Raw genomic sequence first — 143510 nt, 5'->3', positions numbered from 1 at the left:
TCCAGCCAGCTCTGTTACACTCAGAGCACATTGTCGTCGCTTTCACTCACCGGTAGCTGGAACGTGGTTTGCATTGAACAGCCACCATCTCCCTTTTGCCAAGGAGTTTCATGTGTTTGGAGACCAAACTGAGGCAGCAAAGTTTGCTCTCCAAACGCAGAATGTTGTTTGTGAACAGCACCTTCCCGGCGGCGGCAGCTGCTGCTGCTGTGAACACGTCCTCCTTGGTTGAGAAGGCCTCCAAAGGGGCAGATCTTATAACTATTAGTCACATTTCTAACACGCACACGTGTGCCAGGCACCACCTCTCTCATTCCCTTTATCGCCCGTAGCTTCTAAATTAGCCCAGAAGTATGCAGAGCACATAGCCAAAGACCAGCAACCTGATAGTAAAGTATTTATGAGAGCAAGTGAGGAGTGCCCTTGAAGTGAGCGTATTGGCAGCATGCAGAATACGCGGCCACATCTGAACTAACCTCAGCGGCATTATTGTATTTGTTCCCCTTTGGAGAAATGCACCCTGGTGCAGAGGGTCAGCTCTGTACCATTTAAGTCCAATTTATACCCCACTTGAAGGAAATAAATGGTGCATAGACGTTGTGCTGGCCATTCTGTACAGGGAATGTTTTCCACTCCTTGAAACCCATAGCCTTTTAGAGAGAGGATGTAATGTAAATTTAAAGGTGCATTTTTAAATGTCCTGATGGATGGTCAGTGAAGCAGCAAATCATATCTGCTGTAGCTTCCCTCCCCACACAAGCCACCCCCGGCTTGAGTATTAGAAGCAAATACAGTGAACAGGAAAAAAATGTAGGCAGGTTTATGCCGGCAAGGCAAAACTGATGGATTCACAATAGTTTGAAATTAAATAGTAATAGTAGAAATTAAAATGGGTTTTTAAAAAAGCAGCTTTGCTTCTGTTTCATCATGAAGAAAAAGCTGATGTCACCAGCTGAACTTCAAGGCTTACTAAAGAGAGGCCATCCTGGGCTTTGGGAATGGGACACGGGCATGTCACTTCCTGGTCATTATTGGTTACAATCGAGCCTTCGACCATTGCTCAAGGAAAGGCAGGTACAGTGCAGCTCAGAGTGGCCAGAGGTGTGCATCACCACGGCACTACTTGGCCCAGAGTTAGCAGGGGTAAGGACTGAATGGGCCATGGAACCTGAGCTCCCAAGACAACGTAGTCTTTGTTTTTCAGCATCAGGGTAGCTGCCCCTAGGAACCCTGTGCTGGAAATGACTGAGCCCTGTGCACACAAGGACCCTTGCCAGCCCTCGTGCAGCTGCACTGGCACTGAAAAATATGTTCTACATGTGCTTATGTAGGTGCAGGTCTCCCTGTGGGGTCAGCGTAGACCGTAGGGCTGCAAGAAGGGTCACCTATGCCTCAAACGCCTTCCCCACCCTGTCCTGTCCGTGAGCCCGAGCCCCGTCACCGTGCAATGCCCTGTATGAACATGGCCGCGAGGAACATTGCACCATTGCCTTTTGGGAGCTGATTGTGCTTTCTCAAACACACGTGGGCCTGAGACGACAGTCAGTTCACTCAGCCCCCGGAGCCACTGGGGGCTCCCAGACGTGATTTGGGAAGCTCAGTCGAAACCACAAAAGAGCAAGTTGGGAAAACAAGCGGCTGGGCAGTGCAAATGCGGTGGCCGGTGCGTGGGAATCTGCTGTGTATCTGAGAGGTTGCGGCTCAGTAGCAGCCACTGTGTTTCTTATGAGCTTTGAGGGCCTTGTGCTTTGGGGGCAATCAGCCCCCGGGTGAAGCCATTACAGGGACGGCAGTTGGATGAGGTGCAATGTTCAGGTGACGGGACAGGGGGGAGAAGGTGTTCTGGCCCCTAGCAGAGTGCTCCTGGAGTTTGGGGAAAGCTGGCTTGACTTGCTAGCTCTCCAGGGAGAAGGTATGGGACCGCCTGCGCTGTTCCAAAGGGACTGGCACTCCACGCCTCAGACCACTTCACCTCATCGACAAACCTCATTCCAGTGTCAAGCCTCATCCCAGTTATGTGCTAAATCTTGGATTAATGAAGCAGCAAAATGCCCCTAGCCCAAATGGGGACAGTGCTTGGCAAACGTGTGGAGATGTGTGTTAAGCAGAGAAGGTGAGAAGGCCTGTGTGGAGGTGAGATTGGGGGAGGTTTCAGGTGGTATTCCTGGTCGAAGGTCTCAGTGAGAGCTCCCCATGTACAAGTACCATCGGAGTTTGCACATCGCTAGTACAGGTGGAATAGTGTGTTGGTGATGTTCATATCTGCTGGGTGACCTGACCTAACCTAACTCACTCCCGGGAAAGATCATCTCCAGGACCCTGACTACAGCCTGCCTGGGTGAGCCCTGGCCACTGGCCACGCTCCCTGTGCCCTTGAAAGAAACCCTGGCTTGTTTCTCTCAAGGTGTTGATTGCTGAAGTCCTAAATTTAGGTGGCAGGCCCTTGAACCAAGCAGACCCCAACCTGTAAATAGCAAGTTAGGCATTTCTAAAAAACCAGCCACCCATTCTCTTGCGGTGCACTGGCAGGTGAGAGAAGGCCGCAGTTCCTGCAGCACGCTACCATCATGCTACCAAGACCTGAGTGAAGTCTCAGCTTTAACATAACCTCTTTTGAGATGTGCCTGGTGAGCTTGTGGGAAGCTGTACACCAGATCTCACTCCAGCTGCATTCCCTGGGGATGTAACGTGCCAGGGGATTTTTCCTGATTCATTGCTTAGAATAAGCCAAATTTAGATATGCCCTAAACAGAACAGAATAATAGAAATTAAAACCTAACATATTAGGGCAGGTGTCGGCAACCTTTCAGAAGTGGTGTGCCGAGTCTTCATTATTCACTCTAATTTAAGGTTTTGCGTGCCAGTAATACATTTTAATGTTTTTGGAAGGTCTCTTTCTATAAATCTATAATATATAACTAAACTATTGTTGTGTGTAAAGTAAATAAGGTTTTTAAAATGTTTAAGAAGCTACATTTAAAATTAAATTAAAAAGCAGAGCCCCCCGGACCGGTGGCCAGAATCTGGGCAGTGTGAGTACCACTGAAAATCAGCTCGCGTGCTGCCTTCGGCACACGTGCCATAGGTTGCCTACCCCTGTATTAGGGGATGTCATTCATCCCTCAGACAATGCACAGTTGTTCCTAAAGCTTAGCCCTAAATGCTTTAGCGCAGTCCAATTTCAAATGGTCCAAGTGATGTTATTTCACACTATAAACTTCCTGAGTTTGAGCTTACATTTCCCTCTAATCAATTCCATCCCAGTGCTCTTAGCTATAGCCCAATAGCCCATGTTAAAAAAAAAAAAATCCCTCTATCTTTTTGGAAGTTGCAAATGGACATGTATGATGCAGATATAACACTTTATCCTCTGTATCTGACAGACACAATTTGCTTATGGCATTTAGTTGCAAAAGACAGTGTTTGTGCTGTTTGTATAGCCCCAAAACATCACAAGAATTCCTGCTTTTGGGTGCCCGAGTTAAAGTGCATTAAATTTCTAGGTGCCTCGAGTCGGGGATTCAAAAACGGAAGCACCAAAATGACAGGCCACTTTGAAAATTCCAGCCATAATGAAGAAAGTGGGGTTTGTTGAAACCTGCTCTTCTTTAGTGGGTGATTCCTGCAACCCACCACTGTTACCGTGACATTATTTTGAATTCACAAGCACTGGAACTAATACACATGGCTTGATGTAAAACTTTGCACTGGCATTATTGCACGGCAGTTTAGCCACTGACACTTGCCTAATTTGCACGGCTGTAAAAAGCCATAGTTTTCTATGCACTAAGTGCAAACTCATGTTGCAGAATCAATGAGATACAGAACTGATCTTTCAGATTGACCTTTGGGGGAAATATTTGCAAGGGGATGACCCCCAGGATCACAGTAGATCAGAAGGCTGCATCCTGGAAGGAAGGACTTGCTCAGAAGATTCTAGACATACTGGCATCATCACGGCTATTCTAGCTGTCTAATCCCGTTAGCCGCCTAAAGTGCAGCTATTTTGACAGTTGCACAAATCTCTGCTTTAAGCTCATAAACCCTGAAATTAGATAACTCTATTTTTATTCAAAGGGGGAGCGGGTGGAAGGACACGATTGCCCTCTCCCAGTCATCCCAGACAAAATGAAATGCCCCTTTGCACAGAGTTGGAGGATGATAAAAATAATTGCTGGCTCATATTAAATTCAGGTCATTCAACAGAGAGGCTTCATCTAAAGCCTCTGAACTCTGCATCACAGGGGTTTCCTGTTATGACAGCAAAGAAGAAATGTTTCTCTTCATTTTCTAGGTTTCTCTATTGTCCTGCACCAGGTGTAACCTGTGAAGCAGGTCTAGTCCTGTGAATGAATAAGATATTAAGAGTTTGAAGCCAAAAAGGCTTGAATAAAGTCAAGACCCTGTTGTTGTCTGACTTAAATCACATTCACACCTGTGGCCCCTAGGAGCCCCAACCATAGCTCAGGACCCCACTGTGCTACTAGAAGCTGTAAAAACACAACAAAAATAAATTTCAACGAGACTATTTCTGAAGTAAGGTACAGGACTGGGCAGCGAGGTGAGTAAGGGGGTTGGAGTATGGGCCCAAAATTTTTCTTTCCACTGCCACAAGCCTTCTGCAGCAAAAGGATCCGGGTATGCTGTAAAACTATCAGTGTCCTTGATCTGGCATTATTCAGGGACATGGTTCAGCTGTTTTCTTCAGGCTAAATTGTGCCTTCACCTTTGCACACTCACCATCTAGTGAAGTGAAAGAGGCATTGACCCGTCTGTCATGTCTGGGAAACTGAAACCCTGAGAAATGCTTGATTGGCACATAAAACACGTTATTTCTCAAGTGCTATTTTATGTTGACTTCTATCCCAGTTTTTTCCCAGATGGAAAATGTACGTGCACCCTTGTGTTTAATTCAGAACATGAAGTTTTTACAGGCTCAGGGACATTCTCCCCATATAATGTGCCCTTTTTGACAACAGGTGTTGGTTACACAGATGAAAGGGTGAAGTTGGATGTTTTTATTCTTAAAATAAGACTAGCATCTAGAAACCATTCCGGATATTTCTAGCATGTTCCTTCCTGCTTTCCTATCTTTTTTGTTTCCACGATCTCCCGTTCTCTGTAGAAATTAGAAAAGGGATCTTTTTTCTCCTTGTGGCTAGACAGAGGCACATTGCTTGTGTGTTTTCCTGATGCTATATACAGCATGTACCTGGCAGGGAATTAGTGTGAGAAATGTTTACCCTGCCTCCTTGGGGGCACTGGAGATAGCATTGCAGCTTCTAACTTCTAGCAAGTAGAAACCAACATTGACGTGCCCCTCCCATACTTGGATGACCCATTGACTTCTGAATGGGTGAGTTTGCTAGCATGGTGTTACATGTAGCATACATGCACCAATCTTTTTTTTTAAAAGAACAGTGGAAACAGTTAACCTACTCGCTTGTTAATTAAAGCATGTGGTGCTAACATTCTGCTGCATTCAAGACCATGCAGGTGAGAAATTGCAGGAAAATTGTGTTCAAAGGACAGTCTGGTGAGAACAGTGTGTCCTAGTGGGTAGAGCACTGGACTGGGACTCAAAGACGTGAGTTCTATTCCCAGCTTTGCCACTGGCCTGGTCGGTGACCTTGGGCAAGTCATTTCACTGCTCTGTGTCAGTTATCCCCTCTGCAAAATGGGAATAATGGCACTGAAAAGTACTATGTAAGAAGTGGGTATTAATGTCCTTGAGAGCTTTGCCATTACCATTAATGGAGGCAGGATCAGGCTCTTTTCATTAGTCCTGCACCTTGTTAGAAATACGACAGAATAGGCCAGATATCCCTTTCTGCATTTACACCCATGTAACGGAGATCAACATCTGGCTACACTGCCCCTGCCTCCATCCTTAAAAAACCCCAAACCAACCAACCTCCCTGTATGATTATAAATACAGGGATGTGAGCAATATCTGGTTTGTATAAAAAAGTTAGGCTTTAGAAAACAAAAGGGGGAGAAAACAAACAAACCAACCAACCAACCAACCACACCAGGTCTCCCATTGTTGACTGTGTGTTTGTACTAATTGGAAGGTGACAGCATTCAGCAACTGTTTCACTGCCAAACTTAGGACGCTTCCCTAAGTGCCCTGATAAACACCCACCCTGCAGGAGGCATTAGGCTGTGAAGAATTGATTTCAATAACTTTAGCTGAATTAAGACTCCATCCCTCTTTGAAGACTGACAAAAGAAAGAGGCTTGGTAATGTATAAAATATTTATTTATAATGCAAAATATATTTGTGAAGTTTATTCATAATAAAAAAACATGTTGGTGCAAAATGCCGGACACCTTACACCTTTTTATACCAACAAAAGGGTACATATTCAACGGGTGGCGTTTTTGAACTGCTGCATGGCAGCAAATAATAGTCACTTCTCTAGAGTCCCTTACGTCTGCAGTCAGTGTCGATTCCCTTCTCCCTGGAGTCCGCACCTGGAGATCAAACAGGTCAGCAGTCTCTTGTGCACGCCTATCACTGACTGGGCAGTCTCTTAGGATGCACGCTGCCTGATCACCAAGTTCCTCTGCATTACATCCTGCTCTTTGCTCTTCTCCACGATCAAATCCCCCCGTTTCTGGGAGACAGTGTGCTCTTTGGTCAGGGGAGGTCTCTTCTTCTCCTCCTCCTCCTCCTCCTCTTGTAGCTGCTCTTCAGAGGTGAAAGGGCTGCAGACTGTCTCCACCAGGCTAATAACCACCCCGAAGAAAGCCAGCACGCTGCCCAGCATATAGATCTTGACCATCTTTCTGCTGGGCTTCTGGCTGAACATTTCTTTGGCAAAGGGAATCAGCTCCTGCATGGTCTCCATTTAGGGCCGCAGACCTGGAAGGTCACAAAACCTGGAGAGCAAGAGAGGAAAAAAGAGAGATACCCATCAGCTGCTATCTAGTGCAGCTTCCTTCTGCATTCAGCAGGGCTGCTTCCAAGAGAAAGCGGAGTCTGTCTAGAGTGCACAGGCACAGGGCACATGCAGGCACACTAATTAACACTGTCATGGCCCAGTGTCTGTTTCAGGAAAACGCAGACACTCAGCTAGGGCGGTGATGGGCAGTACGAAAACCTCACCGCCAAGCGATCCCTTCAGCCGTTCTCCAGCCACATGCACACGGGCCAGTCCCCCTTGCAAAGCGGAGTTTGAAGAACTCCCAGACATGGCTCAGTAGTAATAGGGGGTGGTGGTGGTGGTGGGGTAATAGGAGCTCATATTTAAAAAACAAAAACAAAAACCCAAATCTTGGGACTGTCCCTATCAAATCGGGACATCTGGTCACCCTAGGCTGAGTGATGCCTGCACTTTCACTCTATGCATCCGAAGAAGTGAGGTTTTTACCCACGAAAGCTTATGCCCAAATACATCTGTTAATCTTTAAGGTGCCACCAGGCTCCTTGTTGTTTTTGTAGCTACAGACTAACACGGCTACCCCCTGATATTGGTCACCCCAGTAACTGCCGGTGTTTGGGTCTGAAATTCCCCCAGGATAAGCCGGGGCTCCCTCGGCACGTGGTCCCCTTTCTCAGGGGGCCTGGGATTGCACCCCGCTCCCGCTGTACTTACCGCAGGGCGCGCTGTGCTCCGCGGGTTCGCAGCGAGGGATGTCGGCTCAGTTCTCCGCTGTCGCTTGGCCGATGCTTCCCCCAGCCACCCCGAGCCTTTTATCGCCCTGGTGGCTGGCGGCTCCTCCCCTCCCGAGGCCGGCTCCTCCTTGCTCAGGCAGGCTGGGGGCCAGCAGGGCTGTGCACGCCCCGAGAGCATGCAGCCAGCAGGGTTTCTATTGGGTGACCGCCCCCCTGAGGGTCGCTGCGGGGGCTGGGGTCGCCAGCTACAGAGCAGACACACCAGGGAGAGGGGAAGATCACGCCCGGATCACGCAGGCTTCACGCAGCCTAATCCATCTTCTGGGCACCAGAAGTGGGAGGGGGCTTCTGGGCAGGCTTGGAGCCTGGGAGTCACGTAGCAAACGTTTCTACCCTCTCCAGTTTCGGGCGGTCGGCAGGGGAGGGGTGGGCTGGTTGATGTGTTTGCTTTATGGCGGGCGAGGGTGCAGGGGTGGTCGTGCCTAGGGCTGGGGCAGCTGCAGACTCATAAACCCCCTTCAGGGGAAGGATGTGTGACATGCACAAGGTTTGGAATCTGCCCAGATCTTTCCTAAACTGCGGCAAAAAGCATTGTAATGTCCCTCCCTGCTCTTGGGGAAAGTGAGCAGCAGTGTGGCTTTAAGGGGGGAATATTGCCCTTGGAAGGTAATTTATCAAGACCTAGTGTTTCAGAAAAGTGTAATTTACAGCAGTGGTTCTCAAACTTTTGTACTGGTGACCCCTTTCACACAGCAAGCCTCTGAGGGTGACCCACCTTATAAATTAAAAACACTTTTTAATATATTTAACACCATTATACATGCTGGAGGCAAAGTGGGGTTTGGGGTGCAGGCTGACAGCTTCCAGCCCCCCATGTAAGAACCTCGGGACCCCCTGAGCGGTCCAAACCCAGTTTGAGAACCCCTGATGTATAGTATGTACATAGGAGCTTGGGGAATGCATTGATCGCTCTCTCTTTGGTACCTTATAGTTGAAATTGCACAGCCCAGGGATACAGCGAAAAATAGGCAGGAAAAGAGGCAGCAAAAACTAGCAGCCGAATACTGATCATGTTGAATGACCAAATGGATTGTCTCAGTTACAACATGGGCTAAATGCTGCATATAACAAATCTTCCGTCAACCTAGCTACCCCTTCTCAGAGTGGATTAACCACACAGAATCCCAATGGAAAAAACCCTTCTGTCCAAGTAGGAAGCATCTCCACTACAGCCGCTGTAGTCGGTGTAGTGTAGACATACCCTCCCCCTCTCTGCTGCATTCCACCCACCCCACTTGCTGAATGTGGTTTCTTGCCTTCAGTTCGCCTATCCTGAAACCAAAAGAAAGCCAGCTGCATGCAATCTTTTCTATTGAAACGAGTGTGAAAGTAAAGTACAGTATGTTATGTTCATGGGAAGCATGACACAGTCTGTAGCACTTTGACATTTCCTCTGCTGCCTGCTCCGTAAGTGCATTGCATCATCAGCGTAAAGCAGATTACATCACCCACTGGGCCCGTGAATGCTGAGCAATGGACAGAACAATTCCTTGTCGGAAAGAGCCTTATGCAGCTGGATGGACTGCTGGTCTGAATACCTGCTCAAGCCGAGAGCAGACGGCGGGAGCTATGCCTGCTGATCCCTCAGAGCTGCTTGGGAAATTTGGGCAGAATTCTCCTCTCAGATCCAGAGGGTAGTGTTGAATGTGGATACAGGTAGTCTGTTCTCGCTCCCCATGTGTGGATCTGCCAGGGAGAACAGCATATCAGAGTCAAGCTCGACTGTGTGGAGCTAAGAGGGAAATTTTGTCCGGTTGATTATAGTGGAAAGAGAAGTGAAGTTCCATTCAGAAAACAGTGTCATGTACAGCTGGGTCGAAGAGATTGTTCTAGCAGAGCCACTGGGTGGGGGCGTGGGTGTGGATCCCACTTTGTAAACTCTAACTCTGTGTGTGCCCAAACGCAATGGTACAGTACAGGGCCAGAGCCTGTTAAAGTTGTTCTGAACTACTCTGGTTGTACGAAGCAGCCAAAAAGGCAATGTTAGCCAGTTGGGGGGCTCCTCCTCCCCTCCTCAGACCTTCCGGTAGAGGGCTGGAGGGAGTATGGTCTTGGGGCTGCAGGCAGCCAGTGCAACTTGGAATAGCCGTGAGGATCCTTGGGACAACACAGTGGGACAAAGTGATTGGGGGGAAGAGCATAAAGGTGGCTTGTCCCCCTACCTACACCCCTGACCTGCATGAGGCACTAAATAGCCAGTCTCCAGGATCTGGGTCATGGTATAAATATACAGCGGTTAACATATGCAGATAAATACTTGTTACTGAAATCTGGGACTTTATTTCTGGCCCAGAGTTTCATTCAGTATGTGAGCGAGGGCTAGTCAGTGAGTCACTCACACGCTTTCCCCACACATCCTGCACGTAGCAGAAGCACTATAGTTTCTTCACCATTGTAACACTCTCCTCCCCCTTCCAAGGACTGCTGGTGCTGCTTGCTGGGAACAGGTTACGGTCAGTCAGGGAAAGGACCCTTGAAAGATTATGATATTGAAACTGCTCTGTTATTTTATGCACAGATTCCCCAAGTGCATTTGAAACTGAATTGCTGGATTTTTTGCAAAGGTTGCTTAAGAACCAGCTGGTTCTCTGTGGTTGCTCTTTTTACATTCTTTACCTTTTCCTCCAACTTGGCAACAAATTTTACAGCTGGTCACTATATTTAAGGCATTTTTTTCCTCCTTCAGTACATTGAAAAGTGAGCATTACAGAGAAAAATGCTGAGGAGACAGCAAATAGAGAAAGTTCAGGGGCATTGTAATTATTACCAGATTGTTTGTTAACTGCTGAACAGCCACTGTCTGACAGGACAGGACTGTACTGGCTCCTTAAGGAATAAAGTCTGATCTGAAAGGAGAGCTGGTCATAGCTTTTTGTCTCAGTTCCTTGAGGAAATGCCTGTGCCTTTTTGGGGTTGTACAGAGCCTAGCACATTGTAGGTGTAACAAGAAACTAATCAACTGTATTGGCAAGCCCAAGAGTTCAAAAACTATGGGCTGGTCTTCACTACCCGCCCGGATCGGCGGTAGAAAATCGATCTCTCGGGGATCGATTTATCGCGTCTCGTCGGGACGCGATAATCGATCCCCGAATCAACGCATGTACTCCACCAGCCCAGGTAGGTGTAAGCGCTGTCGACGGGGGAGCCGTGGCGGTCGATTTGCTGCCATCCTTACAGCGGGGTAAGTCGGATCAGATACGTCGAATTCAGCTACGCTATTTGCGTAGCTGAATTTGTGTATCTGAAATCGATCCCCGCCCCTGTAGTGTAGACGTAGCCTAAGAGTCAGGCTCCCTGAAACCATGAGATTTAAAAAAAAAAAATAATTCTCCCCCTTGCCTTCTGATTTTTGAGCATTTAGGGTTTGTTCTTCAGCTTTTCTCTGCAGCCGCTTTAGTTTTTAAAAAGAAAGCTGAGAATGAGATTTTCACATAAAGCTTCAGCCCCTGGAGTCACACAGTTAAGAAAAATAAATGAATATCATGAGATTCGTGATCAAATCCTGTGAGTTGGCAACAATCCCGCAGTGCATCACACCCAGAAATTGCATCTATTTAACAAAATAGTTTTTTACATCACATTAGTTAAGTCAATGCAACCTCACTGTGTGGATACGTTTAAATTGGATTAAGAGTGGCTACTGTTAATTATCTTCATGTTAAATTAAACTAATTTTAGCCACTCTTAATTTTATTTGAGTGTCCAACCAAAGGCATTTATACAGGCTTAACTGAGGCCTTCTCAGCACAGGAAAGTTGCACTAGTTCAACTTGAATCAGTTTGCAAAACCCTGTGCGGTTGCTCTTATTTTGGCTTAAGTGGGTTATTTTTCTTTAAATGAAACCTGTTACCAATCAGCTTAAACTGATGCAAACCTCTGTGTGGACACTCTTATTTCAGTTTAAGAGCAGCTTCTTTTGGTTTATCTTAACTGTATTTGGTTTAAATTCACACCTTAGGTTATGCCAGTGCCACTTTCCTGGATGGACAAGCCCTAAATCAGTCCAGGGCATCGCTACACTACAGCTGCTACAGTACTCTGGTAGCGTAGCTGTGCTGTCGTAATGCTGTAGTGTAGAGGCTTCCTACATCAATGTAAGTTTTTTTTTCCATAGCTGTAGTTCATGAGTTAATCCACCTCTCTGAGAGGCAGTAGCTAGGTCAATGGAAGAATTCTTACATCAACCTAGCCATGTCTACACCAAGGGTTAGGTCAACCTAGCTACAGTGCTCAAGACGCAACATTTTTCTCAGCCCTGAGCAATGTTTCTTAGGCCGATCTAATTTCTAAGGGTAGGTCTACACTTACCCGGTAGTTCGGCGGCAAGCAAATCGAACTTCTGGGTTCGACTTATCGCGTCTTGTCTGGACAAGATAAGTTGAACCCAGAAGTGCTCGCCGTCGACTGCGGTACTCCAGCTTGGCGAGAGGAGTACCGCGAAGTCGACAGGGGAGCCTGCCTGCCGCGTCTGGACCGAGGTAAGTTCGAACTAAGGTACTTCGAACTTCAGCTACGAAGTTGCATACCTTAGTTCGAATTGGGGGGTTAGTGTAGACCTGCCCTAAGTGTAGACCAGACCTTTAGAAACCAGTTAGTTAAATTGGTGCAGTTTTGGTGTGCAGACTGGGCTTGAGATGGAGTGTCATGCAGAGGGTTAATGTCTACGATTAATGTTAATACCTGAAGATTAAAGCTGCTGTGGGCGTGAAATTTAACAGGGTGTTAATTTGGTGGCAGGAAGAACATCAAAAGGAGTGAACAGCAAGGGGAATTGGGAAGATGATTATTATGGACATAAAGAACAAGGAGTACTTGTGGCACCTTAGAGACTCGCAAATTTATTTGAGCATAAGCTTTCGTGGGCTAGAAACCACTTCATCAGATGCCTAGAATGGAACATATAGTATCATATGCATCTGACGAAGTGGGCTGTTGCCCACAAAAGCTTATAAATTTGTTCGTCTCTTAAGGTGCCACAAGTACTCCTCGTTCTTTTTGCGGATACAGACTAACACGTCTGCTACTCTGAAACCTGTCATTATGGACATAGGCACAGTGTGAATTCTGAGCTCTGTAACATAGGAGGATGGACTGATCTCCTCTCTTCTGTAAAGATTTGGGAATTGCTGAGCAGCCAGTCTGAAGGGAAAGATTTGTCAAACCAAGTCTGTAGAACTCTGGATGAGAGAAAATAAGTATAATGGAAAAGGGGGGAAATCCTAGTGCTAAGAAACCAAGCTGCAAAACATAACAAGCAAAGAACAACACAGTTAACTCTCTTTACAGGGTGCATTATTACCCTGCTGCAAATGGAGTTAAATTAATAAATAGGAATCATGTGCTTTTTAATTAAATTTTTTTAGAGCTAGCAATATCTGGGGGCCAGACACACCGATATAACTGTTACAGAGAATATGGATAAATCCATTTTAACTAAAGCGCAAGATGCATAATTAGCTAAAGGGTTTTCAAGGAAAATAAGGCTGAGAGATAGCGATAGTTCCCTAGGAAAAAGAATCCATGTACATTGGCCCCGGGAAAACAATTAATCTGAAACTAAATAAATGCAACCTGGGCCAGACTGTCTAATCCTGTTAGCAACGGGCAAGGAATGTGGGGGGTTGGAAGTTAGCTAAAATGTTGAGGGTTTGTCTTAGTGGGATTGCACATAGCAAATGTGATGACAAGCAAGTGGTGTTTTTCCATTAGACATGATCAGGTCTAGAGCAGCGACAACAACAACAAAAAACTGGTGTGCTTAAGGCACAACAAAATCCAGCCTTGCGTCCCAGAGCTGCATAGACTCTACAGTGCCAGCAGGAAAAAACACGTCTTGGTCAGAAGAGTGAGTGAGCAGCTGCATCTCAAAGTTGTGTTGAATAAGAAGGGAAACATTTACAATTTCTGACTACCCACTCTTTTAAAAAATGTCACATCTTTATTGTCCCCAGGACAGGACAGTGCATAGTTCTATGCAAATAAGACTATGTTCTTATTTGGTCATGTGCACATCAACTTTGTGATTTGTGTACAGGATGGGAGTGCATAATAGCTAATCAGCTGACGGCATTAGTCATTTGCTATTAAGATTTCAGTTTTCATTTCAGTCAAATAAATATTGCAATTCTGAGGCTGTAGTAAGTGACAGGAAAGGATTGGTCACGTGCAGGTCTTGTAGATTAACGTAGTTTGAGAGCAGAGCCAAGGAAGCTGGAGCAAACCTCATCATTTCCTTTCCCTTTATCTAAGTTTTGATAAAGAACACAGGCACCAGAGCCTCAATATCTAGGCATTTGTGCATCTGTATACAGCACCCTCCATCGGAACATCTCAAAACCTTCCCAAACAGTGAGGAATGAAAGCTCCCCACCCCTGATTATCCCCATTTTACAAATGTGGAAACTGAGGCTCAGAGAGGTGAAGTGACTTACCCAATGGGGGGTAACAGAAGCAGAGAGGGGAAGTGACTTGACTAAAGCTACACACCAAGTAAGTGGCAGAGGTAGGAACAGAAGCTTCAGGGTATGGCTGCACTCTGAGAGAAGATCCAGGGCACAGCTGTGATTGGCCTGGGTCAGCTGACTTGGGCTTATGGGGTTCAAGGGCTGCTTGGCTATAAAATTGCAATGTAGATGTTCAGACTCACGGTTCTGAAACCTCCCGAGGGGGAGCATCTCAGAGCCTGGGCCTGAGCCTGAACAGGTACACACTGATATTGTAGAGCCCCCGCAACCCGAGCCCATGTCAGCTGCCCCCGGCTCAGATTCAGGGCTGCAGGATTTTTTGAATCACAGAGTCCCAGTCTAGTGCCCTACCCCATCTCTACCTCTACATCCTCCTTATGAGTGCTCGCTTCAACCCTTCAGACCTGTTTGGACCATCTAAGCGTGCAATTTGCTCTCTCCCTTCTCTTGCCAAAGTTGGACCTATCACCCTGTCACTCCGTCCCAGAGAGGAAAATGCCGGAGCCCTTATCGGCGACCTTTGCGATCAAAGACCCGTGTGGCGAGGAAAGTGTCCTTGTGTAATCTTTATTGCTGCAGTAAAGCCCACAGGTGCATTGTGTCGCTCATGCCTGCAGACACATCAGCAGGGATGGAGCATCAGAAACATAGGTCTGGCTGCTGATCTGTTGTTTCATTAATGACCCTGAGTCGTAAAGTTATATTGACCATCAAGGCTTGTGTTGAGCTCCTTGCGCTGATCTTTAGTGACCCTTTTATGTTTGTAAACATTCCACAGCTTGTAGTATAGCCCTAGTGATGTTGCTTTGGTATCATTAGTGGTCCAGCCGTCAGCACTGGTAAAGGGACATGAACAAGTACGTAGGATGTCATGTGCTTGTCTACGCCTGCAGTCACACCATATTGCATTGTGATCCTGTCAGGGCTCTCAGGCTAGCACTGTGTCAGGCCTTGGATGGGAAACTCTCAGGGTGCTGCAGGAAGTGAAGGTGTTGTCCCCTCTGTGCAGTAGCAGATGTTGGAGTGAACTGTCAGACGGCCACACCCTCAGTTTCTGCTCTGTTTAAGCACTGGCTTAATTAAAAGTGTGATGTTGCATCGATTTAGTTAAACAGGTGCAACTTTGCGCTGAAGGCTCTTACCTCCGTGAAAGCTAACCCAACACAAGCCAGGTTTAAACACATGGAAGCTTGTCCGCACACAAAGATGCATCTTTTAACTAAATCAGGGTCTCTCAAACTTTTGTACTGGTGACCCCTTTCACATAGCAAGCCACTGAGTGCGACCCCCCCCCCCTTATAATTAAAAAGATATTTAACACTATTATAAATGTTGGAGGCAAAGTGGGGTTTGGGATGGAGGCTGACAGCTCGCGACCCCACCATGTAATAACCTCACGACCCCCTCAGGGGTCCCGACTCCCAGTTTGAGAACCTCTGAACTAAATCGATACAGCCTCCCACCTTGAGTTAAACTGGTACAGCTTTATCAACGAGACCAGAAAGAGAGAAATCGGGTTGGCATGTGTGTATTGGAAATCCAGCCCTGCTTATTTAACAGTTGGAGGGAAATTCTCAACTACGATTCAGTGAAATGCTGTTTTTGCACAAGTATCTTGCATCTCATTTCCAAGAGAAGCCCAGCCCAGTCAGACATAGGGAAATGCCCACTTTCTGCCAGATAGCGAAATTTCCCCAAATATTGCACAGCACTATTTTCATCCTTGTCTTGCTAAAGCAGAAGGGCCTATTGCCACATCTCCCAGTTCCACATGTCCCATATACGGGCAAGGGTCAGCTGCATTTGGACTTTGTCTCTAATAAACACGTGTTCAGGTAGGTAAATGATTTGATGGCTCCCCGCTTGGAGTAGAAGTTACATAATAAAGGCAATAGTGTCTGGAAAATGTAGTTGCTGGGACTGGTAGGGAAGCCAGGTAGCAGGCTAAGGCACGTGGTCTGTGGTTCTGAGAGTGGTAATGGGTGCAAAAAGAATGAAGCAAATCACCTTTTGCATAGATGGGATCAGAAGCGTTGCACAGACAAGGCCCTGATTTCCAAAGCGGCTGCCTGAATTGCACGGGTAAAGCCCACATTTGTGTGTACAAATCAGCATTTAGAAGTGGAAAATGGGTAATTGTCAACCATACTGCTGTTCGCAATTGCAATTTCAGTTGGGCTCCTGGGCTGTTTGGCAGGCAGAACTTGTCTCTGGAGCCCCTCATTTGTTCTCTGTAACTCTCCCATGAAGTGCTGTGTTGGGCCAGCTGTTCCTTGTGGATGGGGAAAATCAGGATGTGGTTCTCACAGGATGTTCATTAATGCTACTCCTGAATTATTCAGTAGTGGAACTTCTGCCTCTTGCCTTCCTCAAAGACTGATCCTCAAACTGCAGTGGATCAAAAAATACCACTTTAGTTTTCTCAGAAAACTTAGGAAAAATCAACAAACAAACCGAAAACAAACAGAAATTCAGAGAAGCTTTAAAAGAATTACATATGTACAATAAAAAAACAGAAACAAGCAAAACTAAAAATGTTACGTTTTTGAGAAAACCTGAAAATGTTTATCAGCAATTTTAATTGACGAATCAATCAAGAAACTGATTTTGTCAAGAAATTGAAAAATTTCAAAGTGAAAATTATCTGTGAAAATTTTCATTTTGGTCAAACAGCCAATTTGTTGTCAAAGACAAAAATATTTCAACAGAAAAATTGCAACCAGCTCTACTCCACGCCCTCAGCCATCAAATCTGACTGGCGGTATATATGTTATGCTGTTACTGGACTGCGACGAAACATTTTGAACATAGATTATAAACTATTGACTATATACACCAGCTGTTTGGGAAAGAGGGAGAAAACTCACCTTTTTTCCTACAAAAAGTCTTTTCCCGTTTTTTGTTTTAAATTTGAAAAAATCCACCCAGCTTTATTATACACACTGCAAACTAACTTGAATTTTTATTGAAACTGACACATATTACAGACACATTTTAATTTGTTCCTTTAGCTACATGCTAGACAAAGTGTAGTGAATAGTATTTTGCTGACTGCCTAGTTAATTTAAAATTGTCTATTAAGGTTAGAGAAGGTATCAGGAAGCTTGAAAGGGTATGAAAATGGAAAATAAAATGGGTCCAAAAAGTTACCTAAACATTTGAGATTGCTTTTAGGGGAAGGTTTCGGTGTGGACTGGGCCAGAACTGGTTTAATCTGCGTCCCAAGTTGAGCTGGTTAAAAAGGATATTTCATGAAAAATTTAAAAAGAAATGGAAATGTTTCATTTTGTTTAATTCTTTTTAAAAAGTTGAAAAATGTTAGTTTTTTTGAAAATTGTAAAAAGTGGGTTTTTGACTTTAGATTTAACTAAATATTCTTTTGATTTTAGAACTTAAACTTCAATGGAAATTTTCCCAGTAGCTCTAGTCCCAAGCTTGTTGTTTTCTCTCTCGGGAGGTCTAGCTATTATAATTTACCTGCATTGCCAAATAGTCCATTCCCAGCCATTTGGGCAATTCAGTTGCATGGATCAGCTGACTAATATCTAGTAATCTGTTTTCCCATTGACCAGTTAGTCAAATGGTGGTTCCTTCTGAGCCATTGCTAATTGGGAGAGGTGGATCATTTTAGAGCTTGTCTGCCCAAAGCAATAAACAAACAGGCCTGAAATGCTTCCTGTTTGAGGCTAGTTATCAATATCTGACTCACACTGCAGTCAGATCCTAAGCAAAGGCATTGGCCTACATAACCAGGTGTGGCACAGCTCTCTGGAATGAACTCCTGGATAACGGAAAAGAGACTAAAATTAGAGCAGGTCAAACGTTTTCTGCCGAATCTTTTGTTTCAACGGAAAATCGAGGTTTTTTTTTACAACATGGATATTTTCACAGAAACCATCCATTTTTGTTGAGATTTATTGGGTTTTCATTAGAAAACCAGGATAATCTGGCACTGAAAACCCAAGAAATGCTAAAGAAAATTTGACAAAAAATGAAAATTTTGGTTTTCATCCAAATTTTTTGCAGGGGAAAAAAAGTTTCCTGACCAGCTCTATTTAAAATGAGAAGAAGAAACAGAGGGAAGTGGATTGGATGGGGAGGGAACATTTTTCATGTTAGCACCTCAGCTTTGATACCAGTATCTGAAACTGCCATGTCACAGCATCTCCCACCTCTGCTGCCATGGATTCTAACTTTGCCAATAAACGTCCAGCTCTAGATTTAATCACAGAATTTGGACTTGTGGCACCTACATTTGTTTCCTTTCACCTGGGCTGGGCAGGACGCAGTGATATCGTGTGGCCAGTACGCAATGTACTGCAGAGAGTGTTAATTGAAGAAGAGCGTTGTCTGTGTCTCTTAGAAGTGTGAGTGATCCTTCCACCCCTCGCTCCATCAGTTGTCTCTGTTGGGTGGTTAGTTCCTAGCCAACGGGCTGTGGAGCATTTATGTTCAAGCCACTTCGGCCCTTTCCACATTGCGGTTGAACCCAAACTAGCAGTGTCTTTATTGGTTGTTGCTAGGGTAGCATGGATGGAGTCTTTTAAAATCTATGTCCTATTGGCAGCAACGTGAACATGGATGTGCTGTCTGTACCCAGCTGCTGCTCAGTGGGCAGCCTCTCAAGATGGAGAACTCTTCCAGTTCCAAAGTGCTGCCTCTGAGGTGGAATATGGAAGCTGTCTGGCTTCTCGCAGCAGCACTACTCCACAGATTAGGGCAGGAAGTGGAGACTCTCCGATCCAAATGAAACTTCACTGGGAGTTTAGGGAGGCAAAATTGAAGTCCTAGGTCAGTCCAGATAGGACAACAAGCTTATGGGAAAAGTGCCATAAGATCGTTAGTGGCCATGAGTACTTAGTGCCTTCGTGTTGCACCCCACAGAGGGCACTGTCAGCAGCCTAGCACCACCCTGGGGCACTGGCTCTGTGCTGATTAAGAGGACAGAGCACTAGCTGTTGAATCACCAAAACCACTTCCTGACGCGACTCATTTTTTTTATTGCAGGTCAGTTATCTGGGGGTTGACTGGGCCCAACCCTCCTTAGCTTGCAGGAGCTGAAGGGACTGTGGGAATGCAGCTGTAGACAATTTAAAAAAAAAAAACATTTAAAACTTGTCCGGCGTTGTGTCCCTCCAATCCCCTCCTATGTCCATTGATGCTCCCTCTTTAATAAATAAATTAATTAAATTAAATAAAAATTGCACGACTGTGCTGCAATTCTATCTGTTTTAGGTACTTATATGCTCTCCCAGTCTTTAATATAGTTTATTCCCTGCTATATAATATTACAGTATTTGCAGTGTTGTGGGAGGAGGGTTGGCCCCTGGATATGAGAAAGACAAGGCAGGTGAGGTAGTATCTTTATATAGGACCAACTCTGTTGGTGAGAGAGCCAAGATTTCGAGCTACAATGCTTGTCTCTTTCACCAACAGTGGCTAGTCCAATAAAGGGTATTACCTCACCCACCTTATCTCACTAGTATTTAGCAGGCAGGCCTGTTATTCCCCTTTTACAGACGAGGGCACAGAGAGTAGGCGACTTCTTCCACATTGCACACGTCTGCGGTAGAGTAAGGAGTTGAACTGTGTTTTCCTGACTCCCAGGTTGGATCTCTCATCCCTGGACCAGCCTACACCAGAAGCCCTAGTTCTATTACAGTGGCTGTTGTTATTCTACCTTCCTGAAATCAGGCGATTCCTCACGTTTGCTCCTGCTTCAGCCAGTAGAGCCTGACTAACCAGGTGCTTGTTTACTTCCTGTCTGTGTTCTCCTGGGGAAGAAGGTGGAGAGTGAAATAAAACATTTTGGATAGACTTTGAGCTGCTTTGTGGGTCTGTCTATGTTTCTCTGCTCCACCCCGTCTGTGCCACAGAATTGCAACACTCTGCCTTTTATGGTAGGCTGGGATTTCGCATCCCCTTATCAGGCTGTGAATCACCACGGTATGTGGCATCTAATGCTCAGGATCCCCGGATGTAATGGGGAGAGCACGCAGGACACTTGGACCCTTTTCGAGCAGTGCTGTCCAAGCTGTCTAGTGGGCTGCCACCGAAGTGACCAATTTGGCTTTTGAAGGGGCCCTTAGAGGAAATCCCTAGGAAAATGAGTACAAGAGTTAGATTGCAAGCTCCTTGAGGCAGCGACTGTCTTTTTGTTCTGTGTTTGTACCGTGCTTAGCACAATGGGATTCGGGTGCTATGATAACAAAAATAATAATAACTTCTGTCGTGATTCACATGGGGTATTAAGGCCCGGATCCAGCTCCCACCAAAACAGATCAGAACAGGCCCTAAGTACTTCACATCAGTGGTGCTCAGACATATGTAGTTCCCTGGCGTCTCAAATGTTAATGAATTTATTTTCAGAACCTCTCTGTGATAGACTATTAGCTCCATTCCACAGATGGGAAACTGAGGCAAAAGAAGATTCAGTGACTTGCCCCAGGTCACGCGGGCAGTGTGTGGTAGACGTAGGAGTTGAATGCACCTCTCTCAAGTACAGTGCCTTGACCACAAGAGCACCCTTTGATATAAGGGCTAGGCATTCAGAATGGGGGGCATTGCATTTTGTCCCAGGCACAGGCAGCCGGATGGTCTCTTGCCTGCAGCAGGATTGGCTCTGTCATATGCAGTGGTTGTCCGGGGCAGCGACAGGTTTGGGGTGAGATTGGATCCAGACTTCCTCAAGGTTTGCAATGTTCAGCTCTAGGGTTTGGACCCATCTCTGATTTCTAAGCCTCTCTTTGGTCCCTTAGTCAGTGTTGGTCCTGAAGGATACGGTACAGCTTTTATTTAGATACCAATGCTCTGAAGTCCCATTTTAGCTTGGTTGTGGGGGCATTTACCACCAGGAGATACGGGGACCCAGTTGGTGCTTTGCGTTGTCAGGTCACTGTTATCATCTGGGGCCTGCTGAAAGGTGTTATATGAGTGCAAAGTGTTGTTATTACCATGGGTGGATTTGCTTGGGAGAGTTTGGATCTGGAGTTTGGGGTTTGGTCCCACAGCTAGGCTGCTCCACATGCCGTGTCCACAAAGCCACCAGTGTTCAGACGCTGAGTTTACATCTGTGAGGGGACGTTTAGTCGCTTGGTTTCGACATGCTGTGAGCTGCTGGCTGCGGGGTGATGCTTTGCTGGATTAAGATTCCAGAGTGAAAAATGTGGTATTACACCATTATTAATCGGCCTATGAACAGCCCATTCAATGCAGGCACGCCCAGGCTGCTGCCTGCCCACACAGCGTACTTGGCACTCCTAAATCTCTGAGCTAAGGTTTCAGATGTGGTAGCCTTAGGGGACAGATTATTTTTGAACCTTCATTGTTCTCTCTACATTAAGGGCCAGCTCCTCTGCCTGAGCAAATTGGCATATCTCCAGCGAAGCCAATGGAGCTATTCCAGCATACACCAGCTGAGGATCTAAGAGTCAAAATAATTTTTTTAACAGCCAGTGTTCTGGTGCAACAGCTTTAACAGCTGGAGACCAGATATTTATTGGGGTGGTTGTTTCAATGAGGTTAAGGGCCTCATCTGGGTGCCATCGATATTCACGGGGCTTGGATCTCACCCTAAAAGGAGGGAGTGAGAACAGAGAATTGCATGGCTTTGGGGGATTGGCAAACGAACACACAGCTTTCTGCCTCTCTGCATCTGCTCAAATGCAGCATGCAGAGGCAGTGCCTGAAAGCCACTACTACTCTCCAAGCAGCAGACTAACCTCTTGTGTGCAATGAGCTGGTGGGTCTCAGTCCAACTCCGAGTGACTTAGTATTCGCGTAACACTGGGCTGTTTTATCAGAGCAGCTCAGAACTAAACGAGGCCTTCAGTGCTATCGTGTAAATGAGATCAGAATTGGATCCAAAACGGAAGGATGTGGTTGAGGAACTAAACTGGGTTTTGGGAGCTCTGGGTTCTAATCCTGGCGCATTAGATGCTGCACTCCTTTGGAAATCTGGCCACTTATTTAGGTGGCTAAATGGGAACTGAGCTCCTTTGAAAACATTGCCCTTAATTTCTCTGTGCCTCAACTCCTCATCTGTAAAATGGGGCTGATAATGATGATGATCCCCAAACTCTTGTCAGGATATGAGCCCTTCAGGTAAACATCCGAGCAGCTCAGAATCAGTCTGGATTATAATGATCTACATGAACATTAGCTGTGAAACTGTCTCACTGTCCTCAGATGTTCCTAAAGCTGAAGTGTATATTCATAGATCTGAGTCCAATTGCTGGCTAATTGTAGGGTTTTTCACGTGCATTACAGTGCAGAAGGACCTTCTGTCTCAGGCTGTCTGGGGAATATGTAATGAGTTACACAGTAAATGGGTGTGTACGTCTGAAGAGTCCTGAATCACCTCCCTTTATCATTGCCGCACCCTCGCCACAGGAACTTCCTTCCTCAGGTGAGGCTGCATTTAAAAGCAGAGAGTGAAAGGAGACAGCCCATCAGGACTCAGGTGAGAATTCATATCAGCTGCTCAATAACGGGGGAAGAGGAAAGAAAAGTCTAGCCCCTGAGCCAGGTATGTACAGCACTGCCCAGGAGACAGGGACAAGCAGTGAGCCCTGCCAGTGCTGTGTGTTACACAGGGAAAATGGCAGCACAGGGAGGGATTTCTTGTCAAGATCAGAGGGCTGGCAGGCGTTTCCTGCATGCAGCGGGAACATTGATATGATTAAGTTACACAAATGGAAAGTGTTTGTATAGTGCATGTACTTTGCTGCATTTTTTCAACTTTGCAAAACTTGTAAAAGACTTTGAACCTGAGCTGGAATAAAGCCTGAAAAAGAAAGGATAAAGGGTGGGACTGCAAACATAACTACACTGTAGGCAGGTGAAGAAGTGGCCTGGCTGGATTATATTCGTTTGTTAAAATGTGTCTACTTGCTGGGTATTTGGGACCTGATTTTCAGAGGTGCTGTACACAAACAACTCTCATTATAGTCCATGAGACTGTGGGTTCTTGGCACCTCTGAAAAAGCAAGCTGTTAGGCATGAAAGCAGAATCCTAGCAGAGTAACTTGTTCTGTTTATACCTATTGGTCACTTTAGAGAATAAAATAAAGATGCAAAGATACAGCCAGTTACTTCATCAAAGAGCTTTTTATCATTCATGAGCAGGTATTTATACTAAAAGGTTAAAAACAAAAGTGGGGGCTTGTCCATTTGTTTTAAATGTTAAATATACACTCCGGACAATCCAAAGCGCTGATTCTCTTCTCTCACTTGCGCTTGTTGAAGTCAAGGAAGTTATCTGGTCGTAAAACGGGAAGGGAGGGTGATAAAAGGATGGTGATTTGTGCTTTCGCTTGTCGTTTTCTGAACCGTTTCATTCATGCTGCAAATTCTGTCTCAGGTGAGTCCTTGGAGGCATGGAATCTCCCCCCCGGCCCATGGTATGGACATGCTTCATTCTCCTGGGTAAGCTTTACCATCCTATCTGTGCCTCTAAAGGGGCCTTGAGGAGACCCCACTTAATATCTGCCCTTGTTTAGTAGTGGTTTGCTGTGCTTTACTGAAAGTGGCCAGGATATTTGGGTGGGAGATGAGCCACGTTGTCCTTAGCTCCTGTAAAAACTGTTGTTCAGTCCAGTTGGTTGTAAACGCTGCCTACATTTCCCGCAGAGCTAATTAGTACATAGGGTGATCCATAGGGGTCCTCTGTGAGAAATGATTGTAGTCTTTCGTGAGCAGCGAGAACAGCTAGAATCTGAGATTCACGAGATGCTTCTAGGTTATGAACTATGTATTTGCTATTATTACTTGCATTGCCTTAGCACCTAGGAGCTCTGGTCATGGCCCCAGAACCCCAGGGTGCAAGATGCTGTGCAAACACAGAACGAAAAGACGGTCCTGTCCCAAAGAGTTAGCGATAACAGGTGGATACAGCTCGAGCACAAGGAGACAACGAGACTCCATTGGTCAGTATGACAGGCAGTGGTCTCGGCACATCAGCCGCCTAACCGACATCACGTTTTTTGGAGACATCTTGGCAGAGGAGAGCTCTAAGGGGGGATTGTTACTAAGGCCCAATTATTTAAAACCCATTTTCCTTATGTGCAACTCAGGAAGAAAATGAGTTTGCTTTTCACCACTTGTGCTGAGTGTTTTCATCTTGCCTTTACACTCCGCTTGGGCTCATGTAGTTCACCCATTCATTCTTCTCCCTTACCTCAGAGGATGCCAATTAGCCAGGCCAGTTACTGTCACCAGCAATGGTGATTTTGTGGCGTAGCATAGAACATTATTAAAGGCTTGTTCTTGTGTTGTTTTAGCATTGCCACTGCTCCTGGATGCACAGGGCTCCTGTTCCCACGGTGCCTGCTACCCACCTGCGGGAGACCTGCTGATAGGACGAATCCATCACTTAAAAGCCTCGTCGACATGTGGCCTTGTGAAGCCCGAGACCTACTGCACATCATATGAGGAAGTACGTTCAACTCAGATATCTGTGCCTTCACAGACATCACCTAGGGAAGCTAATTATACTCCTGTTTTCCCCTCTCTGAGCGATGCTGCTTTTTGTCTGGCTTAGGTACTTACATGGTGCCTCAGCATCTCAGAATCTTTAACGTATTAATCCTCCCAGGCAGGGCAGTGCTAATATCCCTGTTTTACAGCTGGGGAGCTGAGGCACGGGGAGACTGTGAGTTGCCCAAAGTCACACAGGGAGTCTGGCAGAACTGAGAGTTGAGCACAGGTTTCCCAAGTCCAAGGCCACTGTTCTAATCCTGCCTCTAGGTGATTGTCATTGGAAAGTTCTGAGCAGTTGACAGGTGCCGGGAAAGAACAGGGTGAAGCACAGTGCAGCTGGCACCAAGAGGCATCCTGAACTAGACAGTATTTTATTTCAGGGCACATTAAAAATGGTAGAGAGAGGCCAGTTCCCCAACCATCTGGACAAACGCTGGGATAATAAACCCAGAATAACTCTTGCTGCTAACTCTAGCTGACAGCACAGGATGTGACATTTCCCCAGTACAAGTCAGAGCTGAGTCAGACCTTTCAACCATTTAAGTCTGGTCTACACACAGTCTCTGTACTGGTATAACCATTTCAGTTTGGAGTGCGATGTTTTTACTGATATGTTCTGTACACCCTCTAGGATGGATGCAGCTATCCCAGTGAAAGGATGTCTTATATGTGTATATCTTACTCCCCTTCCTGTATGGGAACTATACCAGGATAAGTACTTTTATGTGGGTATAACTGTGTCCAAAATAGGGGCGTTGTGCCGAGTTGGCTACGCAGTATATTTGCAGCGGTACAACTTGTGTATGTAGACAAGGCCCGGTACAGTGGGTTGGATTCATATAAGGTACATTTGAACTTCTGGATTTGTTAGAACCCAAAAGCTCAAAGTGAAATTCAAAGTAGAAATTGTCCTAAGAAGCAACATTTTCAGCTTGAAACTATGGAAAACTATTGAGTTTCCTTGGGGTTTCACATGGAACTGAATCAGCTCAGACTTACTCAAAGATTGTCAGCTCTCTATCCTAGGTCATCTCAAAGATATCTCCCTAGGCTCAGCTGAAACTCAACCATGATGGGCCAAAGAACTTCACTAACCTAGCCTAAGTTTGGTTTTTTTAACAATCTCCCAAACCAAGTGAGTTACTGGTTTCTTTGTGGGGTTAATTTCCTTAGCATGGCCATTTCCTAGATCCTTGTAGTGATTTCTAATCTCAATAACTGCCACCAATGGAAGCGCAGATAGGAGCGGGTTTAGTGGAAATTGGGGTCTGTGAAAGTAGGTGTGGCTCATAAAGGAGGGATGCTTGGGAGGTAATGATGGACCTTTATTGGCCAGTATTTTGCACAGTAATTTTACAGCTCCGCTGAGTCAGATTTATACTGAAAAATGACAGGAAATGCATGGGTGTTACTTGTTAGCAACCATGTTCGTGTGTGCAAAGATCTACACACTTCTGTAGCTGTTTGAAATTATCCAACTACTTGCCATAGTTTGGACATGATAGAACCTGGATCTGAACGCCTCTTGTCTATAATCTAGCCTAATCACAGACCTGAACATTTGTATCTGGTGCAGTATCAAAAACTTTAGACAGATCTTTTTGCTGGACTGATGGGTTTTTTGTGTGTGTCCCGATACCTTTACACCGAATTGCTTTGCTGTTGTGAATGAAGCAGACTTCTTTACTTAAAAAACCCGACTGTCTGTCACCTTGACTCTTGGACAATACAAATAGTGCATTTTTTTCTGGTTTTGTCCTAGACAGGGTTTATTTTTCCCAATTCCCATTAATACACAGTGGCTGCATTGTGCACCAGTCCGGGTTATTTACTATAAATGTCATGTTCTCAGCTGTGCCATTGCTGACTGCAGACTGGTTCCACAATGTTAGGGTGAAGCCCCATACAAGCCTCCTACCCCTGTGCTCTTCTCATGGCATTTGGGGGCTGAGAGGGAACAGGAAGTATCTAAAAACTTATGTGAGATCTGACAGACCTGGAAAGTCCAGAATGAGCATCTAAGCTATGGATGCTCATCTGACCAAACCCAACTTCTATTTGACAGATGCAGGTGGGTGTCTGAGGCTCATCCTAGGTGGAGGCTCTGAGGGCCAGATAGCTGGGCAGATAGTCCCAACATGAGGCACTTGTAAAAGGGACGTTTTATTTGGGGAGGAATGGGGCAGCAGTTAGCTGTGGGCATTTCTGCCTGGACTGTATCTCTGACAATGATGTTACTGTGGAAAAGACAGCATGGGCTCATGGTGCATCTCCTCGTGTAACTGAGGCCACTGAACTAAAGTAAGCAGGGATGGGTGAGGCCTTGGGGATTCAAGGTTTTGCAAAGATTGCAAATTTGATTGTCATGAGATTTAATCCCCTGGTTTTAATAAATGAGGGGGAAATGTTCAAAGGCACAAATGAGAGTTAGGTGCCCAACTCTCATTGGCTGTCAATGGCACCTAACTGCCTTTGTGCCTTTGAAACCTCCCCCTGAATAAATAGTGTGTTCTTTTATCTAAAGAAAAGCCTGTCCTTTCCTCTCGGGAATAAGGAACTTCCGAAAGCTAAGTTAATTGGTGATCTGCATATGGTAGATATAATGGGCTTAATTTTTCACTTAAACCAGCGTAACAACATTGACTCACCTAGGGACGTGGTACTTTTTTCATTGCCTGCAGTTTTTAAGCCTTTTTGAAAGATATGCTGTAGTTCAAACAGAAGTTATGGGCTTGATGCAGAGATTATTGGGTGAGATTCTTTTCAGACTAGATAATCCTGGTGGCCATCTATGAATCTATTATTTGAATCCCTATGTTCCCTCATCCCACCTGGTTTAAAAGAGAGCAGAATCAGGCCCGCTGTACAATAATAATAATCCGAACAATACAGTTCTCTGCTGTCTGTAACTGCAGCTCAAACTGAGTCAGCCCTAGGGCCCTATTCTGTGAAGCCCTGAGTGGCCTCAGCTCCTGTGGAAATATAGAGATGGCCAGGACGCACCCAGCCCCAGGCAGGATCAAGCCCTTGGTTTGGGATAACCGAGATGGAGGTACAGTTTAAAGGAGAGTCTATCTGTTTTGTGTCTGTGATTCTGTTTCCCTGGCATCTGCACATGCTTGATCCTCATAGACTCATAGACTCATAGACTTTAAGGTCAGAAGGGACCATTATGATCATCTGGTCTGACCCCCTGCATGCTGCAGGCCATAAAACCGTCCCTACCCCTTCCCTGGACTCTGCTGTTGAAGTCCCCAATCCTGTTTTAGGTGACTTCAATTGGCAGAAACCCTCCTGCTAGAGATCCCTGCCCCATGCTGCGGAGGAAGGCGAAAAACCTCCAGAGGCTCAGCCAATCTGCCCTGGAGGAAAATTCCTTCCCGACCCCAAATATGGCGATCAGTAAGACCCCGAGCATATAGGCAAGAGTCTCCAGCCTGACCCCTGTCAGCCATTATACAATTTACCTACCATTTCTTGGTTTTCCTTGACTACTATGTTTTACCATTAAACCATTCCCTCCATAAATTTATCTAACTTAATCTTAAAACCAGACAGGTCCGTCGCCCCCACCGTTTCCTTTCCCTTACTGAACGATAGGCTCATTGTCACCTAAAATACACTCCTGATCCTCTTTCCCAACTGCAGTGACCAATGAGTGTTAGGAATTATTCAGCTTTTGCTAGAAGGACCACTCCCCAGGCACTCCTCATTCCCTAATCTTTCCCCTCTTGAAATGCCTCTAGAGTCTAAGCATCCTGAGCTAAGATGAATCTATGCAGTGAATTCCCCCCTAGTACAAAAGCTTGTTTTATTTATTCCCATTTTATTCCCTTGCACGCTCTTTAGACAACTGTGTTACGTGACTTGTTCCGTGCCAAATATTGGCAGATTTAGAGTCCATTTTGCAACCCCAGCAGTGGTCATGTAATGAGGGGTTACTCTCATTCTGTCTCCCGTGTTGCTCCCTCCCCTTCGCTGGCCTTCTGGCCGGTGTGTACTGTCTGATTTTGGTGCCAGTGTGAATTGTCCCAAAGTGCGCTCTTTTGCAATCCCAGTTGGTCTCTTGATGCTGGCGTCATCCCAAGCCCCTGGTCCACGGTCTGTTTCCAGTGCTCTGAATGTGACTCCCTCTAACCTTTATACTTCGTACCCACTGGCTGCTAGTCAGGGCCTGAAACTCAGGCATAGAGCAAAGACCAGGAGGGATGATGCCATATATAGCAAAGCAGGGTGAGAGAGGAGGGAAATCTGACAAAACAAAGAGTTCGTTGGAAAAATACTTAGAATTTGGGAGAGTTTAGTCAGCAAAGGAAGTAAAAGCGAGAGAGAATGAATTAAAACAAATCATTGTTAAGGAAAGGTTGGTGCTGCTGAAAGGAGACCAGGGCGTGATGCAGTAGCCATTGGTGTCAGCGGGAAGAATCCTATTGACTTCCTTGGGATTTGGATTAGGCCCCTATATCGTTTATTTATTTAAATATCCAGCATAGTATTTCACGGGGAGAAAGGGTGTGTTCTTGACTCGTGTTAGCTAACATGTGGTAACTAACATGAGGTAAACTCCTGGTGAAGACAGCAGTTCGTATTTTAACTTGTGTCAGCAAATCGTGGTAAAGACTAAGGGAGAGCCGAGGGTTTGCCTTGAACTGCCAACGTGTCCAAACTACAAGTTGCCTTGTCTTCACTAGGAAAAAAGGTGTGTTCTTACCGTATGTCCGCTAAAACAAAGTAAAATCCTAGTGAAGATAAGAGGTCTCTCTCTAACACCCTCTCCCCCCTCCCAACCCCACTTAGATGCCTCCCCCCTCACCTGGGACACCACTTCTATGAGTGATGCAGGGAGGGCAATGTCCATGGTGCATTCATTCCTTGGCCTGCGTGCACCGAGCCAGTTCTGATTCAAACACCTGATGGAAATTGTGGCCCCATTGAAATCCATGGGAGTTTTGTCATCGATTTCAATAGGGCCCGGATTTCACCCCTATTGATAAGGGCTCTCATCCAGCCATGTGGCTAAACACATGAATAGTCCCATTGACCTCAACAGGCTTAAGAACATCCATACTGGGTCAGACCCAAGGTCCATCTAGCCCAGTATCCTGTCTGCCGACAGTGGCCAGTGCCAGGTGCCCCAGAGTGAATGAGCAGAACAGGGAATCATCAAGTGATCCATCCTCTGTCACCCATTTCCCAGCTTCTGGCAAACAGAGGCTAGGGACACCATCCCTGCCCATCCTGGCTAATAGTCATTGATGGACCTAGCCTCCTTCAACTTACCTAGTTCTTTTTTGAACCCTCTTATAGTCTTGGCCTTCACAGCATCCTCTGGCAAAGAGTTCCACAGATTGACTCTGTGTTGTCACGGGGTTCCCTGAGGGGCCTTTCCAGCCTTGGCAACTCACTACAATAAAGCCAGGTCTCCTTCCCACCACTGTATTTTATTGTATTCTTACTACAGGTGTGTGGGTGTTTGTGTGTGGGGGCTGCTGGGTTCTCTATGTATGTTTACAGTCCCTAGCCAGCTTCCCCACTTGCTTTTGGGAAAGGGAACGGAACTAGCAGCATCTAGCCTGGCTTCCTTCAGCCTTTGATCAGGCTCCTTTCTCTGCTCTCAGCACCTCCTTCCTGTTTGCTTATATAGTCCTGGGGATGCTTCCACGCAATTAGCCCCGAGTGGTATCTGCACTCAGCTAATTGGCCTTCTGCCGACTGCCTGTTGTTCAGTCAACGCCTGGTTCATGTAATTGGGGGGGATGGGGTGGATTTGAGTGACGGGGGCTCAGTTAGCCCCTGAGTCGGCACACCCCGTTACAAGGCTTTAGATCCTTTCCCAGAGTCACATATTCCTGTGAAGACTGGCTGAGCAAAAATGGCTTGCTTGGCTCAACAGCATGGGTTGATGATATATTTGCCCTATGTCTGATGTGTCTTCAGTTCTCTCCCTTTCTGGTCATAGAACCTACATACCGTATTAAGTTCAAAATCTCAATTCCCCTCTCCCGCCCTCCCGCCCCCCCAAAACCCCTTTATTTATATTTGTTATTTGTATCTGGTGGCAGCAAGAGGCCTCAGTCAAATCAGGGCCCCATAGTGAGAGACAGTCCTTGCCCCAAAGGGCTTGCTGTCTAAAAAACGGGATGGGCAAAGTGTCACATAAAGGAAGTAGCACCTGAGGCACAGAGAGATTGTGATGTGTCTCAGGTCTGTGGTCACACAGTGAGTCAATGGCAGAGGTAGACGTTGAACTCAGACCTTTCTGACGCCCTTTCTGAGTTATAACGCAAATAGCAGGTAGGTACCTAATTCCCAGTGAATTTTAATGGGAGTTAGGTGCCTAGCTAGTTTTTTGGTTTTGTCTTTGAAAATCTCCCCCTTAATCATGAGATCACCCGTTCTTGAGAGCCTGGGGCAGTGTTGTGGGCACCTTGCTGCTTCCTTTGATATGAAAGCAGAGGCAAAGATGGTGGGGCACTGAGCTAGCGGTGCTCCTCTTGGAATCTGGAACTTTCCTGCATGGCTACAGAGTATGTTAGGCATAAAAACATAGCCTGGGTTTAGAAATAGCTGTGAGTTTGCTGTTCACTCTGTGAGTTGGTTACTGAAGCACTCCAAGTTCCTTGCACATCATTGCAAAAATCTTTTGAAATGTACACAAAGTCTGATAGAAACAAATTGTGCTTCCACATCTATGAGGTGCTGTTCGGGGTCTCAGCTTTGCATGGTGAGGCAGTTAATCTGTGAGGATTACAGGTGACCCTGCCACCCTAACTTTCTCAAGAGGTTTATCGTATGAAAGACCTTGAATATTAAAACCTTGTTTGCATAAGGTCAAGGATAGTTCCTTCATTATCTTGCTGGGCAGTCAATGCATAACAGCCACGAAGAGTGAGAAGACATCTTTATCGTAGTGAGATACGGAGTGATAACAGGACTGTGTAACATGGGCACGGCAGGTGAGGAGGTGTGAAGTGATAGATACACCTAATCCCCAAAATGCAGGGCCAGGGGACTGTAATACAGGGGAGAATCCTTGAATGACAAATGAGAGCTATACATTGGCAATCTGGTGAGGTGCTGCTGCACCTCATCCATCAGTCTTTGGTTTACTCATAGAACCCATCATGTTAGTATCTAAGCCCTGAAACATTTTGGCTACTGCCAAATAGACAGAAGAATATCAGTAAAAGGGAATGTACCAATGATTCCCAAACTGGTCATCTTATTGTTGCCATCTGATGGCTGCTGAAGTATGCAGGCTATCTGAATCGAGTGTAGATCTCAGTACAATGTCTGTATCACAGAAACCCCAATTGGCCAAGGACTGAATGGAATGTAGAAAGTACACTCCTCTGTCTAACCCCACCAGTTCACTTCCCAGAGGCCACCAAACAGCCATCTGATGGTACGATAGTCCTTGGACAACTTAGAACCAGCAACCTCATGGGGAAAGACTCAGCATCCCTTTCCCAGTCCCATGAGTCACCAAGCTTCTTTTCATTTGTGACCCAAAGCAGAATTAAACTCAGCTTTTCTCTGGGGAAAGGCTAGTTCTAAGGCATTGCTTTGTAATGCCTTGGACATAGAAGGTGTCTATATCCATAACTGCATTCTTATTTTTGTCCTTCTGACGGTAGAAGCCTAGCATTGTGGGATTGGTTTGCCAGAAAACATTGATATGGGAATCGCAGTGGCTAACCTTTTCTTCTTCTTCTTCATATTGTCTTTGCTTCAGTCCTACAAAGGATACATCTCAACCTGTATGAGTCATACAATGGGAAAACCCATTCCTATTGGTTTTCCCTGTTTTCTGTTTATGCCAACTTTAGCTGAGCTGCAGAAACGCTAACCATTACATATGCTTCTAGACAGCACAGCACCCTGCTTGATGAACAAATTACAGCAGAGTACCATATATCAGCTTAACACCCTAACAACAGACTTTTTTGTGTGTGGATAAATAGCACCGTATGGTTCCTCCAGATTGTTGTACTCGCAGATTGTAAATCATGTCTTGCTGAGGGGACTGAACTGACTCTAAGCAAGCAAAACAGGCAGGGCTGGCACAACCCATTAGGCGACCTATCTGGTTGCCTAGGGCACTAACATTTGGGGGGCGGCGACCTCGGCGGCCGGATCTTCGGCCGCCCCGGTCGTCGGCGGTATTTCGGGGGGGGGACCTTCTGGCGCCTCTGTCGGGGGCGGCATTTCAGGAGTGGGACCTTCCGCCGCCTAGGGCGGCAAAAAAGCTGGTGGCACTCCTGAAAACAGGTGCCCACACGTTTGCTTTTCAGAAAGACTAATGAACTGAGTGTCGCCTAACTAGACCCAGGCACTTCTATGAGATAGCTATCTATGAGATACCTGTCCAGCAGGTGCCCCTGGCAGCTTGCAGGGTATTTTACCTTTGATTTCAGTCATGCAATGTCTACCCGCTGACCTCCAACAGAGAGCAGGAAAGGGGTCAGAAGTTCATTAGCAGGCCTTTGGCATTGTTTAGTCAAGGATTGTCAATAGTCGCCCCATGGCAGTGAGGCAGGAGAATCAGCGGCATTTACAGATTATGGTAGAAATGAAAATTTATTGCAGTAAGAGATGAGTAATGAGCACCTTACTAGGGGCCTTTTTGGAGAGGTAGCATGACCCTGTGGTTAGGGCACTAGCCTAGGACCTGAGTTCAGGTCCCTGCTCTACCACAGACTTCCTGTGAGACCTTGGGCACAACTCTTAGCCTCTCTGTGCCTTACTTCCCAGCCCGTGATGGGCCCATGTAAATGCCTAAGGTGGATAGACAGGGGCCTCTCCCTTCAATATCTGAAACTTATTGGAAAGTATGTGAGTGTTACACACCCAGATCATGGGGTGAATACATCCTGCCACTTTAGTGTTTTGCACATGCCTTTTCAATTATATCTAGCTACTCTTTATAATCAAAGATGTGAGCCTCTAATGTTTATCATCGTTAGTGTAACTGTAGGAGCTAATCTCATTCTGATGAATAGTTACCTGTTTATTGAAACTTTTGCCTTGTTAGCATCCAGTGGCAGAGTATTCCACAGGTTAACGTTTCATGAACAGATATCTCCTTCTGCCTGTTTTAAATGTGCTTCCCTTTTAAATGGAAATGATGCCCTTGGTTAGTTTTGATACCTGCTTGAAGGGAAACTTCATGTGTGTTCTTACTTGATTTTTGTTTATTTAATCCACTCCCCTTTCATCCTTGAAACCAATGGAAAGAATCATTCCTGGGGTAAAGTGTTATTCCCCAGGAAGAAGGATATCAGGTCTGGCCTGAGGTGGTTAGAAATGTATGCACCACATGTCTGTTCTTGCTGAGAACAGGCTTCATGCTGTCCCCAGATACCCTATGGGTGTTTGCCACTAGGCATGTTTCTTGATTAGAAATGGTTATGATAAACCTCCACTGTGGAGCTGTGTGTTTACTGTGAGAAAGCAGGAAGGAAGTCATGCTAAAATATATAGAGATGATTAAGCTCCCAGGAGGAATATATAACCCATATCCTGAAAAGATTGTGCTCTTGTCCTTGAGTGACATCTGGGTAAACTGCCAAACTCTCAATATGACAATGAATCAGACCCCAAATGAAATAGGCTCAGAGCAGCGTAACACTCTTGTCACAGCAGCGGGAGCCACGGTCTCATTGGAATATTTATTTGGGGAAAGACACAGTGTAGTACCTTTAGACAACACCGAGACAAGGGTGGGTCCACTGGGAACAAGCAAAGTCGATTCCTTGATTTAAGTGGTACCTTGTACCTTGTCCAGCAGTGGAATCAGCTTATTCACAAACTATGTGGAGCACAAGAAGCAATAGTGCAAGTTTCCTGCACTATTCCAGAAAGCGTGCCTCAGCTGTGAGGCTGATGGAGAAAGACTAGGAATCAGAGGGGAATTTAGTGTCTACGTCCCATTCAGTCCCTGGCCTCTGCTTTGATTGCCAGCAAAGAACAAGAGCTCTGTGTAAGCTCAAAAGCTTGTCTCTCTCACCAACAGAAGTTGGTCCCATAAAAGATAAATTACTGGTCCCACCTTGCCAACAAAGAATCAATCACAAGCCACCTAACAGACTTCACTCAGGTTACCAGACAACAATGATTTTTGGCCAGTACTAGCTTCAGAATACAAACTACTTAGCTCAACTCTGTAGTTCCGTATGCAATAACAAAACTGTTTTCTCTTGTTCAGGTTACTAGGGAAATTCCGTAAGTAGTGAGAGTGAATGTTGCTTGGTTTCGGGTGTCATTACAGACCCCAGAGTTTGTCAGGTTTGCTGGAAAGCTTGCCAAAACCTCAGCAAATGTAAGCCTAATTTGTAACAAGCCTGGGCAGAATTATGGCTTCAGATGGAATCATGGGGCAGGTTGGTGTTTTTGCAAGGGATTGACTAAAAGCGCAGCCTGGTATCCAATTGCCCCAAACTTTGGGGTTTGGATAAAACAGGTCCCAGATCTGATTCGCCCTGGATTTTGATGTCACTTTGCTTATTTACAGATAGGGCAAAGCTGAAACCCTTTATATATTCATAGAATAATAGAACATTAGGGTTGGAAGAGATCTCAGAAGGTCATCTAATCTAACCCCCTGCTCAAAGCAGGACCAACACCAACTATATCATCCCAGCCCGGACTTTGTCAAGCCGGGCCTTAAAAACCTCTAAGGATGGAGATTCCACCACCTCCCTAGGTAACCCATTCCAGTGCTTCACCACCATCCTAGTGAAATAGTGTTTCCTAATATCCAACCTAGACCTCCCCCACTGCAACTTGAGACCATTGCTCCTTGTTCTGTCATCTGTGTTCTCCATCCTCTTTGGAACCCCCCTTCAGGTAGTTGAAGGCTGCTATCAAATCCCCCCTCACTCTTCTCTTCTGCAGCCTAAGTAACTCCAGTTCCCTCAGCCTCTCCTCATAAGTCAGGTGCCCCAGTCCCCTAATCATTTTTGTTGTCCTCCGCTGTACTTTCAGCAATTTGTTGACATCCTTTCTGTAGTTGGGGGCCCAAAACTGGACACAATACTCCAGATGTGGCCTCACCAGTGCTGAATAGAGGGGAATAATCACTTCCCTTGATCTAATGGCAATGCTCCTACTAATGCAGCCCAATATGCCGTTAGCCATCTTGGCAACAAGGGCACACTGCTGACTCATATCCAGCTTCTCGTCCACTGTAATCCCCAGGTTCTTTTCTGCAGAACTGCTGCTTAGCCAGTTGGTCCACAGCCTGTAGCAGTGCATGGGATTCTTCCATCCTAAGTGCAAGGCTCTGCACTTGTCCTTGTTGAACTTCATCAGATTTCTTTTGGTCCAATCCTCCAATTTGTCTAGGTCACTCTGGACCCTATCCCTCCCCTCCAGCGTATCTACCTCTCCCCCCAGCTTAGTGTCATCTACAAACTTGCTGAGGTTGCAATACATCCCATCCTACAGATCGTTAATGAAGATGTTGAACAAAATCGGCCCCAGGACAGATCCGTGGGGTACTCCGCTTGATACTGGCTGCCAACTAGACATGGAGCCATTGATCACTACCTGTGGAGCCCAATGATCTAGCCAGCTTTCTATCCACCTTATCCATTCACCCAGTCCATACTTTTTTAACTTGCTGGCAAGAATACTGTGGGAGACCGTATCAAAAGCTTTACTAAAGTTAAGATATATCATGTCCACTGCTTTCCCCATATCCACTGAGCCAGTTATCTTGTCATAGAAGGCGATCAGGTTGGTCAGGCATTCCTCTTCCCCCATCCCTTTTCAGACTTTGGGGCTAGATAAAATCAAACTGGGATCTAAATCACCTGTGGTTTTGCCAAACCTGACCCTGTCCTCCTTGCCTTACCTCTGGTTCTGACTTGAAATGATGTGAAATGTAACGATTTGGGTTGCGTTTCACGTTCAGCTGCCTACTTGAATCCTGGGAGCTGGAACACGGACAGCATATCGGCCAATATTTCTTCAGTGCTTTTTGTTGAAAAGCTTAGGGCGTCTATGGTTTGATGGGGTGCTTTACGGGTGTAATGAGACTATCCAGCCTGGCCTAACTTATCCATATATTTGTTGTTAATGGGGAATTAAAATACATGGACATAATATATTACGTAACCCAGCTTTATTGGCATCCCTTGTCCTGACATGACTTATTCTGGTTACTGCTATTGTTCCTGAGAGGCCTATATGTTTAAAAAAAAAAAAAAAATCCCTGCAGTCTTTCAGCTTCTCCCCAGATAAAACTCAGACTAATAACTGTTCCCATAATAGACCTCATGAAAGGCCCCAAGAGGGGAAGCTGGATTTTGGCAGCCAAACTGACATTGATGCCTCTAGAAGCTGAGTCAAAAACGTGACCCTAAAGTCAAGAGGAATCATGGGTCTCCATACTATGGCCAGAGGGGGCTGGCAGGGAAGGAAGTTTTCCCTTTTTGCTGAGAGATCAGTAATTCTAGTTTAGATTGGTTTCTGCACCAGGAAGTTCTATTTTTAGGGGCTGTAAGCCAGTATTACATTGGCAGCTAGAGCTATTTAAAATATTTCTGGTCGGTCTGTCAGCTTAAAATTCTCTAAGTGGCCTGATAACCTCTCCCCACCCCTACCCCGCAGTGCGAGGATAAGCAGCAGCTGGTTTACAAGGTCACCGGAGAATGAGACCAAAGTGGAGGTGAGCGAGGATTGCAACAGCTTAGTTTTGCCTTTGTATGAAAGAGTTACTGCTTTGGACACTCTCACAAAGCACAAAAGCATGTAAATACTTACATTCACTTAGAACATGTGCAAACCAGCCACATACACACAATCTCTGATACCCCCACACAAACTCTATGTCCTCACTTGAGTGCATACAATCTATCTACAGGTATCTAATCTCCAATCTAATGTCAGGGGCAAATTTTCCCTCGGTCTCCTTTTGTGAGCATAACTTGTGCCTGAATCTGTATGCGCCCAATTCAGTTGTTGTCGTGAATCTGAGAACCTGGTTAGAGGTGCAACTTCTCATGTTCAAACCCTCAATTCGACTTGTGCCTGCATCCACAAGCCCGGTTATGTCCTAACACCGCTTTGTGCCTAAGGTCTCATCTGTGAAATATGATATTATTATTCGCCTACCTGAAATTGCTTTTTGGGGAGGTTAAATGAATTAATGTTTATAAAGGGGTTTGCATTTCTATAACACTCTTTAGCTCAGGATTGCAAGGGATTATTACTGTTATATAGTCTAGAACCTACTTGTTATATTATAGTAGCACATAGTGGTTGTAACTAAGATCGGGGCCCCCAATGTTAGAGACTGTACATGCACAAAGCAGAAGACAGTTTCTGTCACAAAGAGCTTGCAATCTGAGTAGACAGAACAGAAAGTTAGGAAGGTGAAGTGACTTGTCCAAGATCACACGGCAGAGCTTGGAACAGAATCTTTATCTCCTTCTTCCAGTCTAATTCCCTATCCACTAGACCACATAGCGTGGGAAATGCACCCTAAATGAATCTATATTGAAAGCCATGACAGTGCAGTGAAAGAGAAGTAGACAGAAAAAGGAGGATTTTTCTGGGTAAACCTCCTTTTAATCAACAGTTCTATTGTGATATCCAGTAATTCCCTCTGTCCTGGGGAACTTTGAGACACATAGTTTCTGCTTTCAGCCCAAGTCTCTATAATTCTCTTGTGCAATGCAAAAGTTACCCAATTTGTCCCGAACCAGTGAAATGTGGTTTCGCTTCCAAAGTTAATTTTAGCTTTCCAAAAAAATAGTTGTTTTTTTTAAAAATGCGAGTGAGATTTCAACATTCCAGGCTGCTGCTTCATGTAACGATTATTTCAGTCTCCAAGTGCGGACGTGTTCAGTCTGGCTGGGAGGCACGGGGCACTCAGCCAAAGTGGCTTGGCGTTGCTTTCGGCCAATGCCAGCCTCCGCTGGGATTGCAGCAGGCAGACCTTTCACACAGTAACAGAGTTATGTTGAGCAAAAACAGGTGGGATTTAAAGAGCTCCAGGTCACTGAAGCACCAAGGGAAGGGGGGGAGCCTTTGCCAGTAAATTGAAACAGAAGCTTTGCTTAGGAAACAGCTTCTCAGTGATTCCCGAGCTGAACTTCAATGGTTTCAGTCTGACCCAGACATTTTTACCATGGCTTTATGTGGAGCTGTGTTTTAAAAAACAATTAAAGCTTGATGGTCAAAACCTAGCATTGTGTTTTAGCTGCTAGAAGCTACTTGTGCCGAAGTCTGTGTGACACGGTCTTAACAAAGCTGAGTGCATAATTCCTAATGAATAATTTAGCTGATGAATTTACCCTTCCTTTCCCCTCGGACTCTCTGTGGTCGCATCAGAAATTTTCTCACATTGAGAACTTTTCTCATGTTGAATCTTGATTGGAAATTGTTCACTAATTTTTGCAGATAATCCCTGGTCTGTAGCTTCTTGGTGAGAAGTACATTATGAGTAATCAGAATCTGAAATCTGAATTCTTTTATTGGACACATGGTATTTCTCTGTTCCCTGACTGGGTGAGCGTAACCCTTACTACCAGGGAACTTTCATGATTATGCAGTTTAAGGTTGCTTTATTCTTATTAAACATGTTTATTAGGGTAGTGCCTGAGGACCAACCAAGACTGTCCTGTACAAAAACAGAATAGTACTGCTCCAAAGAGCATCTAATCCGCATAGACCAGACAGACCTGGGGTGGGGGAAGGGGTATAACACACAAGTATTGCAAACAATGTGATGGTGGCAAATGGCGTGTCCAGTTCCACAACCTCTTTTGGGGTGGGTTTAACTAGGAGGAGATGGTCTAACTGGAAAGAAAAGTGAAGGGAGAGGGGATGCCAGAGGGAAGGCGAGTAAAGAGCGCAGGGGGGAAGAGGGTCAAGTATGGAGAGAGCTAAGGGGAAAAGATTGTGAGGGAGATGGAGGGCGAGGGTTGGAGCAAACAGCCAATCGGTATCGGGCAGAGAGACTTCTCTGAAGGTCCTTGCTTTGGCTGCTTTTGCAGCTGCTCCGACTGGCTAGAATTTCTGGCTGGTTCCACTGTGCAGTTTTCCCCCCAAGGTGTGGGGTAGGAGGGCAACAGCTGGGTCCTCGTTTACCCAGAGCATGGGGCAGCTCTCTGGTACAAGGGGTGCTGAGGACAAGGATTTCTCTGGTTGAGCACCCTTTTACTCCCTCCTTCCAGGGAAGCAGTCCCACTTTCGCTGCTTCTGCAGCTGCTCTGAATACATGCACCATTCTGTGTTGTTTTACAATATTAGTTTAATATTGGCTGTTTCTACAAATATTCCTGCAAGTAACCTCCCTGTGCTAGGATATTTGCAGAAAGTGAACAGAAAGGATGCAAACACAGCTGAAGTGACTCCATTTAAAAATAAGAATGAATATTCACAGAACCACCGTTTGCAATATCCACGTAGCTTGCTTATCTTAGTGGAACCCAGATCTACCTGCAACTCACCTGGTTTTGGACTTTATTACAAATTAAAATCAAGCCACAGACTATATTCAGATCTGGTGTAAGCGGCTGCAGCTCTATTAATTTGGAGTTTCATTGTCTTCAGCAGAGTTGTGTCAGGCCTTAATCTGACCTCAGGTTTGTGAAACTTTCAAGCAAATCTGGGCCCAGTGTTGAATAAATCTAGGGCTGATTTATGGTTTTCCATTCAAAACCATGCTCGGCTTCATGTGTTTCCTGATAAACCCAGGCAACGAATGACAGATTTGGGTAAGGATTTTCCTTTGAGTTTTCGGCTTTGTTTATACCCCGAACTGAGGGATAAGTCACATCCCTCTATGGGATAGGGAGGAGAAGAAGGAAGGCCCAGTAGTTATGACACTAGCCTGGAACTTGCTCTTCCACAGACCCCATCGCTTAGTCTCTCTGGGCCTTGTTCCCCACCGGTAAAATGGAGATAATAGCATTGACCTACCACGTGAGGATCTATATGCAAAGATTCCAGGATTGTCAGTCGGTCTGTGTGTCACTCTGAAGCCTAGAATGTTTATTGAGTCAGTGTGAAGCAATGGACCTGCTACAAGCATGGCTGAGAGCTCTCTAATGGAAGTCTCAATTTGCCTGCTCCCTATCAGCTGTAATACCTGCCAGCCATCATCCCCTCCCCACCGCCAGGCCTTTCCATGATGCCCTCTCCACATCAGTCCTCGTACCTCTGTTAATCCAGGCATTTATACCATGCGTATTACCACAGTATCTGAGCCCCATTCTGTCAACCATGTTAACATCCATCTCAGCTGGGATATCCGCCTACAACTGAATTACCCCCTCTGTAAAGTATTTCCTCCTGTGCAAACCAATTTTCCCCATCAGCCCTGCTGCTGCTCTGTCAAACCTTGTTATCCTATTTCCTGACCCTATCACTCCCCTCCATCAAATTCTACTGCATGGATTTCCATAGACATGCAACCAAGCCTAAGTGTGCTTCACCCAAAAGGCTTTCCAAAAGTAACGGCGTTAGCTTTGCCCGATCGCTCTTTCCCTGCATATTTGTGGGCCCCCTTAAGTCCCTGTTTCTCCCCATCTCTAGAAACCAGCCTGTAATGGATCCCTTGTACATACCCCACATTGCCTGACTGCAGTGTCAGTTTGCTTCTTGAATTACACTCTCAAGGGATGAACTTTGGTCCGCTTGACTTTCCACCCAGTAACCTTTCACCCACTAAGCTGTTTGCACTCTGCTCCGCTGACAGGGAGAGGGAGCAGAGGAGGCTGGGCTAAGATGTAGCATTTTAGATAAAGGCCTTTCTGTTCACCCAAATAAACAGCCCCACTGGATTGTGTGGAAAAGGCTCACTGACACTGAGAACTTGTGTCTAGAGCTGGTAGAATTTCTTCAACAACAAGTTTTGTAGTCAAAAAATGGGGTTTTGTTGCAAACAAGTTTTTTGCACCAAAAAAAAAAAAGGTTTTGGCTAAAATATTTGGGATTTTGTCAACCCCCCAAAACTGGGGGGTTTCAGTTACCAAAAAATCCCCGCATTTTTTAGGGGGGGGAGAAATACATATTTTCCTGATCAGCTTGAGTGATATATATTCATCACCAACATCATGACACCATCTAAACACCCTCTGTACAGACACTCAGGCTAAGATTTGTGTTTGCATTTGCCACACACCAGAACCCAGAGGTGTTAAGTTGAGTCTTAAATGTACTGTCTCCTGGGTATAAAACGTCAAAATAAACACACTGCACCCCCCTTCCCCACATGCTTCAAATCTGTCAAAACAAATTCAAATCATGCCACTCACAAAGGGGCCCGGGGGTGCTGTGTAGACAACACGGCACCATGCAGAATAGGATTCTGGAGTTTGTATGAGCCAAGGCTCCAGAGAGGGTTGCCAGTTTTGGTTGGATGTATTCCTGGAGATTTCATCACATGACATAATCTTTAATTAAAGATTAATCTTTAATTCCTGGAGACTCCAGGACAATCCTGGAGGCTTGGCAACCCAGGCTCCAGAGCTTGCAGGACCAAACCAATCTGCTACATCTGCTCACCCGCCACGTGCTTCATTTCAGTGTTCCATTCGGCAACATCCCCCTCCACCACCCAGGCGGGTTGGTGGTTCATGTAACATGGGAAACAGAGAGCAGGAGTATGATTAGTTGCTTTAGAGTGACCAGATGTCCCGATTTTATAGGGACAGTCTTGATATTTGGGGCCTTGTCTTATATAGGCGCCTATTACATTTGCTCTGTGGTCACCCTGAGTTCCTTACTGAGAATTCTGCTTTACACACATCCCTCAGCCCATCCAGTGCAGCCGTCAGCTATGGGCAAGGCCCAAAGGCATCCATCACTGTGGAAGATAACAGACCAGCTTTGCAGTCTTTTCTCTGCACTGAAGAGCTCGTAGCTAAACAGGGACATACTGGGCTTCATTTCCTGGTGCGGTGCAGCTGCATTGCTTGTGTAGTTGGGCCCTAAATCCAGCTGCACTACTCCAGGGAAGATTGCCTCTGTCTAAGTGGTGATTCTCTGGTGAGACAGAGCTGCTGTAGGGATTCTTATGCTACTCTCCTGCCAGGCTGCAGGTGCGGCTGGAGGAAAGGAGTGGCTGGGACAGCCCAGTGCCATGCTGATGATTGGTGGCATTTTGTGTAAGTCAAAGTGGCCTTTAGGCTCAGTGCAGGGGGAACAGCCCCCAAGGTCAGGGGAAAGCCAGGTGACTTTTAACCATCAGCCTCTCCAGGTACAAATTCCATCAAAAAGCTGGCACGCCATGAGGCAGGCTTGACTAAGTATAACTTGGGCTACTTGGGTTCTAAACTCTTTGGGGTGGGGATTGTCGTGCGTGTGTCTGTCGGTTTGTGTGTGTGTCGGTATAGCCAGAACTATGGGGCCCCGGTCCCTGATTGGGGGTCTCCAGGCCCAACCACCATACAAATAAATAACTGGAAAAACTGAGTCCCTTCCTCCCTCCTGACCTCATGGGATTTACAGTCTCATTTCTGGGCTGAATTCTTGGACGCATCGCCAGAGCAAACCTCCGACACCTTTTGGAGATGGCTGACAACTGCCAGCCTTTACAGAAGCCATTGCATCAACATGCTGCCCAGCTGCTCCGAAATTCAGGCCCAAGATGGGCTCCCAACAACAACAAACACACCCCAAATTAGCAGCTGCTTTTGAAAACTTTGGCCCAAATCTCACAGGTTGTTTATTGAGTGTGCGGAAAGCTGTCATCTCGAGTGTGGCCATTTATCTGAATCTTATGCACCACTTTTCAATCTTGGGTGGTTTGTTTGAGTCTCAATGCAATAGTCTCATGGTGCAATGCTGGAAAACCCTGTTTTTCCCCTTAGTGGTTTGGTGGTGGCCAGCAATCTGAGCAAAGAGATGGTACTTATTCACTTATGTTCTCTTAGTCCCGATGTAATAGAACATATGGGTTTATCTCATGTCCTCCTGCCAGTGAGGTTATAGAAATAGCCCAGAGTGCGGCAAAATCTAGAGATTTTGCAACAGAATTTCGTTCCCACTTGCTACAGAGTCTGCAGGGCCTTGCCCATAGTCAGGATCTGATGTTTGCCTCCATTTTCCTTTCAGTGGAGGATGAAATGCTGCCGATGCGACTCCCGAGAGGCTCGTACTCACAACAGTCACCGGGTGGAGAACGTACTTTCCTCCAAAGGACACATGCGCTGGTGGCAGTCCCAGAATGGTAGGTACCGGATTCTCTTCCAAGCTGCTAGGATCCATCCCAGAAGCTGCAGCTGCCTTTCACAGACACCTTATGGGTGTGATCACTGATATCCTGGGGAGATATAGCTAGCATTGCTTGCTTTATAAATTACAGGCAGCTTATTAGCAGAATTACGAGTCTCCATTACTGATGCCTTAAAAGATTTCAGGGAAGAAACCCTGGCACATGGTCTGCTAGGACCATATCTATAGCTCTCTATACAACTGGTAGGAAAGTGGGGTTGGGAAACCCGCTTCAAGTCCCTACTCCCTGCATTGGGCTATTGTCTGTTCTGATGGGTCTCTGTGGCTCTCCACTCCTCTGAAATTCCACCCTGCACCTGAGAAATCTTCCCAACAAAATGTTAATCCAAACGGATACATTTTTACAAAAAGTTTGTGTTTTGACAAATTGGCATCTTCTGATTAAAAAAAAAAAATTTAATCAGAAAATCCCAGACCAGCTCTCATCACAACAGTGAAACTCCTCACACTCCCCTTTGGTATAAAGAATCCCACGGAAATCCAGGGATTGTTGTGGATTTACACCAGCTGAGGATCGGGCTCCATGAAGGGTCAGCTCTGGTTGTGGGTTTGGATCTGGACCTGAACATGCCCAAAGTGGTGGTTTGGCTCTGGGCTCCAGTAGGAACCCATCGCTGATACAAACAGAACAAGAGCCCTTTAGAAAGCACCCGCTTTTCACCAGAAGGATGCCAGTGGATTTCCGAGAGGCCCCAGTGGCTAATAATGATGGACATGACAGGGTGAGGGTTGTGGAGTCCGCAAACAGGGTTTTGGTTTGGGCAGGTTACAATGACCTGGCTCCGATGGGTGAAGGTTTTGTTTTTCTGAGGTCTGCAGCTCTGAAAACTGCCCTTTTGTGTCTCCTCAGACGTGAACCAAGTCTCCTTGCAGCTGGATCTCGACAAAAAGTTCCAGCTGAGCAGCATCATGCTGGACTTCAGGGTACGTGAGCAGCTTGTGCTTTAGTTAGTGGGTTATAAGCTGTGCTGGGAGAGGCCCATGGGCCCTTGCAAGCAGAGGAGAATGTAAACCCGCAGCCCCTTCCAGGCTCCAACTGAGACAAACAGGCAAACAAATGTCTCCTCCTGGGCACGAAGGCACCAATATATATTCTGCTCCTTCCAGAGCTTGGTTTATTATTGCTTTAAAAAGTGTGTTTGGAAACAGAGTGTGAAAACACACAGATGTGCACACATGCCCCCCCCCCTTTCCTTCCACTGTATTTGTAAGATTGGTTTCTTGATTCATCCAGAAATAATTGGCTGTTTTCTAGAGGTGACTCAGTGATTTGCAGCCTGGGCATCCCTGTTGGTCCCTGACCAGGTCAGCCAACCAGCCAGGAGGGAGGCCATGAGCACAGGGAGAGGGGTTGAGTTGGAGCAGGCTTCAGGGGAGGCTCTGGCTAGGGGCAGAGGATCGAGAGGGAGCTGGCCCACGTGGCGAAGGCTTTGTAGAAGGAAGTAGGGCTGAGAGGGGGTGAGTTCTGTTGTGGGGAGGGAAGGGGAGATGCATGGAGAATCGGGACGCCTCATGTGGGAGAGGGGACTGAGGAATTAAAAATGGGCTTCTTGCTCTGTGTGTGCTCAGCACTGCTGCGATCTCATCCCCACCCCCCCTTCCTCCAGGCACCTCTGCCTGTAGGGATGCTGATCGAGCGCTCCATCAACTTTGGCGAGACCTGGACCATCTATCAGTACCTGGCCTCTGACTGCGCCGCCGCGTTTCCACGGATCCCCCTAGGCTCCCCCCAGAGCTGGCAGGATGTGCGCTGTCAGGAACTGCGGACCCACCAGGGGCACCCTCTGCATGGGGGGAAGGTACGATGTCTGTGATACTCGTTGCCTTAGGTCCACATGGAGGGCCAGGTTAGCAACCTGACAGGACCCAGAAGGCCATAAAATAGAGCAGACTGCAGCCACGCTCATCCTGAATATGCAGGAGCTTTCCATGAAAACTCGTGCTCCCAGCATGTGATGCTCTGTCTTGGTCCAAGCAACAAGCCTTTGGGAGCACCGCTTACTGGGAAGTGTAGATTCTCTGGGCTGCACTTTCATATTCAACATAAGTACAGCATGGACTGATTATGGAAACCTCTGGTTGCTTATGGCCCATGGACTGGAGTTGGCCACCCTGCCATTTCATAGATTCACAGGTCAGAAAGGGCCAATATGATCAGCTCGTCAGAGCGCCAGAATAGCACCGGCCATGGGATTTCGCCCAGTAATTCCTGCAGTGGAGGGAGTTGTTCTTCCCCATTGGGTTAAGTGGAAAGCCGGGAGATCTGAAAAGGAGAGGAGAAGCTAGGAAGGGACACAATGCCCACTGCAGGCTGTTGAACGAAGTGCAGCTCTGTGATTAACGAACCAAAGAGCTCACCTCCTCTCTCTATATCTTCTTCAGATGTTAATAAAACATGGGAATGTTGTTGCCCTATTTACATGCTCTGGGGGTCTAGCCAAGTGGTTGTTCAACTTTCTTATTGTGCAGACACAGAGCAAACTCAGAGCTGTGTGACCATCTATTGTTCCAACACCTAGCTTCCCCATTTTTACCGTCTCAACTCCCCAGTAGCCCTCTCTCCTTCCCAGTAGCATTCTCTGCCCATAGTCTATAGTTTGACCCTGGCATCACCCAGAGGCAGCGAGAAGAGAACCTTCTGCTGATGTTCTGCAGGGTGGTGAGATTGGCTAGGGAGTGCCCTGCGGGAAGATTCATGCGCCCCAAGCATAAAGGCACCTACTGACTTGTGGGCAGCTGGGCATTTTGGTGGAATTGTTGTTGATTCCTCAGCGCTGTTAACCTGCCCTTCAGCATGGTATTCAGGAACTGCTACTCTTCAGAAGAGTATCAGAAGGGTAGCCGTGTTAGTCTGGATCTGTAAAAAGCGACAGAGAGTCCTGTGGCACCTTATCGACTAACAGACGTATTGTAGTGTCTGATGAAGTGAGTATTTACCCATGAAAGTTTATGCTCCAATACGTCTGTTAGTCTATAAGGTGCCACAGGACTCTGTCGCTTTCTCCAGAAGAGGGAGCTCCAGAGCAGGCATTTAATTGTTTAGATGGTTGGGAGGTGAAAAGAAAGACCCATATTTTTTTTCCCTGTAACTATCTTACATGTTGCTTCTGTGTTCTTCTCCTCAGGTCAAATTCAACCCCCTTGACCTGGCATCCGGCATCGCCGCATCTCGCAGCCAAAGCATCAGAAGTATGCACATTTCCTCATTTATACCTGGGGGAGGGGGGTTTCCCAGGGTTGCTTGCGCATCTTCCAGCTACAGATTTGCAAAGGAGAAGATTGTAGGCACTAAGCACCAGGTGGAGGAGGATGCTGGTCCCTGGAGATGAGTCAGCCTTTGTAAAGCTGTGCATGACGTGGCGCTGCGAGGAGCTTTGTTTCCGAAGCAGCTTTTAATGCTAGTAGTAGGTGCTATGCGGGCACCTCTATACAATGAATCTACAGAGCAGGGACAGCCCACACAGCAGCGATCTCACTTTCCCTCCCTCCCCCGCAATGTCCCACAGATATGCTGCAGACCGGCCATAGAGAGAGACGTACATCCCATGGGTAGGAGAATACTTCAGTCTTCTCTGCTCCTTGATCTCTGTCCTGATGGTGCCAACAAAGGGGCCCAGCTAATGCTAGTTGTGCCATGACTGGTTCTCTCTGCCTCATTCACTTCCCTGACGGCCTGTGACTTCATCGCTACTTCCTCCTCATTTGTCCTCTTCTCCCATACAGACCTGGGAGAGTTCACCAACCTGAGAGTTAACTTCACCCAGCTACCTCGCCTCCCGCAGCAGGGCTACCGCTCACCCAGCGCCTTCTATGCTGTGACCGAAATGCAAGTTCAGGGAAGCTGCTTCTGCCATGGACACGCAGACCGCTGTACTTCCTCCAGGGCCCCGCCCACAGACCCCAGTGCCATGATGCAGGTGAGAGCACAAGGGAAAACCAGGAGACAAGTGCTTTGCTGTGTCAGTTCTCAGTACCATCCCCGAGTTCTAGTTTTAACACCAGGCTCCTGCCCCAGTCCTGGCCTCCACTGGGACTAGGAACTGTCAGTGTTGCTTCAGCAGCACGATCAGCCCTTAGGAGGGAGGGAGCGCTGCACATTGCTTAACGCAGGCCCCATGCCAATTGAGGGACAGGGCTGATCCATGTTGCCTGAGCTAGGAGGATGCGGGGAATGATTCAGGATCCAAGGAAAACAGAGCTCTTTTGCTTGCTCCATGCAAAGCACACTGTGTGTAATGTTTTAATGCACAAAAAGGAAGGCGGAAATGTCTACGAAGTGGTGCTTGTTGATTGCATGGATTCTTACTCGGGGCAAATCTATGCTACAAAATTAAGTGGACCTAAGTTACGTTAGCTTACAGCCACCACAGTAATTAAACTGCTTTTGCATGTCCACACTACGCTCCTTGCATCGGCAATGCGTATCCTCACCAGGAGCGCTTGCACCGATTTACTGGCATTGTGGGATGGCTTCTGAAAGGCAAGTTGATGTAAACAATGCAGTATCTACACTGACACTGCATTGACCTAACTACGTCAACCTAAGTGCTCTGCCTCTCGCGGAGGTGGAGATAAGTCGAGGCAGTGGGCGAGTTACATCAGCGGGAGCAACATTTTAGTGTAGACACTTACAGAATGAGGTTGACGTAAGCTGCCTTACGTCGACCTACCTCTGTAATGTAGACCAGGGCTCAGGTTGCACATCACAGCGGTGAAGTGAGGGTGTAACTGCAACTTTTGCCACTGCAAGCCTTCACTTTCCCTGGCTCCAGGAGACCCAAAAGCTCCTAGCTGACTCTATTTCATACCTAAATGACATTCACCAATACAGGCTTCTGCCTGCTGGCGTATGTACTAGTCCCCTGCCATTAGATACCTTGCGTAGTTGCTGGGAATTCATGTTAACAGCATCAGGCCCTATCTACACGTATTTCCTAGAGGCAGCTTGTCCCTGTGCTGCTCTGGTCCTCACAGACTGACAGGAAAAAGAGGTGAGTCTAACTGGGGAATGAGCAGTGGGACCAGAAGGAGTAGCTACTGCTAGAGGTGTGTGTCACAGTGTGTGTGTGTGTGTGTCACTGTGTGTGTCACGGTGAGCTAACAGATTGGCAGCAAATAGGGTGTGAAATTTTGTCTCTGTTCCAGGTTCACGGACACTGTGTGTGTCAGCACAACACCGCCGGCCCACATTGCGATCGCTGTGCAGCTTTCTACAATGACCAGCCTTGGAGACCCGCAGAAGACCGCAACCCCAATGAATGCCGGAGTATGTCTGTCCACCGTCCAGCCATTCTTTTCCTCTCTTACACTCGCCAAACCCATCAGACCAGTTGAAATCTGTCTGATGTAACTCTGGGGCTGGGGCTGGGCAATGAATTGATTATATTTTATTATTTCCCATCACCATCTAAAAATGGGTGGCTCTCACCAGTAGACCTGACTCAGAGTGAATGGCTTTTTCTCCCCCGTGCTGTCTATGCTCAGCTTGGAAAAGCATGCCACGTTCTTGTGGGTAGAACTAACTTGGACACTGAGAATTTTCGGAATCTTCCTAAAAAGCGAATTGCATTGCAATAATTAGAGCCGGGCAAAACTCTGAATCCATTCATCTGAACAACTTGGGGGTTTAGAATAATAATAGACCTTGATCCAAACCATCCCAATATGGCTTTTGCAAAATCAGTCCCAGAAATATCTGCTCCTGTTATTTATTTTATATTGTGCTATATTAGGATTGCTGTGGTGCATAGAGGACCCAATCAGGGTCAGGGTCCTAACATGCTGGACAGCCCTCCCCTAGACTTAGTCCCTTCCCCCGAGGAGCTTAACCTCAGCAACAGCCTCCCTCAAAGACACAACCTGGCAGTGCCCACTTCCAAATGCTACGATATAGCTAAGAGCTATTGTGAATGTGATGCACGAGGATCGAGTGCCATCTAGTGCTGAGCTGGAAGAACTCCAGCCGCTGGTGGTTTCTGAATGATCAGCGTTTAAACGGGATGTTCTCGCTTTCTAGGGTGCAATTGCAATGGTCACTCGGAGACGTGCCATTTTGACCCAGCTGTGTACCAAGCCAGTGGTGGGGTGAGTGGAGGTGTGTGCGACGACTGTCAGCACAACACAGTGGGGAGGAACTGTGAACGCTGCAAGGCCTACTTTTTCCGCAACCATCGACAAGATGTCACCCATCCAGAAGCCTGTCTGCGTAAGTGGCATTCCCTGGGCGCTGGCCATCTCCTTGGGAGACCTGCCCCTTCCACTCCCAGCGACTTCTCTGTGGTATCCTTGTCGCTGTTGCTTATGTAAGGTGTGTGTTTTTCAGCTTGCGAGTGTGACCCGGACGGCACGGTGCCTGGGTCCAGCTGTGACCCTCTGAACGGACGCTGCGTTTGCAAGGAGAACGTGCAAGGGGACCGCTGCCATCTCTGCAAGCCCGGATTCACCCAGCTCACCAATGCCAACCCCCTGGGATGCCACAGTGAGTGAGCACAGAAACTACTGCCACTTTCTAGAAGATGCTTTAGTCAGACACATGTTACTGGGCTGAATATAGGGGCAACAGGGAATTCTCTGGCCTGGGTTATGAAGGAGGCCAGACTATGTGATCAAAGGGTCCTTTCTAGCCTTGAAACGAATGAAACTAGGAAAGCAGATGCACACATTGGCTTTAGGAGAAGGTGGGTTTTTAAGGTGGTGGGGGAACATACTTGTCTGGGTAAATTCAGAATCACTCTGAGCTTTCTGGCAGTGCTTGAACCTGGAGCGGAGGCCTCTTCATGGTGCGTCCCAGCTGCCTGGTTCCAGGGGCATAAGAGAAAGGTGGGTCCAACCCAGCCCTTTTATGTGGCTTCCCGGAGAGCTTTGAATGAGATCTGCTTCCAGGCCAGCCTCAGTGTGGGGCTTGCAGAACAAAACCCCGGCCAGTGAAGGTTTTCGAAACCCAGCCATGCAGTGGCTGTGTCCTGGTCTTGAGGAAGAGAACTTGTTTTCAGCTTGGCAACAAGCAGGGCCCTCTGGGACCTGATGAGAAAACCTGTTCTGCTGAGCATCGCCGGCTGGTGGTTCGGAGCGTGGGGGTGTCATGTACTCACACCCCTGGGTGCTCATTTGAACAGAGCCAGGACCTCCAGATCTACATTCGCCCAGGGCTAGTCATGTGCATCTCACACTGGATTCTGCAAATGCCTCAGAAGCTGCTAAAGACAGTGCAGTGCTGGGGTGAGGTGGCATCTGTGCTACAGCAGGTGGCAGTGTGGGCTCAGGTTCAGTCATTGGCATGGGGAACAAGATCAGCAAAAGGCTGGATGGAATTATCTCCATCATGCACTAGATAGGGCTCAGGAGGGGAGAACAGAGACCCCAGGGTCATAGAGACTTTGGAGTCATAACCTCAATGTCATAGTGCATTGTCTGACTTCACACTATTGTATTAAACCAGATAAGTAGCACTGATGTCACCAGACTCTGGCACAGGGGAGGTGGTATAGAAGCTGCCTCCTTTTGTCTCTGAATATTGGGGGAAAGGCCTGCAGAGACTTTGTCCCTGTGCTGCCATCCTGTGGACCCCTGAACTAACCCCCCTCTTGCACCCTTCCTGCATGTTCATTGCCCCTTTAAAGCAGACATCCCTTCAGGAATCTGCCCCCCACAAGCAGCCTGACTATCCCCCCGGCCTTGGAGTGGTCATCGCCCGGTTCTAATGACAGCACTGGCTGAACAAGTCTCCTTGCCTTTCAGAATGTGCCTGCAACATCCTGGGGACACGCCGGGACGCACCCTGCGACGACGAAACAGGAAGGTGCTTCTGTCTGCCCAACGTGGTGGGAGCCAATTGCGATCAGTGCTCTGCCAATCACTGGAAGATCGCCAGTGGCCAAGGCTGTCAGCCGTGCAACTGCGACCCTCGCAACGCCTTCAGCCCCCAGTGTAACCAGGTACAGACCCCAGATTTCAGCCTAGGGAGCTAACTTGGCAGCAATAGCGTGGGGATCCTGGGCGTGGACAGGCTTTGTGCTACTGGGTCATTGTATCGCATGTCACGCTGCCGGGGAGCACTTTGCGCTCCATCTGCCCCTTCGGTAACTGCTAAAGCCCTGTGTGACCATGGCTGTGTAACAGCACTATTAGCTTGGTGCCATGGGTGGGATGATGGGTCAGGATACTAGGTTAGCACTTGAAAAACCTGGGTTCAGTTCCCTGCTGTGCCACAGATATCCTGTGTCTCCTTGGGCAAGTCACTTAGTCTCTCTGTGCTGCGGTTCTCCATAAGGATTACAGCCCTCATCGAGGTGTTGTGAGGATGAATACATTAACAGTTGCGAGGCACTCCAATATTGCAGTAATGGGGACTATATAAATTCCACAGATAGACAAGTGGGGGGCAATAGTATTCATTAGAACTGGCTGAAATTTTATGAATTTCAAAATGTTGATGAACTTTCTATGGAAAAAAAAATTAGGAAAAAAATTCAGCACATTTTTTTGCAGTTTCCTCTCTTTCTGCACGGTTTTTCAGTCAGTTCTAAAAATAATCCTGTTAATGCTGCTGGCACTACTCTTGGCTTGAATGGATCTTTCTGAGAAGGGAACTGGGCTGGCTGGTTTATTCGAACAGCTGAGGATGTCACAAGCAGCAGCACAAGCCAGGGCCCCTGCTGTGTGCCGTGGTGACATGGTATTGTGCCACCGAGTGATCGCAGAGTTGAGACCGCTTATTAGATGGTCTCATCTTGCTGCTTTTCTATGGAACCTGCCTCTCCCCTTAAGGAAAGGGCTGCATCACATGTCCCTAAAGCACCCGGCAATTGTCTGTAGTCCATCATGCCCTTCATAGAGTGCAGCAAGACAAACCAGTAATTACAAAGACAAGGCTAAGCCATTTGAAAGGTCTGCTATTTAGCAAAGAAATCCTAATAGGAGCTCTTAAGATGTGTGAGAAGGAGAAGGGGGACTAATTATCCTAATTAATCCGTGAGAGGAGAACAAGGAAAATTCAGGTTATGTACTGGGAAAAATATGCCAATTCTAACAATTGGAGATGGGTCCTAAAATCGAACAACTGGGACCACGCTTTGTGAGGATTCAGGATTCGAACCCAGATCCAGTTTTTGTGGTTGATTCCTCTATCCTACATAAAATGAAAACCTGAGGTCTGAACATCTCGAACATGGGGCTGTTTGAAATCTGGAATCAAAATTATTTGTTTATTATTTGTGTTGTAGACATCCCTAGGGGCTAGCTCAGATTGGTGTCTCGATGCGCTAGGAGCTGTACAGACGTGTAATAAGACACAGTCCCTGCCTGGAAGAGCTTACAGTCAAAACAGAGGATACTGACAAAGGGAGGATTATTATCCCCATTTTACAGATGGGGAACTGAGGCACAGGGAGGCTAAGTGACTTGTGCAGGGGTCACAGCAAGTCTGTGGCAGAGCAGGGATTTGAGCCCAAATCTCGAGTCACAATCCAATCTCAGCCCCAGGTTGTATTTTTGCATTATAGCCGTCCCTGAGAATTGGGTGTCAGTTGATTCTTTCCCCCTGTAAAGGAAAGAGGGTCTTCCTCACCAAGACTGTATATTGGAGTTTTCCTTTGGGATGGCTCATTGCAGACTGAGCTTAGCACTTGTATGGGGCAGGATAAGGGGCAGCATAATGCTGCAAAATCATTGGCTTTTAAAGCAGAGCAGGCAGGTATTTTGCCCTTAATTATAGTCCCTTTGTTGGGAGAGTGGCCCATGCAATGAATTCAGTAACAGACATTGGCTGCAGAGGACTGCCAGCTGATACAAGCATTGGAAAGGGGCCTTGTTGAGCTGGGCATGCACAGTGGAGACTGAGGGGAATGAAATTCAGTGTTCCTGCATTCCCCTGGGCACTGCAGGGGTCTGAGGGTGATTCAGAGACTGAGTGGGCCCCTAGAATGGTTCAAGCTGCGGTCACCAGTCAGAGCAGTGTGGGGACAGGTGTCTAAGGACTCACATCTCTCTACTTAAAGCCAGCTGATGATCTCTCCCCAATCTCCACCCACCCCCCACATACTGTCAATGTGAGATATGGTAATATCCCTGCATTTGCATTGTCTACAGTCTGTAAGATCAGCATCTTCCGATGGCAGAAACATCAAATCCTGTGCTACATTCTTTGTTTCTCGCCCTTGGCCTAGTAAAGATTCTGAGCCAATGAGTCAGAGCAGAAGGGCTTGAATAATGGAGAGAGAGCTCTTTGGTCTCCATGGTGCAGGAGACGCGGAGGGGAGGAGAACTCTCATCACAGCTAGCATGGGACTCGGGCCAACGTTTTCAAACATCGGGGATGTGGGTTGTCAAAAGCGCTTGAGCCAACAGGGGCTGCAAGGATTCAGGCCTCTTAAGTTGTCTCTGAGCTGGGAGCGTGATTCCCAACCCCAGGAGACATCCTCCCACTAGCTTGATGAGACTTTCTCCCCCAGGAAGCGTGGGATTGCCATTGCCGGGGACTCTGTACACTGGTCCTGCTACAAAGGGGACATTGCTAAGGGGATGTGATTTGCTGGTTCAAGAACAAGCGAGGGAGGGCTTTCCCCCTGTCTCCCTACAGACATTCTTCAAAGCTGTTTCCTCACTGATGTGCCTCTCTTGGTGTAGTTCACAGGGCAGTGTCAGTGCCGGGAAGGCTTCGCGGGGCGTACCTGCTCTGCTGCCCACCTGCGGGTTTGTCCAGATGGGTCCTACGGTGACGTCAGGACAGGATGCAGAGGTCCGTACAATCGGTTTTTATCACTGTTTTTCAGCACCAGGGAATTGTTGTTTCTAAAAATATCTCCTGGCCCTTGTCCTGCCACTTCAAAACCTTGCTGCTTTTGGTAGATGAGACCATTCCCCTCTGGAACAGCCCCCCTGTGTCTCTCTGTTCCTCTTCCCATCCCTCCGTGTGCCTAGTACTGCCTCCTACTGGGTCCTTTCCTGCCACCCTCCGTGCAAGAGCCTTCCCCTCTGCATCCTGGATAAGGTGCGAGATGTTGGGGCTCACCACTCTAATTCCTTTCCACAGAGGGTCCATGCAGGGGAAGCGGGATTCAATGGGGATTTGATTTAGCAGCACCGCTTTGCCTGTCACAGGCTTTCACCTCCCCCTCTCCACCCAACAGAGTGTGACTGCAATTTCCAGGGCACGGAGGGGATGGGATGTGACAAGACCACAGGCAGCTGTCTCTGCCGCCCTGGCTTTACTGGGCCTCGCTGCGACCAGTGCCAGCGGGGTTACTGCAGCAACTACCCCCACTGCGAGATGTGCCACTCCTGCTTCCAGACCTACGACAGCGACATTCGCCGGTTCGGCCTGCGCCAAGCCAGCCTGAGAAACTCCACCTCACGACTGCAGCTGGGTACGGGGGGTGCTGGCTTCAGCACCCGCATCTTGGAAGCGGAAGGCAGTGTTCAGCAGATCCAGGGGATCCTTGGCAACCCACTAGTGACAAAGCAGGGCCTGGGTCAGGTGTCCAGCATGCTCACAGCAATCAGGTAAAGGACTCCTCCTCACTTGTACAGATGATCCGTTCCCAGTGCCAAGAACCCCATACCGGCCTCTAGCACTTGAACCAAAGGAAGCACTCCCTGGGCTGGCTGCAGTAGTAGGCTCTTATCCTGTGTGGACCTAATACTAGAGAGGGGCTCAACATACAGACTTAGCACGCTACACATTTAATCGCACTAATATTTTTGCCTGTTCTTCAGTTTAAAATAGGTCTGCTTGGCTCAGCGATCGCACAATGTGGAGTTCCTGCCATATGTGCTCATCCTGCCAACCTATCTGTCCTCCTAATCCACAGACGGGGTAGAACCGACTGTGAGCCCCTCATTCCCATTGTTTGCACAGGTCGTCCTAGTGAAGTTATCGCCCCAGATGATTAGACAGACAGATAAGGCAGAGAGGCAGTGCTAACCTTGGATTGAGGATGCATTCCTGGCTCTGCCACCAACCTCCTCTGTGATCGGGAGAAATCCCTTCCCCTGCCTAAGCCTCTGTTTCCCCTCACACCTTTTGTCCGGTATCTATTCAGATGCTGAAGTTTTGGGGCAGGAACTCTCAGCTCTCTCTTGCTATGTGTGTACCATGCCTAGTACAGTGGGGCCCTGATCTCAGCTGGGCTCTCTACACGTAATACACGTGAGACAGACAGATGGTGCTCTCTAATATGGTTCATTTTATTTTCTCCTTTCTCGATTTCAGACAGCAGGTCCAGGGCATAAATCCCAACCTACCCTTTGTGACTGACACCTTCTCTCTAGCCAATGATCTCGAAGAACTGGACAAAAGCCTGCTTTCGATTAACGGGCAGTACCAGATTAAGAAGACCCAGTTTGAAGCCAGCCGCCGCACAGACCTTTCAGGTAGGCAGTTTTGGCTCAATGCAGTTGTACTCGACCATCTGTGATGACTGCAATTCTGACTAATTTTCCACCAGTCGGATGGGTGAGGAGCATCTCTGTGTCGATGGCAATTTAGGATCAGCAAATAGTTATGCAGGTTAGAGGTGCTCTTTCCACCAAACTTCTAAGCTTTCATCAGCAATTTTGCACCTACAGCTGGTAGAATTTGTCTCCAAAGCTTAGCATCAGAAGGTCAGTGTTGCTACTAGTATCCAAGCAGTCCAGCTGATTTCCCTCCCAGACATCACAAACTTTCTTCTGGATGTTACAGAAGCACCTCTCCTCCTAAAACACAGCCTGAGCTTAATTAAAAAAGGGAAATAAAAGCCCCTCAGAGAATCTGTCACCAGGACTAGAAGGGAGCTGAATGAATGAAGCTTTTGCACAGATGGAAGAGGTGATGGGGTAGAAGAGAGAGCCAAATGGTTGTCAGACACTGTTGGGAAGAGCTAATTAGGCCTTGTGATGATGATATTGGTGGATTGCCTTCACATCCCTGCTATAGCTAGTTCCCTAAAGATTTCTTATTGTTTTCTGCTTTCCCTCATTGACTCATTGCACATTGTACTTCTGTTCGGCTTTGCTGGCAAAGCACTGCTCAGAAGCGCTGGAGAACGACCTCCGAGGCTTATGGTAGATTCCATCTTTCTTCTGTGCAGTTCCATCTGCTTCTCTCTGATTGTTCCCATTGAGGGCTGGGTGTCCGTGTCTGTTGAGCAGTAGAGAGGAAGCAGGACTCCCTTGCCGTGATTCCAAAGGGGTCCTCCGCTGGGCGGATTGGTGGGGTCGGATGGAGAACCTGAGAATCTTAGTAGCTTCAGCAGGAAACCAAGAAAAGCCTGGCGGTTTGTAGTGAGCTTCCCGGCGGTTTGTAGTGAGATTCCCTTTGAGATGTTGGGTTCAGCTGAATACTAGAATCCCACCCAGAATCCTCCGCATTTTTCAACCTAAGGTTTTACCAGTGGTTTGTTTTACTTTAAAGTGAGTTCACTCTTTCATTGCCCTGTAGGGATCACTCCTCTCCTTTCATCTGTGGCTCCACATCCTTGGTCCCCCTATAGCCACTTTCAACGGCTCCGCTCCAGCAAAGGAGAATAACCACAGAGGAGTACGAAGTTCCTGCAGCCACGCCTGTGCCGCCCCCTCCTCTGGCTCCCAGTGGAGGGTTTCTGGCTAGGGGAACGTGGGAATGGCCAGGGAATCACGTGATCCCATGCTATCAGGACAGTCCCTCTTAGATGGATGTGAGATAGAGCAGCCCCCCCATGGACTACTCCAGGCCCTGTAGGTCCCCAGGATTGGCGTGGGAAAGCCATAGACGTGCCATAAAGCTTCTGCTCCTGGGCTGCACTGAGGGTGGCTGGAATGCAGCCCAGGATCGGGACCTGTCTGTGTTTTGTTCTGGTTTTGTTTACAGCCATTAGCTCAAAGACAGACTTAGACACACAAGGGAGGCTGCAGTTCACAGTGAAGCAATCAATAAAAGGACCGTTAATCGCTATCCTTGTGACTAACCACTCGCGCAGCTTCCTCCCCCTTCCCCACCACACATTCTCCAGCAGGCTAAAATCAATCCCATGGTTTAGGTTGCACTGCTGCATTGATGAGTCATGAAGCCATTCACGTTGCACATGGTTTTATTCCTGCAGGAGCCTTCAAGACTGTCAGCTCTGCCTACCAGAGCTCCACCAACGCCAGCTACCGCATAACGGGCACTTCCAGCCTGCTGACTCGATCCAGGGAGAACCGGAGAACGACTGAGAGGCTGGAAAGCAGCTTTACAGACCACACCTCCAGGCTGGAGGCCCTCCAGGGCGAGATGGCCTCCTCCCCCAACTTGACACCAACTATAAATAAGGTGAAGCAGACATGGATCCTGTCGCAGGCTGAGATGAGGTGGTCAAAGCATCTCTGACGAAGGTTATGTCTACCTGCGGCCAGAGGTGTGACGGCAGCACGTGGGTACAAACAGGGCTGGATTTGATCTCGTTAGCTTGAGCACCTATCACACAGGCTGTTCAAGCCCACCCAGGACCCTAGGTATATACGTAAGTGGCTAGTCGTGATGCCACAACTTAGTTGCTGTTGGTATTTGAGCTAGCTAGATCAAAGCTAGCTTGAGCATGTCTACACGTGCTGTGCTCGCACCTCTGCTTGCAGTGCAGACCTATGTTTTGTCTAGGAGACACTCTCATTTTTAAGACCCGGCTGCAGTGCACAGAGGGTAGAGGTCCCAGCCTGCACTACTCCACCTTGACCCAAGCAGCCTAGCATGGTACGCGGGGATCTCTAGCATCTATAGGATGCATCACTGCTCTGTTTTAGGTCCCGAAGGGGTGTGGTCCTGGGGCTCTTGGCAGGTGCTATTCAGCTGAGCCAAGCTTGAGCATTGCTTGTCTGGTAACAGCAGATACCAGGGCACTGGATGGTCTCCTCACCAGTGAAACTTTTCCTCAGCGGTTCTCACTGCATTATGTCTCCAAGAGCTGTCTGATTTCTGGTCAAGGTCTCCTTTTCTTTTTCCTCCCTACGCTGCTCTGCTATTGCCATGGAGACGCATTTCAGCGTCTCCTGATGTATGTTGCTGTGGAGACCATCACCCATTCATTTCGCTGCTTTTCACAGCACCAGAGCCACCCCCAGGTGACATATCCCTGCCTGTGACAGGAAGGGGGTAAATTCTAGTCCCTGCACCAGTTCTGAACCTTCCCAGACTGCTCCTCTTGGCCTCCTCACTGAATACACCTCAGTGATAATGTTAGAAGGTGACTGCAATCCCAAACCTGTGGGTTGCAGGGTATCGTGGGCATCACATATAACTTGGAGACCAGGCGTGCCCTGGCCCTTTGAAGCGTATTAGCTTATTTCTAGACACCCTTGTGTTGTTGTATGGAGCTTCTTCTGTTGCTCACAGATCTGATAACTGGAGCACAGGAAACTATACCATTTTTTCCTTGCCACTGACAGCTGCCAAATAGTGAGTGCATACCTGCCTCCAAAAATATCTACTCCATCTACTGTACCCAGGTATGCTCACCCTGAGTTACATACAGCTATCTGTGCATACCCTCCACTGCTCTTTATAAACTCTTCCCCACAGAATGTATTTGCTCTGTATTGCAAGACATACCTTTCACTACGCTCCACGAACTGTTCTTGTGTGCATCTTCTGTTACACTCCTGCACTACGCTCATATGTAGCCACCCCTGCATGCACTCTCCTTTAAGCCCATGCTGCATGCTACACCAGAAATAGTCCTAAAAGAATTGTGCACCCATGGATATACGAATACACCTATTTTCTTGTGTCTGTGTTGGAAAGTTCATCTCCACTATGGTCTTTGTGCCATTGATGGTGAAGTAGCACCAATACCATCAGAGCCTTCTCAACAGCATGCGGCTTCTCTCTGTGTTTAGATTTGCAGTGGTGTCAGATCCAAGGCCTGCACCCCTGGGCACTGTGACGGGGAGCTGTGTCCGCAGGACAGCACAATGGAGTGCGGAACAGGCCTCAGCTGCAGAGGGATCATTCCGCTGTCACGGGGTGCAATCAGAACTTCTGAGAAGACCACCAGAGAGCTCCATGGCTTAAACACTCAGCTCCAGCAGACCATGCAGATGGTAGGTACAGGGAATGAGGAGCTTCCACAGGTAACGGCAAGGAGGGGCTGATTAGCATACACACTGTGCGTTCACCTGCTCCCATGACACATTGCAATGGAGGTGTCACCTTCATTAAGCAGAGAGGGGGATGGCCGGCATATTTACCCCGGCAGGGCTAGGGAGAGCTCAAATAACTCACCTCAAACTTCACCTAAACCTGAATTTCCTGGGTGGCTTGGAAATGTCAGTAGAAACTTCTTTAAAAAAAATGGTCGTTTTTGTGCTTGACTCGCATGTCCTGGCTCCCTCTGAAAGTGGAAGCCAAAGGTCTGAAATATCCAGGGAACAGCTCTTCTCCAGGTGTTTCCAGCACTCGGGGAAGGTCACCAGGGAGCTTGTTCTCACTGAATTTCCAGGGCAGCAGTGCTAGATGGAGTGGGGGTTTGGAAACCTTAAACTTCTTAAGCCTTTCAATGCTGCTCTGATGCTACAGATTCTCTGCACAATCATTCGTTAGGACCCAGCATATACACGTTAGCCACATTAGTCCCTTCCTACAGACTTTCATTTGAGTATCTCAGAGCACTTTGCACATGCTAAGGGCAGAATTTTCCAAGGAGACTAGTGACTTAGAAGCCCAAGTCCCATTGAAAGTCTGTTTTGAAAATCCTATCTTAAATCTTTGTCCCTCAAGCCTCTCCTCCCATCTGTTGACAATGGGGCAAGCGAGGCACAGAGCGGTGAAGTGACTTGCCCAAGGTCACCCAGGGAGTTGGTTGCAGAGTCTGGACAGGGCTGGTGAGCGTTCTAGGCTGTCTTGTGTCAAGCAGAAACTGACTTTACCGGGGGCACTGTTGTTGGCAGATCAGGGCAGCAGAAACAGCTGCAAACCAAATCCAAAGCAATGCACGACGTCTCGGGGACCAAGTAAGTGTAACCAGGACCCAGATAGAAGGAGACGTCCGACGCATCCAGCAATTCATCCAGCAAGTCCGCAACTTCCTGTCAGGTAAATCCAACCGTCTCCATGCATGCGAGGGCAGGACACTGAGGGGAAAGCTCTAAGGGACTCCTTAACTAAGCCCACAGCATGCCCATGCATGTCCCTTTGTGGATGGAAAACCTTAGCCACAAGAAAAGGGAGGGGTGAGAACAGGTCAGGGAATCACTCCCCCAACCCGGCTTACACCTATTCACCTGGACAAGGGCTTGTTGGCTGGTTACACTGGATGTGCCAGTTCTGAGTACAGTTAAAGAAACCATTGAAGATCTGGCCTTGTGCTCTCCACTTAGTCTTTAAATCTCATGAGAGGATTTCTTGGTTGTATTGAGAAATGGAATCCTGGCAAAAGAGTTACATAATCACTGGGCCATTGGGATCCCCACCAGCTCTAGCTCCCTAGATGTGTTTTCTGAAGAGCAGGGGAAATAAAATAACCACAGCAGTATGAAACCCAGGGGTTTGTCTCCCGGTACAAATATTTGCTTTGGTTTTGATCCATGTACGCTGAACGCCTCCAAGGTTTGCTTTGTATTTAGAGCTCAAATGAAGCCCAAAACTCAGTTAAAATGGCTCAGTTTCACCTAATTCGTGTTGCAAGGAAACAATAAATTGGCCTCAGATTTACTGGAAAAAAGGCCCAGGAGCTTTCGAAAGGTTTGCAAATATTTGAGTTGCAGTCCGAGTTTCAATGAGACCTGAGAACAAGCAAGTTCTGATTGGTGTTGGGCCTTTTTGTGAACAGTTCTCTTAGTTCTAATAATATCTTGCAGTTCCCAATATCATCCTTGCATCAGTTCACAATGCACTGTCTAGGGAACCAGATGTGGTTAATATTCTTACTTTAACACTGTTAAACGGATACAACACTTTTTAAAGGGAGTGCTGCTTTTGCTTTGCCTAAGAGTGTAAATGTCACTAATGCACCGTGAGCCCCAGACAGCAAACTTGCATTCAAAAATGGACTAACTTTGATATAAGTTGAATGTAGTCAGCTCTGGTATTTGACTATATCTAGATAGGTTTGAGCCTTCAGCACCTGAAACTTAAATTAGTTCTCCCCTGGGGCGTAGAAGAACAGTCTGACCATGACCAACATCTTCAGAGTCAAGCTTTGATTGTGCCATTCACACAGAACTAGATTAACTACTGGCGGTGTAACCCTGGTGACCTCCACGGAGTTACACCAGGGACAGATTTAGCCCATTGCCTTAATGGCCTTCAAATGCCATCTGTGACGTTACCATAAGTGGCTGTAGGGAGGGCAGAAATTGCTAGACCTCGGCCTTCTGTACTGTAGAAGTTAATGAGAAATCTGTCCATGCTTCCTGCAGCTGTCCAGGAATCACTCTCCTTTTCCAAACTGGAAAAAAACAGTTAGAAACAAATCAACTAAATTTAGCAGAGGTGAAAAGTGCTGGATTGGCAGCCCCGGGGCACCAAGAACTCCATCTGCAGAGTAGGTACAGTACAGCGGCAGCAGGGAGACACTTCCTCACATGCCTTCCACTGCCATTGTACCTCTATCCTAGCATCTGAGAGCAGAGTACGTTCTCCTTCGCCTCGATGCCGAGACAGCCTTTGAGGACCCTCAATTAGCATCAGTTATGAATGTGGCTTTTGCACAGCACTCAGACCTACACCAACTTTCCAGCAGCACTTGTTGACCTGAAATAAACTCAAGCAAATCTTCTAGGGTGCAGATTATTAACCAGGCGAAAGAAGTTATTGTGCCCAACAACTAGTGAGATGACCTATAATTCATAAGCAGATTTTAATAACGGATCAACCTTGTGAGCATTAGCTGAATAAGAAAATCAGGTCATTCAGCACTGTCTGGTATTACAGAGATTACCAAGCTCCAGCTAATCACTAACCTAACATCCTTTGGGATGTGCACATCTCTTCTCTCTCAGATCTGTTACCTTCAGTGGTGATCTAGGAGAAGGCTTGTCCTGGAATACATATGCTACTCAGTCTGTTGCTAGTGTCAGACTGTGCTCCACATTTAGCCTCACAGCTTTCTTTGTCAAATCAAAGGTATTGTCTTAGTACTCTGGCTGGAAGCTTGGCTGAAGTGTTTGGCAGTGTCCTCAGTTAAATCTCAGCCAGTTCTTATTTTATTCCAGGCAATGGGTCAAGTTTATGCCTAGCGTTAGCTGGTGCAGCGACCTGCACTGACTTGTGCAAAGCCAAATCTGGCCCATTGTCTCTCTGCTCAACTGATCGGACTCCCCTGAGCTCAGAGGGTTCAGTTGTCAAAGAATCGCCTCCTGGATTTTCTCACACAGTTGAAACCCTGCCTGCGTGGTAGGAACCACAAAGACTGACTTACAGCTGGGACACACAGAACATCTTATCTGCGTAGCGAGTGGCTCTGTCAGAAGTATTGCCTAGGGTCCCTTAGGAGGGACTGTAAAATGGGGGATACACTATTGGATTAAGTTAGCGGTAATCTGGCCACCTGTTGGCAGACACACACAACTCCTTGAATGAGGAGGTAGCGGGAGCTAGAGGAGCTGGGAATTCGTAACCCCTGAACCTGGTGTTTATGGTCACCTGCTGCATTGCCTACCCCCTGGAATTCTGGCTCCCCGTGCTGTGCTCCCAGACCTGCCCGCACTCTATTCTTGCAGCTCTTCCTGACTTTTTTTGTTTGTTTGTAAACTCTCTAGACCCAGCCACTGACCCTGCTACCATCCAGGAAGTCAGCGACTACGTGCTCTCACTCCGCCTCCCAACGGACACTGCTGCGGTCCTGAGGAAAATGACTGAGATCCGAAACCTGGCTGCTAAGCTGCAGTGTCCTGAGAGCATCCTCACCCAAACAGCTGGGGATATCGCTAAGGCCAAGAGGCTTCAGCAAGAGGCTGAACAGGCAAGGTAAGCTGGGCTTTAAGCGAATGGGATGAGAGTCTATGGGCCTGACCCAGAGTCCACGGAAATGGATGGAAGTGGCCCTATATTTGCATTCCTCAAGTCCCTCCAGAAGAGAGAGACTCCCATTTCAATCCTGCTGCTCACTGTCCACGTGGCCTTCCAGCAACTCCCCCTCTCAGATTCACCACCTTTGTGCCTGAGGCACGTTACACAGCATGGTTGGGATAATGCTGCCAGACTTACTGGAACCAAATTTCACCTGACTGCTGGCCAGATCCTTAGCTAGTGTAAATCTGCATTGACTTCAGGGGAGCTATGCTGATTCATATCAGCTGGGATTCTAGCCCCTAACTTGTGTGTCTGTACAGTATCTAGAGAAATGGGACTCCAGTCTTGACTGGTGCCTCTAGCTGATATCGCAATGCCTATAATAAATCCGGCTGCTAATAACAATAGTCTGACATCCCTTCATTATAGATACTGGGGTGGGGAGATCTTTCCCTGACCAATGGGAACCTTTTTTTGCTTCTTTTGAGTGCCTATCATGAGAGATGATAGAGCTGAACAGGGATTTCCAGGGAGTCAGTAATAGGATCTCCATTATAATCGCACAGTTACTAAGGGAGAGGACAAGAGCATTAAATGGCATATTTACTATTCTGATGAAAGTGGGGAGGCTTGTCCCTTTACAACCACCACCACCACCACCAGAGCGCCCTTGTAGAGCTGCAATGGGTTTATTTTATGATGACTCCGTCGTAGCAATATTCTGGAGAGAAGGTTAATGGGATAAGAGGGTAAACCCATTGAGAGCATCTGACCCCAGCTGAGCGCGATGAGTTAGGGGAGTCTGGCTTTGCGTGCAGACATTCCAGGGGAAAGTAAAAAGGCTCACTTCAAACTGGCAGCCGGTGTAACGGACGTAAAACTTTAAGCAACCAATTGGGCACTTTCTTCCCCCTTAAATAATTCATCTTTCCTCACTTGACCAATTATTAGAAGCAGTTGTGCTTCTAAAGGAGGCTTTGGTTTCTTTTCCCATCCTGCCTCCTCATCCTAGTGGTAGGAAGTACAGCACTGCTTCTCTTCTTAGAAGGCAGCATGGTCAAGTGGTTAAAGCACAATGGCTTTAGGACTTCTGGCTTCTATTACAAGCTTTCCACTTCGTCTCTTTGCAAGATGTTCCACTTGTCTAGCTTATTTCCCCTCTGCCATTTTTTAACTTTTGAGCCACAAAGCAGGATCTCATACTGCGTTGTCATAATTACAATGATACATTTTTGATTTAATCATGCTTCCCTATTGCATTTTCCCAGGAACCGAGCAAACGCAGTAGAGGGCAACGTGGAAGAAGTGGTGGAGAATTTGAGACAAGCAAACACAGTGCTCCAGGAAGCCCAGGATGCTATCAGTGGCTCCGGCTATTCCCTTCAGCTCATCCAACTCCGCATTGATGAGGTGAGTGATGTACGCTGCGTTCCTGGCATTGTAACGCTGCGTGGCCTGCACGCTGCTCCTTTGAAACTCTCCTGGAACTCCCTGCAAAGTGCCTTGCCACGGTGGGTAGGTTACTAATCACATCCTTGAACCCGCCCATTTTCATCCTACCCTGCTGATGCAATGATGCCCCACCATGTAGAAAAGAGGCTGGATCCTAGCAAAATTGGCTTGCTGTAAAAGTCTGACTGTTTTTCTCTTTGTGTTATCCTTGTGCCCTACCCCATCTGTCCACTTGTCTCTCTGTGAGATAGGAACTGTCTTTGTTCTGTCGAGCTGAACAAAGCCTATCATGGTGGGACCCTGGCTGGGGGCTGTACTCACTTCTGAGTCTGTATTACAGACCAATAATAAACCATAAGCGTGCCTGTGAGGATGATATATCATTAATGATGTTCTGGGAGGAGCTTTTCTTTTAAATACCAAACACCTTTGGCTTTTAGATCCAGGCTGTCCTTATTCCAATGGAGAAGAATATGAGAGACATTACGGATCAGCTGGACAGCTTCACGGAGAGAATCCGCCAATTGCGGCACAAGGCGGAGCAGAATCGGTTGCAGGCCACAGATGCTCAGCAGAGAGCAAAAGAAGCCAGTGAAGAAGCAAGGAGCGCTCAGCAGGTACGGAGGAGGTCTCGTAGGACCCTAGGAATGACTCTGCCCATAATCCTTCACTAGCTTCTTATTCTCATGCAGGAGCAAAGCCACATAAATGCAGAACATATTTGACTGGTGCAGGGAAAGTGAATTACTCTGTTTTTAGGAACATAGGAATTGTCAGACTGGTTCAGACCCAAGGTCCATCTAGTCTACTTATCTCAGCTCTGCCAATGGCCGGCACCCAATGGCTTAGAGGAAGGTGTAAGAACCCTGCAGTAGCAGAAGTGGGATAATCTGCCCCCACATTAGGTCTCATCCTGGTCTAACAATTAGTTTGATTTAAGCCCAGAAGCACGAGTTTGAATATCCTTGCCAAAAATTGTTAGCATTAACTATTGTAACTCTGCATATTCTTGTTATCCATAGACATGTCCAATCCCTTTTTGAATCTAGCTAATTTTGTGGCCTCAATGACTTCCCGAGGCAATGGGTCCCACAATTTCATTACACATGTGAGAAAGAATTTCCTTTCATCAGTTTTGACTGTCCCCTTCTTCTTGTGTTATGAAACAGGGAGAACAGAAGTTCCTGATCTCTCTCTCTCTCTCCTCTAAACTATTCATTATTTGATATGCTATTATCTTGTCCCTCTTCTTCATCTCCTTTCTATAGTGAACAATGCCAAGCTTTTCAACCTCTCTTTACGTGAGAGATTTCCAGGCCCTCGATTATTCTTATTGCTCTTCTTTGAACATCTCTTTCTTCACATCTTTTTGAGATGGGGGGACCAGTGCTCTACACGTTAATCCAGATGATGCTGAATTATTGGTTTCTATACAGGCCTTGGAAACCAGTATGTACATTTATTAGGGTCTTTAATATCTCTACAGTAGTAATAATGGCCATTTATAACACACAGCTCCAATACAGTGTCTAGAGGTCATTCATCACTTGGACCTCATTTATCTGCTTGAATTCACCTGCACTACTCGTTCACTTTCCTACAGGGATTTGAACAGGTCAAACAAAAATATGCTGAGCTGAAGAGGCGGATGGGACAGAATTCAAATCTGGGAGCCCAGGGCAGCAGGATTCAAAGTATCGACATGGAGGCAAAAGCGCTCTTTGAAGAAACCTGGGCTATGATGCTCAGGATGGAAAGTAAGTAAGCTTGTGCAGGCAATCAGAGCATGATTCCAAGTGGAGAAGAGGGGCTGCTGGCTCTCACTGGTGAGAGGAACAGAAGACTGAGAGGGAGTGGTGCTGAATTAGATGGCTGAAGCCCTGTCTATATTAGGTTCCTCATCCCCCTCCCTCTACATTAATCCAAAGCCCTAGTGTACGTGTAATCCACTGGTGTAAGAAGGGGCTTGTAAACCAGCAGGGTGAATAACCCCTATGCAAACTCTGTTTGGCCAGGAATGTAATGTAATGATGTGAGTACAAATTCCCCTAATCTAGCCAAGCCCTGAATGAGTGATTCTGCTTGTAGATCCAAGAAACCTCCTCCTAAGTAAAGACCTTGGAGGACAAATGTGTTAGCCACAGAAACCCAGACAACTGGTTAAACTTAGCTCTGAATACAAAGGAGTCTGCTTTGTGGTTTTCATGACAAAGGGATTGATTAATGTGCCCCCCATTTGTCACATCACTGAACCTCACAGCATGTTGCTCAGCTCCCATTGCTGCGTCTGTTGCTCCTAGATAATGTTGCAGTGCAGGGGATGAACATGGTATGAGATTTCTATTACTCAACCCGATAATGTTGCAGTGCAACATTATGGGGTTGAGTAATAGAAATCTCATACCATGTTCATCCCTGGCCTCACCCGGATGAATTTGGGCCCTGCTGTGTAATTTCAGTACCTTTCCCCTCCATGCCAGCGGTGTGGGCATTTTGTGAGAGGCATGCATGGGGAACTGAGGTTGAGACTCCACCAAATCCCTTGTGGCCCATGCAGGGATCGGAACTTGCATCTGGAGAGCAAAAGCCAATGTACCAACTCCACTGTGCCACTCTGGACTAGCTTCAATAACCTGCTTCTCTATTTCATCTCATGTACGCTGATGCGCCATGCACTCATTTCCATTTCCAGCGCTCGTGTCTAAGGGCCTCATTCAGTATACTTTGGGTGCCAGCCACGGGGCAGATTAAGTGCCCTGGTCAGAAGCTCGAGCCTTTCAAGCTGGTGGAGAATGGCACTGAGCCCAAGTAGTTATCAGGCCAGAGCTTTGGCACCGCTTTCAGTGATAAAGCAGTGGCTCTAGTGAACATCATTTATCAAAGGTGCTTCTCCGTGTCAGGGATTTGATCGGATGCTGCTGCTTATTGTTCGTACCAGGCACTTAATGCTGCTTGTAGATTGCTGAACTCAGCAAGGAGTCTTGACGTTGCTAAATAGGCCTGTGTGCAATTTCCCTTCCAGAACATGAGGTGCATACAGTATGGGCTTGTTTCTGCCCAGCCATTGATGTTAGCAATGGAATTTCCATTGACTTCAATGGTCACTGTCTGGAGTAGCTTTATTGGAGGGGTGGGGGGCAGGCTTTATTGGAAAGAAACATTGACTGATGTTATGTGGTGCCCTGGACAGTGGAGGAGTGGCTTTACGATGCACTTATTGATTGGGGTTGGGCATGTCCTAGGCAGGGCTAGCATGGTTGGCTGTTCTATTGGATTCTGATAGTGCTCTCCTGACTTACGGTGAGAGGGTGTAGATTTTCAGAAGGGTGATGAAGGCTTGAGGGCATAATATAATTTTCCTGGACTATCTTCCCCTAACTCCAACTGCCTCTCTCCTTAGCTATAGAAACGGAAATTCAGAAAAGCAACAATGCATTAATCGTCAAGTCAGCCAGCCTCGCAGGCCTGAAGGAGCAGGTGGAAAAGATCAACAATCATATCCATGAACGAATCACATACTACACCAGTTGCTAATCAATGAGCTGCTGGGGCTCCATCTCGCCATGTAATTGCATTGTCTGCCTTCTGTTCGAACACTGACTGGGGGACTTAGTCCCATCTCCTGGCTCGTAGAAGTTTCTTGTTCTCAAGGTCTTTGTCAATAGACCTACTGTACCTTTAGAAAATAGCTAGCATGGAGCCAAAAAGAACAAGGTCCCTTAGGGAGAATGAATGTTATGTGGCCTTGCTAAAGCCACACTGAGTGGCTCTAGGAAAGGGGGAAGATGGATCTAATGTCAGTAACTAATAAAGCCTTTTGGAAGGAGTTATTTCTGCATGAGGTTTGCCAACTTGACAGGGGATGTTTATTCATTTTAGCACCTGGATTTCACCTTTTGAATGAAAACCTCAACTCTGGCCTTTTTAAAAAAAATAACCTTTTCTGGTATATTGCATTTAGTTCTTCAAAGAAAGTCATAAGAGGGGCAGGATGAAGGCCACAGCTAAATATAAGACCATTCCCAGGAGTGGTTAACTGAGGTAAACACTAAAAGCCCTATTTACACAAATGTAAGAGCAGTGGTGCTCTAAGGTAGCATTAAATACCACCCAGATTGACTTCGTCAGCACCTGCTTATTTTCAAACAATACTTTGCAGACAGAAGAGTGTAGGGAACAACTCTGCGCTGGCAGTGGGAATTTGTCTTGGGAGATTTAAGAGAGTACTTCCACCTCTAACCAATCGTCACTTTACAAAATAAAAGTCAGTTTTATTAAGCATGGTGTTTATTACACAATTACAGACTTGGAAACAGGGAATTAAGACCTCACTTTGATTATCATCAGGCATGTGGAGGATGGTAGCAGGCTCTCTCCTTTCACAACTTAAAAGGAAAACTGCACACCCAAGACAGGCCATTGTTACTGGACGACTTCTTACATCTGAGCTCCAGCCTGTTGAAGTCTTAACAGAGAGGTATAGACTGTAAAAACTGCTGGGATGCCTGTGACTAAATAAACACCATATGGCTTTGCTTTAAAACAATTATACTGTGCAGTACATTTGTTACACATTGAACAACTCCACAATATATATTAAGAACCAAGATACAGCCTTGTGCAATGATGTATGTGTCATATACATGGAAGGTGCTAGCAGAAGCCTTGTGCCCATACACCTCCCTTCTCTAAAGCAACTGCTCCATGTTCTAGTGAGCCAGATACTCTTCAAGGTTGTTGCTCTGAAGGATTACTTAAGAGTAAAAAGTGTGCAGCTCTCCAACAAATGGCCACTCTCCTTTGAGAAAATGGCTCTCCATCTGCTTCTGCCAGGATTCAGTCTCCTCTCCTCTTGCTTGTGCTATTGCTGTCTGGCTGTGAAGCGCAGAAATGAGTAAATCAGCCCTTCTGGAATAGGAGAGAGTTCAAAGTCACTATTGGAATTGTTTCAGTGGACAGTTCCTCCAGCACACATTGCTTTAACAAACAGCACCAGGGCCATCTTGGTTTCGTTAATCTGTAGTTTATAAAGGATTAATACATTGAAATAGACTCCAACAGGTTGATAACCTTCTACTGATGTGCATAAAGCCACTTATAACACATATGCTCATGTCTATCATCTATTAACCCTTTATATAAAAATTGGAACCATAATATAAGGCAGGGGTCGGCAACCTTTCAGAAGCAGTGTGCCGAGTCTTCATTTATTCACTCTAATTTAAGGTTTCGCGTGCCGGTAATACATTTTAATGTTTTTTAGAAGGTCTCTCTCTATAAGTCTATATATTATATAACTAAACTAGTGTTGTATTGTAAAATAAACAAGGTTTTCAAAATGTTTAAGAAGCTTCATTTAAAATGAAATTAAAATGTTGATCTTACGCCACCAGCCCGCTCCGCCCGCTGCTGGTCTGGGGTTCTGTTCACCTAGGCCTGCTGCGGGCTGAGCGAGGCCTGCGGCCAGGACCCTGGTGGGAAGGATCCGGCAGCCAGAACCCCAGACCAGCAGCGGGCTGTGTGGGGCCGGCGGCCAGGACCCCAGACCGGCAGTGGACTGAGCGGCTCAGCTCACTGCCACTCAGGGGTTCCATCCACCGGCTTCTGACAGCCGGGATCCTGGCTCCCAGATCCACTCAGCCCGCTGCCAGTCTGGGGTCCTGGCCCTCCCCACATACAGTGGGTACCTACCTTCTCCCTGGTTCTGGCCATTCTCTTCCTCTCTCTGCACTGAGCTGAGGGTGGCAGTGCACTGAGCACAGGGCTGGGGGTGAAGGGTCGGGCCAGGAGCTAAAATGAGGGAGGGGGCTCAGGTTTGGGGCAGGAGGTTCGGGTGTGGGGCACTTACCTGGGCAGCTCCCATTTGATACGAGGGGTGCAGATGGGAATGTGGGGGGGTGCAGGAGCTCCCGTTTGGTGCTCTGGGTGGGGATGTGGTATGGGGGGGCTGGGAATGTGGGGCGGTGCAGGTGTCAGAGCAGAGGGGGGGGGGCTGGAGATGTGTGGGGGTGCCAGAGTCAGGGCTAGGGTTGTGGGCGTGGGATGAAGTAGTCAAGCAGAGGGCTGGGTGTGTATGAGGGAGGTACAGGGCTCAGGGCAAGGGTCTGGGGTGTGTGCGGGGCTCAGGGTGGAGGGAAGGGTGTGTATGTGGGGGGGGGTCAGGGCTCAGGGGAGAGGGCTGGGTGACTGCCGCCCTAAGAACTCCCAACCCCCGAGCTCCTTGTCCCCTGACCACCCCCTCCAGAGACCCCCCACCCTAACTGCCCCCACCAGGACCCTCCTTGCTCTCTGTTCCCTGACGCCCTGACCCCTATCCACCCCCCGACAGACCCCGGGACTCCCATGCCCCATCCAACCCCCCTGCTCCCTGACTGCCCCCATGCCCACCCCTTATCCAGCCCCCCCCAGCCCCGGACCCCTTACCATGAGGCTCCACACAGAGCCTGATAAGCTGCCCCGCGGGAGCGCGCAGCCCCTACCCCCAGAGTGCTGCGCGCGCAGCAGCAGAGCTCCAGGGGAGGGGAGAAGGCGCGGGAGGGGCCAGCAGCTTGCTGTGCTCCGGCCCAGGAGCGCGGACCCCGCGGCTTGCCGTGCCGGGAGAGTGGGGTCATTTGCCCACCCCGTGTGCACGGCTATACTTCTGCTCCCTGCCCCCGCGGGGGGAGCGGAGGGCAGAGGAGAGCGGGCCGGGCTGGGCAGGATTTTTAATGGCACGCTGGAGTCCCGGCAGGCTCCAGCGTGCCATTAAAAATCGGCTTGCATGCCGTCTTTGGCACGCGTGACATAGGTTGCCGACCCCTGATATAAAGCAAGACTGACTTCTCAACATTTACTTGGGAGGAGAACTGAGCTAACATTCTTACCTTTGTTTGGGGAATATTTTCCTTCATGTAATGTCTAATGGTAATACTTCTTAGTGCTTACTTACAGTAGTGCAAATGTCTGCTTAACTAATCCATAATTCATCTCATCTGCAGTTCTGAAAGCCACTTCCACACTCACACAGACATTCCTAAAGCCTCTGCTACGTGATCTCTTTTAATCAAGAGCAGAGCTTTGGGTAGCAGTGCAGGTTTCCCTATGCTGCGGGGTCACTGTGCCTCAGACCTGACTTGGGTGGATCTCAGCTAAGGATGGGAAAGTAGTTCAGGTTCCATGGCCCAATCAGTCCTGGTTGTCTGCTGAGAATGCCAAAGGAGCCAGTTAGTGCTGACTGTGCTAGTGGTTTGTGTGATGTGGACACTTGCCTCCTCTGTGCTGGACTGACTCCTTCAAATCACATTTTATACAGGCTACCACAGAGCAGTCATGTGGCAACAGCTTACGGTCACTACTGACATTAGCCATAGGCTACTTATGCCGTGTCACAGACCTGGCCACTGTGTAGTTGCTCTGATTTAATAACGCCCAATTGCGTATAGTTCAGAATGGCAGGCCTATGTGCTACCTCTCTTCTACAGAATAGAACCTAGAGGGGCCCTATTCTCATGCAACAGGATGCGAGCAATTCCCCATGGAAACCAATCTGGCCCCTGGATTCACAGAATTGGTCTAAACAGAAGTTGAAAGATGCTTTAATTTGTCAGACTCTTGCTGCCAAGACATCCATCAGCTATGATTACAACCAAAACAAACTTATTCCACCCAGAAAACTCTATAAGCCAGACTTTTTGCTTCATTTTATAGCAATAATCCTATTGATCTTGGTGCACTTACCGTTAAAGATGTGTTGGCTCAAATGGATGACTTGCCAATCACATGACCAAACACACACCAGTTTGCCCAGTGCCACGGTATGAATTGTTATTGGTTTTCATGGGTACGATAACCTCTGATTTGAAGTGACTGGTTTGGGGGGAGAGGGGTGAAAAGAGAAAAATGCAAAAAAAGTGAAGAGCAAAATCTAGGTCCATTCTTCCATTGAGCAGAAATAACTATTTTTTTTTTAATATAAACAGTGGGCCAGCTACTCAGATGGTATAGCTATGATTAATGCCAGCTGAAGAGCAGGACCAGTATTTTTAGCAACTGCAAAAAAAATAAAAATTAAAAAAAAAAATCATAGGCACTTCCAAATTATGGAAAGGCACCAGATTGAGGATGCTGGGGAGTGAAGTCCTCTGGTACATCAGTACATTGCAAGCTCTGCCATGTCACCTGACCAATGTGTCTCAACCTGATGCCCCAGGCGCCCCTCCAAGGGAGTGGGAGGGGGCTTGGCTGGCCACACCTATACAGCCACTGCAAATTTCCATCTGTCCTTTTCCCCTTCCCTCTTTCCCACCTACACCTGGTGCTTGGAACGGAATGCATCCACCAGGTTTCCACAAAGCCCAGTGCCACTTGGTTGCAGGGACTGTGCTGTGAAGATAAACCTGGGTCAGTATTTAGAATGGACAAGGTGGCTACCTACTGGTTTTTGGCAGCTTTTTTAAGTAGCGCTGACTCCGAACAGAAGATGGTCTTCACCTTCTCATGCCCCTCAGAGGCTGAACTGCAACCGCAAGAAGTTAGAGTTGGAGGGCTCTGATTGTCCGGCAGGATCAAGCACTTGTCGACTGGGAGTGACCCATTAACCAAGTGATCTAGTGACTTGCTCTGTGTCATCCGGGTGTTTTGGTCAAGCTGGCTGGGAGGAATTTGACATGCTAACATGGGGATTAGCATCTTCTTGTCTTGAGTGGGTACCTCTTGGCTGGTGACCATAGGGCTGTTGAGTCTGGATACTTCTGACACTTGTATGACAGGGAGGCTCGTGTCAGGCTGTGCATGGCAGTTCATGTGGAGTTTCTTCATGTGGCGCACAACAGCTGCAGCATTGAAGGCTTGCTGAGCAAGAGGAGACATAAAACAACCATGATGATCTCCCAAGCTGCAAAGCTACCTGGATGCTGCAGTGTCAATGGAGGATATCTCCTGAATAGTGATTTACTGCAGTTGCATTGCCCAGTGCCATGCTGCTCTGATGGGCCAAGTTCAACCCTGGCATAAGCAAAGGCAGGGGAGAATTTCACCCACCCCCTTTTTGATAAGTCAGCTGTGGAATTTACTTGTTGCTTACAGACTGGTCAGAGCTGCAAGATTTAGCTCAAAACTGAACCCTATCATAGATTATCAGGGTTGGAAGGGACATCAGGAGGTCATCTAGTCAATCCCCTGCTCAAAGCAGGACCAATCCTCAACTAAATAATCCCAGCCAGGGCTTTGTCAAGCCTGACCTTAAAAACCTCTAAGGAAGGAGATTCCACCACCTCCCTAGGGAACGCATTCCAGTGCTTCACTTCACTTTTTTGAACAAAGTAACTAAGAACTTTGGAAGAGGCTGTTCTTGCAGCATTGCCAACCTCACTGCAACCAGGAAGCAGTGCCAATCCTGCACAATTAGCTGACAGGAAGAACAGGTGTGTGGGTAAGACAAGAAACCTGGGTTCAATTCCCACAGGCAAGTCTGTTGCTTGGTGCCTCAGTTCCCCATGTGTAATATGGGACTGTAATCCATCCTCTTCCCACCCTTTGTGTGTGGGGTTGTGTTTGCATTAAGTTCAGCACTATAGAGGGGCTCTAATTTCAGTTGAGACCTCTTGGTCCTACCATAATATAAATAATGATCATGTAAGATGTCCAAACTGATTTCTGGGGAAGGGGTCCAATTTGTGGGTGCTTATTCATGGTATTGAAGGTGTGCTCATGGATAGATGGCAGCAACTGGCATTTGCGCTGGAAATGATTCTAGAACTCCCAATGGCAAACAACCTACCCTCCATTTGCTCTTTGCAAAGTTTTTCTGGATCTGAGCACTGACAGATGGGTATATGTCCCGGTGAAGGGCTGTATTTCCATCAATCCTGCAGATGGGGAGAGAAGAAACAGGCTTGTAGGCAGATGGCATTTGAGAGGCATTCCATATTCTGGAGGCTGCTAACTGCTTTGTACATTCAATCAAGAGTAATTAAACCCAAAGGAAAAACAGCAACAAAACATAATACAAACACACACACTTCAGAGTTGAGAAAATATCAGTGGGATTGTTTCCCCTCCATCTTAAAGGTGAACTGTGCACAAATAACCACTTTCCTCACAAAAAAGGACAGACAGAACATTCCAAGTCAGATTGCAAAGAAAATACTAGAGAATAGTAACACATCACCATTCTGTAGGCTACAGACAGCCCTCTAGTACTAAAATGCTGAGACTGGCAATGTTAGGTGCACATGCACACGGTAGGAGACCTGTTCCTCTCACCAGGGGTGCCTCAGGGCTCTCTCACAGGTGAACCTCTCATTTGGATCCTTCTCCAGTAAGTGAGCGATGAAATCCTTGGCTGTTTGTGAGAAACAGATAGAATCATGTTTTAGCACGTACAGGAAGTAGTCCTAAAGCTGATACAACAAATGCTGGCAGATAAAACGTGCTGCTTAAGTGTTAAGTGTTCCATGTCTAAACCCACAGTATTGTAACACTGTCCCAAAGGTAAAATGGACACGTGCTCCATGGAGAGAACATGGCCCCTTAAGCAATGTAACTGAAGATGGGTCAAGTTTTATTGCTAACATGTAGCGATTGTCAGAGTGGATCAGACCTGTGGCCTACCCACTGCAGTATCCCATCTCTGACTCTGGCCAGTACAAGATGCTTCAGAGGAAGGTGCATGGAAACCCTTAACTGTGGCCAGGAAGCAAAGAGAATAACTTGCTGTGGAAAATGTGAGGATGTGATTCACTTAACTCCCCTTCGCTTGCACTCCCTTGTAGATTTCAGCCTATCCAAGATCAGGAGAATTCTGGATTGCAGATGTTGTATGCCTGAGAGGGGACAGGGTGCTAATAATGTGCTTCCCAGTGCGTGAGATTTACCTGACTCAGAGATATCATCCCAAAATGGAGACTCAAACTCATAGTAGCCTTCTTTAATCTTTTCAAACAGTTTGGATTCTGTCTCTTCGTAGAAGGGAGGGTATCCACACAGCCTGGAGCAGAACAGGAAGAAGTGGATTAGCTCCTCTCTCCACACACACAAGTTTTTTTAATTTTACCAGGATCAGCTGGTGTGTATCCCAGGGATAAGTGAAGAATAGAGGACGATGCTGTATGTATCCTCACCATACAGCACGGTTTGGGTGAAACAATTCAGAAAAAGGTTAAAAGCTTCGGTGCAGCGATGTCAGGACAAAGCCACAGCTGGTGTGCAGCTAATGGGATGCAGCTGAACCTAGAAACAGAGGGGATGCTGAGTGATAGTTATGGTACTGAAGGAATAGTGCAGGGGGTGGGCTCTATAGTGAATTGGACTGCGGTCTTTATTACACTGAGTTTCACTGCCTTTCACCTTGGGAACAAATGGGGGCTCCTAAGCTGGTGGCGTGTCACACTCATTTTGCACAAGCATATGTGGGGGTCACACAAGGGGCCACACCACTGAAGAATCCTGAACATGTGTCAAAAAAGCAAGGGTGCTGTTGGCTTGTACTCACAAGATATAGGTAATGACTCCTATAGACCAGCAATCTACAGCTTTGCTATATGGCTTCTGTGCTAGGACCTCTGGAGCTACAGGAAATCAAAAGCAAGTCAAAGTTATAGGCAATATAAACCATTTCAGGATAGTGAATGATTTGACATAAAAAAAATGGCTTCTCATAGACCTGGTTTGTGAGGCTTTCATACTGGAGAGGGAGTTAGTGTCTGTTGTGTGCACAAACAGTTCTGTGCATTTGCCACCCACCAGATCCCAAGCAGCAGCAAGGCGACTGACTCAGATTTTAGGACCAGAAAGAACATGATGATAATCTAGTCTGACCTGCATAACAAAGGCCAGAGAACCTCGCTCAGTAATGTGTGCATCAAGCCTATAACCTCTGGTTGAGCTATCGGCCTCTTCTTTTTAGAAAAGCATTGAGTGTTGATTTATAGACTTGAAGTGATCGAGAATCCACCATGTAAACTCTCAATGGTTATTACCCTCACTGTTAAATTTTTTTTTTTTAATCTTATGGTCTGAATTTGTCTAGCTTCAGCTTCCAACCTTTGGATCTCAGTTCCTGTGTGTTTCAAAGAGCCAGGTTCTCTGTTTTACCTTTTATATTTGGTTGTTCTTACAGAACTTTATAGCCTCAAAATGCTGTCTGGACATTAATTAGTTCTAGCATCCCTTGTGATATATGGGTCATTATACTAATTTGTTTTTATTGTGATTTTCAATTTATGGACTGGGGTCCAGAGCCTAGAATGGGCTCCCTATTGTTACATTTTAGACATATGAAATAAATACATTTTACAGATGCGCAACATACAAAGGAAGGCTGATTGACTTGCACAAGGCCAGAGTGCAATTTGGAGATGGGTTAGAACGCTGGAATGCTGGAGATCTCAAGCCATTAGGTCAAGCTGTCTCAGACACGTTCTGCTAACCAGACAAGGGAATGTCCCAAAAAACTACTTCTTACAGGCCAAATCCTGAAATCCTTACGCAAGCAAAATTTCCATTGCTTCAATTTTTAAATTAGAAAATGAAATCTTGAATAACTTCAAGATTAGGATGAAAATGTTTAAAAAAAAGTTTATTTTGCACACTCTCTTTTCTCTTTTAAGCCTTCTGAGATTTTGCCATCCTTAAAAAACATGTCCCTAATCTGATTCTTCTGTAGCCTACATAATGTATTTATTATTAGCATGTTACTAATATGCATAAGCATGTTATTTTGCGGCTTTCTTCCGGAAAGTGCCTTATGTGGGCCTGTGTCATGTAGGTCATCAGTGAGAGTCCATCCTTTCCCCCTTGCTCACCAACATATCCTGGAGTCCCACAAGCGGTGGACATGATGCCATTCTGCTCCATTTTAGACAAGCCGAAGTCTGTGATCATGATTTTGGAGTTTTCTTCAGGTGTCAGGTAAAGCAGGTTTTCAGGCTGTCGGTAAGAAATGGTCAGAATTTAAATGCTGCACTGACAAAGAGGGACAACTACAGTCAACAAATGATAGGTTCATTTGTGCTTCTGTTCATGCACAAATAAAAATAATGGTGGCCAGGGATATAATGGTGACTCTCTAAAACTACATCAGTAAAATGATGAATACATTCCTAGGCTCTCCCCACCATGCCTGTTGTCTGCTCCACCAACTAGTTTCCTCTTATATTGGTTTTGTTTTAGGTAGGAAGGATGCTCTAGTGGGTAGGGCACTGGGCTGGGACTTGAGACCCAAGTTAATTTCCTAGCTCTGTCTGCCACACAGCCTGTGAGTGACCCTGGGCAAGTCATTTCATCTACCCTGTGCTTCACTTGCCTTTCTGTAAGGGTGGGTAATACCTCCCTATTGCACAGGGCTGTTGAAGATAAAAACCCATCAGTGAGAGCAAGGCATTCAGATACTGCAGAGATGAGCACCCTTCTAGAACCTAGACTGTCAACTCCCTGGGGCCTGGGCTGTTTTGCACTACATGTGTGGGGCCCCTAGACCCTACCATAGTACAGATAGTTTTACTTCAATATTGACACTCAGTCCAAAGGAGTTCTGTATTTTGCTGCTGATGCTGCAGCCTTATTTGGGGAAAAACCGATAACCTTGACTTCTGATATCCTGAGCTGAAGTGACATTGTCTAAAGAATCCAGGCCAGAATAGGCCCATGTCTGTATTCTCACCAGCAATGACTCCAGCAATGATTTGCCCTGTTACATACCCATATCCTTGTATATGTAGTTCCTATTGCTGGCGCCAGGGGACACTGGTATAAACAATGGATTATGCCACTGACCTCTCTTTAGAGGCCCCTATGTCAAGAGGGGCATTGGAGTTAATTGGTTTGTAAACAGTTCACTTGCCATTTCAAGACGCTCTTTGACTACTAGGCCAGCAGAATGAACAGTACGATGACTCAGACTAAAACCTCTAGAAAGTTACTGCACAGAATAAAGAGTGAGGTTCCAATTCCAGGCAGTGGCTCTGTGGAATTCAGGAGTCAGGTTAACACTCACTGAGCACAACTTGATGGATAAGTGTGTTTGGTGCAACCTGCTACTGTTACCACCAAATGGAGTGGCCCCTGCACCTTACATAGGAGCCTTGTGTGCTTTTGGTGATGAAAGTCCAAGGGGATGATCTATTGCGTGGTGATAGTGATATTAACATGATCTTAAAAAGCTGGTGAGCATTAGTAGAATTTCACTGTGTACTCTAGTGAACCCTGCAGTGCTGCATTGCAGACATTGTTAACATGACAGGGCAATGCTGTTTCCAAAAAGCACAGGGGCTACATACCTTTAAATCTCGGTGAACTATTCCATTCTCATGGAGATATTTCACTGCTGCCAGGACCTGTTGGATCACTACACTTGCATCTTTCTCAGTATAAACTCCTCGTTCCAAAATTCGGTCAAATAACTCCCCGCCAGACACCCTGAAGGAAAGATAATACACATCATCAGCTAAAGAGTATGGATATTAAAAACTAATAAAAAGGCAAGAGCAGGAAATTTTACTTGATCTTTATCTAGCTCACACTCACTATGGTATCTAGGCTTTCCTTGCTCAAGTGCCAATGGATGCATAAACACTGGTTCAGCAGGGGTTAATCCTACTCTGTGGGCCAAGGAGGCCACGCCCCCTCAGCTCTGCTGGGCATGCTCCAGCTGGAACATGGATATAAAAGGGAGCAACTCGGCTCAGGCGGGACTGACCACCAAAGGGAAGGGACATGTGCTGCAGGTTCTTGTAGAGGGACTGCCACCAGCACGTCAGGTCATGGAGACCAGCTAGATGGTGATGACCCATGACCCCCCGACATCTGACACCACAGGGAGGAGAGGCCTTGGGAATCCCAAGACAAGCCATGGAGGAACGGGTAGCAAGTGACTCAGGGAAACTTAAAGGGGAATCAGTCATAAAACCGGGGCTTAGCTCGGAGTGTTCTGGCAGGATCCCTGCCCAACTGGTGGCGGGCAACCCCGCCACTGCCAGGGCCCTGGGTTGGGACCTGTTGGAGTGGGGAGGGCCCAGGTCTTCCTATCCTGGCTGCCACCTACCCTAAGGCAGCGGCCCACCCCTCCAACCAATCTGGCTGCTAGGCCACACAGCCCTGACAAAGAGGGCAGCTATATGGACTCTGGCCATTAGGCCACACAGCCCAGTGTAGGAGGACCACCTTGACAATGCCGAAACATTAGGCCATACTGCTTCAAGACTAGGAGTGGTCATTTAAACCTAGCTGCGGGGCCATAACACTCCTTCCCCCTTCCCCCAAAGGGTGACAGGGTGTACCAGCCCCATGACATGTACATAGCAAAGTTTGGGATAGCCCTGAAACCTATTGCCTCGATGCAGCCAATTTGGCTCTTCAATCTGAGACAAGCATTTGAAATGCTCCATAAATAATTCACTAGTATAATTCCTAAGGAGCCAATAAGTACAACTGGAAAATTTCTTAAACCCAAATTGCCTTGGGTTATGCTGCTGCAACCTGGTTGTCTGAACTCCCAGGGGCTTGGAGGGGTTTCCCTTCTGACTTTCAGCTTCGTGTGTTGAGCTGTCTCCAGCCTCCATCACATGACCTGATTTATTGAGAGTTAATCTGAGTAAAACAATCCTCGTTAGAGAAATCCACACTTAATCCATCCATCACAACAGGGACACCTTCAACTGTTCCTTAAAGCTAGCTGCTTTCTTTACTGCTGACACATTTGCCCATTTTCCCTTTCATAGGCCCAATACCTAGCATAGCTTTAATTAGAAACTTGCCTATTCCTGTCCGGCTAAACGGTGAGGAATTAGATCCTGATCTGAGTTTAGAAATATACTAATATAAAAGAAGGCCCATGCACAATGGAGAAATGTCTAGGGTAGTTGCATCTCAAACCCTGTTGTTCACAGTTCATTGAGGAAGCACATGTCAGAGTGGATATTTTTGTGCATTTGACTTTCAGATTTGAGTGCCTGAATCCTGCATGGGGATGCTGAAATGGACACTCGGCACCCAGGAAAATGTTATGGTTGTATCTATGAAGCATAGAAAGAGGTACTTACAGCTGCATGACCAGGTAAAAGTGGGTTGCACTTTCGTAAATGTCTTCCAGGGTCACAATATTTTCATGCTTTATTCTGCAACCAGCAAAGACGAACAGAGGTTACAAATTTATTTGATGAGAATAATCATAGTAGTGTAGGACTGGAAGGGACCTTGATAGGTTATCTAGTCCAGTTCCCGGCACTGAAGGCAGGATTATGTAATAACTAGACCATTCTTGACATGTGTTTGTCTAACCTGTCCTTAAAAACCTCCAAGGACAGATTTCACAACCTCCCTAGGCAGTGCTTAACTACCCCGACAGGAAGTTTTTCCTAATGTCCAACCTAAACCTCCTTTGCTGCAATTTAAGCCCATTGCTTCTTGCCCTATCTTTAGAGGTTAACGAGAACAATCTTTCACCCTCCTCCTTGTAACAACCTTTTATGTACTTAAAAGGTTAAGATGCATTGTCAAGCTGAAAGTCATGCACCTAATCTTCCTCTTGTTTCACACCAGTTTTTCTCTGGGCAAAATTCCACTCACTTCCAAAAGAGTGACTCCTGATCTATGCAGGAGTGAGAGGGGAGAATCAGGGCTTGTCTGCATGAACATTAATTTGTGGCAAGAGGAGGTGTGAATTGACCCTGAACTAGCCTGCTGAAGACTGACTGTCCACGTGGGCCTGGCTGACATGCATTCGCTCCTTTGTGGCTGATGCTTTCCTGCCCTGCAGTGTGTCGCCATTTACACCAGTGCAAAGTGGGTGTTAAACACTGTCAAAGCAAAATGGTAGCATTTTGCACTCCTTTGGTGAGCGAAGGACAAGTCTCTATTGTTGTTTTTAGACAGTGGTGAAAATTTAATTTTCCTGTCACTCTTTATGCTGTTTGGTTTTAGTCAGTTTCTTTTTCTGGTTCTCCTGCAAAACTGTTGGGCTTGGCAAGGGGCATATGTAAATAAACTTTACAAATATCCCTCTTTTCTGATCTTTTAAATAAATACCAAACATTGATCTTCCTTTCATCTCATTCTTCCACCTTTAATGAGATGCAAATTTGTGCAGCAGCGGCAAATGGCCCTTATACCTAGGGTGATCGATGGTTTTGGTTCTAAAGGTGCAGGTCAGGCAAAAATAGTTTGCTCTGCTTCACATTCAAAATTATACTCACTTCTTCAGCACTGCGATTTCATTCTCCAGGCTGCTGTCCTGGATGACAGGGGACTTTTTGATGCACTTTAGAGCAAAGAGCTTCCCAGTGGTCCTTTGCTTCACTAGGAAAACTTCTGAAAAAGCACCTCTACGGAGAAAACACAGATGAAGGACAAAGGTGTTTCAATAGATGGCAAAGTTGTAAGCTGGAAGCAAATACGTGCGGAGAAGGAGCTGAAGTAAAAAGCAGGCAAGTAATCGAATAATGATTAAAGCTTCCACTATAAGTGGATGGCATTTGTAATTAGCTGCCACATATCTAGGCTACCATTATTGTGATGTATATATGGCTTCAAAATTCTATTGATTTCATGTTGCCATTTGGAAATGTACAATTTAAGACTGTGCAAGGGATCAGCAATATTTGGGAGACAAGAACCTGAGATGTATTAAAAACAAAGAAAATATTTGATTGAAGCTTGTTAACCAAGTCTGTAGAGTTTCACTTCAACTTCTAGTACTCAATATATTTATTATGATGTATGTAAAATGATCAGTACCTGCAGACACCTAACAAAGAATCTTTTCTGAAAGGGGCAGACAAAGATGTGCCTAATTTAGATAAGTTAAAGCTGAAAAATACCGATCTGGAAGTGAATGTCTGGCAGCCCAAATCTAGGGTGTGTTCTGATTCAGGATCATGGTTTGACCCAATCAGGGCCGGTGCTACCATTTAGGGAAACTAGGCAGTTGCCTAGGGCACCAAGATTTGGGGCTGCCAAAAAGCAGTCCCCCCAATTTTTTTTTTTTACACTGTTCATACACCCCCTCCCCTAGTGCGCGGTTGCCGCTCCACTTCTCCCGCCTCCCAGGCTTGCGGCGCCAATCAGCTGTTTGGCGCTGCAAGCCTGGGAGGGGAGGAGAATTAGAGCGGGGGTGGTGTGCTCGGGGAGGAGCTGGAGCAGAGGTGAGCTGGGGTGGAGAGCTGCCGCATGGCTCCCTGGGGAGGGGGGGGAGGTGCCGCGGGGGCGCCTCGGGGCAGAGGGGGGGAGTTGCCGCAGAGCTGGGGGAGGGGGCAAGGTGGAAGTTTCGCCTAGGGCGCAAAACTTCCTTGCACTGGCTCTGGACCCAATGTATAGAGAACCCACTTCAGTTCCAGAGTGTGAAGGTCCCCAGTGGTGTAGGGTCATTCTTTGAAAAGCAGGTAGTGAGTAGAGAAAGGGCTGAATACACAGAACATCTAGCATGGAACCTTCCTGACAGACGGATAAAAGGAAGAGAGATTGGATACAGAATCACAGTAGCAACAGTCAGGAGAACACCACACCAGTGAAGACAATCCAATAGCTCCTTATGTACATGCCAGCCCATGAGACGACTCCTGTGGTGTCAGATTTAGAGTCCATCTCAGGAAAGGCAGGTGCCATATACCACTTGACAGCACAGGTATTCAGTGATCAGTATCTGAACAGGAGGAAGGAGATAGATCCGAGGGCATGGCATTTTACTGCCTTTCAGCCTTTGCACCGTAATCTGTTGGGACCCACGCTCAGGATTTCCCCGTGCTAAATGCTAATGCAATCCCAGCTAGGAGAATGTATTGGCACCTGTCTAATGAGGCACAGAGCCAAAGACCTGTCCACTCATTACCGTTAAAGATCCCACGGCACTTTTTTTGGGCCAGGGCAGAGGTATTCATGGAATCCCAGCCAAATTCTAACATGAGTGATTTATTATCTTTTGCCTCCTCAGCATCCCTCTGCTGTTTCAATGAAGGCAGATATTCATTTCCCCAGCTCTGTGTCAGTGACATTTCAGAGCTGAACTGAATGGCTGTGTCCTGCCCCAGAGATGGCTGCATGTCAGTTAGGTGAGAGTTTTACTTTGCCTATAGATTGAAAAACAGTTTGGGTGCTTTGTGCATTAATCCAAGTTCTGCCAATCAAATGTGAAATATCTGGATAAACCCAGTTCACTGCATAACATTTCCTTTTGGCATCGGATGGCTTTGGCCCTGGCTTCTTGCACAACCAGATTACAACTGTATGCCCTGAATTACAATGCAATGGATGAGTGTCCAACGCATCCCACATAGCAGAGTTCAACTCATTACAACGAAGGGTGAATATTTATAACATTGCCAAAGCCTACAATCTTGTTAAAGGTTTTTGCTTAGGCAGCTAAACGTGTCAGGTGATGGTGCCACTGCACCAAGCTCGTCTCAAATAATCCTCATCACCTGCACGGCAGATTAACGGATGTGTTGACACAGAATTGCCCATAGAGCTGTGAGCATTTAAGGGAGCTAGAGAAGAAAACGTAAGAGAAAAATGGTTTGAGAGGCAGCGAGATCCAATGGGGATCCAGTGGCACTCAGGAGACCTGCGGTCTGTTCCCAGCTCTTTGACCATGAGCAAGTCTCTTCCTCTGTCTTTCTTGTGTATTTGGACTATAAATTCTTCAGGGCAGGGAGTGTCTTACCATGTGTCCATATAGCACCCAGCACAATGGGGCCAGGTTCTTAGCTGGGACCTATAGATGCTACGGTAATGAAAATAACTAGCAAGAACAGAAAACTTGCCACTCTCATATCCCACTCAATAAAGCGCCCAGTATGTTGTGCAGATAGCTTGGCTAAGCACAGAGTGGTACCCATCTGGCACACAGCTGGTTGATTTTGTATTCAGTTGCTAGCCAGCGGCAGTGACTCATGCACAAAAAGAAGAGCAAGACGAAAGCAGCTCCAGGCATGACTCGCCTGCAGTAGGGAGAAAGATTCCCTGAGCCACGTTACTCAGGGTCCTGCCCATGTATCTTAGCCCCTGACATGTCCTTTTTGCCCTTCCCCACAGATGGGCGACTGTGCTGGCTTAGCCTGGAGAGGTGCAGATCATATCATAGTCAGCACTGGGGGAGAGCCAACTGAATTGGAGTAGAACCAGTCTATGACTATTTGAAACAGAGTGAATCCTGAGATGTTCTGAGGTTCAAACATTTTTTTGGGGGGAAAAAAACTTCCTTCCATTTCATGGTCTCTCCTGCACTGTGGGTCCAGCAGGCTATGGAGGCAGAAGGCACAAATAGTGTAAGGGCCTGATTCTCAAATCAAACCATCTCCGATTTCAGCTACCTTGGTGCTCCCTGTATTCTGGAGCTGTGCAAGGGGCCCTTTATCTGGCCCTGGAGCAGGGATGGTCCAAGAGAATTTCCAGTCACTCTGGAAGCAGAAATCAGGGAAAAGTTTATGAAGCAGCAAGTCTAGGGAGTTAAAAGTTAAGGATACAACCTTTGTAGAGTTTCACACTGAATCAACTGAGGATTAACTGGCACTAAGGTGTGAGCATCTTACACTGAAGAGAGACTTCTCATATCTTAGTGAGCTGTTGGGGAGGCGGGGAAGGGACGTTTTCTCTTGATATCGTAACCATCACAGTGCTGTTCTCAGTTTGCGCTCCCTGGACATCCAGAAGGGAGCAGTCTGGGGCAGAAAACTCTCCAAAGCCACATGCCCAATCCAGACTGACATCAAACAGAAGGTTTCCAAGGGGAACACAGTTCACCCTCAAGACCAAATTCAGCATTGATTCCAGCAGGCGAGAGCCCATTGACTTCAATTGTCCTGTGCCCAGGCTCAGTTTGGTCCCCCACCCATCCCTTTCTGCAACTCTATAGAACAAATCACTATTGCGCAACCTTGTCTTGCCCTCATCTCCCTGTGTTCCTGATTCCCAATCTTTAATTCATTGAACACCCTCATAGACATAAGGCCAGATTTTCAAATGCTCAGCACCTGGAATGGGAGCCCCATTTTTCCAAGAGAACTCCACTTCCATTTACAGGCACCTAACTAAGGACCAGATTTTCCAGAGTTCTCAGCACCCAGCATCTCCCATTGGGACACTTTTAGGCTCAGTACCCACCATGCTCTCTTCTATTTCATACTCATCTTCATACAAGCATAGACAAACTGGTCCCTCATACTCACATCTGTCCATCCTGCCTGTCCCCCTCCCCTTAGCAGGAGTGTTACACTGAGAATGAAATCCTGACAAACTGGATTTCCAATGACATTTTTTCCATGAATAATTTTAAATAAGTGATCACAAAACAGGTGGGTTTTTTGGGACCCACGCTGCCTGATAGGACAATCTCCCTTGGAAAGCCACTTAAATGGCTTAAGCTACTTCTTTGGTTTTCTATTGCACTTGGAATCCTTGGAACTTCCTAGGATACTGCTGCCTCCATTTATTTCAGTTTTTTTACCGATATCTCCCTTTATTTTACTCAACTCTCTTCAGTGCTAATTAATGCTGCCCTACTGAAACACCCACTGCATGTGGCACAAATCCTCATTTCTAATACCATCTTGGTTTGTAATGCAATGGTAGGAAATGAACAACCTACAGATCAGATGCTAGAGCATCTGTTCCACATTTCATTCCTAAACAAATAATTACACCCCCATGTTAAAAAATTATGGATCAACAAATTGGCTAGAAGGGAACAAAGCTTTCCTTGAGCCTCATTCCCCTCTAGGACAGTGCTGCTGGATAATTTAACTCAGTGGCTCTCAACCTTTCCAGATGACTGTATCCCATTCAGGAGTCCGATTTGTCTTGCATACCCTCAAGTGTCACCTCACTTAAACTACCTGCTTACAAAAAAGTCAGACAAAAATACAGAAGTGTCACAGCATGTTACTGAAAAATTGCTGATTTCCTCATTTGCCATATAATTATAAAACAAATCAATTGGAATACAAATAGTGTACTTATATTTCAGTGTATAAAGTAGTATAAACAAGTCAGTTTATTTGAAATTTTAGTTTGTACTGACTTCGCTAGTGCTTTTTATGCAGCCTGTCGTAAAACTAGGCAAATCTAGAGGAGTTGATGCACCCCCTTGTCACAGGGCCAGTACACCAGGGGGTGAGGCAAGGACATGGCAGCCCGACAGTTAAGTCAATATGGCTGCGTTCAGCCTCAGGGCTGCATGGCCAAGAGGCTGAGGGCTCCCCTCAGCATCAGGGAAGCACAGCCCAGTGGCTGCCCCCCAAGGGGGGAAGCCATGTAGGAGGGCCCAGGCCCTCCTTAATCCACTGGATCCCAGCCCAAGGCCCTGGTAGTAGCAACAGGGTTCACCACAAAGCCACCAGAGAAGCCACCCACAACACACCAACTGCTACAGGGACACTGGTTAGTCCCTCCCTGGGCTGCTTCCTACCATGACTCCTGTAGTTGAAGTCAGGGTGTCTTCAGCGTCTCAGGGCACCTCGGGTGGCAACTGCAATTTTCCTAGGGCATCCACAGGTGCCTGGGGGCCCACCTGGGCCTCAGCATCTCCTGCTTGCTCAGTCCAGGTTCCTGGCTGCTCCTCAACTGGAGCCAGCAAAGTGCATCCTTCCTCCTCAGCAGTCATCCCAGACTGGGCTGGGCTGCTCCCTTTTATACTGCAGCAGCAGTTGGCACATGCCCAGCAAGGTCGAGGGGGCGGGGTTTCTGCTGCTAAGAGTACTGCCTTAACCCCTTCCACTCCAGTGCTGAGCCTGTACACCCCTGGAAGACCTTTGCATACCCACACGTACTCCTGGCTGAGAACCACTGAGTTAACTCATTTCTGGGGCTGACCATGGCCAAGTACAGTTCACAGCACCAGCTTAACTCTGGAGACCATGCTGAATTTCATGGAAGCTCAACTGCAGGTTCCTAGGTCACAGGAAAGCTTCATCTTATAGAATTTCCTGCTCTGAAAAGCAGCCCGATTCGCACTCCACCGCCTTAAAGTTTTACCAGCTTTGTACACACACGAGAACTAGTCAAGCGGTTAACTTCCCACGAGGTAACATTCAGCACGGAACAGGTCAGTGGTAAAGTAGATGGAATATGGTGGGGAGAGGAGAGAAAAAAGCAAATTTCCAAGCAACTAAAATAAAAATTAGAATCCTACAGATTTGAGGTCTGCTTGGAAGCCTGTATTGTGAATGGGAAATGCATCTAAGTGCTTCTGAGCTGTGGGAAATTTTCATTTAAAATCCTAATTCAATAAAACTCTTCCCATGTTATTACTGTATTATAGCATCGAAGGGTTCCAGTCAAGGAATTAGGGCTGTATTGCACTGGGCTGTCTTTTAAAGAAGTGCTTGTATGGTGCCTGTGTCGCAGAGAATGTACAAACCAGGTTACGACAGGCGGACCAGGTTACGACAGGCGGACCAGGTTACAACAGGCGGACAAGACAACCTAATGTGACAGGAAGGATAAGGGAAGAGGTAAAACAGCATCTTTCCTGCTCACTGAGTATTAATCACGAGCACTGGCCATATCAATTCTTAGTAGAACTAGAAGTTGGATCTGAGCTTTTCCCATTAATCAGTGTGGGAGGGGGGGCTCAGATCCAGGTTGTTGTTTAGAATCAGGGACAGTCACGTTTGGATCTGGACCTGTTGCTGGGGCCAGGTTCTGCTGTCAATTCCAGGGGATTTTCAAGGGAACCAAGCCCTCAGATTTTAAACCATTACCGTGCGAATGATAAACTGCACTTATTTATTTTAGAATTTCCAGAGAGCAACCTGAGGGACCGTAATGAAGTGCTTTGCATTCATTGCAGCCCTTCTCATTCCTCCTAACATTGCCCTGGAGTAACATGGTGGTGTCTGCAGACTGGAACAGAACCCAAGCGAATATTCTCTGTGTCTGGGTCACTCTCCTCATTAAGCAGGTGGTAAAACTGAGCAGTGGGCTTCCTCATTCTCTCTGCGTCCCGCCTGGGCCGTTGGCAGGCTGTCTATGGCTACCACCATATCATTTCGCCGCCCCTCCTGATCCCTTCCCCCCTTATATCCCCCCAGTGTATGATTCCAGAAGATTTGATTGTTCAGGGTAGCAGCAGATGGATGGTTAAGGCAGAGTTGCTGCTCTTTATCCAAATGCAGGAGTGGAAATATTTGTTATGGGACTTGCTACTTCTGTTTATACTGCACAGTGCAATGCAGCCAGAGTCTGAGGACCTGAATTACCTATTTACTGTTTACGTTCTGCCAGGGTCGTCCCCCCTCTTCACCCAGGGCATTGAAAGAGCAGAGTGATCAGAGGGGGAAGAAGAATATGTGGGGAATCCTGTAATATTGCAATGCAGGGTTGAGCTGGGGAACTGGGGAGCATGCTCCCTGCAGAGATACACTGTAGGAATGAGCTGGAAAGCAGAGGACAGGAGAAAAACAGGAATCGAGTAATGCAGCTGCAGAGTTCTGAGCCCAGAAAGGAGACAGGAAAATAGGGGAGCACCCAAGACTAATTTAGAATATTCTAGAAATCTCCAGAGAGTCTGTTTTCCTGATACTTTCAGATACCCAAAAGGGAATGACGGCGCTGTATATGGAAGCTAGTGCAGACAGGACCAAATTGCTTTTAGTATCATTTCCAAAGCCATGGGTGAGCCTCTGAGTGCATAAAGCATCTCATCTGTGGCTGGCTGAGAATGTGGATGTCAGCGTGAGCAAACTTAAGTGGCAGATTTGTAAATTTAAGAGAAAGTGACTAAGCAGTTATGTCATTACAGCTGCTTGTCTCCCAAACAACCCATTACTCACAGAGCCAGTCCAGCTTTGGAGGGATAATTGGGGAGCGAGGCAACATCCTGATTGGACTGGAGGTAGGGGAAGAGACACTTACGGTGCGATGCTGGAGTCTCAGACATTGAGAGAGAATTAAATAGGATGCAGCATGTGAAGGAGAAACCTTTTGCTCACTCAGTCTTGTAATCACAATCAAGCCACTGATGCGGAAGCCGAGCAGGTTCAGGGGCTCTTGGAAAACAAAGTGCTTTTGTTTGTCAAATAGAATGAAAGAATTATAAGGGGGCGGTTAGGAAAAGAGATCCCATTTTCTCAGTGTAATTCAGCAGCGTGTGGTGGCTTTTCTGAAGTGTGAGCACGATGAAACAGTTTTCATCAAAGTGATTTAAGTTTCCGTGCACCTCACTGGGTATTTAACCAATTCCTTATGGAGGTGTGCAAGTGATGTCACCCCCATTTTAAAGATGCAGGAACCAGGGCACAGAGAGGTGACACAACTTGCCCAGAATCATGCTAAAAGTCAGAAGCAGAATCGAGAAAGGAACCCAGGTTTTCTGATTCCTGCTCCCGAACAATGGGCCATTCTGCTTCTCCAAATGTAAAACCCATGCTGAAGAGCAGTGTAGACTCTAACCACATTCCTGGCTGGGGCTCTAGGACAGAGGTTCTCAACCTTTCCTGACTACTGTACCCCTTTCAGGAGTCGGCTTTGTCTTGCATACCCCAAATTTCACCTCACTTAAAAAATGACTTGCTTACAAAATCAGACATAAAAATACACAAGTGTCACAGCACACTTACTGACAAATGGCTTACTGTCTCATTGTTACCATAGAATTATCAAATAAATCAATTGGAATATAAATATTCGTAACACTGGGCCAGAGAGGTTTAAGCAACTAGCAGGCTAAACGATCCAAATTCAACCTTTAAGGACATAATAGAAAAGTATATGAATGGTATTTAGGGCCATTCCTTATAAATAGCTAACAAAGCCATGTTAGATAGACTGGAACGTTGGAATGCAAATATGTATTGTTAGAGAATTGGAAGAAGATAGTGATTGTATTGGTCTGTGTTTACTTATATCTTTGTTAACCATGTAACCAAACAGTTCCTGTCTGTTACTATAGTCTATTGATTCAGAGCTCAAAAGCTAATATTAACATTTAGATGAAACTTGGGTGTGATAATATCATTGTCTATATTTCTCTTTGAAGTTTGTAGTAAACTGTCTATGAACTGTGTAATGGATAATAACTTGATGCTAATGAATGCAACTAATTACCTGTGTATACATAGGAAATAGGAGGTTTTACTTCAAAGCCACAATGCTTCACCAAAGGAATATCTGCTATCAAGAGGCTATCGACAGCCTGCCAGAGATCTATAAAGAACTCTAGGGCTCCACTCCTGTATCTCAGACCTGCTTAGGCTTCGTCAGGGGAAGTTTGAGTCACAAGACTGAGGTCTCCAGCTCCAGTTTGGATCACCCTGATATTGGACACTGGCTGCCTACTTGGACTGTGAACTGTGGCACTGATTCTGAAAGAACTTTTTGCAACTCAGCAGCTCACCATCTCTACTATGAAACTGACCTAAGCACTTGGTTAAAAGATCGTTATACATACGGATATGAACAAATACTCTCTCTTTTCTTTTTGAATAAACCTTAGTTTAGTTAATAAGAATTGGCTGTAAGCGTGTATTTGGGTAAGATCTGAAATTTTTGATAAATAACAAGGGTGGGGGGCAAGTAAATGAACAATAAGGGGTCATAAGAGGGGCAGATACATGTAGCTTGCTAATTATGTATGGTAATGATGGCAAATTTTGGCCAATCACAGAGTGATAGATTATCATAAGCAACTGCATATAATGCTTTGGTGTAAGTGTTTTCTTTGTTCTTGCTGACTTATGAGCTTGAACCCAATTGCAATTGAAATAAACGGATCGCCCCTCCCGGGGCTCCTTGCTTGGCTAGCTGTGTCCGTCTCTCCTTATTCCTCAGCTGGAACGGACAGAAATTTCTATGACATTTTCATTGACCTGGTGCTGTGTCCAATCCCTTGGGATTGTTAGAACTTTATAAATGATTTGACTTGGCTGACTGGGTGGGATCCGAAGGCTGGATTGTTTTCAGGGAACTGTATTTTTGGCTTCTGGGTGACCAGTAAGGTATTGTAGAAGCTGTTTTGTGGCTGGATTGGTGAATTTAATTATTAGAGATAGCCACCAGTTTTGGGGATGTCTGCCCCATTCTTTGCAGGTTGCTCTGATTAAGCAATCTGAGTGTGCCCCCCCTCACCCCCACCCCCCAGGATCCTGGTCACATTCCTGTACTTATATTTCAGTGTGATACCCGAGCCTGTTTTTCACTTGTGAGCCTTGTCTGAAGCCCAAGACCTGCTGCCGGGGGCTGAAGCATGTAACAGCTTTGCGTGGCCACCTGTGGCATGGGGTCGCAGGCAATTGCCCTCTTGCCACCCCTACTACTTGCAGCCCTGCACTTGCAATCCCCCTAAACCTGTCCCATGACCCGCCCTGGGGGCTGCACCCCCCAGGTTGAGCAACATGGATCTAGATGAGTTGAGTACCCCCTGGAAGACCTCTGAGTACCCCCAGGGGTACATATACCCTTGGCTGAGAACCACTGACCCAAACTATGGGAGAGTTTGGTTCAATCCCCCTTCTGTTTGCTGAGAAGGGATTTAAGCAGCATTCTCCTACATCACAAGTGAATGTCCTAAGTGCTGGACTTTGAGGTAGGGCTCCTTTAGTCTTTCCTGTTGAAGTTGTTCCACTTTAATTAACTATTAATTGAGCCAAAGCAAGCCCTATACCTGGGAATTGGGATTTCCCCATTCAAACCCCTTCTAAAGGTGCAGAGGGAGGAAATCCAAGGATCTCCCACTTCCTAAGCAAGCACCCAACCGCTGGACTATAGAGTGATCCTAGCCCTTCACCTGTCCCAATTCATAGTTAAGTAAAGGGGAACATCACCAACAGGCAAGACTGAGGGAGCTCCCTGTTCAAATGAAACACCTTTGCGCTACAGCAGGGATTTCAGCCAAGCAGGCCAACATCCCAGGTAAGTGCTGTGACCACTACACCACAGAGAGCTTCTTAGGCTTAAGTCTTGCTTTGGCCCAATTAACAGATAATTAAAGTGGAACAGCATCAACAAGAAAGCTTCATGGTTGTCAGTTCAGATTGCTTCGCATACAGCCCAGGGAAGAATTGAATCAAGGTCTCTAAGCCTTGCAGGGTGTTTACCCTGCCCACTATGCTACCAAGATGAGTTGATGTGCTCCCTGGAAGACCTCTGAGTACCCTCAAGGGTAGACATATCCCCCTGGTTGAGAACCACTACTCTAGGATATCATCACCACCACCACTCTATTCATAGTCCAAGGAAATTGATAAAACCCTTTGGAGACGACAGGCACATCTAAACTGCCTCCTTACATTTGCACAGCAAGGCAATGCCAGGAGTAGACCCCAGCAGTCTTGTCTCCCATTCCCTTGCTCTAACTATTGGATAACAATCCCGTCTCAAGACCAGGAACAGACCCCCAGCCTCCTGTTTTAAGCATTAGAAAACACTACCTCTCTCTAGCAGACTGAGAGTTGTGAATGAAGCGTGTACTCTCGTGTGAATCTAGAGGAAAGGTCCAGAACGAACAACACAGCTATCACAGCAGGCTTCAAACCCTTCAATGGCTGATAGAATGCCAAGATTCTGCAGTTCACAGGTTATTATAGCATGTTGTCCTTAAAGGGGCACAGGCATACAAAACAGAAGTGTGCAGAAAGAAGATGTCACCCAGCACCACATAGGAATGCGCAGGCAGGATTTTGTACAGATAAATTCCAAGTGCTAGCTGCTAGAGTGACCAGACAGCAAGTGTGAAAAATCGGGACAGGGGTGGGGGGTAATAGGCGCCTATATAAGAAAAAGACCCAAAAATTGGGACTGTCCCTATAAAATCAGGACATCTGGTCACCCCAGCATGCCTCCAGGCAGCTTCCATATTACTTTTCACTCAAACGGAGCAGAGAGCTGGGAAGTGACACTGCATTTGAGGCAGCTTTGGAGGCACATTCCCGAGCAGGCCTGCTCCAAGGAGAGATAGACCACACGTTGCCTAAACCCAGGCGTCTTGTATACACTGGGGTTTGCACCAGTGCTAGAGCAATGGGGATTGTTTTCAGAGGAAAGCTTTGTGCAGATACAGCCATTCAGTAACTGGCTTGGGCACCTGCTTTTTTTCTTACATGAAATTGGAAATGGGACTGCTCTTTGCAATGCAAGTATTGACTGTAGCTATACTGAACTATGAGTACTCTAATCTGTGCACGTCAAGTACCGTCTGCATCCTGAAATCCATGTGCCAGGCAGAAGCACAGCGGATCTGAGTATGTTTAGCTAAGAAAGGCATCAGTTTTCTTACTTCAGATTAGGACCAAGGTTTCAACATGGTTCTAAGCAAGGCTCCACATTTACATGAGCAAACTGGATTGACATCTTACTCCTCTGTTTTGCATGTGTAAATGTGGGGGAAGTTGCAAACGTAAAGGCTGCCTTTCAGAATTTGATCCTTATGGACAAGAAGGTGCTGGCAGCAAGAGAACTGTGTGTGTGAGCCAGTGTGTAGGCAGGAGGTCTCACACACATACACACACACACAACAAAAATGATAGCAATATAATCAAATAACTATACATAAAGATTCTTGCACTGCACATCTCCAGCACCTTTCATCAAAGTAGTTCAAAGCATTTTACAAACATAAATTAATGAAAATAGCATGAAACGCTTTGGGGTTGTACAACTGCCAGTGATTTTTTGCCCTATTACCAAATGTTCTCACCCAGGATCAAGAGGGCACAACCTCCCTTCATCTCCTAGGAAAACAGGCAGAGAGATTAAGGAACTCATTCTACGCCAGAGAGGTCATTCCTGTCAAGGCTCGGATTAGAATTCAGGACTTCCTGATTCTCAGATCTGTCCTCAATTTTGGATGTCTCTCATGCTGCCAGATATAGAAATTAATGGGAGATGGAGAGACAGTGAAGCCTTTGAGATGCAGTTGAGAGGCAGGGGTCCAAAAGGTGTAAATGCATTTCAAATGTTTGAAGGAAATTGCCACACCTGTCCTAGTGTCACGTAAAGATGTTATTTCCCAAAGATTGTCCGAACCTTCCATTACTAAATAAACAGTTTTATTCTTCACTTTAAATAAAGTGCATCTCTTTCTTGCTTAAGTAACATGTGCTTTACTCCTTCTACCACACGTTCTAGCTAGTAAAAGCCTTGCTTCCAATTTGGAGGAGGCCAGAGCTTAGCCATGATACTCGGTACTCACGATCCTAGTGCCTCCATGAAGATAAATGTTTTTCGGATGTTGTTGGTCGGTTTCTTCCAGGAACGGGTGTCATCCACTTCCTTGCGGCCCATTTTCTCCAGAGTTGAAGCGGGGAATTCTGCCAGAAAGAGGGGAAGAGCACTGGTTGAGTGGTCAGGTATTCACAGTATCAAAAGCAGGAGCTAGTGGTGTGTAAAACTTAAACCTCTGCATAGTATCCTGCAAAGTACCCATTTGCTTGGATTCTCTTTTCAAGTACTTGTGGCACCTTAGAGACTAACAAATGTATTTATTTATTGTTCATCTCTAAGGTGCCACAAGTACTCTTCGTTCTTTTTGTGGATACAGACTAACACGGCTACCACCCTGAAACCTCTCTTTTAGAGATTTTTGAACATTTCCTTTTGGCTCTGTCAAAGCCAAGATGCAAGGAAGTCAATTTTGCATCCACAAAATAAACTGCTGGTGCAAATCATGTGACTACCAGGTAGAATGATGAAATAATTTTACCCACAATTGCCAGTACAAAAATGCAAGTACAAATTGTACCCCTTTAAAAGGAAAATTGTTTTTCTGAGAATTTGACACAAAATAATCACTCTCCTTGAAAATTACCAGTGCACTCCACTCACAGCCACTAACAAGATGAGACTTCAAGTTCTATTGGATCTTACATATCAAATTGCATCAGATTCCAAATGTGCATTTCAGTTAATATTAGACATCTTGGCTAAGAATTTAGCACTCATATGGTGGGACTTGTCATTTGGGGATATTCATTTAATGACAAATGTGAGAGATTGGCAATTACAAATGTTTATATTTTGCTGAATATATAATGGCTAAAGCTGTGATTATGCTTGCTGGGTGGCTGCTAATGCTAACCTAATAAAGCACCCTTGATATAATGGATTAAAGTTAGATGCAACTGAAGATGCAGGCAGGTTATATTAGAGTTGCTTAATTGCTTGAATATTAAAATAGGTTAAAGAGCTGGTGTTGACTCAAAGGAAATTTACTAAAGATTTTGCTGCTCTAGCTAGTATGCGCTGGATCACTTTTCTTTTGTTTTTTTATTACTAGGGATATTTGCATGGAGACTGGATTGTTACTTCGGAATCTCCACCTTTCCTTACTGCTTATTCCTTATGTGGAGTCACCAGCTTGTGACATCACAATGGTGGCTGTAGAGAGAATTGTGATGTCACAAACAGGGAGGTGGGGTTTTGGTTTTGGTCTTAATTTTTGCTTCTGATGGAAGATGTCAGGTTGGTAGCCTGGTACTTATCCACGACCCAGGCACAGCATAGGCAGCAGATGTCACAGAGCTCAGTCTATTCCCGTTCCACACAACCAGCACGGCAAACAAGCTCTCCTTAAATGTAACGTCTACCCCTCGCTGGCTCTCCTTGTTTTCTTTCCATGCTCCTTGGTGAATCAGCAGCTGCCTTAGGAATCACCACACAGAGGACTTCCATTCCATTGTTTCCAGCCCCATCTCAACTCATGAGAACAGTCACATGGGATCCTTTCATTATGGTGGCTAGCTGCACATTTGCATGCAAAGTGCAAGGCCTGGGAATGTGAACACATGAGTTTAGAGGACAATTACTGTAAATTTAGTGCAGTGATTCTCAACCTATTTACCCCTGTGGGCTGCTTATGCAGCTCTCTGTGTTACGTGGGCCGAATCCACAGAATATGTATACTACCTGTATGGCCCTGAGGATGTCACAGGGTCCACAGCTGTGTGCTGATTGGGCCGTCAGCAGCCCATGGGCCGCGAGTTGCGAACCACAGGTTTAGAGGGACGACAGAGCTGCAGCACCTCATCTTGCTTCTACTCATCTTATTTAATGAACAGCAAGAGGGATCCAACTCGTTACAGGGAAAGTTAGTTAGGTCTCTATGATGATACCCTCTCCTCTTCTGTTGTTACTCTCAGGGGCGGCTCTAGCTTTTTTGCCACCCCAAGCACGGCAGGCAGGCTGCTTTCGGTGGCATGCCTGCGGGAAGTCCCCGGTCCCGCAGATTCGGTGGCTTGCCTGCAGGAGGTCCGCCGGTCCCACGGCTTCGGCGTACCCGCCGCCGAATTGCCACCGAATCCGCGGGACCGGCGGACCTCCCGCAGGCAAGCCGCTAAAGGCAGCCTGCATGCCGCCATCGCAGGGATCGGCAGGGTGCCCCCCGCGGCTTGCCACCCCAGGCTCGCGCTTGGAGCGCTGGTGCCTGGAGCCGCCGCTGGTTACTCTGCAGTGTGTCAGGAAGGCAGTGTTCTCTAATAGTCAGTCCACAGATTTAGGAGTCAGCAGCTCTTTGGTTCTAATCCCAGTTCTTCCACTGACTTGCAGGATGGCTGTCGAGCAGTCACGTATACCATCTCTTTTACACGTAGGTACCTGGATTTAGACAAGTTAGCAAAGACTTCAGTGGGAGGTGTGGGCACTCAGCACATTGGAAAATCAGGACACTTATTTAGGTGGCACCCTGAAAATTTGGCCTGAGCCCATGCCACTCTTCTCTGTCTTGATTTCCCCAGCTCACAGGACTGGGAGTCAGGAAACCTAGTTCTTATCAGCCACTTGCTGGGCAAGTCACTTCTCCCTGTGCCTCTGTTTTGCCTCCCACCCTTTGTCTGCCCTTGTCTATTTAGACAGTAAGATCTTCAGGGCAGAGACTTTGTATAGCACTGCCATAATACAAATAAATAATACCACTACTTACTGGAGCTTACTGACGTGCTATGAGAATTAGTTAATGTTTGTGAAAGGTCTGGAAGGTGTGAAGTGCAGTATAAACTCTACCATGAGTAGGGTTTGCAGAAAAGGATCTGGGGATTACAGGGGACAAGAAGCTGGATATGAGTCAACAGTGTGCCCTTGTTGCCAAGAAGGCCAACGGCATATTGGGCTGTATTAGTAGGAGCATTGCCAGCAGATCAAAGGAAGTGATTATTTCCCTCTATTCGGCACTGGTGAGCCCACACCTGGAGTATTGCATCCAGTTTTGGTCCCCACACTACAGAAGGGATGTGGACAAATTGGAGATAGTCCAGCGGAGGGCAATGAAAATTATTAGGGGGCTGGGGCACATGACTAATGAGGAGAGGCTGAGGGAACTGGGGTTACTTAGACTGTAGAAGAGAAGAGTGAGGGGGGATTTGATAGCAGCCTTCAGCTACCTCAAGACGGGGGAGGGGTTCCAAAGAGGATGGAGCTCGGCTGTTCTCAGTGGTGGCAGATGACAGAACAAGAAGCAATGGTCTCAAGTTGCAGTGGGGGAGGTCTAGGTTGGATATTAGGAAACACTATTTCACTAGGAGGGTGGTGAAGCACTGGAATGGGCTCCCTAGGGAGGTGGTGGAATCTCCATCCTCAGAGGTTTTTAAGGCCCGGCTTGACAAAACTCTGGCTGGGAAGATTTAGTGGGTGTTGGTCCTGCTTTGAGCAGCGGAGTGGACTAGATGACCTCCTGAGGTCTCTTCCAACCCTAATATTCTATGATTCTATGAGTATTCTTAATAAGATCAAATCTAACAGTCCATATTAGAAAATGATCAATGAGGCTCTCAGCTGAGTTGAGAAGAGAACTTTGGAACCAACATTGACCTTGGATACTGGAGGAGACTCCCCCATGCCAAGCGTACTAAGGAAATGCATTGAAAATTCTCCGTTTAGCAGAATCAGATTGCATGCTGAAAGTACTGCCTTTAAGACACTCCATTTCTCACTACTCACGATCAATCACATCGTTCCATAAAAGACTTTAAGACGTGGCTGAATCTTTGGGAGACAAAATGGAGTCTTTTGTTAAAGAAAAAATAAGTGTTCAGAAGAGACAGAGAGCACCAAAGCAAAAAAGAGGCTGGAAAATAATGTCTCATGACAGTGAGCTTAGATTTTTGATTCCTGCCAAGCTGATTTTGTTACCTTAATTAACAGAGCTGCAATGATTTTCAGATCCCTAACATGAGATTTCAAAGGTTAATTCAACTTTGTTGAAAGAGAAATTGACTCAGCTGCAAAAGAATGACAGCTTCAGTCTATATACTCTTTAACGGCCAAATCAGACTTAGTTTTTATCCACTTTATAGATTCTGATGTGTTCAGACAGTTCAATGCAAGTCCTGTGGACAGCAGCCCTATTTTGCGGTTTATTTAATTAGTGCTGATGATGAGTTCTTAGCAGCGTGGAGCAATTAGTGCAAAACATTGTCTGCATATATTTGTTTGAATTCGTAAGCAGGTTTTCATTCAAGACCGTTCTTTCAACACTTTCACCTTTGCTCTCTGAAAAATCACTCGCAGAAATGGATTTTAAGCATGAATGCTGAAGGACTGACTGAAAGTGAGTTTCATATGATGTATCCAAATGTAAAAGTTGCAAAGCTTGAATAAATCTGAATGATGAAGATCATTGCTTTGTATCCGGGAGGGGGCGGAGGGAGGGAGGAAATTGGTCAAAATAATGATTATGAATTATTGGCCCAATTCTAGCACTTAGATTAGCCACCAGCAGCACCTTACCCTCCCGATATGCCTCCTCTCTTCCCCAAAGGGACGCACCCCAATCCCATCCAATCATTGTGCTCCACAGGTGCCATTTGGTTCCAGCTATAATAGTGATTTATGTGACGTCATCACCTGTCCACGAGGAAATGGACTAACAGCCATTAATTCCTTTTCTCACCGGCCACTGCACAGCTGTCATCAGAGCAGCAAAGGAGTTGTAGGTAACACTGGAACAGAACTACGCATGCCCCCATTACTGGTGAGGAATGACATACTGACCAGCCAGTGTGTGGAAAGCTCCCAGCCGGGCATTCCCATGACATGGAGCAAGCAGCCAACTCACATGGGCCCCAGCAGGAAGCTAAGCTCCTGGGAGATGGTTGGGCTAGGCCATGAAACAGAACACCTGAGGATGTTAGGGAGATTCCCAAACCTGAGTTGGCTTTTGTAGGTGACAAATCTGAGGAACTGTCACGGATTGAAGTGTCACAAGAGGAGGTTTTGGAATTAATTGATAAACTTAACATTAACAAGTCACCGGGACCAGATGGCATTCACCCAAGAGTTCTGAAAGAACTCAAATGTAAATGATCTGGAGAAAGGGGTAAACAGTGAGGTGGCAAAGTTTGCAGATGATACTAAACTGCTAAAGATAGTTAAGTCCAAAGCAGACTGTGAAGAACTTCAAAAAGATCTCACAAAACTAAGTGATTGGGCAACAAAATGGCAAATGAAATTTAATGTAGATAAATGTAAAGTAATGCACATTGGAAAAAATAACCCCAACTATACATACAATATGATGGGGGCTAATTTAGCTACAACAACTCAGGAAAAAGATCTTGGAGTCATCGTGGATAGTTCTCTGAAGATGTCCGCGCAGTGTGCAGAGGCGGTCAAAAAAGCAAACAGGATGTTAGGAATCATTAAAAAGGGGATAGAGAATAAGACTGAGAATATATTATTGCCCTTATATAAATCGATGGTACGCCCTCATCTCGAATACTGCGTACAGATGTGGTCTCCTCATCTCAAAAAAGATATACTGGCACTAGAAAAGGTTCAGAAAAGGGCAACTAAAATGATTAAGGGTTTGGAACAGGTCCCATATGAGGAGAGATTAAAGAGGCTAGGACTCTTCAGCTTGAAAAAGAGGAGACTAAGGGGGGATATGATAGAGGTATATAAAATCATGAGTGATGTGGAGAAAGTGGATAAGGAAAAGTTATTTACTTATTCCCATAATACAAGAACTAGGGCTCACCAAATGAAATTAATAGGCAGCAGGTTTAAAACAAATACAAGGAAGTTCTTCTTCACGCAGCGCACAGTCAACTTGTGGAACTCCTTACCTGAGGAGGTTGTGAAAGCTAGGACTATAACAGAGTTTAAAAGGGAATGGATAAATTCATGGTGGTGAAGTCCACTAATGGCTATTAGCCAGGACGGGTAATAATGGTGTCCCTAGCCTCTGTCTGTCAGAGGATGGAGATGGATGGCAGGAGAGAGATCACTTGATCATTGCCTTCTAGGTTCACTCCCTCTGGGGCACCTGGCATTGGCCACTGTGGGTAGACAGGATACTGGGCTAGATGGACCTTTGGTCTGACCCGGTACGGCCTTTCTTATGTTCTTATGTTTATATGTTCTTATCTGAGAAGCAGCGGGGAAGCCGCTGGCCAGCAGTTCAGGCTTGCTTGTATTCAGCTTGTGAAAAAAATGGGAGACAGTATCCAAACATGAGTGAGGCAGTGAACTGTGCAAGAGAAAGGAAGCCCATTCCCTGGGACGTTTGGAACCCAGCTGTGTGCAACACTGAAGAACAAATGAGACAGTCCCCAAGCCAGAAACAAAGGAGATCCAACATGTGACGTTCAAAAGAGCACTTGGGCTCAGTGTGATCCCCGGCTGAGTACTCATCTGAAACCTACCAGGCAATTGCAGAATTATGACACGTGAAACCACCTCTGAGCTCATACCCTGCCCCTCTCCAGCACTCCCTGCTAACAGATCAAGTCAATATCTGTGTGCACAATGTACTCTCTCTATTACTTACACCCATTAGAATACTAGTTTTGTGTTGCCTGATGTTTGCTCATTCAGACTAGATCTTTCCAGGGGGGAGGGTTATACTTAATTCTATTTGCAACAGGTTTTTTTAACGGATACTGTTTTTAGATGAGGAATCATGTGTCTATATATTCCTTTATCATTCATCTGATCATATGATTAGTTTCCCCTTTTACCCCCTCTATTTTATGGGGGCAGTTACTTTTTGCCTGTCTGTGCCTGGGGAGAGGCAGGATGATCTTGTGCTTTAGGGATGGGTTGGGACAGGGACTCAGGAGATCCAGGTTCCATTTCATGCTTTGCCACAGGCCACCTTGTGTGACTGAGCCAGTCACTTCCCATCCCAGTTCTCCTACCTGCCCCGGAGTGGGGAGCAGTGGCATAGGAGGCATTACTGTGAGGTAAATACACTGAATGTTTATGGGGTGCCAAGATATGGGGGCTGGGTAAGTACTTGACAAAGAGCCCATCTGCCCCGTCTCATGGCAGAACATAGAGACTTTCAAAAGCCTTCCTCCCCCGGCCAGACATTTACTAAAGAACTAGTCTCACAAGGACATTGCACACAACACAGAAGCCTTGCAAAAATCCCTGGACGACTCCGACCTGCGGCTGGTGATTTATGCAATTCACCTATCTTCACTCTTACCTTGTCCTCCACCCTTCCCTCACTGGTCTGTTTATGCACCTCTTGTAATTTGCCCTAATCCTAGAAAGTGGTGTGGCCTGGGACAGAGACTGTCTTTGTTTTACTTAGTTCATTCAGTGCTTAGTGCAAACCCTGACCTTGCCTGAGACCACTACCGCAATACAAATAAATACTTACTAATTCTACTCACTTGTTTGTGTTAGTTTTATTTTTCCACGGAGAAGTAAAATATCATGGTAAAAATTGGACAAGAAGATTTTGTGCTTGGCCTGGCATATTTTTCTAACAATTTTGCAGATATGTGTTATATCTATATACTTAACATATACTTATATTCCTTCTGTCAATCTCTTCTTGACACTCTATTAGTATGTGTATTATCCTTTTGTTTCCTGTGTATCTTCCATTCGCATCAATGGAAAACACACAGGGAAAGAAAGAACAGGAGCAGAATAGACTCAATACGTGCTTGGAAAATACATTCTTATAGAATCCTAGATGTCAGAGTGAGAAAAGACTTCTATGTTCATCTTTTCCATACCCCTTTGGCAATGCAAGAACAATAGGCTTTCTTTTTATTTTCAGTATATTGAGTTTGCATAATAAAATGGAAATACTCATTAAGTAGTTACTGCTTGTAAAGGCTTTTGAAGTGCTAAGTATTATTTTAATGTATTTAGCCACCACACAACAATGAATTAATTAACCATGCAGGACTGTATAATATCGATCCCTTCTGCTACTCCAGGCTGACAAGTGTCTGTGTTGTAAATGACAAGTAATTTCAATTGTCATGCCTAACCTTTTTGCTCTTTCAGAGACTAGAGCAATAAACGGGACTGCTGCTTTGTACAGTCTGATCCAGGGAATGACGCATCACTGCTTAGAATTTAATGTGTTGTTATGATCTTGCTTAAATATTTCCCTGAGAAATTGGTTCAGCTTTCGTATCACACAGCAGCAGATCCATCTGCAGACATTCTTCTTCTGAATTTCCTTAGCAAAACTGCCGTAACACTTGATTCATAATCTTGCGACAACAATGCACGAGAGGGGGGAAATTAAGAGGTGGTTTTATCTTTAGAACAAAAAGTACATACAAAAGAGGATGGGGTGGGAATACAGGGTCAAAAGGATTTTCTTTGTAAAATGCAACAAAATAATTGTTCTGCATGTAAATGAACAAACAGACACAGTGGTAGACACATTTAGGGGACAGCATAATGAGGAAGTGAACAGCAGAGAGACCCAGCTGTTCTGCATTAAAACCAAACCTACATTAAACATCTTATATTCATCCAACTATGCTACTGATATCAAAGCAGTGGATTAATTTGGAATCAGGGATGAACTTCTGCTGAATCACATTTTCCAGGTAAACAGATTAGTTTAAATAGTTTACAAGTAAAACTGTACCACCCATATTATATGAGGTCACACGTGTAACATATGAGAGCTGAGAAATATTAGATTAACCACCTCTGCAACGCTGTACTCCACTCCTTTTGTTATGACATAATAAAAGTGATCTTAAAACAGAAAATACTGTACAGAACCTAAAGTCTTGTGCACAGAACAGGCAAGGAAGGCAAACGGTTATTAAGAAAATATGTTTCGCTTACCCAAATGATCACAGATGAAGCAGCTCCTGTTCTGACTCCTGTTCCACTCCTACAGGTCTGCGGGGATTAGAGACTGGTCTGGTGCTAGCAATAAACTGAGATTAAAGGGGAGGAATGCAGGAGATTTCTTTCATGAGATGGTAACCAGGCAGCACTTAAAGGGGAGTAACTTGACTATCGGGATATGCTTGTCTGTGGATGTGTACCTTTGCCTCTCTTTCTCTCTCCTCCCCCCACCCCCCTGCCTCTGGCAATAACAGTAATACCTGGCACCTTTCATCTGAGGATCCCAAAGCACTTTACAGACAAGGCTTACCTTGAGCTAGGGATTGGTTTTGATAACAGCAACAATGCCCTTTCTCAAGGAAAGCACTTCCTAGCAAAACATTTTTGCGTCGAATGCAAAGTAATTTGATTTTCTCAAATACTCAGCTTCTCAGTATATGAAATTGTCAGACTTTCTTTTGCATTACATTGGAAATGTTCAGAGAGAGGCAGTGGAACCTAGTGGACAGAGCACTGTACTGGGATTCAGGGGACCTCTGTTCTGTTGCTGGCTCTGCCGCTGATCTGCTGGGTGAATTTGGACAAGCCTCTCTGCACCTCAGTTTCCCCATCTGTAAAACTGGGCTAGTGATGCTGACCTCCTTTATAGCGCACTGAGGTCTCTGGCCGTAAGTGCTATCAGAGGAGCTAGGTATTATTATTGTCAGGGACTCTGGGCTTCTTGAAACCAGCCAATGTTTTTTGTCTAGTTTTCAACAGTACCATGTGTTTAGCTTCCATATAGTAAAAAATAGGAAATAATAGTTGCTGTTTGAGTGTTTTAAGATAGTTTAGAATATTGTGGGATGGCTATAAAAATAGTATTGGCAGAAATGCCAGCTGAGTTATACCCTCATATAAGATAACGGGCTTGCATGAACAAACAGGGTATGATTCAGTGCAGAATTTGATCCGATATCAGGAATAAAGCAACACTTAGTCAATACAGGATAATCACATTATTTTCCTTGCTTTACTAATAATTGTTTAATTCAAAGATGAACCGGGAGACCTCAGTTTAGTATTCTGCATTTCACCTGCAATGACTATTGGCATTCCAGTAGCATCTGTATGCCCTACACAGAATCAAGGCTCCATTGTGCTGCATGCTGCACAAACACATATTAAGTTACAGACCCTGCCCTAAAAAGTTTAACAATCTTCCCTTTACTTGATCATGCACTCTCCTGTCTGTTGCTTTTCCTGCCCCCACAACACGAGTGTCACACTTGTTTTGCACATGCGCAAAAACACACACACACTGAATGCTAGTGCAAGTTATACTACCCTGCCTCCATTTACACCACCATTTGCTCTGCCACTCAGTCTGGGAGGAAAAACAGAGGCCCAGACAGATTTGCCCAGGATCATGTGGCAGGTCGGTGGGCAGAGCTGGAAATAGAATCCAAGTCCCCTGGCTCCCAAGCCCAATCCATGCGAAGACTAGCCCACACTTCTTCCAGCGTCAGAAGAGGTCAGTTCCGTTCATTGTGTCATACACAGAATACTGAGGGGCAATTCTTCAATTAGACCATGAATTCTATTCCTCTGGAAGCACATTTCAACTTTTTTCCCCACACTACAGAGCAAATATTTCATCGGCAGAAATTTTAATGTTAAAAAAATGTGCTGGATTTATAAGAAAACGTCCTTCCTAGCTCCTAGCTCTGGACTATATAAATGCCAGAGGATTCTCATTGGGCAGGACTCTGTCTCAGGAATTTGCATTCCAATCTAAAACAAATGGCACTTCAGCCTATAACTTTGCCTCACAGTGATAATAAAGAAAGATGGATTTCATAACAAAAATCTCCAGCCTGCCAGGGCACAGAGGCTGTCTACATTATCCCCCTAAATGTGTAAGTATATGCTGCCCTCTAGTGGCAGATATTGGCCATGTTCCGATCAGATACATCAGTTAAAAGCCAAGCACCAGACCTCTCAGTTGGTTTAAATTGGCCTAGATGAATTTATTCCATGAACAGCTGGCCCAAATGTACACTCCTTGCTCATGCAAAACTCCCGTTGAAACAAAAGAACTGCCAATTTTCATATTCTGTTCCTATCCTTCATCTTAGTTTTAAGGAAAAAGATCAATTGTATTTTTTCATCATTATTAATGGTCATTTATCTCTGTCGCCTTCACTGCTCAGCTCTTCACCATAATTCCCATTCTGGTCTTATTATAAATCTGTTCATGCATTTAGTAGTTTAAAATTCATTTCTGTAAAGAAAAATAACAAAGCAGAGCTTACCTAGAATTTCAATAGCAGCAAAGGAATTACAGTTTTCTAGTTAAGACACTGGATTGGGATTCAAGCAATGTGGATTCATTTCCCATCTTTGCTACAGACTTCCTTTGTGCCCTTGGGCAAGTCACTTATGTCTGGGCCTCAGTTTCCCACCTGTAAAATACTTCCTTTTTCTTGTTTGTTTAGATCACAAGTTCTTTGAGGCAGGGACTATCTCTTATTAGGTGTATGTATAGTGCCTTGTACAATGGGATACAAGTCTTGGCTGGGGCCTCAAAGAGCTACTAGCATATAAAGAATTAATAATAAGCTTGCAGTGTATATCAGATTGGCACGAAAGAGGAGCATAGTCTAGCATAGGGGCAAGTGTTCAGGGTTCCGTTTATGTCTGAGCCCTGGAAACATTGCAGTCAGTTAATCTGGGCACCTCACTTTAATTGCACTGCATTTATCCTGCACAGATGGATAAAAAAAATACATTCTGCATGACACTGCTCAATGCTTTAGCCCCAGTCCCACATCGGCCAACAAAATGCCCCATTCAGGAAACAGTCTTGTAAGCCAAGACCCTGATTAAGTAGGGGACAACCTGGGGAAAAGGGAATGCTTAACCATAGCCAAACTTGAATAAGACACTCAGATATCACAGTGATGAGCACCATACAAAATGCCTGAAGGAAGCTGGTGGGGCAACTCAGAAGAAACTGGACAAAGCAGCAAGGTCTTTTATTAGGAGCAACTCTTTATAACCGTAATTCAAAGCAAGCTACCATACACCACAGGAAACATACCTCCCCAGCTTGGGTTTCAGCTCCCCTCCTCTCCCTGGCTTGGAGCAGCAGCTTCCCCTCTTTTTTCACTGGGGTGATGAGAGTTCCTCCTCTTGATTGAATCTAGAACCACTTCCCTTGGTTGCTGGGGAATTGGTATTGATTCTACCCTGTCACAGACTGATGGCTGGAGTGCCTTGTGCCTGGGCATTCAGGCAGCCAGCATTTGGTTAATGTCATGACAATTAAATGTGAGTCATTTTTTTTTTATGTTTACTGCTCAGAATGACCCAACTGCCTTGTGAACATGGTTGAAAAGTAAGCAACGTGAAAAAAATAATCAAAACTTCCTGCATTGCGATCTTTGGCTTTTGTGTGATATTTACTGTATTCAGAATGGGAAACAATGCAAAGACCAGAATAGCAGCTTTAGAAGGAGTATGACTACACTGAGGGAATGTTAGAAACAGCCATTGAAGAAAGTTGATCGAGCAAAGAAACAAGCAGAATGGCTCTATTTACACTCGGTAGACAAGAGCCATCAAGTTTTCCTGCACCAGCTGTATTCAGAGTTTGGCCTTCAGAGAAGTATTGAGAACAACATCAATAATCCAGTGGAGGCAAGAGGAATAAAAGTTTCCCCTTGTGCTTTATTGTGAAATAAATGTATCAAGGTGGTGCCTCTTAACCCTGCACCTTAGAATTCTGGGAAAATAGGCTATTCAATTCAGGGCCGCTCACTGAGTGGTAAATGGATTTGAATAAAACTAGCAGTTGTTAAAAGAAAAGCCAGTGCTTCTGTAGAGGCATAATTTAGAACATAAGAGCAGCCATACTGGGTCAGACCAATGGTCCATCTACTCCAGTATCATGTCTTCTGACAGTGGCCAATGCCAGATGCTTCAGAGGGGATGAACAAAACAGGGCAATTTATCAAGTGATCCATCCCCTGTCATATAGTCCCAGTTTCTGGCAGTCTGAAATTTAGGAATACCCAGAGCATGGAATTGCATCCCTGACCATCTTGGCTAATAGCCATTGATGGAACTATCTTACATGAACTTGTCTAATTCTTTTTTGAACCCTGTTATGCTTTCAGCCTTCGCAACATCCCCTGGCAATGAGTTCCACAGGTTGACTGTGCGTTGTGTGAAGAAATGCTTCCTTATGTTTGTTTTAAACCTGCTGCCTGTTCATTTCATTGGGTGACCCCCTAGTTCTTGTGTTATGTGAAGGAGTAAATAACACTTCCCAATTCACTTTCTGCACACCATTCATGACGTTATAGACCTCTATCATATTCCCCCTTGCTCATCTCTTTTCTACGATGAACAGTCACAATCTTCTTAACCTCTCATCGTATGGAAGCTGTTCCAGACCCCTAGTCATTTTTGTTGCCCTTCTCTGTACTTTTCCCAATTCTAATATATCTATTTTGAAATGAGGTGATCAGAACTGCACGCAGTATTCAAAGTGTGATTGTACCATGGATTTATATAGAGGCATTATGATATTTTCTGACTAATTATCTCTTCCTTTCCCAATAGTATCTGACATTCTATTCGCTTTTTTGACTGCCACTGACATTGAGCGGATGTTTTCGGAGAACTTTTCACAATGACTCCAAGGTCTCTTTCTTGAGTGGTAACAGCTAATTTAGACTTCTTCATTTTGTACGTATAGTTGGGATTATGTTTTCTAGTGTGCATCACTTTACACTTATCAACACTGAATTTCATCTGCCCTTTTGTTGCCCAGTCACCCAGTTCTGTGAGATCCCTTTGTAACTCTTCGGACACAGCTTTGGACTAAACTATCTTGAATGATTTTGTATCCTCTGCAAACTTTGCCACCTCACTTCTTCTAGATCGTTTATGAAATTAGAGTAGGCTGATTGGAGAAGGGTTGTATCCTTCAGCATATTCCTCAACGAACATCAGGCAGAACAATAAACCATTATGGAGGGGTAAGAACATATAGGGGAGATTGAGAAGGGAAGCAGTCTGGTTATGCTCTCAGATCCCGATCCTGAGAAGGGTCAGCTCCAATGCCCTGCAGTCAGAAGCTGCTCCTAATAGTCAGCACTTATTGGACTAAGTCAATTTACACCCGCTGAGGATTTCCCTACACTTCAGCTAAGAACAGGGGGCAGCCCCTGCAAAGGCAACAGAGCGCTGCTGATTTACCCCAGCTGAGGATCTGCCAGGAAACATTTCTGTGGATTGTGAGAGGAGGAAAGAAAACAGAGAAACACCATCTAAATGTTGCCAGGGAGACGAGCAACAGGGCAGCAAGATTTTTTTGTCTTAGGGTGCAAAAGAAAAGAATAGAAATGAAGCTGGACTTCTCCAGAGCACAATCTCAGCACCATTACCCTTAGTTGCTTTAACACAAGCTAAACTCAGTTTCCAGGGTTCAGGAAAATAAGTGATTCAGGCCAATACCTCAGCAGTGCCTAAGCACCTGCATCTACCATTGAAGCCAGTGAGACGTTCAGGAAGTTGGCATCTCCTAGGAATTGACCCAGTAATTATAATGCTTTGCATTTCCACAGTCCACAGTTAATGGATCTCAGAGTGCTTTACTATCACCAGTTCATTGACCCCGATGATGTATCATTTATTTCTACTACGCTATTATTTCTGTGGCATCACGGGAGCCACAAAGGGCAAACATATCAGGGGAGAACACAAGCTATTCACCACAAACTCAGTTTTATCCATGCTAATTTATAGTGGGCTCAGAAGTTGTGTGCACACATGGAATCACAACTACTGCATGCTCAAATGAAGAGTTAGACACAGGTGGTAATTTCACATGCACTGTGACCACAGCTGCAAGCCCAAATTATGATATTTGTGCTGCAAATGAGACACACAATTGTGAGCACAGTTTATGGATGCATTTGCATGCCTAAACTTCTGCATGTCAGATCCAGACCCTAATAGAAAATCTGCACTATTCCTCATTTCAAGTGATTAACTGTTAATTTAAGTGCCCAAATGCAGAATTTGTGTGTCATATTGAATTCCCAAGCTGGAACACTGAATCCCCATCAACAGGGCACTCCAGTAATGAGACTGCAGGAAACAAGGTTTTATAGATTGCTGTGAGAATTATCCATCAACCACATTTAAAGCGTTGTAATTTTGCAACAAAAGAGACACCACTCCAAAACTGTGTTTTCTTACAGCTGACTGATTTTCTAATCATCAGAATACAGGATTGTTTTTAATTAGTCTGATAATTAGGCCAAAGCCCCTCACAGCTTTGCTTATTATCAATATGTATGATGAATGCAGTAATTTGCTAGTGAGGAACCTTAGTGGAATTCTTATTTTGTTGTTGATGTCAGTTTCTCCTGGAAGCCAATCTGAATCTGAATTAGCAAAATGTGTAATTGGATGGCAACATCAGTTAGCAAGAAATATCACCACTGATAAAGCAACTGCTCTGTTTATCAAGAGGATTTCTACTAGGAACAGTCAAAGGCATATGGAAAACAACTAGAACCCCTCTCCCCCTAACCCGCACTGGTGAGTCTTTGCCAGAACTTGAATGAAGAACAAATTCCCACAGGAACTAAGGTCCATCCCAACCTCCGCACGCCTTGCTCCCAGTGCCAAGTTCATGTCTTTGACCTGTGTTCTCTTATATAAACACAGAGTAGTGTGGACATTAAAAAAAAAATCAAACCCTACACTGCTCACACAGTCCTCCCCACCCTGGGAGAGGCTGAAAGAACGCACCACACATGACAGGTGTTAGTCACATTGTTCACTGCACAACTGGAAGATACTCAGATACCACACTGAGGAGAAGAACTATAGAGACTAGAATCAACCCCCAAAACTTTGAGGTTCACAAGAATCTAGATAAACATCTAATTTTCTCTAATTTCAGCCCCTCTGTACTTTTTACATTTGTGGGTTGTGGATGGAAGTAGAAATATTGAAGGAAACACACAACCCTCTGCCCCACTGTACACAACTTGTGTGGCTTTATGTGTAATAGGAAAAAACATTTCTTACCGCACCCCAGGATCTATACAACACTCTGAAATCTGGAGAAATTCAGGTCTGGGTCTGAATACCATAGCTGGGTCTCATCTTTAAGGGCAATGCTTTAGGCCCAGGCAGACAGCATGTACACACGATCTCAAGCAAGCAGCAGGAGATACGGAGGCATTCCAGGCACAGTCCAAGAGTCTCCATGTTCTGTAAAGAGCAATGAAGCCCAGCATGACATGCAGGATGAAGGTGTGATTTGGAAAGAAGACTGTGTACAGTGACAGTTAGCTGAGGATTCCTGTTCCAATCACAGGTCCCTGGCGCTAATAACAGGACTCAGGGAATCTTGCATATTAGGGGAAAATATTGTCATCTCAATCATCATTCTGAAATTGGGCACTGGTGTTGGCCAAATAGGGCCCGTTTCCCCCCAGAGCTTACCTAATTACACCAAGGAGGCACGGAGAGACAAGAAGACGGGTACCAGTTCCTTTATTTGTCAGTCAGCTGAGAGGGTGCTCCCATCGACTCATGCCAGAGGAGAGACACACCTTACATGGGCAACATAGGCCCTTTTTATAACCAGTAACAAACAACTCAGTTCTCATCCTTTTTACGTCATTATGCTGACCGATAGATAATAGGTTACACAGGATACATATATTATTTTGGGGAGGGGGGGATACAAGAGACATCTGTTGTGGATACATTTGTCATTTTGAAGGGAGAACAAGGTACATCCCTTGACCCTTTGCACTAAATACCTTGGGGATATATGGGAAAGCAACTGCAAACTAACTATCTCTCTCTGTTCCCTCCTCTTTATCTTTATTATTTCTGCTAGTGTGAATGAAACTGCAGCCATCTACCAGAAACGCTGACCAATACATTTCTCCTTTAACATGTAAGCAGTTAGCACAGAAGTAGATGAAAGTTCACAAGATGGAGTCTGGGGGTTTCAGATAGGCCCAGAGCAAAAGAGTTTCATCGACACTTTGGCTTTCCACTCTCCCGAGTTACTTGGTAGCTATGCCTAGTGGATCCCAACACTGGTATAAATTACTTTCCTGGCCCTATAGGCCCCACTCTCCCAAGCAATTTTTATTCCTGTACTCCCAGCATGATGGCAGCTTACCCTAAACAATCTCTGTGTTCGGTTGTGTCTGTGTGTGTGTGTGAGTGTGTGGGTGCTTTCCTTAATTAAAATGGCTGCTGAAAGTTGCTGGTTTGATAGCCTTGAAGACTACAGTCCTTTGTTTATTCACAGCACCAGGTCCAATCCCTGCACACGCTGACCCTTGCCAGCACCTGCAAACTTGACCCAGAGGGATATGTGCAGAGCTGAGTCTAAGGGTTTATCTACCTGACGGAGTTACATCGATGCAAGCTGCCATACTCATGTGACTTACCCTGACTTCAAAATGGGTAAGTCACTTCAGTGCAGCACATTACACTGGGTATTACACATTGCACATCCGTGTAGCGATACGGTTGCAAAAATCTCTAATGTCGAAAAATTCTAAGTCATTTCAGTATGCAGCGACCAATAGAAACAGCAGCCAGGGTACAAGACAGCAGGTCACAGGAGTTTCTGGGGGATTGTTGACCTGCAGCTAAAGGAGGTATTTTAAAGCAGGAAAACTGTAGGTTGGCAATTTGGAATGCTGGATGTGCCATGGGATATTTGGAAGCCACCAGGAACCAGGACCAGAGTTTTACATTTCAGCTGAGAAACGTTTACTGTTAGGATGGAAGACCAACAAAATTATAGTAAAGCGTGTTTAGCAAAGAATGCCGCTATACAGTCAGTGATCAGATGGTGCTGTGATAAAATTGCCAATGACAGACATAGAGTGAACATCCAGCCAGACTGTCTTAAGGACCTAGCTAGATATCAATCTCCTGGGACATGTTCCATCTGCAAGGAGGCTACATCGCTTTGGGATTTGCCCTAACGATGCTGCTACAGCTGATAAACAGCACCCCCAACAACAAGAGAATGGCCTCGACCTGCTAAGATGAAGGCACCTTGAATCAGATAAAGAGTGTGGACAGACAGTGCCCTTAACATCAGGCTGGGGGGTTGCTTTGGTGCTAACCCAGACAGAAGAATCACCAACATTGTTGTCAACCCTGATTTTATCACGAGTGATACAATATTTGGAGTCGCGCTGAGTGAGCATCTCCACTTTCATAGAAACAGAGGACGTTTCTAGCCCTTCTGCTTGCAGCAAAGAGCTTGAATATGTGGCCACCCAAATGCTTAAAAAACAGAAGGGAAATAAAAAGAACCCACAAATTTATTCTTTTTAAAAAGCTCAGCACTTTTGGGAGCCTGACTCTGAAACAAGTAATAACTCTTCCTGCAGTACTCTACTGTATCTACACATCTGACTACCAACCAGCACACCCTGCCGGGCTGGTGAGAGTTGGTGGGATCAAGGCATAGGTCGTTATCATTATTTAGCTGTAATATTACAGAAAATCCCAGCATGGTGCCAGCAGAGAGCAGTGTAGTACAACCAATGAAAGGACCATTTTGATTGAGGCAAAACATTTTTTTTTTTAAATATGGACCTTTAAAAGCAGGACATATGGGATTTCTAAGGAGTTGGCAGAGGGATTTAAATGTTTGGATCAATTCCTCTGAGCTAAATTTAATTTAATTATGTGCTCCTTGCAGAATAAAATGTTGTAATGTTTTTTATTTTCCTTAGTGGTTGGCTTTTTCTAATAGTGAAACTTACATAGCAATTATACATATCTCCTTATTCTCAGAGATTAACGAAATAGTTTGTAATAACTAGGAATGTGTCCAGTTACTAGCCATGCTTTAGAGGGACTAAAAAGCTTCATTTATATACATAGAAGCATCTATAGACTACATTATGTGATCAGATCCTCAGCTGCTGTGTATCCACACTGATTTTCTCAAGCTTAATATCTGTCCCTGTAATTTTCAAGGTGCTGTTAAGCAGTTAATCCTTCCCCCAGAACTAAGAGGCAGGGTGGTAGGTATTACTGTACCCATTTTACACATGGGGAAATTGAAGTAAAGAGTTGCAAATGCAAAATGTTAGGGTCAGGTTGAGTTGCTGTTCAAATTCAAGGCCCAAAATATGTATCTATCAGCAATAACAACAATGCACAAGAGCTTAAAAGAAGAGAAGAATCCATATATGGAAAACTGCAGGAGGAATTGAGAGGCAGAATGTAACATCCAGAGGTAGACGTCAGCTAAGGCACATTGGATATTGCCATGACAGTTGTGAAAAGTGCTTTGAGATCATGTATTTGTTACGGGAGGTAAAAGCCCTTAGATGTTACACAGCTTCTGAAAGACCACACTTCCCATTGCAGCAAGGAGCCCCCTAAGCAGTATGGAGACCGTAATACTTCATTGGGGTCCATCCTGCTGATGGAGTCATCTACACCCATCTCCTGTTGCAGCAGAGTTTTCCCTTTAAAGTCAGACATGCATCAGAGGGGGATATTGATAAAGACACCGTGTGCCTCTGAGAATTGTATTTGGATGTATTGTAAGCAGCAGGATTATCTACTTCAGTGCCCAGTGGATACACATATGGAATCTTCTGGGAAATCTGATCCCTGCAAGGTTCAATCACATTTGCAAATCCTTTGCAGAGTGTGAAATACAGCAGAGTCCCCCCAGGAGCCCACAGCTAATTGTGAGTGATAATGTAAAAGTCAAATATATACTCATGATGTTTATGAATTAATTACTATTGCTAGAAAATTGCTAGTGCTCCAGGTTCAAGGGGAAGCGAAGGAGGGAACTGTTCCTCCCAGAGGCAACTCTGGAGTCTGCTATATCTATATCTGCTATAACACAGGAACAAATCTACACAGACACACCCCTAGAGCCCCGACCAGGGGTATTCTATCTGCTACCCAAGATCCATAAACCTGGAAACCCTGGACGCCCCATCATCTCAGACATTGGCACTCTTATAGCAGGATTATCTGGCTATTTGGACTCTCTCCTCAGACCCTACGCTACCAGCACTCCCAGCTATCTTCGAGATACCACCGACTTCCTGAGGAAACTACAATGCATTGGTGATCTTCCTGAAAACACCATTCTGGTCACCATGGATGTAGAAGCTCTTTACACCAATATTCCACATGAGGATGGACTACAAGCTATCAGGAACAGTATCCCTGATGAGGCCACGGCACACCTGGTGGCTGAGCTTTGTGACTTTGTCCTCACCCACAACCACTTCAGATTTGGGGACAACTTATACCTTCAAGTCTTCGGCACTGTTATGGGTACCCAGGGGGCCCCACAGTATGCCAACATTTTTATGGCTGACTTAGAACAACGCTTCCTCAGCTTTCGTCCCCTAGCGCCCCTCCTCTACTTGCGCTACATTGATGACATCTTCATCATATGAACCCACGGGAAGGAGGCCCTTGAAGAATTCCATCTGGATTTCAACAACTTCCACCCCACCATCAACCTCAGTCTGGACCAGTCCACACAAGAGATCCACTTCCTGGACACTACAGTGGAAAATAAGTGATGGTAACATACCAGAAACCTATACCAGAAACCAACTGACTGCTATACTTACCTACATGCCTCCAGCTTCCATCCAGGACACATCACACGATCCATTGTCTACAGCCAAGCCCTAAGATACAACCGCATTTGCTCCAATCCCTCAGACAGAAATAAACACCTACAAGATCTTTATCAAGCCTTCTTAAAACTACAATACCCACCTGGGGAAGTGAGGAAACAGATTGACAGAGTGAGACAGGTACCCAGAAGTCATCTACTACTACAGGACAGGCTCAACAAGGAAAATAACAGAACACCACTGGCCATCACATACAGCCCCCAGCTAAAACCTCTCCAGCACATCATCAATGATCTACAACCTATCCTGGAAAACAATCCCTCACTCTCACAGACCTCGGGAGGCAGGCCAGTCCTCGCTTACAGACATCCCTCCAACCTGAAGCAAATACTCACCAGCTACTACACACCACACCACAGAAACACTAACCCAGAAACCAATGCCTGTAACAAACCCCGTTGCCTACTCTGTCCCCATATCTACCCTAGCGACACCATCAGAGGACCCCACCACATCAGCCACACCATCAGGGGCTCATTCACCTGCACATCTACTAATGTGATATATGCCATCATGTGCCAGCAATGCCCTTCTGCCATGTACATTGGCCAAACTGGACAGTCTCTATGTAAAAGAATAAATGGACACAAATTGGACATCAGGAATGGCAACATACAAAAGCCAGTAGGAAAACACTTCCATCTCCCTGGACATTCTATAACAGATTTAAAAGTAGCCATCCTTCAACAAAAAAACTTCAAAAACAGACTTCAAAGAGAAACTGCAGAGCTACAATTCATTTGCAAATGTAACACCATTAATTTGGGCTTGAATAGGGACTGGGAGTGGCTGGCTCATTACAAAAGCAATTTTCCCTCTCTTGGTATTGACACCTCCTCCTCAATTATTGGGAGTGGACCACATCCACCCTGATTGAATTGGCCCTATCAACACTGTTTCTCCACTCGTAAGGTAACACCCTTCTCTTCATGTGTCAGTATATTTATGCCTGCATCTATAATTTTCACTCCATGCATCTGAAGAAGTGGGTTTTTTACCCATGAAAGCTTATGCCCAAATACATCTGTTAATCTTTAAGGTGCCACTGGACTCCTCGTTGTTTTTGGGGATACAGACTAACACAGCTGCCCCTCTGATACTTGGAGTCACACTGCCTTCCAGGTTGCCCCTGGAACAGCACGGCTCATGTTCCATTCAGTGCTCAGGGCTATGCCAAAAAGCACAATTTAGTCTTAGTAGAGAGACAAGGTGGGTGAGGTAATATCTTTTATTGGACCAACTTCTGTTGGTGAGACAGACAAGCTTTTGAGCTAACACGGAGCTCTTCTTCAGGTCTGAAAAAGTCCTGAGTGTCACAGCTAAATACAAGGTGGAACAGATTGTTTAGCATAAGTAGTTATTTAAGTCACGTTGTAAGAGACCACTCAAGGTGAAGTGGCCTGTTTACAGCTCTGCAATCGTAGGACAGAAAAGGGAGGGTTAATGGGTTACAGATTATTGCAATAAGCCATAAATCCAATGTCATTATTAAGACCATGATTTTTAGTGTTTAACAAAGTTATGAATTTAAGCTTTCAGACTCATCTTTTGAAACTGTTGTGCATGTTTCCTTTGAGGATGAGGACTGATAAATCAGCCATAGAGTGATCGTTATGTGAAAAGTTTTTGCCCATGGGTGGAGATGGTGCTTTTGTCTTTTATTAATTTCCAGTGTGAGTTCATTAGAGAGCATAATGGTTGTCTGGTTTCACCTGCGTTGTCATTATTGGGTCATGTAGTGCACTGGATGAGGTACACCACATGTTGGAACTTAAAAGGCGTGTTGCGGGGGAGGGGAGTATTGATCACCATAGCAGTGGAGATGTGGCTGCAGGTTTTGCATCTGTTGTTCTGGTAGGGTCTGGCACCTCTTTAAGTAGGTGGGTCCTGGTCTATGGGGAGTTTGCTTCTGGAGTTGAGCTTGGTGAGGCTGGGGTGTAGTTTGAAGGCCAGAAAAGGGAGTTCGGGAGAGATTTCTTTCAGGCTATTGACCCCATCAAATATGAGAAAAGCAAGGACAATACTCTCAGCAGTCACTGTGATCAATGCTATTTTGCCCATAACACTTCTCACTAGTTCTCTCTCACCTCAGTCTGCTATCCTCCAGTTCTCTGATGGGGTTGTGACTGGATTCAGCTAGGACCCACCAAAAAAAGTGAGTTGGATGAACCTTCAGTGAAGCTCCTTCTACATTGCAAAATGTACTGTTCATTTTACATGCCGCAGATACCGATGAATTCAAATGAGGATTGTTCCAGTGAGATGCATGTGGAGGAATGAAGGCAATTTTCACCACAACAGACTATCCTTCCAATTTCTGAAACCCAAAGCAACTTCAGTGAGGCCCATAACAGGTATGCAATCTATTAGTATCTGATTTTTAATGATATATTAAGAAAATAGTCTAATTATATTTTTTATTCTTTCATAACTCCCTGACCTACACATTCAACTCAGTTCCCTTCTGGAATTATTCCCAAGTGAACCATTAATCTTTTCTAATGAACTTTATCAATTCCAGGTCTTTGAATATTTATACACTTGGCAGACAAGGAGCAGAAGATGTATTGTGTCTCTCTGATTTAATAGTTGGTCTTGCTTAGCTGTCTATGCTTAAAAAGCCTCCTTATTAGTAAGTGAGATACCAGACATAGTGGAATGCAGCCAGAATGGGAGGTGCTGAGAAATAGTTTAAATTCTGGATCCAGCCATCACACTGTAGACATTTCTACAGATTTATGAATATGCCACAGACAGAAAATTTCTCAAAGTGTCAATGTTTATTTTCTAAAGTTTGATCCAACCCCTACAAATTATTTTCTAGCCATATAAATAAAACCTACCCGGAATAATCTTCTGACAGATTTTGGAATGCAAGATTCGTACAATAAACTTTTTTCATATAAGTGGCACTTATACATAAGGTATTTTATGATGGCCTGTCCCTAGGAGGCTTTAGATTTCACCTTTAAAATATAGGACATGCAATTAAGGCTCTGTTCTTGCTGTAGAACAATAGTATGTGAGCAGATGCTCCTAGAGAATATGCCTTAGATTAGGGGCAATGGTGTTTATTCTTGGCCATAAATCTAACAGAATGGTGTAGGAGGTACTGCACTGCAAGGTGGCAAGAAACTCCATTTTTCAAAGTTTAAATTAGCACCTTCATTTGAGCAATGAGCATGATCAGGAGAAGTATAGAGAAACACTATTAGCAGCCTTCAAATATTGTCCTATGAAATTAATGAGGGAGGTTAGTAATAATCACAGTGGCACTGAGATGCAAGGCAATTAGTCACAGCTACTCAGAGAAGAATTGTGTAGATGTGTGTGTGTCTGTCTATCATCAGGAAGGTGAGAGGAGCTCAAATCTTTTGCACTGAATGTAAGTGGTATTGGGTAACAGAAGAACAGACAAATGGGTTGTTTATTAAATTTTAATAGAACAGAATCTTTCCCCCTGATGGAAATTCAAATAATTTTACGTGATGTCTGACTTGATCCACAAGTGCAATGATCTTCAGTGTCAAGCGTGGACAGCATTGTTAACAATTACATCAGCTTGAAAAAATTCTTGTCTTAGTCATTCAAGCAAATGGAAAACAGTGGCATTTTTCAGAGAGAGTTGTCATTTGATTTTTATTCTTCATGATTAATTTTTATAACATTTAAACTAGCACAAACTTCCTGCACAAATTTGAAATAACTTTGAAACATACTATGTTAACAAGCTACTGGAGCAATCCCTTACAGCTCAGGGTTAGGTGATGAAATTGCATTATTAATAGTGTCTCAGCTTAAAGATGATTGGTTAACTAGTTCACTTGCGTTCTGCAGCCTATTGGTTAACATGCTGTAAAAGTTGCTGGGGAATTTTTCACACATTTTAAAGAGGCATATGTCATAGTTATGTCACAGTTTTGACATGCAGCCTGCCAAAGACTGATTTGCATTGTGTTGAGAATCCACATATCCACCTGTACTCAATGAGAGCTGGAGATACTCAGCACTTCTGAAACCAAGGCCACAGAACCCTGGGATAAAACCTAGTTTTTACTATCTGAACATGAGATTTGTGTTGTAGACATTAAATATTGCAGTGCTGTATATGTTCAAAGTCTACCACTGGTTTTGGCTCTGATGTGGCTTTCATCTTTTGTTTGATAGACATCAAAATGCATAAGTGACATATATTGAATTTAAATATGCCTATTAAGCTTGTGACACCTTCTCCAGGGTTTAGACATGTAATATGAAGATAAAATGCACATTTACAGAGCATCAAGGAACAATCTAACAAGTCTGGAAGTTACTTTACAACAAAGTTATTGGCATGCATCACTTTCCAATTTGACTATTTCAGAAAATGTACCCCAGTTTTCAGGTATTTTTACTGAAACTTTGTTAATTATTTAGATGGGAGGAAACTAATTTCTTTCTCTACTCACACTGGAAGTCTATGGCTAAAGTGGGAATCAAACCAGGCTTCCTGAGTCGTGCTTTAATCACAAGACCATCCTTCCTCTCTTGTTATTGCCTGGGTGTACAGTCAAATACAGATTTTTGTACCCTGTGTTTTCACTTTGTCTCATGGAGAATTTACTTTTGTTGCTTTTTTGTTTTGTTGTTCTGAGATACTTGAAGTATGAATTGGGGTGTGTGTGTGTGTGTGTGTGTATGTGTATGTGTGTATGTGAAACAATAATAATTGCAATATTAAAAACAAAGCTGAATAAGACTTAAGCCTGAAAGTTGCTACCTGGCCCATTTGTTTCTTTTTGGATATACTTTGAGATGCTGTCTACACCTGGTAACTGTCTCCTCCTGGTTGCACATTTCAAACCTGTCTGTACCTTCTTGTTGGTCAGGATAATCAGCAGTGGGCTGATGGCCGAGTAGCAGGAATCAAGGAACATCCGGGCATCAATGAGGCTCAGTGAGACAGGATACATACAGAGGGTAGAGATCCAGAAGAGGCTGTCCAGCCCAAAACAGAGAAGGTACATGATTAACAGGGCCACCACGGCTTTGGCTGCCTGGATCTCCGCATGCTTTGTGTGCAGCCCCAACAGATGTTTTGCCTGCTTCCCGTGCTGATAAAACATGGAGAGAAGGTAGCAGCTGGAAAGAGTCATGACTCCCAGGAAGAACAAGTCCCGAATGACAGACACCGCCCCGTTTCCTAAGTACAAAAGGTGGTTGGGGAACATCATGTAGCAGAAGTTGTACACCACTGTGTGGCTTTTGATGATGGAGGAGTTTGCAGCAGCCTGGGAGGAGGAATAAGCCAGGTGGGTACTGCACACAAAAAGGTTGAAGCACCACATGGAAATCATAACTGAGGAGAGATTTTTCAGCAGGTTCTCTCTCAAGCGCAACCATTTGCAAGGAGATGGGACAATGAGGATACACTGGAAACAGCCCAGCAGGGAGGTGATGCAGATGGTCATGGCTCTGCCCACACAGTAAATATGGAGGGTAATTTTGCAGACCAGGTCATTGTACGTGTTCTGAAGCCTAAAGGTTTTGAGGGTGATGGGGATCCCCTGTGTCAGGATAACCAGGAGGTTGGAGAGCGCGAGGTTGCTCAGTATAATTTCAGAGGGCGTGACTTTTCCATGGCACATTAACATGTGGGTGAAGGCATAGAGGATGACTAGGTTCCCTGGGATCCCCACCATGTCCAATAAAATTAAGCCAACCATGTCAAAGATGAACCAGGCTCCCATAACTGATCCTGCAAATGGATGGATCTGTATAAAGAACAGGAGTACTTGTGGCACCTTAGAGACTAAAAAATTTATTTGTTAGTATATTCTGTATAGACATTGTGCATTAGAAATGGTATGTACATTAGAAACTGGGGACTTTCAAGTCATATAATGTACTTGCAAAGTGGGTGTCTTTAATGCCCTCTAACATTTGGTCCAATATAAGAAAACAACTTACTAATGCTACCAGTTAGTGAAGTTACTCCTTTAGCTCAACTGTTAAAAGCTTGTGTTGTGGTACTGAAGGTTCTGGATTCAAACCCAGATTCAGATCGTCAGAGGTGTCATTACATACCGAGAGTTAGGACAGATTTTGACCTTCTTAAAGATCCTCATCAAATAATGGGCTCAGGTGTCACTAGCCATGTCCAATTTGTGAGGGAAAGAGCACCGAGGACCATCCTGCAAAAGCAAACATACAAAGCTCAGTCACAAGATTGTGCTCCAGGTGCTACTTTGATGGCTGTTCAACAGCCTATGTGAAAAGGGTCGGTGGTCTGAGGCTTTTTCCTAGTGAACAGGTGTTAGAATTAATTTTTGCTGGTCACAATACCAACTGGCAAAATTAATTAATGCTATCTATATGTAGGTCTTTACAGAGTGCCAATCAGTACAGTGCTTATGCACTGAATTAGTTTATTTAATTATCAATAATAAGTAGCATTTATATAGCACTTTACAAGCTAAATTCACATAACACCCCCCAAAAGAGGCAGGTAAATATTATTGTCCTTATTTTACATATGGGGAACTGAAGCAGAGGGCTGAAATGACTTGTCCATAGCTATAAAGTGAGTCTGCGATAGAGGCAGGGAAACCTTCCAACTCCTACACCTTCGCTCATTCCTCCAGACCATGCTGAAACATCCTGACAGGAATTTCTGCACAAAGGAGTGTTTTCATTCAAGCCGATAGCAAGTTCGTTTACACACCTGCCAAAGATTTTGCATCCATGTAAGGCCTCTCTCTATAACGAAACATTTTCAGAAGTGGGTAATCAATTAGATTCTGTAAGATCTGAAAACTTGTAAGGCACTGTCTGAAATTGATTGTATTTATGGATTAAGATGTAGTGTCTGATGAGTAAGGTAAAAAGTTCCAGAGCAGATATGAGAAGAATGCACGCTCTGTAAAATCATCGCAATGAAAGCCTGCTTTCTGGTCACAGTTTCACTGAGACATAAAAGCCGTAATCAGAAAAAAAAAAATCCCCAGATTGTTCCAATGCTCCCAGTCCAGCTTCAGCATGAAATGCGCTATTTTAATACATCTGCCTGGGTGCCTATCTCCAGCCACGTCAATTTAGAAAAGGTTAATTCCGGCGATGGAGCAACTACAGCAGAGATAGCACACAAGCCGCTGAGGGTGTTCAGATCCCCAGGGGCAATAGGTTTTGTAACAGTGATTTTCAATTAATTCAACAGATTGCAAAAAAGTAAAAAACAGAACTTGCGAAAAAATGGCATTTGAAAAATACTTCAAAAGTTTGCATATACACACCCCTTGTGTGTTTGGGTCATTGGCCATTTAGAAGCAGGTACCTTGCAGTACACAGATGAGTGTACTGAACATCTCATAAAAACCATACGCCGGGGCGGTGTTCTTTATGTCCAGGAATACTTCTAATGATTCTTGTTTCTCAATAAAGATATAGTTAGGACCTTTTTATTTGGAGACTCCCACTACATTAACAAAAAGTAATATTTTGTAATTACAAGAGGGTAGGGGGAGCTGTAGCTAGATGACTGGGTCCAGTTATTGATATTTAATCTTTGGCATTGCTTTACCTACACAACCCAGGTGCCCTTCCATCAAAGTGCACTGTACAAATTATTGGTAAAGAAATAATGAGACAAAGCAGTTATTTTACCATTATTAGAAAGATAAATACACATCTCTTAATTGCTGGATGTGTTTTTGAACTTCCAAGAAGTGCAGACCTGGTTTGCCTCTCTTTGGTGAAAGGCGTTATTAACCTCCCACAAGAAAGTGTATATATATATATTTTTTTTTTCTTATCTTAGGACTGCTTTTAAAGGCCCAATCAAAAAGTGCTTGAATTTCCTCACCTTGTGTTAAAGTCAGTGAGAACTGAGAGTACTTACCACCCAAGCATGACCAGGCCCTAATTTTTATAAGAATAAGCCAATAAAATGTTTCCTATATAAAAATATTATTCAAAATGGTCAATGCCTTTTAAATTAAAATAGACTACTAAGGGGAAATAGATACTGAAAACAAAACCAGGGCAACAGTTACCAGTCAAACACCATGTTCAATGAAAAAGGCAATATTTAAAATTATTCTACAATACCTGCGTCTCCAGGAAATGATTCAAGACTTTTTGTTGCAATCTTGTCCCTGCCTTCTCATGAGTTCCAGCAGTGAGACTGAAGCTGGCACCAGATAGATTTCTCTTTATACTCCCCCCCCCACTACTGGGGTGTAATTCAGCTGGGAGTTGACGTGCTTGAGATTAATCCCATATGTACTACTAGACATGCATGGGCTGTGGGATGCCCAGCATGGGATTGCAAAAATCTGCTCTTCTTGAAACATCATAATACAGTCGGACAGTCTAAATTAGAATATGAAAACAAACGCTACATGTAAATCTTCAGCATACTGGCATAGTGGAGAGCAGAGATGCAGTGTTTGGGAGCTACAGCAATAGATCCATAGGTCTCTTAGTCTTTACATAGCTACTTTTAATTCCATGCCTTTGTGCTCTTGCTTATACAGATCACAATTCTGTGCACCAACATAGACTCACCAACATAGACTGGCATGGTGAGAATCAGAGGCATGGACATTTCAAGGTTTCCCCCTCATGTACTGAGTGAGACCATAGAACATAGCCCAGAACAGGGAGCAGGGCTGGCTCTACCATTTTTGCCGCCCCAAGAGGCGGGGGGGGGGGGGGAGCGCAGCCGCCCGGACTGTGCCACCCCAAGAATGGAGGGAATGCCGCCCCTTAGCATGTGCCGTCCCAGGCACGTGCTTCCCTCGCTAGTGCCTGGAGCTAGCCCTGACAGGGAGAAGACTGAATGACACCATGTAGTCCAGCAGGAACACAAAAAGGAGATTATGCAAGACATCATGAGCATGGAAGTCTTGTTTAAATTGCTAATAGATGTTAATCAAAGGACTAGCAGGAGAAGTGGTGTCAGAATTAGAAGGGACAGCACCTAAAAAAACAAAATCTTCCTGTAATCCTTTCAACAGGTGGCTTTTGATGTTACACAAAAATAATTCAAACCAGCCTGAGACTTAGTCCAGACTCCTAGGTTCCACTTTAGGTATAAAAACAGATTATGCTTTGGAAGAATTAATAGGAAAATTAGGCAAGGTTCTGTGGCCTTGGTTTCAGAAGTGCTGAGTATCTCCAGCTCTCATAGCTGTTCATACCTATAGTGTCTCAGCATTAATGCATTGTGTTGTCTTATGGGAGATCCATGTTTAAATTTTCTGATGTGGCCTTTGGATTCCTAGGTGAGAAGGTGCTGTGGCACAAAGACTTTATTCTTCAGTGTGTGGACTCAAAATGGTGAAAGCGAGGAGAAAATTACTTTATCTGAACTGGTTTGTCCATTGTCCTCCAATTCTTACCATATGGAAGCATTTTTCCTTCCTGAGGACACCTCTGTGTATATGTGGGATGCAACTGTGAATTTCTGTTGGGCTAAGCAGCTCTTTCCAGGTCCCTGTTTGTACAATGAAAGTAACAGTAAATGATTAACTCTATTAGCAAAAGGACTCTGCAACAGATTTTGCATGTTCTCCTTAACCTTGGTCAATTAGATTCTGTGGACTAAGTGGCAATCATTAATTTTAAAAAATGCTTACGGATTATGTAATTAGCTCCTAATAAACATACTGCTAATTAAGCTGTTCAATGGTACATTTACTCTAGAGCTTAATTAATAAGCTCTAATAAATCTAGACAGAGTCTCTTCTGATGCAACTCTGTTTTCACAGAGAGGCCCATCTTCCTGGAGCATGCCCTTACACGTAAGAGAGACACTTGTCTGTAAAGAACAGTAAAAGCTTGCACAGTTGTTTGTCTAGTTTTTGCAATATACCTTTGTAATATGAATCAGTGCACTTAAGTTTCACTGAAGCTTGGTGAAAGTCTCCAAGCTGTTCAATGATAATATTTCATTTAGAATTATTCAAAATGATCCTTGCTGGAGAAATTCTAAATTCCTTCAAGTGTTCAAACTCTTGTGCAATATGCCAAAATAGTTTTCAGTATGTGTGTTTGCATCCATCAGAAATCCATACCACAGTCTGCCCTGAAACAGTAGGGATACTGAATATGGGAAAGTTTGTTTTTCTCTAGTACCTTTAAAGCTCCAGGCATCTCAAAGTGCTTTATAAAGTAGGGTGTGGCATAGAGAATATGTAGCTAATCAGGTCGTGTTGTTCTCTACGGTCACAGGGAATGTCAGTTAGGTCTCAGGATTTTTGAGTATTTTAAAAAGAAGTGCCATAAGGAACCATTAACTTTCACCTGGTCAGTGACCCAACAGAGACAGGAAAGGGTGAGCATTATACATGTTAGTGCCAATTTTGAATTAAAAAAATATTTTTAAGCTTGTCAATGATCACTCCATCTTCTCTTAGCCTTTGGCTTTCCATTTATACCAACGAATGTGTCCCCTCTGATAGCTGCATGTCCAAAGATAACTATTAGAGCTGATCAAAACTTTTTCCCTCCCCCAGTTTGGTTAACTTTTTTGCAGTAAAAATGTTGTTGCCTCTCAGTTTCTTACAAAATACATTTTTTGCCGGATATTTTATTTTTTTTAAAAACCCAGAACACTCAAGATTTCCTATGGATGGGAATTTGTAGTTGTCAACCATCTCTCGTATGGGTCTTCTCTGAGGCTAGTCGATGGGAGACAGGACCATAACTTTGTGCTGAGGAGAGCCATGTTATGAGGGGTTAACTTGACAAGACAAGATGGAGGCCTGAGGGTCAGTATGGCCTCTCAGTGCCTCACTGCATTGGTATATATAGGTTTATGGGTCTGCTCCTACCTCTGGGCCTGGTCCTTTATCTCAAATGGGAAAGGCTCAGGATATTATATCTGGAGGCCCCACCTATGGGCCTAACCAGGGATGTCATTAAAAATGGCACTGGCATGATACAAATACCTGCCACATGGAGCTTACAGAACTCAGATGGTGCCCTGCACCCTGAACACTGCTGGTTTGGGTTTGTGCCTAGATTGTTCCAACTCAAGCGACACCTGTCAGCAGATTTAGTTTACATTCTGCAGCTGCAACGTGGGTGAAACGTGAAACGTATTTGGCCAGCAGTCCAAGACATCCTCCCATTCCACTCCTGGGTTGAAAAGCTGCTCACGTCCCCAACCACTGCATTACTCCTGTGAAAGTAACTTATTTCCCAAGTTGGTAATTCATGCTCAAAGTGAATGCTAATAGGAGGTAGCAGCCAATTAGGAACCTAAAAGGGCCTTTCATTAGCTGTAGAGAAATTAAGTACTAATTATGGAGGTTTAAGTAGATGCCTTCTCCAGGGGCTAATTATGGCTCCATAATAAAGCAGAACTTGATGTTGTGCATCTGGGGAGGGAGAAGCTCATGAAATCTGAATGTTGTCTGCACTAGGGTAAGAAGTGAAAAATGAGGAGCTTAAAAAATTAGTTCTTTAACTTTCTTCATGGAAGCTCCCCCACTGCCTTGGAGAGCAGCAGAGCTGGGGAAGCATCTCAGTGGCCAGGAAGATGCAAATGATGTCAACCCACAGGCAAGGACAATTCAGGTCAGTCAATGCCGTATTCCTAACAGAGGTTCACGTGAGCTACTTGAAACATGGCTCTTGGCAGCACTCTCACTAGCTGTCTATGAAAGTCCAAGCAGGAGGACCAGGGAGAGGAACTGTTGCATGAGCTCCATAAAGCCAGCAAGGGGCAGAAGCCAAAACATCTGGGGATAGATTGTACCTTTAGGCACAACCCTGAGCAAATGGTGGTCTATGAGTTGCACCATCCCAGCAGTAGCCGGAGAAGGCACTGTGCCACCAACGCTGCTCTGAGGTACACTTCCCTCCACCACTCTCTTCCTGCTCTTGGAGAGGAGGTTGAGTGTTGGGGTTAAGATGCCACAGCCTTTGAAAGGATGCAGCTTACTGTCTTCACCCCTCATACCTGGCCAGTGAGTGCTGGGGACAGGATTTATCCCACCTCTCGCTCCCTGCCCCTCTACTGACAGTCAGGAGTAGCTAGAGGGGAAGGGGCTGTGCTTTGTACCAGACTCTGATCTAAGCTCCAGGTAAAAGTTAACATTCTAAAAAGGAGATGAATTTACTTTTGGGTCGAGGGGGAAAACAAACTATTGCTGGTTTCTCAGCAGTCACTACTGGGAACACAGAGTAATTTCTATGTGTTTTCATTGTCTGACCAGAGCTCAATTATCCTTGATCATTGAGGTGGTGAATAATAGACATGTTGACTCATCCCATCATTGTCCTCAGGTACACATGGGCCAGGATATACATTGTTTCCTATGTGTAACAGCATTGTTTGTCAGCCCCAGGGAAGCCTAAGCCTAAAATTTGTCACAGCACGAGTACAATCCAGAAGGTGGCAATGCAATGATTAAATGCATTAAGCCTATGGTATTTTCTAAATAGGATAGATCATGGGAGTGAATTCTACAGTCATGAACATGCTGTTTTATCTTCACTCCAGTACATGTGAAAGTGTATCCATGGGATTCTACTCTGAACCGCTGACCTCATTCTTAATAGAACCTTTTTGCCAGTGGCTGTGATTATAAACAGGAATAAGAGCATATCAGGAACCAAACAAACAAACCCTCATCTGCAGCTGGTCTATCTGAGGCATAGAGGGGATCCGTCCATGTCACGTTGTCAACATGCAAACAAAAACACTCACGTGCAGCAGCAGGAGACAGAGACCAGGCTTCTTCCGTTTCTGCTGGATTCTCCATGCTTCATTCAGAGGTTCTGAAGGCTCCTACCTGTTGCCTGCAGTGAAACTGAATGGGGATAGTAAGGAAAACAAAATGCTATTTGTGGACATCTTCCAAGGCAATTTTAAGCCTCAGGTGATGCTCTGTCCAAAACAAGTAACTTTTTCTGAATGCATTCTCCATTATCAGCTCATGCAACAAGGAATCCTTTCGACTCAGGATTAAAATTAAAGTCTGAAAACTGATGTAAAAATTTAGACCAGTGTCTATTTCAGTTTCCAATCCATGATTTTGGTCAACTGCCATTATGCTCACTTTGCACATATTCATTAAATATACCTGCATACCGTACACAAACATAGCAAGCCTTTTTATCATTACGTGTCTCCCTTCTTTCTCACTGACAATCATTTGCCATTGCCTTCTTGATAAAATGTAAAGTCAAATATGGCACATATTAAATATTATATTACTTGTCAACCTCACTTACCAAAACCTCCAGATTTGCTAGGATGTGTCTTCTGGAGAGTTATCCAGACTATATAAAATATAACACTGTATCAAGTGTAATCTGTTTATAATATACATGGATGGTTTGGAGCATCGTCAGGAAGTACTGGCAGTGTAGGATGATATGATGGAAAAACCTGGACTCCTAAAAATTAGAGATGGAAAATATCTAAAAGAGTCTTTTTAGCCATCTCCATGTTATGGGCAAGGGTCAAAGCTGTGCAGGTTTCTTGAAACAAAGATGCATGATTTAGAAAACTTTTACTCATAGGCTACATAATAGGTCTGAAGTGGCTAATTCGAGGCCGGTATCCATCTACAAAAGGACAGTGTATAAACTCAGTGTCAATTGAAAGGATTTAATCCCTCACTTTTGGAAAATTAGGGATTTTAAACAGCTCAGGAGTCTGGAATAAGTGATCGGCTGAGACTGAGAATTTATATGGGCTTCCCCCTCTAGGAATGGGAACAAATTCCAAACCTAACACTGTAATACAGACACATTCAGCAATACACAAGAGCCTACAATTGTAATACATTTATATGAAAGAGTCACCTGTCAACTTGCATTTATTCAAATCACCACTAACAATTATGTGGATTAGTGCCCAATTAGCAAAAGGCAGATGTATCAAAGTGGTGTAAGGGGAATCTGTAGACATTTTGCTAAATGCAGCATGTAGATCAGCACCTGTGAAGAGCTTGCATATGCCTTTGAAGACAGAAATTACCTCACAGCCATATTTCAAATGTCACCAAGTCTATTTATTTCTTCTCCTTCCCCAGGGGAGAGTGAACCTCCGACCCATTATTTTAAATTGACCTCTGCCCTTATCACATTGACTCCAGCAAGATGATACCTCTCAACACCGTGGTTACAATACTGGCATTCATACACAGTACTGGTTTTTGCAATTTATTGAAATGTCAGAAATGTAATTAGGATTTGAGTTATATTCCTGACTCTGCTGTGGAATGGAACAGTGGAGAGTCACTTCTATCTGATTTGTTTAAGAAAAGGGATAACACATAGCTGATGCAAAACTTAATGACAGTTGTGAATTATACTGTGATCTTATACACGACTGGATGCTCTGTCAGCAGGAGGATTTGGTATCTGCCGCTCAGGATATTTTCTTTTTTTCTTTGCTGATTCAGAACAAAACATTTATCCTGCTGGACGCTGCATGTTCCACTGACAAAAGTTTTAAATAATAATAAAAACCCTTAAAAACAAAAATAAAGCAAACTCCCCCCACCCCCACCATTTCATTGTTTCCTTAGGGTGATAGGTTTGTCTCACTTCATGAAGTTTTAGATAGAATTCACTGTTCTGTCTACAACATCTCACTTTAGAACTTCAGAAAACACAAAAACGTGTAGGTAATGTTAGTGGTGGCTGTATGCGACAGATGACTTAGTCTTTAGAGCCCTGGCCCAGATCACATGGCTGGAGCCAGGAAATGAGTTTTCAGACTCCAACTCACTATTTCCCTGCATCTGTATCCCAATGGAAAGTGGAGGCACAGTGGATTTAAATTGGTACCATTCAGATTTGGTAGTAAATGACATGACAAGGTGCAAGGCAGTCACGAACCAGGACCCTTCAATTTCTTATTAGCACTGTATGTCAGATCCTTGTTACACAAGGCATCTTAAATTTCAAAGGCTTCCCTGAAAACAAATATCCCTGTAACATTATCAGCTCCAAATAAGACAGCATATAACACTGGTCTACAATTTTTGAGACGTCGTCTGCTTCAGAGATAAAGTGTGCTATTTATTATGTATTTTGATGTGCTGAATTCAAATATGACAATTAAAACAACTGATTGGCTATTGTTTCTAAGATATTTAAGTTTTTACATTTTATGTCTATGTATATTGTGTAGATAGTAGAGTTTTAATCATAAATTGTAAACCTAGGTCTTTTCATGTGTTTATGGTTGCTTTACATGATAATATTTCACTTGTCCTGTTTATGTAACACTTTAAAAATCAGCAAAAGGGTTATATAAATAAAATTTATTATGAAACAAAAGGCAAAAAACTATTATGTACATAGTTTAGTCCTATTCAGTGTCTACTCGGCGCTTCTTGGCTTGTCTCTTGTATTCATTAAATGGAGCATCTCTTGTCACTGTCCAACAATAGTCTGCAAGCATTGATGGGCTCCATTTGCCCTGATAGCGTTTCTCCATTGTTGCAATGTCCTGCTGAAATCACTCGCCGTGCTCGTCGCTCACTGCTCCGCAGTTCGGTGGAAAAAAATCTAGATGAGAGTGCAAAAAATGTATCTTTAGTGACATGTTGCAACCAAGGCTTTTGTATGCCTTGAGGAGGTTTTCCACCAACAACCTGTAGTTGTCTGCCTTGTTGTTTCCGAGAAAATTTATTGCCACTAACTGGAAGGCTTTCCATGCCGTCTTTTCTTTGCCACGCAGTGCATGGTCAAATGCATCATCTTGAAGAAGTTCACGAATCTGAGGACCAACAAAGACACCTTCCTTTATCTTAGCTTCATTTAACCTTGGAAATTTTCCACGGAGGTACTTGAAAGCTGCTTGTGTTTTGTCAATGGCCTTGACAAAGTTCTTCATCAGACCCAGCTTGATGTGTAAGGGTGGTAACAAAATCTTCCTTGATTCAACAAGTGGTGGATGCTGAACACTTTTCCTCCCAGGCTCCAATGACTGTCAGAGTGGCCAATCTTTCTTGATGTAGTGGGAATCTCTTGCATGACTATCCCATTCGCAGAGAAAACAGCAGTACTTTGTGTATCCAGTCTGCAGACCAAGCAAGAGAGCAAAAACCTTCAAATCGCCACAAAGCTGCCACTGATGTTGGTCATAGTTATGCACCTCAAAAGTTGTTTCATGTTGTCATAGGTTTCCTTCATATGGACTGCATGACCAACTGGAATTGATGGCAAAACATTGCCATTATGCAGTAAAACAGCTTTAAGACTCGTCTTCAATGAATCACTGAACAGTCTCCACTCATCTGGATCGTGAACGATGTTGAGGGCTGCCATCACACCATCGATGTTGTTGCAGGCTACAAGATCACCTTCCATGAAGAAGAATGGGACAAGATTCTTTTGACGGTCAAGGAACATGAAAACCCTAACATCACCTGCCAGGAGATTCCACTGCTGTAGTCTGGAGCCCAACAGCTCTGCCTTACTCTTGGGTAGTTCCAAATCCCTGACAAGGTCATTCAGTTCACCTTGTATTATGAGGTGTGGTTCAGAGGAGGAGGATGGGAGAAAATGTGGGTCCTGTGATATTGATGGTTCAGGGCCAGAAGTTTCATCCTCTTCCGACTCAAGTGAGAATGATTCTGGTGCATCAGGAACCGGCAGTCCTTCTCCGTGGGGTACTGGGCGTATAGCTGATGGAATGTTTGGATAATGTACAGTCCACTTTTTCTTCTTTGACACACCTTTCCCAACTGGAGGCACCATGCAGAAGTAACAGTTGCTGGGTATGATCTGTTGGCTCTCTCCAAATCATTGGCATTGCAAAAGGCATAGATTTCCTTTTCCTGTTCAACCACTGGCGAAGATTTGTTGCACAAGTGTTGCAGCATATGTGTGGGGCCCACCTCTTGTCCTGATCTTCAATTTTTCAGCCAAAATAAAGGTGATAGGCTTTCTTAACCATAGTGGTTATACTGTGCTTTTGTGATGCAAAAGTCACTTCACCACAAACATAGCAGAAGTTATCTGCACTGTTCACACAAGTACGAGGCATCTCTGCTCACTTTGGCTAAACAGAAATGTGTCCCTTTGCAAAATCAAACACTGACAAATAAGAGAGCACGACACTGTATGATTTCTAGAGCTGATCTAGGGCAGTTTGTTCAGCAGTTTGTAAGCTTCGTTATGATTGCATCATCCATGACTTCTAGGAATAACATGATGCAATTCATATCATGTATGAAGCAATACCAGCTTCAGATTGCATCATTCATTGTTTTGCCTAAAAAGCAAGTACTGTCTAAACCCAGTCATAGATGTATTCATAGATCCAGTCAAAGATGTATTTTAGTCATTTCTGGTTTAAATTGAGATCCCTTCCCTTTATAACTCACTTATCCTCCGCCATTCCCAAGTCAAGGGTCGTATATACTGACCCAATAGCATATCTTTAAAACTAGAGCCAATCAACAATTTTAAGCATCATTTTCATTCTCAGTGACCCAGAATTAGTAAAGTTTGACTACATTTATTTCAGAAGCATTTTGGCTGTAGAGCAGTGTAATGGGATCAATAAGAATAAACAACTGGTACAATTGATAGCACAACAGAAACAGACCAGGCTATGCCTGATCCTATGCAAATTCTTTTTTACCCTTCTGCCAAAATATGTTCAAGAAAAAAAATTGTACAGCTATTTTCCGGTATTTATGTTGAACGGTGGCCACAGAGTCTCCCATTGGGAGCAGCAGGGTGTTGATTAAGAAATGAAGCAGGAATTACATTGGAGTCCGTTAGTACTTTTACATGATGGCTCCAGATAGGTCGTGGCAGCGAATTCACTCAAGGGCTGTGCTGTTGCATATTGGTTTTGCAAGCTAAATCATAATGATGGGAATTAGGGTTTGACAATGTGCAGCTGATCGTATGGCTGTACCCACAGCATTTACTCTGAAGGATACATGGTTTGGGCTGCAGACTGTAGTGGCCTCTGTCAACATGCAGAATTTTCATTATTGTCATGGCTAATCTAACAATGATTATACTTGCTACTGTTCTTTATGCTCCTAGCAAGAGTCTGTTATAATGTTCTGGCTGCTAACAAATGGACAGGCTTTGGTTCGCAAGAGTAACATGACTGAATGGAATTATTCTTGTCCTCCCCTCAATCTCTTATCCCAGAGGGAGATATTAATAGGAGAGACATTCAGATATAAGATTAAAAATGCGAACCATCATCAAGAGAGAAGGAGGATGGTCTGATGGCTAAGGTATTGGGCTTGGATGCAGAAGAGAGAGATTCTGTTCCCTGCTCTGCAAGACATTTATTCTGAGATTTCAAAAATTGGGATGCTGATAATACTTCTGTAGTGCACAGGAGTGTTGGGAGGATGATTGCATTTGTGGGATATTTACATATTTGTGAGCTGCAATGGTGGGAAATTTAAAAAAAAACCTCAAGGTCAAGTGTAGGCAAAACTGTAGGTAAAAGCAAAGAGTAGCAAAAGGAAAATTCTCTCTGACTGAGCTACAGTTGGATGAACCCTCGACAATAGAATATAAACTGAGTCAGAGAACCAAAGATAAAAATACCGACCCAAATCTGTATTTGGCTAACAATGCATTCTCTTCCCTGGACAAAGCTATAGGCTGTTGAGAAGTAAATAACTTTAGTCTTGGTTCAAGTCTAAACAAGCACAGTTGGCACATCTTTTCCTATGATTTTTCTCAGATTCTTTCAATAGGTATAGGATTAATTAATTCTTAAAACAGATGTCCTCAAAGCTTGTGAAGTGGCCCTGAATCCAATTGCAAGCTACATCTATCTATCTATCTATCTATCTATCTATCTATCTATCTATCTATCTATCTATCTATCTATCTATCTATCTATCACAACCAGTCAGTGTGATGATTTCTTAGCAGTTTGGCATACCCATGACCTTCCTGCCAGTGAGATTGCTTGGTCTGGTGCTCCCCCACATGGATGCATGAGAAATTTCAACCCAGTTGTAATTCTGAAAGCAGTTTATTTTGAGAAATATAAAAGATTAGAGCCTAATCCACACATCCCTTTGAATATGGAGTTTACACAGAAGAATATTTCAGCCCAGAGACTAGTTCTGTCAGCTTCTTCTACAATTCAGCAGGAAAACTACAAATCAGCAGTCTGACCTCCAGTATAATACAGACCACAGAATGTCCCCAACATATGTTCTATTTCAAAAGGAATTACCTTTTAAAAAAACCCATCCAATATTGATTTAAAAATTGCCAGTGAATCCACCACGACCCTAGATAAATTGTTCCAGTGGTTAATTACCATCTCCGTTAAAAATCTACACCTTATTCCTATGTTGCAATTATAACAATTTTTACATTTATATTTAGTCTTGGAAGGATTCGATTTTTTAATTGGTAAATGCTGGTAAACATAATTTAACAACAAACAGATATTTCCATTGATAGTTACTGAAATTTACAGAGAGGCAAAGTAAGAAAAATGCTGTTTATGAACTTATTATACTTGGTTTAAGAATATTAACTTGGTATATTTTGACATGCAGTGGTGACAATTTATGTTTTAATTGTTATAAAGCTTTAATTTTTTGAATCTCAACATCTACTCTCATTAAATAATTGCACTACCCCCTCTATTGTCTGATCCCACCTCATAATTTCCGGCAACTCTGAACATTTAAATAGATAAAAATCAGAAAAAAGTTTAAACATAACCATTGATATTATCCATCTAAATTATAAAAATTTAATAACAATTTAATTCTTCCAAGCTAATTTATAGGGCATCCTACATTCCAAGGGAGCTTAAAGTACCTTTAAGCACCACATATGCCAACATGGCAGAAGCACCTTGCTTGCTACTGAAATGCAGCCGCCTCTGGGGCAGGTCACAGCAGCTGCTTAAGAATGCACAGCAACACTGCGATAGAGTTTAGGAAAGGAAGTGATGAATAACATAATAAGTTAAACTGTACAAGGAATTTAAAAGGAGATAGAAAATATTTAGCCAACTTGGAATTTTGGCAGGACCCAGGGGTTAAAACCATTAATACTTGTGAGATCAAGGAAAGGTCTTTGTTTTTTAGCTTGTTTGTTTAGGGATCACAAGTAAACAAGTTCTCTTTTTATATCAGCTATGGAAGACTTCTATCATTCACTGTAAGTAGACAAAACCTGCCAATAGGTGGTGAGACAACTCACCTGATGAGTTAGTTAGTTTGTTTTTTCAGTGGCTTACTGAAAACTAGAAGATACATGACAAAACATTTCATAAGCAACTACAGAGTCCATCAGTCAGCATGTGCGATTGCGAATGAAACCCAGTTCTGCCTGTAATTACAAACTGCACATTAATACCCTGGACTTGAAGCTCTGGGAACATTATCATTGCATCTAGTTGACCATCAGCTCTTGCGAGTCCTTCACTTTATTTGGCTCCCAGATGAGCCAAGAACATAGACATATAGGAATATTTTCCAAGGTAGCATCACACAATATTCATTGCTCAGTTTTGGGGCTCAGATAATTCTTTGTCTCCATAGTTATTAGAGCAGGGGTGAGCAAACTTTTTGGCCCGAGGGCCACATCTGGGTGGGGAAATTGCATGCAGGGCCATGAATGTAGGGTTGGGCAGGGGGTTGGGGTGCAGGAAGGGGCTCAGGGCAAGGGGTTGGGGCAAAGAAGGAGTATGGGGTGTACAAGGGGGCTCAGGGCAGGGGGTTGTGGTGCGGGCTCTGGCCCGGCACCACTTACCTGGAGCAGAGGGCTCCATGCGCTGCCCTCGCCTGTGGGTACCTCCCCCGAAGCTCCCATTGGCTGCGGTTCCCTGTTCCCGGCCAATGGGAGCTGTGGGGGGTGGAGCCTGCAGACGAGGGCGGCGCACAGAGCCCTCTGCCCTTCCCCAGGGGCTGCAGGGATGTGGTGCCGACAGCTTCTGGGAGCAGCGCAGGCCATAGTTTGCCCGCCCCTGTATTAGAGAGACAAGGTGGGTGAGGTTATATCTTTTATTGGACCAACTTCTGTTGGTCACCAACCTTGTCTCTGTAATATCTCTAATATCTAATACTGTATCCTGGGACCAACATGGCAACATCAATACTGCATATATCCATAGTTATTGATAGATGTAAGGAATAATTCAGAATCTCTCTTCTCTAACTATTTGGGGATTGTTATATTGCACTTGCTAGCAGTTAATACATCTGCTAGACCTTAAGGAGTACATCACAGTGTTTAAATTATCTTTTCAAAATACTGTTTAAATAGAATGTCATTATCCTTAGGAGCAGTGAGTCAGCTTTAGACAAACTATACAGTTACTTATAGCATCCTTAAATCAACACCTCTTACTTTCCTGCAGTAAGCTTCCTTCCTATAAAATTTGACAACATACAAGACAGATAATAACTGTACACGTTAAGGTGACCTGACATTCCCTTAAATTACATTGTGTAAGTGCATAATGGAGACTGACATCTTAAATATTTCTTTCCCTTTGAAAACGCAGGCTTTGTAAGCAGCTTAGAAAATATGGATAGAATAACTGAATGTGGGCAGGAGAAATTATAAAAGCAGGTGCTGAATGTCACTGGGATTTCTATATGCAGGGAAGCGAAACATCAGAACTTAATGTCGTTGGCTAAAGAATATAAACCACAATGCACAAGAGCATTGCAGTACAATGAAAAGAGAGTTAATTTAAATGATGGATTTCAGCTGTTATTTATAATAGTTAAAGGAGGAAACCGGTGGTAAGTTGCTTTTCATTGTGGCTAAAGATGCTGCAACAGACAAGATCCACTTAGGAATTTAATGGTGGTATCTGTGTTGCCTTGTGAACTCACAGCAACACTGAGGACAGAGTGCAGATTGTCTTGCTTTTCTAACAGCACAGGATCCTGTCACTTGAGCTCAAGGGAGAATCTCCATTAGCTTTCAGCAGTATAAAGCTTCTGACACACAGCTGATCAGTTAGAGGACAATAGTACTCCACCATCCCCACTAGCCAATAGATTACATCTATATAGATGCAGTTTCTTAAGTTCTTGCAGTTTCAGGATCGTGTGGCGTTCACAAGAGTTCAGTTCCATTTTCACATCAGTGTAACAAATCCATGGACTATCTAGAACTTTTCCATGGTCACTTTGCTGCACAAACTCTGGGCAAATGGGGCTGCAGATTGGCAGCAAATTCTCTCCTGCTGCTGCTAAAAGCTCAGACCCCTTCGTCCTGTGCTTAAGGAGAATCCCTTTGACACACAGCTGAACAATTCTGAATCTAGAGGGCAGTAGCAGAGGACACAAAGCTCACAAACTATATGCAATAGGAGCAAGAACAATGCTTTTGGAATCTGGAACTCACTCAGTTTACCAATCAGGTGTACAAAGGTGGCTTGAGGTTTAGTTCTAAAACTAGGCAGGCACTCCCACTGATGAAGTGGGCATGGAGATATTTCAGAACCAGTTTTCCACTCCCCAGTATCCTGAGGTTTACTAGAATTTTCTTTTGGCAAGGCTGGTAGTAAGCGCGCTACGCCACCTTTAATTTAATTTACAAGTATGAAAATAAAAACAAGAGTTTGGGCGGTTCACGGAAGTTCATAAATCCATCCTCCTTCCTGCGACTTTTCACGATCAAGCCCTGAGTTACAACAAGGCCTGCTAATGGCATTGCCAAGTGCTATAACTTCTGAGTAGCTGAGATTTATACGGATAGGTTTCCTAAGAGGGCCACCTCTTTCCTCATAAAAATCTGCACATCAGCTTTGAGATGCCAGCCAAGAGACCACCTGCCTTATTCTGATTTATTATTTGAGTCATCTGTTGCCATTGAATTCCACCCAGAATAAAAACCGTTTATTATTTATATTGCAAAAGTATAGGGATCGCTTTCAAGTGTCCATTCTGAGAAGGTTGGCATTGGGGAAGGGGGGCAATATATGCGGAGCCTCCTTATCAAGGTACAAGATACAAAAGAGAGGGACCGTCTGTGATGCCACCTTAGAGGGAGAAAATTCAGAAGCTGATGCATTATTTATAGCCAAGAAGTTGCTTAGGATTCTGATCTTTGTGGATGGAATAATAAAAAGCCAGGGATGTACCAGATTTACAGCAAATCACTGCTAGTATTCTCAATATAAAGAGTTCTCAGAAAGTAGTGAAAAATTTAGTATATATTTTTGGTAATATTAAAGTCAGTTTCTATGTTTTGAGTTCCACAAGTTGCAATAGGTTCATACTACTCACACAACTAAAAGCAAAACGAGGCCGAAACCACCATCTCTTACTCGGATTTGTTCTAAAATCATGCAGAAGTACAAATTGTGCCCAAGTCTGATCCAAACCATAACATGACTTAGGTTCAAACAACCTGGAGCCAAATTTAATTGAAAGGTTCACGAACCTTGGCCAACTGGGCCGGAGTGTTTGTGCAAGTGAGTCGCTTGTGGTTTTAATGTGAACATTTTGCACCGCGCCAACCCATTTATTTATTTATTTTTATGACTCAAGCCTCTCCTTTTGGGGTATATTGTAAAAACAGACCTTGATAGAGACTCAGAGATTATTGTAACTGGAGATAGGCATGGGATTCAGGGCTTTATAAAGCAGAAGACTCTGGTTGGGTCTGTTGGGTAAAGGTAGTATAGAATGGAAAAGGAAGGCCTCTGAAGGGTTAACTTGATATGAGCTAATGAATTTTAGAGAGGATACTTCATGTAACATATTCACATTTTATTTCAATAAACAATCATGAATAGTCAAGAACAGAATGACAAACACAACATACTGGAGAGACTCTGACATTTCAGACTCTATCTTTACTTGTGAGTTTCTCATTTCATATTACTTGTCTATCCTTGTTATATATTTAAAAAAAAAATCCACAACCCACAAAGCAAAAATCCCACAGCCAGTATAATAATCCAAACAAACAACATTCAGACATATTTCACACTGACAAGGAAGATGGCAGGCTACCTACTGGGTGAGCAAATGAGGATCAGCTCCTACAGATGTACCTTTAGAGACTTCCGCAAATGAACTTTCCACATATCTCACTAGGCTGAAATCTCTTTCCCAATCACATTATTAGTTTATCCTCTGGCTCTAACACTTCCTATTTATTTTTTTCTAATAAAATAAATTTACGTTTTATTGAGTTGAGTTTTAGAACATTTTTCATCACCTCTGCTTAAATTATTTACCGGATATTCTTCCTCATCATCTGCAGTGAGTTGTAGAATTTTAGATTCTAATAAATAAAGAGTTCATTATTTATTACATATAATTTGCCCATTCTTCATAAAGCTGAGATTGGATAAGGCATTAGTCATACTTAACATACAAACTTGGGCAGATGCATCATTTATGCAGAAGAATATTTTCTCCTACCACTATGATTAGTTAACCTTGCTAGAAGTAGCGTACATCAGATTATAAAATCCGTTGATATGAAAGATGGTTTTTAATATGTTCTTGTTAAGGGAATGACACATGAAATGGCATGTCACTAATCAAAGTGCTCTAATGGGATGGAGTTCAGGCTGTCTAGGGTGTCAAAGTGAATAGACTTGTGGTATGCTTTGTGGTTATTGCTGTATTATAATGTTATACCAAATGACAGCTTGTGCTGTGATCAGTGTTCAGGCCGGATACAAAAACCCATTTGCAGTGGATGGAAAGATTCTCTTTCATTTCAGTGAGGTTTGGCTCAGACCCTAAGCTCTTAAATAAATTAAGCAGGATCAGACTAGGTCAATACTTGAATCAAAGACCTTTAAAGGAGTGTTTAAATGAAAAAGGAAGTGCTCTGTGTACACTAGATGGTATTCTTTCCTCTGATTCAGTACTAGATCTATAACCTTGCAAGGTGTTAAGGAGCACTGTGTTTCCGAAGACAACGTCCTTCAGGTGATGCATCATCCTTGAAAGATTTATTGATACTGTACATTAGTTGGAGTTTGGCCGGGGCATTGACTCAGGTGATTATCTTCTGCCTACCAAAACTGTCTTCTCCACTTCTACAGCAAAGACAAACCTGTGGCTGGCCCATGCCAGCTGACTTGGGCTTGCGGGGCTCAGGCTGTGGGGCTGCTTCAATGTAGTGTAGACTGCAGCCTGAGCTTTGGGACCCTCCCACTTCAGAGGGTCCTACAGCTCGGGTTCAAGCCCAAGCCTGGAAGTCTACACCACAGTGAAATAGCCCCACAGCCCAAGCCCAACAAGCCTGCGTTAGCTGGCCCAGGCCGGCTATGGGTGTCTAGTTGCTGTGTAGGCATATCCTGTGTGGGAAAGGGGACTATTCTTCACTTCCTGTCCCAAATGAATGTGTAATCTTGTTGTGCTCTGCTAAATAGTTGCTGGATTTCACTTGAGAAGTGGCTGCATATCAGTGCATTTATCGCCATTATCAGGCTAGCACCTTTTAGCTGGCCCTAAATTAATTACTCTTCTGTTTACTTTTGTTATTTCAGATGCAACTTCAGCAGAGACATCTGGCAGGTGCCAGTGGGTTATTTTTGCCTGAAATCTAGTGAAACTCTAACCAGATTCTTCACATTGCTCACTACCTATTCCCCATATAAATCGAACTTCCATGGGTACTGTATATTTTCTGGAGCAATCTTTTACATTAGACTCCATTAAAATTTTGATGAGTTACTAAATATGTACTCCCTGGGCAAACAGTTTGCCTTAGAACTGCTACTACGGGCAGAAAAGAAAGAATAAAGGGTGGAGGTTCTCACTTTGCCATGGGAATATGATTGATTCATGGCACCAGCTATGCCCCTTGATGTATTCCCTCTGCCTATATAACCAGCTAGTCCGGCTTGCAAGTTATTCAGATCAGACTCTCACTAGTATTTAACATTCAAGTAACACCAAGTTTATCTGCTATAGCTCATTTGTAAATTATTAATGTTTCAAGATTCAATATTTGTTCTTTGCCTTCCCACACCATGAAGAATGCTCTCTTAGGAAAAAGTCTTTTTATGTCACGTGGTGGAAAAGACCAAAAAAATAAAATAAAAATCAGACCCCTTTTCCCATGCCCCAGAATTTGTAGGATATCCATTTCTAGGTGTTTGTTACTGACCTTTCATTCCTTCTCCTGAATGTTCCTTTCCCAGCAACAGATGAGATACCAATTTATTTTTAGCATTTTGCTTGTTTTGACTGAGCCCTAAAGCAAGTGTCCTGCATTTAAGCTCTGTGACTACCTTGGAGGCTAAGAAGTTAGGCTCAGAGCTCTCTGCACAAGCCTCTTCATGAGTGAGTGAGTAAATAAGTAAGTGGGTGTTGGGTAGTGAGAGAGTAACAATAAATGTCCTTGGCAAAGTGCAATTGAGGAAGACTACTCCTGGTCCTTAGCAGTAGTTGTATCATATTGCTGCTATTCTGCACTTCTATAGCACCTACCTCTAGGAATCTGAAATGTTAACTGACATTCCTGTGAATTAGTTATTATCCTGTTTTACAAGAGGGAAAACAACAACAAAGAGGGGAAGTGACTTGACTCATATCACAAAGTGACTCACTGAGGAAGCCTGAAGGCCTGACTTCTGGTCCAGAAGTCTAACTGCTAGGCAACACTCCTTCCCACTAACAAGCGGAAAATGACAATTCGTGGGTACTAGAAAAGGATGCATTCTCTGTGCATAAATGGAATGTTGTGGTAAAGTTTCCTCAAGTCACAAGTTCCCTACAGATTGTGGGTATTCAGACCCAGGCTTCGTGTTCAGACTAACGTCAAGGTAAAATAAAATTCTTCCTGAACTAAACAAGAACCTTGAGTTGCTCTTGTTAATTTGAACAGGACACCCAGAAATGATTTTGGGTAACAAGTCTGTCTGCCATCATGGTAGCGTCCTGAGACTCAGTTTTTAGTTGGGAAAGCAGTTTGCACATGGTGACAGTTCTTTAGTCTGAAACACTGACCCCCTGTGGAGCTTCCACAAGTCAGCTGTCAAACACACACTTGTGCAAATGGAAAATAAAGTTCAATTAACTTTCATTTTAAATTCTCACTCATCTCTTCACTTCCTGCTTTGCCCTCTCAGATTCCGGTTTGTTTGTATGGGGACGATACACATGCTTGTAGCTATTTAGACACTCGGCTAGGCCTACCCTAACAAACCTGTATTTTCCCCTTGCTCCTTCCTGATTAAAAACATTGCTTTCATGATTAGTGCCCTTTTGAAACCCAGCTGTGAATCTGTCTGAGCTCTCACTTATTATGACTGAGCTATCCAGATTCATTCAGGTTTTGGCTTTAACGCAAAGGTACCAAATAGGAAACATTAATTTGCATCACATTTAGAACACCCCACTGTGCATTGTCCTATTAAATATTTGGAAAGTGTTGTTCTTGTTAAGATATTAAGACATGAAAATAGAAGAAATGTTCTCTTCTGCTTTATGCCATCCATGGAAGGCCTAGGGCAAGGCAGGGCTGTGCTAAGGGAACAGGTTGTGATAACTAAGAGTCTACATTTTACAAACACTTCACATGAAACAAAAAACCTTTCCCAGTAGTTGGTATTATATTTCTAACATATCTGGCTTACAATAACTAAGACTAAAGCAGCAAA

General features: G+C 45.1%; 4 protein-coding genes across 11 annotated transcripts; 1 reads left to right on the top strand and 3 right to left on the bottom strand.

Annotated features, from left to right (window-relative positions):
• Nucleotides 1-6244: 6244 nt before the first annotated feature.
• Nucleotides 6245-7748, bottom strand: G0S2 (G0/G1 switch 2). Its single transcript, XM_034770570.1, has 2 exons — nucleotides 7602-7748; nucleotides 6245-6885 (listed from the first exon to the last, which is right to left on the bottom strand). The coding sequence occupies exon 2, from the start codon at nucleotides 6852-6854 to the stop codon at nucleotides 6537-6539; it is 318 nt and encodes a 105-aa protein (XP_034626461.1). The 5' UTR covers nucleotides 6855-6885; nucleotides 7602-7748; the 3' UTR covers nucleotides 6245-6536.
• Nucleotides 7749-22469: 14721 nt separating this feature from the next.
• Nucleotides 22470-69431, top strand: LAMB3 (laminin subunit beta 3). Of its 5 annotated transcripts, none has more exons than XM_034770564.1 (23): nucleotides 22470-22553; nucleotides 23508-23572; nucleotides 24427-24581; nucleotides 43697-43811; nucleotides 44727-44800; nucleotides 45484-45675; nucleotides 47002-47065; nucleotides 47600-47793; nucleotides 49022-49142; nucleotides 49893-50081; nucleotides 50199-50354; nucleotides 51614-51810; nucleotides 54500-54611; nucleotides 55003-55375; nucleotides 56085-56245; nucleotides 57934-58142; nucleotides 59702-59905; nucleotides 60752-60896; nucleotides 63563-63770; nucleotides 65084-65225; nucleotides 65708-65884; nucleotides 66871-67024; nucleotides 68668-69431. In XM_034770564.1, the coding sequence occupies exons 2-23, from the start codon at nucleotides 23524-23526 to the stop codon at nucleotides 68799-68801; spliced, it is 3525 nt and encodes a 1174-aa protein (XP_034626455.1). In that variant the 5' UTR covers nucleotides 22470-22553; nucleotides 23508-23523; the 3' UTR covers nucleotides 68802-69431. The 5 variants fall into 5 exon arrangements, with proteins under 5 accessions (XP_034626455.1, XP_034626451.1, XP_034626453.1 ...); XM_034770560.1 differs by having other exon boundaries at nucleotides 22485-22607; XM_034770562.1 differs by lacking the exon at nucleotides 22470-22553 and adding an exon at nucleotides 22572-22673.
• A 105-nt stretch (nucleotides 69432-69536) lies between these two features.
• Nucleotides 69537-124202, bottom strand: CAMK1G (calcium/calmodulin dependent protein kinase IG). 4 transcript variants are annotated; one of them, XM_034770566.1, is made up of 15 exons: nucleotides 124040-124196; nucleotides 111309-111494; nucleotides 104211-104305; nucleotides 95359-95476; nucleotides 82436-82564; nucleotides 81284-81358; nucleotides 79523-79661; nucleotides 78050-78173; nucleotides 76738-76813; nucleotides 76121-76233; nucleotides 75510-75588; nucleotides 75025-75112; nucleotides 73681-74096; nucleotides 72984-73112; nucleotides 69537-70175 (listed from the first exon to the last, which is right to left on the bottom strand). In XM_034770566.1, the coding sequence occupies exons 4-14, from the start codon at nucleotides 95448-95450 to the stop codon at nucleotides 73022-73024; spliced, it is 1422 nt and encodes a 473-aa protein (XP_034626457.1). In that variant the 5' UTR covers nucleotides 95451-95476; nucleotides 104211-104305; nucleotides 111309-111494; nucleotides 124040-124196; the 3' UTR covers nucleotides 69537-70175; nucleotides 72984-73021. The 4 variants fall into 4 exon arrangements, with proteins under 4 accessions (XP_034626457.1, XP_034626459.1, XP_034626456.1 ...); XM_034770568.1 differs by lacking the exon at nucleotides 111309-111494 and having other exon boundaries at nucleotides 69537-70284; nucleotides 124040-124202; XM_034770565.1 differs by lacking the exon at nucleotides 111309-111494.
• On the bottom strand, nucleotides 120671-121706 carry LOC117877444 (olfactory receptor class A-like protein 1). The gene has a single exon (XM_034770569.1). It carries the CDS (start codon nucleotides 121681-121683, stop codon nucleotides 120694-120696), a length of 990 nt encoding a protein of 329 aa, XP_034626460.1. The 5' UTR covers nucleotides 121684-121706; the 3' UTR covers nucleotides 120671-120693.
• Nucleotides 124203-143510: the final 19308 nt, after the last annotated feature.

Source organism: Trachemys scripta, chromosome 4 (assembly GCF_013100865.1).
Source record: "Trachemys scripta elegans isolate TJP31775 chromosome 4, CAS_Tse_1.0, whole genome shotgun sequence".
NCBI classification, from domain to species: Eukaryota; Metazoa; Chordata; order Testudines; family Emydidae; genus Trachemys; species Trachemys scripta.
The sequence above is the reverse complement of the archived record's forward strand: the minus strand, read 5'-3'. Positions and strand labels throughout refer to the sequence as shown.

Excerpts from the sequence above, each read along its gene's own strand:
- G0S2 (XM_034770570.1), bottom strand. The coding sequence starts at position 6,854 with ATGGAGACCATGCAGGAGCTGATTCCCTTTGCCAAAGAAATGTTCAGC.
- LAMB3 (XM_034770564.1), top strand. The coding sequence starts at position 23,524 with ATGGAATCTCCCCCCCGGCCCATGGTATGGACATGCTTCATTCTCCTG. Across the intron at positions 43,812-44,726 it reads CTGGTGGCAGTCCCAGAATG|ACGTGAACCAAGTCTCCTTG; the intron begins GTAGGTACCGGA and ends GTGTCTCCTCAG. Across the intron at positions 65,226-65,707 it reads TCCAACTCCGCATTGATGAG|ATCCAGGCTGTCCTTATTCC; the intron begins GTGAGTGATGTA and ends TTTGGCTTTTAG.
- CAMK1G (XM_034770568.1), bottom strand. The coding sequence starts at position 95,450 with ATGGGCCGCAAGGAAGTGGATGACACCCGTTCCTGGAAGAAACCGACC. Across the intron at positions 76,234-76,737 it reads GGAGTCATTACCTATATCTT|GCTGTGTGGATACCCTCCCT; the intron begins GTGAGTACAAGC and ends GTTCTGCTCCAG. Across the intron at positions 75,113-75,509 it reads AGAGCCCTGAGGCACCCCTG|GATTGATGGAAATACAGCCC; the intron begins GTGAGAGGAACA and ends CCCCATCTGCAG.
- LOC117877444 (XM_034770569.1), bottom strand. The coding sequence starts at position 121,683 with ATGGGAGCCTGGTTCATCTTTGACATGGTTGGCTTAATTTTATTGGAC.